This window comes from Hydra viridissima, unplaced genomic scaffold (assembly GCF_058129835.1).
Source record: "Hydra viridissima isolate aposymbiotic clone 2 unplaced genomic scaffold, HvirCarnegie_v1 scaffold_1, whole genome shotgun sequence".
In the NCBI taxonomy this organism is placed as follows: Eukaryota; Metazoa; Cnidaria; class Hydrozoa; order Anthoathecata; family Hydridae; genus Hydra; species Hydra viridissima.
The window spans coordinates 11,903,594-12,025,489 of record NW_028324300.1 but is presented as its reverse complement, the minus strand read 5'-3'; the positions used below and the strand labels follow the sequence as shown (position 1 = coordinate 12,025,489).

The 121,896-nt window shown below is 29.2% G+C and overlaps 10 protein-coding genes, 1 long non-coding RNA gene and 1 pseudogene across 31 annotated transcripts; 8 read left to right on the top strand and 4 right to left on the bottom strand.

Annotated features, from left to right (window-relative positions):
* Positions 1 to 829: 829 nt before the first annotated feature.
* On the bottom strand, positions 830 to 19,851 carry LOC145187245 (atrial natriuretic peptide receptor 1-like). 6 transcript variants are annotated; one of them, XR_016446929.1, is made up of 17 exons: positions 18,973 to 19,851; positions 14,145 to 14,455; positions 13,281 to 13,422; positions 11,118 to 11,336; positions 9,537 to 9,618; positions 9,205 to 9,319; positions 8,623 to 8,781; positions 8,373 to 8,477; positions 4,576 to 4,647; positions 4,336 to 4,498; positions 3,963 to 4,115; positions 3,579 to 3,759; positions 3,320 to 3,460; positions 2,994 to 3,170; positions 1,910 to 2,084; positions 1,434 to 1,624; positions 830 to 1,352 (listed from the first exon to the last, which is right to left on the bottom strand). XR_016446929.1 is itself a non-coding variant. In XM_090071866.1 (17 exons), the coding sequence occupies exons 1-17, from the start codon at positions 19,634 to 19,636 to the stop codon at positions 1,245 to 1,247; spliced, it is 3,174 nt and encodes a 1,057-aa protein (XP_089927992.1). In that variant the 5' UTR covers positions 19,637 to 19,851; the 3' UTR covers positions 830 to 1,244. The 6 variants fall into 6 exon arrangements, 3 of the variants coding, with proteins under 3 accessions (XP_089927992.1, XP_089928007.1, XP_089928002.1); XR_016446935.1 differs by lacking the exon at positions 18,973 to 19,851 and adding an exon at positions 15,935 to 16,027; XR_016446934.1 differs by lacking the exon at positions 18,973 to 19,851 and adding an exon at positions 15,605 to 15,980.
* A 2,416-nt stretch (positions 19,852 to 22,267) lies between these two features.
* LOC145187246 (potassium/sodium hyperpolarization-activated cyclic nucleotide-gated channel 1-like) lies at positions 22,268 to 28,314 on the bottom strand. Of its 4 annotated transcripts, none has more exons than XR_016447625.1 (9): positions 27,823 to 28,314; positions 27,401 to 27,691; positions 26,840 to 27,059; positions 26,019 to 26,168; positions 24,874 to 25,097; positions 24,586 to 24,735; positions 23,667 to 24,282; positions 23,090 to 23,598; positions 22,268 to 22,689 (listed from the first exon to the last, which is right to left on the bottom strand). XR_016447625.1 is itself a non-coding variant. In XM_090072990.1 (9 exons), exons 1-9 carry the CDS (start codon positions 28,206 to 28,208, stop codon positions 22,336 to 22,338), a joined length of 2,184 nt encoding a protein of 727 aa, XP_089929116.1. In that variant the 5' UTR covers positions 28,209 to 28,291; the 3' UTR covers positions 22,268 to 22,335. The 4 variants fall into 4 exon arrangements, 2 of the variants coding, with proteins under 2 accessions (XP_089929116.1, XP_089929123.1); XR_016447624.1 differs by having other exon boundaries at positions 23,090 to 23,262; positions 24,042 to 24,282; XM_090072990.1 differs by having other exon boundaries at positions 23,090 to 23,262; positions 24,042 to 24,282; positions 24,879 to 25,097; positions 27,823 to 28,291.
* A 13,625-nt stretch (positions 28,315 to 41,939) lies between these two features.
* On the top strand, positions 41,940 to 47,629 carry LOC145188313 (voltage-dependent calcium channel subunit alpha-2/delta-3-like). Its single transcript, XM_090070460.1, has 6 exons — positions 41,940 to 42,897; positions 43,259 to 43,420; positions 44,392 to 44,628; positions 44,807 to 45,992; positions 46,115 to 46,314; positions 46,480 to 47,629. The coding sequence occupies exons 1-6, from the start codon at positions 42,300 to 42,302 to the stop codon at positions 47,361 to 47,363; spliced, it is 3,267 nt and encodes a 1,088-aa protein (XP_089926586.1). The 5' UTR covers positions 41,940 to 42,299; the 3' UTR covers positions 47,364 to 47,629.
* On the bottom strand, positions 46,323 to 47,999 carry LOC149893360 (uncharacterized). Its single transcript, XR_016446229.1, has 2 exons — positions 47,883 to 47,999; positions 46,323 to 47,301 (listed from the first exon to the last, which is right to left on the bottom strand). It is a non-coding gene; the product is annotated as an uncharacterized LOC149893360 (long non-coding RNA).
* Positions 48,000 to 53,247: 5,248 nt separating this feature from the next.
* LOC145187327 (S phase cyclin A-associated protein in the endoplasmic reticulum-like) lies at positions 53,248 to 78,403 on the top strand. 9 transcript variants are annotated; one of them, XM_090099331.1, is made up of 33 exons: positions 53,248 to 53,498; positions 54,762 to 54,876; positions 55,124 to 55,608; positions 55,763 to 55,857; positions 56,516 to 57,101; positions 57,356 to 57,529; positions 57,636 to 57,851; positions 57,931 to 58,002; positions 58,239 to 58,379; positions 58,654 to 58,725; positions 58,807 to 58,836; positions 58,982 to 59,035; positions 59,266 to 59,337; positions 59,517 to 59,587; positions 60,073 to 60,154; positions 60,442 to 60,495; positions 60,851 to 60,943; positions 62,232 to 62,327; positions 63,680 to 63,780; positions 67,596 to 67,661; positions 67,786 to 67,912; positions 68,435 to 68,550; positions 68,626 to 68,749; positions 73,929 to 74,125; positions 74,551 to 74,691; positions 75,828 to 75,904; positions 76,027 to 76,181; positions 76,475 to 76,536; positions 76,653 to 76,740; positions 76,911 to 76,990; positions 77,131 to 77,242; positions 77,330 to 77,369; positions 77,525 to 78,403. In XM_090099331.1, the coding sequence occupies exons 1-33, from the start codon at positions 53,406 to 53,408 to the stop codon at positions 77,620 to 77,622; spliced, it is 4,185 nt and encodes a 1,394-aa protein (XP_089955457.1). In that variant the 5' UTR covers positions 53,248 to 53,405; the 3' UTR covers positions 77,623 to 78,403. The 9 variants fall into 9 exon arrangements, 6 of the variants coding, with proteins under 6 accessions (XP_089955457.1, XP_089955449.1, XP_089955464.1 ...); XM_090099323.1 differs by having other exon boundaries at positions 63,653 to 63,780; XM_090099338.1 differs by lacking the exons at positions 75,828 to 75,904; positions 76,027 to 76,181; positions 76,475 to 76,536; ... (3 more) ...; positions 77,330 to 77,369; positions 77,525 to 78,403 and adding an exon at positions 74,768 to 74,890 and having other exon boundaries at positions 63,653 to 63,780.
* LOC149893359 (uncharacterized) lies at positions 69,940 to 72,204 on the bottom strand. The gene is made up of 3 exons (XM_090100973.1): positions 71,893 to 72,204; positions 70,976 to 71,722; positions 69,940 to 70,649 (listed from the first exon to the last, which is right to left on the bottom strand). Exons 1-3 carry the CDS (start codon positions 72,143 to 72,145, stop codon positions 69,940 to 69,942), a joined length of 1,710 nt encoding a protein of 569 aa, XP_089957099.1. The 5' UTR covers positions 72,146 to 72,204.
* Positions 78,184 to 85,553, top strand: LOC145187454 (alpha-aminoadipic semialdehyde dehydrogenase-like). 2 transcript variants are annotated; one of them, XR_016456101.1, is made up of 18 exons: positions 78,184 to 78,399; positions 79,182 to 79,235; positions 79,487 to 79,552; positions 80,362 to 80,442; positions 80,587 to 80,710; positions 80,793 to 80,925; positions 81,051 to 81,095; positions 81,456 to 81,533; positions 81,621 to 81,678; positions 82,698 to 82,737; positions 82,948 to 82,989; positions 83,089 to 83,298; positions 83,528 to 83,612; positions 83,709 to 83,788; positions 84,627 to 84,653; positions 84,764 to 84,923; positions 85,094 to 85,298; positions 85,379 to 85,553. XR_016456101.1 is itself a non-coding variant. In XM_090099382.1 (18 exons), exons 1-18 carry the CDS (start codon positions 78,229 to 78,231, stop codon positions 85,431 to 85,433), a joined length of 1,599 nt encoding a protein of 532 aa, XP_089955508.1. In that variant the 5' UTR covers positions 78,185 to 78,228; the 3' UTR covers positions 85,434 to 85,553. The 2 variants fall into 2 exon arrangements, 1 of the variants encoding a protein (XP_089955508.1); XM_090099382.1 differs by having other exon boundaries at positions 78,185 to 78,399; positions 83,089 to 83,183.
* A 4,928-nt stretch (positions 85,554 to 90,481) lies between these two features.
* On the top strand, positions 90,482 to 93,148 carry LOC149893358 (uncharacterized). Its single transcript, XM_090076643.1, has one exon. The coding sequence runs from the start codon at positions 90,802 to 90,804 to the stop codon at positions 92,542 to 92,544; it is 1,743 nt and encodes a 580-aa protein (XP_089932769.1). The 5' UTR covers positions 90,482 to 90,801; the 3' UTR covers positions 92,545 to 93,148.
* A 1,590-nt stretch (positions 93,149 to 94,738) lies between these two features.
* Positions 94,739 to 103,032, top strand: LOC149893357 (bcl-2-related protein A1-like). 3 transcript variants are annotated; one of them, XM_090066378.1, is made up of 3 exons: positions 94,739 to 94,836; positions 101,613 to 102,229; positions 102,747 to 103,032. In XM_090066378.1, exons 2-3 carry the CDS (start codon positions 101,654 to 101,656, stop codon positions 102,864 to 102,866), a joined length of 696 nt encoding a protein of 231 aa, XP_089922504.1. In that variant the 5' UTR covers positions 94,739 to 94,836; positions 101,613 to 101,653; the 3' UTR covers positions 102,867 to 103,032. The 3 variants fall into 3 exon arrangements, with proteins under 3 accessions (XP_089922504.1, XP_089922495.1, XP_089922488.1); XM_090066369.1 differs by lacking the exon at positions 94,739 to 94,836 and adding an exon at positions 99,896 to 99,968; XM_090066362.1 differs by lacking the exon at positions 94,739 to 94,836 and having other exon boundaries at positions 101,552 to 102,229.
* Positions 103,033 to 110,573: 7,541 nt separating this feature from the next.
* LOC145187480 (pituitary tumor-transforming gene 1 protein-interacting protein-like) lies at positions 110,574 to 112,780 on the top strand. The gene is made up of 4 exons (XM_080063880.2): positions 110,574 to 110,774; positions 111,475 to 111,658; positions 111,861 to 111,932; positions 112,120 to 112,780. The coding sequence occupies exons 1-4, from the start codon at positions 110,664 to 110,666 to the stop codon at positions 112,299 to 112,301; spliced, it is 549 nt and encodes a 182-aa protein (XP_079920006.2). The 5' UTR covers positions 110,574 to 110,663; the 3' UTR covers positions 112,302 to 112,780.
* A 1,800-nt stretch (positions 112,781 to 114,580) lies between these two features.
* On the top strand, positions 114,581 to 116,983 carry LOC149893356 (zinc finger MYM-type protein 1-like). The gene has a single exon (XM_090077047.1). It carries the CDS (start codon positions 115,420 to 115,422, stop codon positions 116,887 to 116,889), a length of 1,470 nt encoding a protein of 489 aa, XP_089933173.1. The 5' UTR covers positions 114,581 to 115,419; the 3' UTR covers positions 116,890 to 116,983.
* A 176-nt stretch (positions 116,984 to 117,159) lies between these two features.
* Positions 117,160 to 121,067, top strand: LOC149893355 (uncharacterized; annotated as a pseudogene). The gene is made up of 4 exons (XR_016454741.1): positions 117,160 to 117,409; positions 117,504 to 120,267; positions 120,398 to 120,630; positions 120,774 to 121,067. The product of XR_016454741.1 is annotated as an uncharacterized LOC149893355 (transcript).
* The last annotated feature ends 829 nt before the right edge of the window (positions 121,068 to 121,896 follow it).

Sequence of the window (121,896 nt, the reverse complement as noted above, 5' to 3'; positions counted from 1 at the left end):
AACTCTAATAATTTGTCTAATTACATAACAGGTTCAAAGCTACTTTCGTATCGAAAGGCTCTGAGTCGTTTCTTCTACCAACACCGATTCTAAAAGAAAACTCTCCTAGAAAATCCTACCCCTACTGCTCAAGAACTGTTACGTTTTGGACGTGGCAGGTATTTCCCAAGCACCAATAGTGCCATATAATTTACAAAATAAAAAATGCAACATCAAAAACAGAAAAGTCAACAGAACGAAAATGAATACAGCTATGATTTTGATGATCTGTTTGATGTCACACATCCAGAAAATTTATTTTTAATTAAGGTTCTAATACAAACACACCAGAAATTTCACTTCTCTATGATGAATTAAAACCACAGTGTTAAAATTTAGGGCATAAAAATTACAGCACCACATGGCAAAGATTAATGTTTAAGTATAATAAAAACGGCAATGCTAGCCAATTACAAAACAGTATATGGTGGTAGATATCAAATTTCAAAGTAGCTCATTCTGCTGCTAAATTCTCTACAACATGAATACAGCATAATTTTAGGGGAGTGTTTCCAACGCCCCAGAGGGGTCACAAATTTAAGTTACCGTATTGCCACTCTCATCAGTGAACAATTCAATTTTTAAGAATTATGGGTTTTAGGAAGGCTTAGATAGGGCACATAAACAGTTACCAAACACTGGTATAAGGCAACGATGTCAAATAGAGGCGAGGTATTCCATGTAATTTTAAGGTGTTTGTATGAAATAGTGGCCTAAAAGGTAAGCTGGAATACTCAGCCGTGTATTTTAGAATGTAATCGGCTACAATAAATTCTTTTAAAACAACACCTTTTATTAAAAAAATGTATTATTTTAGCAATATAATACTAGCATCGCATTATTATTGCGGTTCATTAGCTCTGCATAATTACTTTAACGAAATAAATTAAACGATGACCCCTACTCTAAATAAATATATGTAACTATTAGCATAATAAATTATATCTGAAAATTTTATTATATCAAAAAGAATATGCAAGAAGCTTGTTTTTTTCTTTCAATTCCAAATTGAAGCTTCTAGTTCCAAATGAAGAGCTTCGTAACGTTAGAATCACCAGTTTCCAAGAAAAGTTAATCGTTTTATTTAAAACCATCCGATTTTTGAGGGTACCTCTAAAGGATGTACTTTTGTAAATGATTTTAACTTTTGATTTCTTTTTTTCAATCGAATTAAGTTAATAACCAATCCTCAAAAAAATGTTAAATCACTTAAAACTATGACTTTCTAAACTAGCAGCAAGGTTCAAGTCAGGCAATTCTTTGTTAAAGCCATCTTTCCCAGTTAAAAAGAAAGTCTCAATTATTCCTTTACCCTAAGATTTAAAAAATCAAAATAAACTCAGAAAGATTCAACACATTAAAAAGAAAAAAACTTATAAAACATCACAACTTGCCTTCATTTCTACAGGACCTCTTTTAAGAAAATGATAGGTTCCTAGCTGTTCAAGTAACTCATGCGATTTAGGACTAACATGTATACGTAATGCAAGCCCACTGGATTCCATGCGGGACGCGTAGTTTACAGTATCTCCAAATAAACAATACCGAGGCATTTTTAAACCGACGACTCCAGCAACACAAGGGCCTATATTATTGGAAATCAAAAATATTAAAATCTTATACGTAAAAACAGGCAATCTCTTGAAAAACAGGTAAAATGGAAAAAAATAATTCTAATACTTTACTATAAACTTTTTAAAAAGACAACATTGTATTTCTAGTGTGATACATCATGAGTAATCATTAATTCATTACACATACATACAATTTGTTTAAACTCCAAAATTGAAATGATCAAAATAATAATAAAGCATCAAAATAAATTTTCACAATGATGGAGATAATTAAAAGTAGGTAAGAACATTCACACCTGTATGCATACCGATCCTCAGCTGCATTTGTGTATCAGGTCGATGTCGAATTTTAAAACTTTTAACACAGCTTAAGAGGTCTAATGACATTGTTGCTATCTCTTCTACATGCTTGTTACCATTACAGATAGGTATACCACTAACAACCATATATGCATCCCCGATTGTTTCAACCTGTATAGATAAGAGGTCAGATAATTTAGTTTGTGAACAAAATTAAAAATACGAAATACTAATAATAATTGGCATCCTATCAGTTATAGGCATATTATATATCAAATCACCTTATGGTCTCATACAAAACAAAACAAAAAAAAAACAAAAAAAAAAAAAAGACCTTCAGAAGGTTTTTTCACAGTTTTTTCACACCTTTCAACATGACATCAAATACTCTATTTCATGACAAAAAATTAGACCTTGGACTTGAGATATATGTACAAATAGTTGTAAAAAAAAAAATGCTATTGGGCATGCCTTTTGCAGTTTTAAACACATTTGTATTTGAGAGTTCATTTTAATCAGTTTTAGTTTTTACCCCAAGTACACAAAACAAAAATTGAGTAACGTCTGTCAGTAAGTACAGAACAGTAGTGCATCAAAGTTTGGAAAAGCCTTCCTTTGCAGTTTTTAGCAATTTTGAGGCATAATAACTCCAAAATCATTTAGAATCTGTCTAAAATAATAGCAAAGTGGATTATTTTGGTGAAAAGCTATGATCACACAAAACGTCAGGTGATCACCTTTTTTGTTTATAAAGTTATGGTCTGTTTAAAATCAAGAAAATTTACTGCAAGCTCTAGATACTCAAATTTTGCCAACATTGGTCAAAATTGATTCAATCATAACTTTTGAATGGATTGGTCAATCAAGCTGAAATTTTCAGATTTGTGTTTTCTACATAAAGTCTGTAGTGGTCAAAATTAGAAACAAATCTGTGGTTGTACCCCATGGGTACTTTTGAAAAATTCGGTGATTTTACATGGAATGACCCTATATTACTTTTTAACCAATTTTCTAATAAATAAAAAAAGTTTGAAAAGACTAATTTTACATAAAGCAACTTCAACCTTGTATACATCATACTTGTCAATGCAGTTATCAAAGCACACATATAAATCATTCAACATTTCCACAACTTCAAGGGGACTGCTTTCAGAGCATATGCTGGTGAAGCCAACAATATCAGAAAAAAAGATAGTAACAGAACTGAAACTTTCTGCAACAACAGGATGACCTTCTTTTAGTTTGTTTGCGACTGTTCTATAACAACAAAAAATTATTACTAAATCTTTTTATACTTGTATTTTTTTATCATATTACACTCTATTTACACATAATTGTAATATAAATAGTGTGTATATCTAATATGTATGATATTTATGGTTGGAAATATATATTTTGCAACATACTTTGGAAGCATTTTGTAAAGGAGATTTTCTGTTTTGATTTTTTCTTGTTCCAGTTGATCTGTTCGCTCAGCAACTAAATTTTCTAAATTGTCTGTATACTTTTCCATCCTCATTAACATATGGTCTACTAAGCTTCCTTTTCTAAATATATAAAGATATCTGTAAATAAATCGTTAAAAACCATGCTTATAATAAATCTGACATCTACACCATCTACACCATCTTTATTAAGTTACATAAGTTTTTTTTAATTAATTACATTCCACTCTGTTTTTGCATTTTTAATATAGATTTAATTATATCTCGAGTGCTTGGTCGATTTGATGGGATTATATTCCAGCAGTTTGTCATAAGATTAATGTAATTAGAAGGAGCATCATTTTCAGGTATTGTGGGAGGATACACTGGAATTGAGTTGCTTTTAATCATCTCAATAATATCTATAATGGTAGAATTTTTATGAAAGTAAAATTTTTTTGAAAAAGAATAAATTAAAAAAAAATTGATAAAGAAGAATTATAAAACAACCATAGAAATATAAAAATGGATTGAAGATAAAAGAATCAAATTACAAAACAAATAAATTTTAAAAAATCAGTAGAATTATTTTCAAACATTGAAAAAAAATTAAATTAAATGAAACCTTTGGCTTGCAGCCCACATTGAATATCTAGCTCAAAGGGATCACCTCTTGTACAAATTTCATATAAAATTATTCCATAGCTGAAAATGTCAGAAGAAGCAGTACATGGTGCTTCAGGATTCCTAATCCTTTCAGGGGCTTTACAAAGATTTCCTAAAAATTTTCACAATGTATTGCACATTTAATTCTAATGCAACATAAACTAACCGCAACTGATAAATAAATAATAAATAAATAGAAATAAAAAATATAGAAATGATAAATAATACAGAGTTAAATATTACAGATATAAATAATACAGAAGTGAAGTAGAAAATGATCATGAAAATCTAAGAATAAACCATCATTTTGAAAATTGTGAAAAATTATTTACTTCGACATTCCTCATATGAGCTTTTCTCAACTTTTATACTACTCTGAAATTTTTTCAGTCCAAAATTTGATATTTTGCAGACCCATCTATTATCTACCAAGCAATTTGAAGATCGCAAGTTACCATGTACACCTACTGCACTTCTTTGAATTTCATGTAGACCCTGGTAAATGAATTAGGTAAACTAAAAACTGAAAACTTAGTCATAAAATAGTCTTTTGATTTTAACTAATTTTTTACCTGAGCTATATCTTTGGCAAATGAAAGTCGGAACATCCAGTCGCATGTTATTTCATCATTCTGCAAGACATCCTGAAATCACAAAAAAAAATTTTTAGCATTGAACAGTTCTATGTATAGAACTGTTACATACATATATATATATAGAAATGTTATGTATATGTGTAGAAAACCAATATTCTCAATAAAAGAGCCCTACGGTTTTCAAAATTGTTCGTTTTTTAGCTCCTGAATAATTATTAATTACGCATTAATTCTTGCATTAATAACCAAAGTGAAAAACAATTTGGAAGACTTTTCATTGTTCTAAAACATTTGAGTTAACCTTCGAGCAGGCCTGCATTATATTTTTACATGAGCAGACATTTGCTGTAAATTTTGTTTTACAGATTACACCAGATTTTTACTGTTTTCAACTGATATACAGTTACGTTTCTCTTAGTAATTTAAGTAAAAACAATATTTCAATGAAAAAAGTCAATGAACCTATGTTAATTACAACACAATTAATAAATAGATCTATATAAAATAAATAACACAAGAAAATATATTTTCTTGTTAGTCAGAATTCAATTCTCTATTTACTTCCACATAATCAGCACACACAATTTTTGTTTGAAAGTGACACTTACATATAAATGTCTGACAATTATGGCATTTCTGATGATAAATTCTAAAGGTTCAGGTGTTCTTTCATAAGGGAAAGTGCTAGTTGTTTAAAAAACAAGTGTATTATCATTTATTATCAGCTGATGCACTTAAACAAGAAGTTTTATAAAAAAAGACTGGAAACCAAATTTTTTTTGATTTAAGCAACTTTATTTTTATATTTGGTTTGAGTCAAATTTTAAGTCAAAAGTCAAATTTTAGTGGCCTAACTTTAGAAACAAGTTTTTGAGCGTCAAAAGGTTTTTTATTGATAAAAATTTTATAACTGAAATTTTTAAAAAAGTTACATACATAGTATTTTATCAGAGTTGGTATGTGTTATGGATTTTATATATGAATTAGAACAAATTTAAAAAGTGTAGGTTTCAAGAGATCTGTTTACAGGAAAAGTTGCAAAAACATAATAATACATAGGATAATACGAAGTTGTAATTTTTGTGTCATACAAGTTAGGAAAGGAATATAAAATTTGTGAATTGATTCCAGCTACATTCATACAATTATAAAAAACTGCACAAGGACATCTGCAATAAGGCCAACTAATCATTAATTCATTATACATACATATCTTTTTGATTCACAAAATATATAAAAATCTGGTAAATATGAATACAATTGCACTAATAGCTGCGCACCATAAGCATTATTCACAAGACATTCATTCACAAATGACCATGTGAAGATTAAACTTCAAAACATAAAAGCAAACCATCCCCACCACATAATCAATAGACATTGTTCAAGGAAGAGATAAGGGTTGTTTTTAAAATTAAACATGTAAAAATTAATTAATATAAAATTTACCATAAATTTTATGGCAGCACACCCATTAAAAGGTTAAATATAATTATGACTACTTTATAATAAATATAATTTTAATAAACTGGCTTAGTTTAATTTTTTCATGAATTGCTACATCTAATTGTTCCATCTAGCTTACCCAAAAAGTATTAGTGTAAGTGAATATCTTTCTCAAGAAAAATTCAATCAGCAAAATTCCTTTTGTTAATAAATTTATTTTAAATTCTTATTGAGTTGTCAGTGTACATGGTACTAATTTTGCAAATAGTATTTTTTAAATACAATTTGTCATGTAAAATGTACAAGCCCATGTCTCAAAATCTTTATGTATAGCTATATTTGAATCTTCACTATCAATATCATGATCATGTGATAAACTTCTTCAATTTGTATTGTATGCTTCTATGCTGCTTGCATCAATTTTAACAATACTTTTACAAGAGAAAAAAAACAATATATATTTTTTATATATTATGTTATATATAATATAACATATAAAAGAGCATGATATTTTTTATATGTTAGTATTAGTATTAGTATTAGTAAATGCTGTAACTGGTGTGAGCCAGTGAGTGTGGTATCAACACACTTTGACAGCCGATTCGCTTAATTGCTACTCATCCAGCAATCAAGACCTGCATTACAACTGTTGACTGATTATGCTTTAACCAACTCGCTTGGCAAGCTATTCCATAAATTGGCAGATCTATTAAATAAAAAGTTTTCACAACATGCTTGCTTAGTTATTTCTTTGACATATTTAAAGCTGTGACCTCTTGTTTGAGTTTTTTGAATACTAATTTTTTCTATTGTTTCCAAATCGTTAAAACCGTTGAAGAATTTATAAAGTTGAACCATATCTCCTCGTTGTCTCCTTTTTTTTCAAGGTAGTCAAGTTGAAAGCTTTTAGACAATACTCATAGTTGATTTTTTTAAGTGATGGTATTAATCAAGTTGCACAATGTTGGACTCTCTAATAACTCAATTTCTCCCTTTCGAATAGGTGACCAAACTTCTACTGCAAACTCTAACAGTGTGCACAAAAGAAGCATAAAGTATTCTCAGCAGTTGTATAATTTATAACGATGTAACTATAATGCCTCCTTTCATAATACTTTTGATATACAGAAACTAATTTATTTCATCAGACTCATTGAAGTCAACCGTGTAAGATTTTAAAATTCAAAAAAAAAAAAAAAAAATAGAAGGAAAAAACTACAGTTATATCTGCTATATAAATCATATATTTACTCATTGTTTTCTTACTATAAATTTAATCCTTTAATTTTTTCTTTTATTTAAAGTGTCAAATTATCTTTTTTTTTTGAAAAAGGTACTGTAGTATCCTTTCATTGAGAAATAGGTGCAACATGAATTTACTACACTTCCTCTAATTTTTTTAGTCATTATGTTTAGCTGAACCAGGATGATGGCAGGAGTCAACTCCAATTAATTAACGACCATTGAAAACATTTTGATTCCACATCCTCATTATGGAATGTTTCATTCTTACATATGCTTTTATATGGTTTTGCCTTACAGCTGCATTAAGACTTTCAACCCAAAAAACAAAAACCAATAAATTTCAATTATTTGGTTACCATCACAACCATGAGAAACAGCATATTTAAAACTTAGAATCAAATTTAAATTTTTTTTTCATCAAATATTTTTTTTGCACAACAGTATTTTGGCATTATTTAGAATTCTATCTTCTGTTTTCTGCAATCCAGAATAACTTTTTCATCAACTTGAATTTTCATTTTAGTTTAAATATTACATTCCTCTGAATACTTTTAACTACTTTAAGTTTAAATTGAGTAGTATAAGATTATCTTTATTTAGAGGTAAAATATGAATAATTTGGAAAATTGGTAAGTTTATGAAATGTGAGCTTCTTTATAGAAATTATTTTTTCACACAAGACTGTAACAACTATATTCAAAAAAGCTTTTAAAATGATTTAATGTATTTTGCTAGCAAAATATATGCACTTATATTTAAAGCTTAGGAATTTTTCCTCTTTTAGTGTTCAAACATTTTAGGTTCAAAGAGTTAAATTAAAAAAAGTATATATAAAATCTAACAATGCAACCTTTAGGTATAAAAAAAAAAAAAAATTTTTTTTAAATTTGAGACTATAACTTTTTCAAGAATGAAAATTTTGCAGTTTACAGCAGAAGTATAAACTTTGGTCTGGATCTATATGCAAAAAGAATACCAAGTATCCAACAGCGCTGAGATCTGATATATGCAATAAAAAAATTAAAACATTCTAAAAACAAACTTTAAACATTAGCAGCTACAATAGCAGCTACAAATAATACCTGCAATGTTCCCTTTGAACAGTATGACCAAAAAATATGATAATCCTGACCACGAACAGCAATTCCAAAAAAAGAGTTAATATTTGTTCCATTCAAATCTTTTATCTAAATTAAGATAAATGTTTGATTCTCAAGAAAGTTATCAACTTTACTTTCTAAGTAATAAAAAAATAACTATTTTTTCAAATCCTTTTAAGCATTTTAAGTAACTACATTTTTGTTAATATTAAAAAAAAAAAGATAAACATACATGCTTAAGATCAATCAATAGCTCTTTGTTAATCTCAAGTTTACATTGTCTTATTGTCTTCATGTACAGCTGAGTTGATTTATAAAAAACAACTCTTGACAATGGGGCAAAAAATTTACCGTTAGTTTGGTGATTAGATAAATCAGATGTGCGACTCTTCTAAAGTTAAAGAAATTTAAAGACGACATGTTGGAGAAACATGTTGAACATACTGTCACACATAATAAGTGAATGAATGTGATGCATTTTTAAATAATAACTTAAATTAAGTTTGTTGGAGAACTCAGCAGATCAACATAATGAACCATTGAACTTTCACGCTATTCAGATATATAGGTGTATAAGTAAAATGCACTATTTAAGTCAGCCTCTTAATTTTAACAGAAGTGAATAGGGTTTTATAACTGATATTTTCACAGATTACTATTTTCGTCCTCTTACATTTTTAAGAAACATTTTACACCCATGAAAGTCTTGTCTTGAGCATCATTATATACTTTGAAATCTTACAACATTTTTAATCTGCACATTAAAACAAATTTACTGTCATGATAAAAATAAAAAAAGAAATAGGAAACATACCAAAGACATTCTGCTGCGTACTGATGCTTTTAAAAAACCCTCATCAGCAAATGATAAATCTTTCCAGTTTATTACCAGACCATTCATAAGTATTTTCATTTCATACTTTTTCTTTCTACAAATGGAATAAAAATGCTAAAAATTCAATGGACACTTTTTGAACATAAAATGATCAAATACTTCACTGAATCAGTATTCATGCAAAAAATCCAAAACAAAATTTGTGTGCATATAAACAAAAAGTACCAGGCAGTAACAAAACTAGTAACAATAGATAACATTTTTTTAATTATATTACCAAAAAAGTCAATTTAAAATTTTTTAATACGTACCTGTAGAAATAAATAGAAGTTATGATAAACAAGACAAGCACTGATAAAAGACCAGCCACAAGTGGTACATATTGAAATGCCACTAAAAAATTTATAACTGTTACTAACAACTGTGAAAACCACATTACCCCCTTAAGTAGTTTTTGAAATCCTCTACTATTATTTAAAAATGAACCTAAGGTTTTATTTTAAATTAACTGATATGAACTTGTATTTAGAAGATAAAAAAAAGATAAATAGAAATTAAAAACAAAATTAACTATTTTAATCTTTATCTAATTTATCTGCAATATTTTTATCATAACATATTAGATTTAGATATTACAGACTATAAGATTTTTACAAACTATATGTAAAAATATTTACAATATTTCATTTTTTAATAATATTTATATTATTCAAACTATAAAAGCATTTGAAGATTTTGTTTTTTAATAAGAAAAATGTGTACCTTTATGCATAGACAAATTTAAAATTATTTCTCTTTTTAAAAAAGAAATTTATGCATCTCTCAATTTGTACAAAAATATATTTTTCTTTTTTTTTTTTTTTTCCTTTAATATGCCTTACAGCAGTCCACATTTCAAAGATTTAAGTTCTGATGCTAAAATTAAATTTTTGAGATTTGGTGCTGCATATCATATATGACTGTTGATGTGTTAAAAAAGGCTCAACAAGATTGTGCTAGGTTTTAATTGCAGCACAACAATATTACATAAATGCATAAATTTAGGCTAACAAGTTAGTGCAACTAGAAAATCATAAGAATTATGCAATTATATATTGTTCTGTATTGATTATTAAGATACCAGAGTTTGTACATGAATATTAATTGTATACACATGGGTGTATAAAATTGTATATACCCATGTGTATACAATAAATATTCATGCACCACATGTACCATTGTATACACCCTTACACAGAATGTTTCATTAAAAAATGTGCAATATCACCAAAGAAGATGTGGTTTTTATTGTTTTCAACTGTTTCCTTGTCAGGTTGACAGTAATTGTTTGAGAAAAAATTTTTGCAGTACCATTTTGCATTCAAATTGTAACCTCTAAATTGTAGTGCAATGAATGGAATTGCTGTGAATGTAGGGCTTCATGTTGGGTCTGAAAAATTAACTTTAGTTCAGATTTGGCTTTTTTATTAAGTGTATTTCAACAGGGTCATAATTGAAAAAAATTCAATCAAAACTAAACTGAATCAGGATCAAAGATCAAAACTAAAACACTTTGATAGGTTTAATGTTAATTTATTTGATGATTAATATTTAATAATTTAACTTTTAATGCCACATCAAAAACTAAAACAAAAATGTTTAAGTGTTTTTTGATTAAGCATTAAAACTGATGTCCTAAAACTTCCGTATGCAGGGTTAAACCATGCAGTAAAACTTAAAAATTTAAGTTTAAATGCAGTAAGACACTGTAGCAAATTACTTGAAAGATTTTTCCTAATTAGATCTTCCTTGCATATATTTAATTAGTAAGTTTTTTTTTATAAAACCTCATTTGATGATTGATATAAGAATTAAGCACTGATTAAAAACTAGTTATACATGATAAATACAACCTAAGCACTTCTCATTCTCAAATCCACATTTGGGTACATCAACAGGAGCAGAGGTGTAACCTCCAAGAAAGAAAATTGTTTTGTCTAATATTGATAATGAAACATCTGATAGCGGATCATAAACAGCTGATTGAAGGATTGTGCCATTATGAACATTACCTATCACAAATAATGGTATTCTATCACCAAACTCGTCAATTTCAACATGGCCTGTTATACCTAAAAAAAAATAATAATAAGTATTTGAAAAATGAAAACTTTAATACAAGCATCTAAAACAAAAAGTAATAAAATAGACGAAATGTATCACTCAGATACTTATGTTGTAACCATAAGCAGTTCTTAGAAATTTAAAAAGGAAAGAAATTATCGCTTTTGAAAATCTCAATGAATCATAATTTTGAAAAGATTATGTATATGTGGGAAATATTCAGTTTCAAAATACCATCATGAAAAATTACAATAATTTCCTTTTATTATTTTACATATTGATATATATATTTCTATAATGTTAATGGTATTTGCAATTTTCTCTTCTTTTTTTCATAATTTTTTTCTTGCAACAAAGAAAATTGATGAAGAAAAAAAAATTTAAACTAAAGAAAAATGATATTATATTTTTAATTATATTTATTTTTAACTTATGATAAACTTTACAAAAAATTTAATTATGTTTTTCAAATCAAATAGAGATCATAGTTGGATTTGAACCTGATAAATTCTTTCAGCATGAAATTGAAATGTGCTGACCAATACACAAAAGCGCATAATGATTACATAAATTAATTTATTAACTAAAAAAAAAAATTCTCTTTATTGGTCACTGAAAAATGCAAAAAAATAAAAGTAAAAAAATAAACAAAAAACAACAACAAAAAGAACAAAAAACAAAAACAAGTGGTAGTTTTTTTTTCTGTTTGAATTATAATGAAAATTCAAGAGCTAACACTTAAAAAACTAAAATGTTTCTTCAAGCCAGTAACATCATAAACTATTTTTTTATCATTGTTGAAAAATCATTTCCTGAAGAACAAGCAGAAATCAGAATTGTCCCTTGTTGGACATCATGCATACAAGTACAATCCCAATTGCATTCATAAATGTAAGAATTAGTAATAATCACTGATTTATTTAAAAAGTGCATACAATTAAACAGCACATATAAAAAATAATGATCAAATGAATTCAATCTTGTCTGAACCATGGATTCCTCTTACAAACTATGATTATTCTAACCAAGAATGGCGGATTAAAGGTTAGAAAACTACTTTCATTTTCAGTGATTTGCAAAATGACACTTTATGTTTAGGGTTTTAGTTATTTCCTGGAAGCATTTTGCTGCATAAATTACTTAAGATAATTATGACCTATGTAAGACAAAAGAGGGTAAGAAAGATCATTAAACAGCCAATGAAAAAGCAGGAGTATTCCCTTTTACTTTTTAAGTGTAAGTGTGACAATGTGCTTGAGGTGATGAGCATTAGGTACAAAAAAAAAAAAAAAAGATTGTGTCTTTCTTGTTGCAATAATAAAAAGCACAACATTCCAATTTTTTACCACAATCTGTTTTTTGTGTATCAATTGAAATATCTAATTGAGGAAAAATTTTATTTTTGGGAAAAATCAGTAATCTTTATGGTTTTAAAGCTGAGAGTAATAAGGGTACTTTTAAGCCTATAAAAGTGCTTTTTTTTATTTAATCAAAAAATATTTTTAAAATACTGAGAGCAGCATTTAAACTAGTACAGTAAGTAGACTGATTGATGTATTAACAGATACCATGGTAAAGATTTAAAGTTGTAGACTTAATTCATTAAAAAAACTGTTTTTAAATGTAACTGCAATCAATTATTTGAACTGCAAAAAATCTGTTGAAAATTTAAAGAGTCTGGGCAAACAAATAAGTAAAAAAAAATTTAAAAGATTTTTTTAAAAATAAAAGATACAACATTAGTAGAGGTAAAAAAAAACCACAACTTTATTAGTTGCAATATAACCATATGATATATATTGTATTCTTTCTAATAACCCTATTCATGATATTTTTTTTCAATATATCAGGAGGACAAATTAAACATTATAATTTTAACTTAAAAATAACCATTTGTCTCTTAGACCAAGACTATTTGAGAGAAAAAGATAACACACAGCAATGCAACTGACCTTCAAAGGTAGTCTTCTTCATAAATTGAAATACTTGTCGAGCATCTTTTATAGATGCACTGCTATTTGCTTTAAGCATTGCATCAACAGCTCTTGCATATAGCATTGTAGCATCATACAAATACCCTGCATTTGATAAGATCTATATATAAAAAATATAAGCATCAATAATTAAAACTTTTACATTCATAAATACTAAATTTTCAGGAACACAAATGTGTTTTTGTTTAAAGGCTTCAGTTATGTTAATTTTAAAAAAAGGTAATGCATTCATGAATGTGTAGAATGGTTAGAATGTCAAAAAATATTACTAGTTTGCACATTTTTCAATCTATCACTAAATTTTTTATGCAAAAAAACTAACAACTCATTTCTCATCCCCCTCTTGAGAAAGATTGCTATGAGAAAATTATGTCTGCTTTTGGCTAAAAAAGAAGTTATGCAAGGAATCTCCAGTTTTAAGAATATGTGCTACTATCTATTCTACCATTTTTGATAGATGACAAAATGCATAAAGTGTATGTATAAAATGTATAAAATGTATAAAATGTATAAAATGTATAAAATGTATAAAATGTATAAAATGTATAAAATGTATAAAATGTATAAAATGTATAAAATGTATAAAATGTATAAAATGTATAAAATGTATAAAATGTATAAAATGTATAAAATGTATAAAATGTATAAAATGTATAAAATGTATAAAATGTATAAAATGTATAAAATGTATAAAATGTATAAAATGTATAAAATGTATAAAAATGCATATGTAAAAATTTCACTAGTGAAGAAATTTAAGTTTCATAGAAACTTCTATGCAAAGTAGATGTGCACACTTGTTTAAAAAGAAAGCATGCTTACATTTGAAACAGATGTTTCAATTCCAAAGTTGGTTTGAAGTCTATTTACAACATCTTGACGAAAATCATTATACTTAGCATCAGAATCATTTGGCCGGCTATTTGATACAGTTATTATACCTTCAAGAACATTACTTAGGATATATTCTTTAGATAAACCCCATTGTTTCAGTCGAGCTTCATTCCATCCAAGAAAATCAAAATCAAAATCCAAATGCAAAAATGCATATTCATTATTATTCATCCATCCTAACTTCCGGGCATGCACTGAGAAGTCAATCACGTCAAGACGACTTGTAATAAAGATAAATACTAAAAGAAAAAGAAAACTTTTGCAAAATACAAAGGAAAAATTTAGCTGGTTACAGATATTTGTACAGCACAATCAATTATAGGAAGCCAAGCTTTCTAAACTTGTAAATAAACACTTCATAGATAAACAGTAAAAAAAGAGAAAACAATATTAAAATTCCCAGACTTATGTTCAAGATCCCTCCCCCTTCTTCCCCTTAGTATTACTACATGAGCAAGGAGGTTTAATAAACAGGAGACAGTATCATGTGAATTTTGTGAAGCCAGTTTTGAAATTTTGCCACCATCTTGGTTAACCCAAAGCAATATCACAGAACTAAAGATTTTACTTCAAAACTTAATAAAATTAAAAAATTTATTGATTGAATTAAATGATTGAATAATTGGTCAGTTTGTGTTTGGCAACTTATACTATTATGTAAAGAATTATTTGCTAACTGATAGTCTTCTTCAGTTCATTCCAATAACATTTGAAATACTGAATAGACATTCAGATAGCTGTACTTCAACATGCTACCAGCAGATACTGTATTTCAGATAGTATGATTCTTGTGAAAATAAAGCCAAATATTTGTGAGTTTAAAAAAATATATATTTATATGTATATAAAGTAATGAGCTATAACTTAAGTGTATGTATATAAATGCATATATATACATATCACTATCATAACACACACACACACACACACACACACGCACACACACACACACACGCATATATATAAACACAAGTAGCAAACATGAACAATATGCCTTGATTAACTTGAAAACAAAAGCTGCGTTGATATTCCCTTAAAAGATGTTCTTGACATTTGCAATTTGTGTGAAAAAGTGTTCAGAATTAACATTGAACACAACAGCAATGATTGATTATCCTTGTCAAATGTAAAGCCCCATACAATTTTGCAGTCAATATTGAAAACATATTTGCATGTAAAAATTTTACATACTGGTACTGTATGCTGGAAAACCTTATTCGCCTTAAAAAGAATAAAGAAAATACTGTGTATACAGCAGCACACAAATTTTGTTATATTTATAGGTCAGTGAAACCACTTGAAAAGAAATTAATTTAAACTTGACAATGTGCATCTCTAACTAGACATTTGACATTAGTAAAAAAAAAAAAAAAAAAAAAACAACTCACAAACATTTCTTTTTTATTTCCACAAGAAATGTTCAGACTGTAAAACATGGTGTCTGCTAATTTTGTGTTGACATATGACTATCTGGATGTCTGTTTCAGTATTCCATATATTTTGGAATGAGCTGAACCAGATAATCAGTTAGCAAACAATTCATTGTAGATAATATAACCTCGAAAATATAACTGGCAAACTATTTATTAATTTGTTGCAATGTTTTGATTTGGTTTCGGCTATGTTTTCTCTATAGTTCCGCGCAAAACATAAAAATGTTTGGGTCAACCAAGATTGCAGATGACTTTCAAAACTGGCGTATAAATTTATGTACATACCGTGCCGTCTCCTGTGTATTAAACGTCCTTAATAAGGACGATGCTTAGTATAATATACTAAGCCTCGGTGTTACCGCACCGGAGGAAAAAAATTTCGGTAAAATGCGACAAAATGCGTAAAAATGCGTATTACGCATTATTACGCTTTCTCATTTACAGAAGACGGTAAAAATGCGTAAAAACGATAAAATGCGTAAAAGCGGTTTTTAGTAAGAGGTAGTACAGTTACAAATTTAAGGCATAATTTAAAACCAGAAAACACTTCCATGTTAGTTTTTTGTAACTCAAAATTACAAAAGGGTGTAACCTAACTTCGAAGATTAGGAAAAAACTTGTGAACAAGAGTCATATGAGCTACCACATGTCACACTACCAACTGAGAAGGCTCACCAACAGGGAAGATCACAAAGTCAAGTAAAACTAAAAAAAGGAGGTACACCTAAAAAGGCTTTTCCTAGTCTAATATCAGAAACTGAAACTAGTCCTAAACCTAAAAAGCAAAAACAGCTACAGCTAGACACTCAAGAGAGTCAAACTCTCTCGTTTTTTTATTCCAATGGCACTCCAACAAAGATCTTCAAGAGATCTTCAAGAAATCTTCATTCCAATCTTCTAAGATCTAGCAACACACTATATAGTGCAAGATGACTATGTCATAAAAAAATGGGTTTTGAGAAGGTTTTAACTTCTCGAAAAAGATTTAAAGAAGTAAGATGCCAATCTTACTTCTTTTATGGGATTTTCTGATATACCAGTTAGAATCTTCATAACTGCTCGATCTTCGCTCTATTAAAAAATGAGCTAAATCTTCATTTATCAAAACTGCAAATTATTGTCATTTGTTATTACATTTGTTATTATATTTGTCACAGATGTGCAATTTTGTTAAATGAAGGTTTAACTCATTTTTACTCTGGTGAACACGAAATCGAGTTGTCGGGTTTAGAATATTTCTATATATATTTTTGGAATGCAATATTGTTTGATATTTTTATAATTATTTTGTGATATTCACCATGCAAATATACGAAATGTAAGTTCATAAAATGATTTGTTTTAACAACCAGTATCGGGGTGTTTCAGCATTTATATTGGATTTTCTGTGATTTTTTTCTGCTGAGTATGATAATATTGCAGCGTTAAGTAAAATTAGGGAATTATTAAGTTATTTATCTAAAAATAAGTACATAATTAATATTGCAGAGGATTGTTTAAAACACTTCATTTAAAGTTAATATTCTAATAATTTGCAACAGAAAAATTGCGGTTTTAAATTAATCTATAGTGTGAACATGAGATTGAGTTTTTGTTTGTTAATTCAAATTCAACAATAATTAATTCAATTCAACAATATTTAATTTTATTTAAAATTTCAATTTTAATAATATTTAAAATTTCAACAATAATTAATTCAATTCAACAATAGCGCCTATATATATCAAACTTTATATAGACTATATAAAATTATAGATATTTAAGCACTATTCAAGCACTATTAAGGGTGGCATCTGCTCCAATATATAGCCTGCTGCATATCTACTGTCGTATTTAAAAACATAAAAAGATTAGTGTCTATAAACAGACTATAAAGTTAAATTAGCTTTTTGCTTACGAGCGAAATAATGTCATGTTACGAACTAATTTATGCTAATTTATCTTTATGTTATGCTAGTTATGCACAGAAGCAGGTGCACTTGTCGAAGCATAAGTACGAGCATAAAAAATAATATACAGCATACTTTAATTCAATATCTTTATGTCCTAATTTTTTATGTGGAAGTAAATTTTTGTCAGCAAATGACGTTCGTAATTTTACTAACTCCTGCTTCAATTTGACTTACTCTTAGTGGAACTCTTTATCACGTGTTATAAATTAATTTCTAGTAAATATTTGAAATGGGAGATTCCAACAGAGCATCTAAAAGCTTTTGCTCCAGACATTTTAATATTTTGTCTCAAGATAAAAATAAAGTTAAATACTTACGATGCATGATTTTGTTGCATAGGATTAAATAGTGGATTTTAAAGTAGAATGCGTACGAAAAATGGAGAAGAACATAGATCTTTTTATAAAAAAGAGCATATGGGATTTTTTTTCCTATTTGATACTATGAAATTGGTGAAAATGATCATTGCAGTCACCGGCATGTGTCAGGATATAATTGTTAAAAATTCAAAATAAATCAGTTTTATGAAACTCAATAGAGGCAATAAGATCGAAAAATGAATACCACCTTTTTACATTTATAAGCAAAGTAAAGACAATGTTTTTTAAAACCTTGCAAATTTCTCATTAAGCATTTTATTTGGAGGAAGTTCTTATGGGCACAGTTTCTACTTAAAGAAATGTATCAGCAAATGTATTAACAAATGGAAAAAGTTTTGAGCATGCGTATTTCGTTTATTTGATGTGATTGAATAGTTTTCTAGTGTGATTTTTTTTTTCTTCGAACTGAACAGAATAAGAAGGCGAGGCAAATAAAAAAATGGTCCGCAATCTCGGAACAATTTGCGTTGAGTTACGCAGAAAATCTGCTATAAGTGGGAAAGTCGGTCTTGACAATGATGCAATTTTTTCAGTCTCATAAATAGTACCTACTAGTAGTACATAATACCTACTCTCACAAGATAGTACCGAGTCTCACAAGATAGTACCCAATCTCAAAAGAGTGGACCCACGGAAATGTCTACATCAATAATAATCTTCCATCGAAAACCTAGCTGGTTATGCTTGTATAATTGACAAAATATGATTTCTTTCTGGCAAACTGGTTACGAACTTTTGGAATTAGCAAAATAAAGTTTTTTTTGCTAAGTTAAAATTATCTAAATAATACGAAAAAAAAAAACAATGCAGTTAAACCGTCGCTGGTTAAACTGTCGCTGGTTAAACTGTCGCTGGTTAAACCGTCGCTGGTTAAACCGTCACTGATTAAGCTGTCGCGGTTAAGTCTTTGCGACAAAGCTGCGAGCTTAAACGGTCGTGGTTAAGAAATCGCAGTAGAATTAAAATTAATTAGTATTAAAAAAATTCTTACTTCGGCATTTATTTTGTAAAGCAACCAAAATATTTTTTTTACTCTCGTATTCGATATAATCTGGATAGTACTTCTCGTACACGATCGACAAATTGCCATTTGCACTTAGTATTTTATAAACCTGCTGAGATATCGGGGTGTAAATATCGTTAGAGCTTTCTATCAAGCAAAGATGCTTCCATTTAAAAAAGTTCAAAAGCTGCAAGAACGTTTTTGGTGTGTACATTGAGCTCGTCCTTGCAAATGGTTTAGTCCGTGCAAAGAACGGATAATTTGTTTTGTTCGAAAGTTGATTCGAAGAGCATCCAAACGATATCATTGGTATTTTTTCATAACTAGACAAAAGTCCACCTGAAAGACACGATTGACTGCAAGGTGGTCCTATGAATACATCGACATTTTTGTTAAATAGAGTTACAGTTGCTCCAAGACCATCTCGATCGGTGCAATCGGGATCTGCTTGTATATAAGTCATTTTAGTTCCGTTCAGTATCTCAGAACTATTGTTTATATCATCAAGAACCCGAGTTATTGCTCCTGCAAATCTCTGAGCAGCAACATCCGTTGAAGTCCATGATATAAGCATACCAACTTTTATTTCTGGTAAAACACAACTTACGTCAAAATTTGAAAATAATAAGTAGATACAAATTCGGAATATCATGTTCTTATTTTAACCTGTTAATAACAAATAGTGAAGCAATTAAAACGCATATATGATAAACTCATCTCGATGTTTCCAAACAATGGCTATTTAACAGAAAAAAAAAGCGGTTTGTTAAGAAACTTCTTAATAAACCTCACTTATGCAAACAAGATGTAAAAAGTTTGTGACGTATTTGTAACGCAATGTAACGTATTTGTAATCTTTTCTAATTTGCTTGTAAACAAACTATCCCAATTAAAAAACGTTGCCTTATTGAACGTTACCGTTGTCCAATAATTGATAAACTTAGCCTTAACATATTAATGAAGTATTGATAAATATTTTATAGGAAGACAGAAGGATGAGTTTATACACACTAAGAAGAGTAAAGGCAGTAATAAATGCATTGATAAAAGCACTTCCTTTTGGTTTAAATTGTGAATTCAGCATAAATATTTAAGTAGTCATATGAATGAATTCGTTATCAAAAAAGGAAAAACTATTTGAAGTTCTAAATTCAATATCTTCATAAATTCCAACAGATACAATATTTAGGAAATAAGCGCTTGTTAGTACTTTTAAAAACTCAGAACTTCTTCTTCTTTTTACTTAAATTTTAAAGAGTAAAAATGATTTTGTTTTTCCTTCTTCACAAAAATTTGCATTTGTCATTTGATTTCGCACAAGACGTAATGGAATAGCTTTATTATTTTTTTTTTTTTAAACAATAAAAAAAAAAAAACAATTCTGTGAAAGGTTTGAAGGCGGCCACATAACTAAACAAACTTGGAATATTTTTAACCTCAACAAAGAATAATTTTATTCTAATTCAAGTAAAATTTGAAAACCTAATCAGAGCGCTTTCTCTTGTTGTTTTTCAAAAACTTTCGTTTTTAAAATAACGTTGTTACTAAAAATCTAAAAAAAAAAATCTAAAATTTTTATATTAGAAAAACAACCTACCCTTAAAAGTATACATTTCGAAAATGATAATTATAAAAAAAAAAATTGAAAAAAAACAATAACAAACAAAACTTTTAAACTAAAGTTTAAAATCCCTTTATTGTAATTTATAGCTCTTCTATCCATTTTGCAGAATAGAACAATAGTTTATTATACATCTTAAAATTTATTTCTTATAGTGTAAAATAAAAATCTTTAAGCGTCGTTGTTGAAATTGGAATGCGGAGCGTAAAATTTAGAATCAATTCAATATATCTTATTAATTATTGCGGCACACACAACATTTAGTCATGCTATCATCATCACCAGGTAACAGTAGTATATTCAATGCCAAAAATGTAAGGATTTCATACATGGATAATTACATTATACAAGAAAAAGAAAAAGAAACAATCATGCAGTTTTTATTTAAAAAACAATAATAAATGTGTAAACAGCTATGAAACCCATAATCCTCAATAAAAAAAAGGATAAAGTTAAAGAAAAATAAGATATAAAGTTCAGTGCAACTTCATTTCAAACGAAAAATTTCTACATAAATACAATTAAAATTTTATCAACAATTCTTGAAATTTTATCAACAATTCTTGAAATTTTATCAACAATTCTTGAAATTTTATCAACAATTCTTGAAAACAGTACTGAATAAAATTCCCTTCCTAAATCGAGTATATCGAGTATGTTAAGAATGTCTATGCGAGTATATCAAGTACAAATACATCGAGTATATCGAGTATATCGAGTGTAGTGGACTCCTTCTTTTGTCTATAAACAGAACGAAGATAAAAAGAAAATAAGTCAAGGATTTAAGCGCAAAAAGGTTTTCTTTTTTTTTTAAAAAAAAGAATAATTTGTAAAATATTTCTTTCGTTTTACTCCTCTATCCGCAGTGAACCAATGTTTTTAAAGTTAATTATCTTTAATTTGGTCATCAGCTTAAGAATTCTTTGAACTGATTATCGTAGGTTTTAAAAACAAAAAAAAAAGAAGCTGCCAAAAAAACGTTCCGAGTTTTACATATACAGATATGATATAACTTTTTTCTGATAACTCATTATGATCATTGTGATCATGATCATAATGATGATCATAATCACAATGATTATAATGAGTGGTCTGAAAATAATTGTACAATTTTTATACTTGTAAAATGATCATATCATATTCGTCATCATCGTGACAATGATGATGATGACAATGATGATGATGAAGAGGAGGAGGAGGAGGAGGAGGAAAAGGATGATGGTAACTCTTAAAGGTGATTGTGAAAACATTTTATTAACGTTGTGCAAATAGTCTATACTTTCCTTGCTGAAGAAATGTACTAAATGAATTAAGAAATTTTTGGACATCAGAACTGATGATTATGAATTTTCCACACGAACAATGTTTTAGCGGTTAATTGCTAACACGTTGGTTGAGTAGAACGTCTATAACGTTAACGTTACAATAAATATTTGTACTTGTCGATTATTACCCTTATTAATTTTATATTTGTTAAAAAAGTAGAATGATTTCATTGTCTATACTAAGTAAGCCTTACCAAAAAATGACTGAATGGTTAAAAAGCTTATTCAAAGTTAAGAGCTCATCTCTGAGACAATATGACGTCAGCTATTAAAAGTCAACTAAAGCTGTTACAAAAGTTGGTTGATAACATTCATTAAAAAAAAAATTAATCTCTTATTTTTGTATTTATTTTTAGATACAACAATTCATTTAAACGTAATAAACCAATTTACAATATGAGTCGTTTAGTTTCCATTCCACTTGCTAGCTTTTTTACACAATCCGCAATCTCCATGAGTGGATTTGTGATTTTTAATTGCGTTTTTAATATTTTCACTAACACCGATATAATCATCCTCCTCTGCTTCTTCTCTATCGCTCTGAAAAAAACCGCCGAGTGTTTTTAAGGCATTTTTAAGCATATGAGGAGGGATTTTCTTGGGAATCTCTGTACTGTTATTGTTTCCATTTAATAACGAATGATTTTTATCCGAAAGATGTTCTAAATCTTGTGATTTGTTAGAATTTGGTCCGCTCCCATTGTGAATTTCATCAACTTTGACATCGTGGTTCAATTCCCCACACGGTATAACCTGCCACTAAAACATAAATTGTAGTTAAAAAAAGACGAAAAAAATATTTTAATTGTAGCTAGGGTAAATGTTACGGTCATGTGCTTTTCAGTGATGTCAAATTTACAATATACCTATTTGTACTTGTAAACGTTCGACAGCAAAAAGTTTAAAAAGAGAGTTAAAATCAATGCACGAGTAAATTTACTTTTTATATTAAAAAATCGTTTAAATCGTTCTTCCTTTTTAAATGAATATAAAGCATAGGAGCTTCAGTATTCAGTAAATTAAATAAATTTTAAAAGCAGTTTTAAAAGTAGAAAACAAAAAAAGTGGAGCACAAGAAATTGGTTATTTCTTACTCCATACATTAATTATGCAGTAATAAAAATCCGAAGAGGTAAAAAGAATTTTTAATATACTTCACCTCTTTAAAAATATGAATAATTCGTTGTATAGCTGCGTGTTCTAAAATAGGTTTCATGTCAGGATGGTCTAACAAAAGACGTCTAAAACAGTTTCCCTCGAGTGCAAACATGTCACAAGTAGTCAAAGCAACGGCACTCACTATTTGACGACCATTTGTAAGCAAACTAATTTCTAAGACATAAAAAGTAGACATAGAGAGATCTTATTTAAAAAGATATTTTTAAAGCCATTTTCAGTAAAATCTCAGTAGATCAAATTCATTTTATTGAAAAAGTATTTTAAATATGTTTGAATTCATAGCATTAGGCGTCACCAGATTTAAAAATTCAATTTTGAAGTATAAATTCAACTACAAATTTAAGTAACTATTTAGTTAAAAAAATATTTAAACAATTTTATCGCAAAAATGGAGTTGAACTGAATATTTGAATCCCGGTAAAAAACATTTGATGATAAACATGAAACAGATTTTTTATTTATGTATTTAAGTAAACTTAAATATTAGGCCTAATTTTTTAGTGTTAATTCAATTATTTTTTGTTATAAAATTTTAGTGTTAATTGTTAATTTTTTACTAATTTTCCCAAACTTTCTACATTTTTTTCAAAACTTTTTTTCCTAACTTTCTTTTTTTTTTTTCAAAATTTTTTTTTCTTTTTTTTCCAAGTTTGAAAAAAAAAAAAAAAAAAATTAAGTTGAAGTTAGAAATGTGACTTTAAACCTTTTTTCCGTCCATAGAATTTAATGGGGTGTGTAAGCAATATTAAACATTTTTTGCCGATATTTTTACAACATTATTGATTGTATAACGTTTTTAAAATCTTTTTTTTTTTTGAAATCTTCTAATTAGATCATACTTTAATTTATGTAAGTTTTATTTATTTATTCATTTTATTTAATTTAAAGTTTGAAAAAACAAAACGATAATAATAATATTTTTCAAAATTTACCTCCAAAATGATCTCCAGCATTAAGAGTTTCAATAAATTTACCACCTACTGTTATCTCCACTCTTCCTTTTCGTATGAAGAACATTTCGGTTGCTAAGTTTCCTTCTTTGCAAATGACATCACCACTTAAATAGACGTCAAAGGATAGCTTATGAATCACAGCAGATATGAATTCAGGCGATCCAACTTTGAAAAAAGAAACATTTTTTACAAGATCCCGACAGGAATAATTGATAATCTCCTAAAAATCAAAGAAAGTTTTCTGAATAAAAAAAATTTGAAACAATCTTAAATAAAACTTAAATAAAAATTAGAAAAAAAAAACAAAATAAAATCATAAGATGATTTGAAGTAAGAAATCAATTTGAATTATTAAATAATAGATTATTTTTTGGAATGATCGGAAATAACAAAAAAAAAATGGAGACAATTTCACAAAACGGCAAACTAATCTAAATTATATCATTATCCTGAATAAATTATGCGTTTGTCTACATAATATCAATATCCTTAATAAATTATGGGTTTGTCTACATAGACTTACCCTCCTCAGTGGGGGAGATATTTGAGATAAAACCATTTCCTCGTCGAAAAAGCGACCATGATGATATTTTTGTTCATAGTAGTTTGAAACTCTCTCCTGAAGACTGATTGGCAAGTTGCGGAAGATCATGTACTCTTTGATTTGTTGGTACTATTAAAGAGTAGTATTTTATGAGGATTTTTAAACTTGCTTTTTCATGTTATGCATTTTAAACAAATACACCCATAGATATATTATAAATATATATATAAAAAAAAAAAAAATGCTAGAGTAATTTTAAAATTTTACCTTACCCTCTCCTGGTAAGAATTTTTAGAAGATTCGCTTTGCGCAATGTAAGCCATGGAGTGAGCAATAAACAGAGCATAAAACGTTGCACCTGTGACCATTGAGAAAATTATCACGATTGCTTCAGAGAGAATCATAGGAACGGAGCGTCCGTATCCAACACTTAACATATGCGATAAAGTTGAGAACAGAGCCCATCCATATTGTGTGTACCATGGGCTATGCTAAGTTGTTTAAAGAAATTAATTTGGTTTAAATATTTATCTTCTATTTATACTTGCATTTTTGATTATAACAAAATGCAAGTGTAATGGGTAAAACCGAAATATTTTCACTATTGGTTTTTCATTTTATAAATTTATTCAAATCAGTTTTATCTTTTTTTTTTTAAATTTACTAATCTTTATTGTCGTGGTTTTACTGTTGATAGGTGCCTAACTTATATAAATAATCTATTATTTAATCGTAATACAGGTTTAAACCATGTTTTGTCGCGTAAATAAAGTATCTTATGTAAGTTGCTACGCAATCGTTATTAGCTTTTAATAACGTTAAAATTTGATATAAAACTGTTGGTAATAATTGAAGTGGTCAGAAAAATTGTTACTGATAGTTCTGATTCACTCACTTTTCGTTGTTTAGAGTCTTCTTTTAAATAAGGATTTAGTTCTTACCTACATGTATGTCTTTAAAACTACATGTCGGTTGTTTAAAACTACATGTCGGTTGTTTAAAACTACATGTCGGTCGGTTGTACTTATATGTCGGTCGGTTACAACTCACAGAATAAAAGGAAGTAAAGAAAAAAAAAAGTTTCAAATTTTCATTTGAATTTTTTATTTTTTATTGTTTGTGTTATTTTTGCTTAATTTTCTATTTTTGTTGTTGTTGAGCTATTAGAGCGTTTTATGCAAGGAGTAAAACCGTGTTCACTGTTTGGCTCATCTCTTATTGAATGACAACTAAAGCTTTGAGGTTGAGATGACCTCCTGTGGAGATTCGGTAGTTTAGTATATTGATTTCATAATATGCTTAAGTTGAATTGTGTCGCTTACATAAAGAAAATAACTTTTAAAAAGTGTTTTTTGAAGATTCATGATTTTAATAGAGTAAGATAAAATACCAAAAATAACATAAATAACTACCTCTAACTTGCCCAGACGCACCCAGCAGTTTTCAGGAAATTCCTGTAACATAGGAACAAGAAAGTGTAAGCAACCATTCCAGTGTGCAATCAGCAGCATCATGCTTACAAGCTTCATATACCGTATAAATCCCGCAGTCCAGCAATACACCTTAAATGCGTTTAAGAAAGTCAACTTAACAGATTCTAAAATTGTGTTAAAAAAAAAAACTTTATCTTTACATAAGTAAAGTAAAACTTTCTACGGTTAGAAAAATAATTTAAACATTATTTAAAGTCTTTAAAACAATAAAAAAAAAAGTACCTAAAAAAAATACAATATTGTTGATGTTTTCTCTATTTTATTTTATTTTTTTCTCTTTTCGAAACAATTATTAACAATTTTCATTATGCCTATTTCTTAATTTTCTAATTATATGGATTTGTTGAATACTTATTTTGGAAACAAACAAATTGAGATTTATTTGGTTCCTTAAATAATTTACTTATTGCTTTAATAATAACTTATTTAACAGTCGGGGACAGAAAACTTGATTACGCATGCTCTGAGCGTTGAAAAACTATTTAACTGGAATGAAGTTCTTTTAAAAAGAAGCTCTTGAAATAAAATTACATCCAACTTTGTTTTCAATTTTTATGCGTTGCAATAATACTTATAATCTTAGCTCTGAAGACAAATGTCCTGGTTACGAGGTTAACCAAAAAACATCTGTTGATACTCGAGCAGAATAAAAATTAATCATGCAATAATATAAGTCATAATCAATTTTTAATCCTGACCTGTATTAAAACACATAAATAAAAATAACAAACTATTCATACCTCTTCATATTGCGATACACCTCGAATTATTCTTGAAAGTCGGAGAAGTTTCAATAAATTAAGCAGTTTTGACACCTTTAAAATCTTGAAAACCCTAGAAGCACCTTTCAATCCAATGCTAACTTCTTCTCCACTCATACGTTCCCCCACAGATAACATAAGAATAAAGTGCAATGGAAGAGTGCTGATAACATCAATGGTAAACCATGTCTTAAAGTAGCTGAAAGTAAAATTTTGTGAATCCAACTTCAGAGAAAAAAAACAATAAACAGGGATTCTCATGACAACATTTATTTTTTAATACCTTTTTTTTTTTGTTGTCGTAAAACTTACTGAGTTTAGAGGCTACGTTTTTTCCAAATATATGTTTTCTATGTCTTGTTGTATACTTGTTGTATGGCTTAGAAATTTATGAATTGCGTATTGGTATATTTGACATTCCTAGAAACTGAATTTTGTTTTAATAAAGTGTAGTAAAGCAAATAAGTATTTGCTCAATGTATCTAAAAGATTTTTGTAAATATAGTATCATTAAAATGATACATTAACAGTTTGACTTACTGAATAGCAATTTTTTTCCCGTCGAGTTGAAAGTCGTTCTTTTCTGGACCAGCTCGGTATCCGGTTCTAAAGTTCATAAGAATATCTATTAAACACACAATGTCAGAAGCAATGTGAAAACCAAAGAAGGTGTTGCTAATGCTTTTAGGTTTGTGGCTACCATTAGTTCCATTATTTGTGCTACCAGTGTTAATGGTGTTATAAATGTTGTTGGAGAAAAAACTTATATCCAAAGGCAGAATGAACATGTTTGTGACGAGCATTGCCATTATAAGCAAGTCCCAATATTGCCTAGATTAACAGAAAATAAAAAATGTATACTTACAAAAATATTTATTAACGTAATAAACAAACATATAAATATAAACATTAAGTTCAAAGCGGTTGGAAAAAAAAAAAAGATTTATAAAAATATTCTTAACCTGAATTTACTCCATGGATGTATGACGAACCCTGAATTTTTTGATCGCTCTCTTTCAAATTCCATTGCTTTTTTTCCACCAAAAAACTTTATAGTTTGTGAAGTGTGAGCAGGACAAAATAATTCTTTAATAAGGTTGGCCGATGTATTCTTTTTTTTAAAAAGTTGTCGTTTCGGCTGTTTTGTGAAGCTTTTAAAATGCTTGTCTGCCTTTTGATCAAAATGCGGAAAAAGCATAGCTCCTAAAAAATCATCCATTAGATGCATCGGGATCTCATCATCTTTATTCCTACATTCTTCTACAAACTTATTATCAGCAGCAATTTGATCCGGTTTCTGGGCATCGCTTTCCATTATATGTTGATATGTACATTCTTGACTATTCATTTTCTTTGATTTTAGCTTAGTGTTTTAAATAAAGGATATACGTACATATTTTGAAAATCGAAATTTGAATTAATACAACCAAAGTTGAAAACTTATGTTTGAGTAAAGAGTATAATAGCTCTTTGTATCAGTCATAAAGAAGCGCTTACCCTTTATAAGATTTTTACCAAAACGCTTATCAAAGAAAGAAAATTAAAAAAACGTCAGGAAGCGACGACACCAATATTCACTTGACATAATCAACATCAGCAACAACAGCTGTAACTCCGACGCGAGAAAATAAAGATACCGACGCTAACAACAATGTAAAGTAGCGTCGGACAACAATAGCGCAAAGGACCGTGAAAAATATAACGCCGATACCAGCATTAGCGACAGTATCATCATTGTTTTCAACGTTATTACATTAAAAACAACGACGAAAAAAAAAAGGCAACAAGTTTACTTGAGAATAAAATTTATCTAACTTTTAAACACAAGGTATCGTGCAAGGTACAGCAACCATTCGTTGCTTTCGTCAAAAAAAAAATACAAATAAAAAAAACAAACACAAACACAGAGAAAAACAACAGACTTTTAGAAAAAACAGATAAAAATATCATTTAAATTAATTAAATACCATTAATCATTATACCAATAATTTAACAGATAATGCGAAAAAGATTTACGAGAAAAAAAAAAATTGTACAAAAGATGAATACGAAAACCTTACGCAATATTAAAAAAAGATTTTAGCTCCATAGTAAAATTTGCATAAACAACAAACATGGGTGCTGTTAAAAAAAATTCAGTTTTTTGTTCTTTTATTTTTTTTTTTTTTTATTTTTTTTAATTCATGGACTTTGAGGAAAAAAACACCGCATATCATGAATATATAATTTATATATGTTTAGATATACAGTGTCGGCTTGTTATTTAAATACAAATAAACTTTTTCACAAAAACGTTTGCCTAGATCAGTGTGCGGCATGCAGTTGTCGAAGGCTAACTTGTTTTATAATCTTCCATGGTTTTATGTTTTCTAAGAATACCCAAACTCTATAAGAATAATTAAATTATTTATTCAGTTGGATTATTTTTTATTCATTTAACTTAATCTTTAATAAAACTTTAATTTGACTTAGTAATAAGGTAGCCTTGTTTCTTGGCCGAATAATATAGTCTTTTTTCTATGAGTCGTTTCATTGACGTCTTTTGTCACTTTGACACGCATGCGTATATGCTCCCTTTTTCTTAATGTTGTTTGGATGATTTTTAGGAAACACATTTATTATTAAAAACCTCTCGATTTTATTCAACAGTCAAACTGTTGTTTAAGAGGACTCCATTTTTTTTTTTTTTTGACAAATCTTCTTCTCTTACCCCATTCAATCTGCTTGCTCCACATTACAAATTCTTCATAACAATTATCAAAAATACTTTTTACATTTTTAAATGCCGTTTTTTCAAATAAAAAAGTTCGAATAAAAAGATTGATGGTGGAGAGAACTTATTACACCAGTTGTTCGGCTGCTAAAAAAACATGTTATGAGGTGGGACTATAAAATGTAAGAATTAGTTTCAATAAAAATATATATAAAGAGTAAATAATTAATCACAATAAAAATTATTTATAGTAATAGAAACACAATATAACTTGAAATTTAAAAGAAAGGATATTAAGTTTGGGTTTTCATACTTTATGACTCAAACTTAAAACTTGCTACAGCTTATCAGTTAGTTTTAAAGTTTTGCAGGATTTGGTTGATGTTTAAAATATATAATATCAAATTCCAATTTATCAAGATGGTTAGTTACACAAAAGGGAATATATAATTGAATATATATAAAAATATTTATAAACTGTATTTAAGTAAAAAGAAAACATGGAAAAATACTCAGCTAAATGTTTTTTGCTATGAAATCTGAACGAAGAAAGTATCTTATATTATTCCACAGTCCCAGAGAAAAAGAAAAAATAAAATTTCTCGAATGGCATATTTATAACTTATATTTATAACTTATATTATTTAAGTATTTATACTACTTACACTACTTGATATTTATCTATTTTTATCTTTATTATTGCAATATTTTTGTTGATCGCATAATTTTCTGAAAAAGATTGAAAACAGTCATGATAAATGAACAAGTGTGGAAATAAAATGAAACTTTTACAAAAATGTTTTTCTACAAAAAAAAAAAAAAAAAATTTCTGCATTTGTACCGTCTCTTTTCAAGTACAAACAGTAACATGCTATCATGTTTTTATCTCTTGCCCTCTATGTAAAGTTCCTCCGTTTTGTTTGTATGTCAGCTGAAATCTTTTAACTTTTATTAATGACCTTTTTATAGAAACTCATTTGATAAAAATTGTATTCTAACATTTTAACCAAAGGCATTGCGTTGACATCTAAAATCAATGTAAGTAATATATATGACGTGAGTATAAAACAAGCATTCCGTTTTGTTGCTTCGATTTTAAATGATTGAAAATACAACAAAGTTAATTGTTAAGTATTTAGTTAAAGTTCCGAAGAGTACTAAAGACCAAAAAGCAAAGATTTATTTTTTGTTAGTTTCGCATGGAAAACTCTAAACCATGATTTTTGGCCCGTTACATAAAAATAAAGGCCTTTAAAAAACATTTTAATGTCTTAATAATATTTCATAAATAATTTCAAAAAAAAGTTATGATTTTTAACCTTTTTAAATTTGGGACAAGAGCTAATTAATCCCCTGATTTCCTCAATTCAGGGGGAATTCAGGGGGTTAACATGCTTTAAAAACTTTTGTTTTAATAAGAGGCAATTATGATCTTAAAAAAATGTAAATGTGTAGGAAAATAAAAATCTTTATACAAATAAAACTTTCAAAATGTTATAAATAGGATTTCAAAAGTTGCGAAGAAAAAAAAACCACATTAAAAGATTGATAAACTGGTAATATAATAGCTTTTCTTTTCTACTAATATCTTCTTCTTCTTGTTATTTTTTTAAATTATTATCTAGTTTTTAGGTTAATATCTAGTTTTTTGTACGCGAAAAAAATTAAAACTAAAAATATCCATAAACTTTAATTGATTTAAAAGTTTCTTAAGAAATATTTCTAAATTTCTCAGATAAAGTCAATGTACCCATTCTAATAAAAAAGATAGAAATTAACACGAGATTTAACACCAAAAAAGAGCGACAGTTCAGGACCATTCTTTGTTATAGTTGATGCCAAGGTGACAGAAAGAAAAACAAATATTAATAATATTTCTTTATTAATTCAACTTGTTAAATCAGAAGAATTCCAAAATTTTGTAATTAACATTCTCTCAAAACCAAAATTTGGCATAATTATATATTGTTATAATATTTATTGAAATATTATCATTATATTTATATATTGATCAAAAATGTTCATGATTTTTCTGGCTTGAAGTTCAAAAGTTGCAAAAAAAAAAAAAAAAAAATTATTTTAAGGAACCTTAATGCATCATGTTATAATCTATCATACATTTGTCTTACATATTTAATATTGTTTGTACTTAATCTTTCTACGGTTAGAACAATTATTTAAGCATATTGAGTTTAGCAATTGGTTACTTTTAAGTATTTACATTTATATACTGTTTATAAGTATACTTTTTAAAAAAATATATATTTATTTAACAATTTATAAATGTATAATTTAATTGTTATTTAAAAATGAAAAAATGTTGTAAAAAGAATTTTTATTATGCAGCTATCAAGAGTACAGGTTTTTTCAGCAGTATTGGATTTTTATCGGCAACCAGCAAGTTTCATACTCAACCAACCCCTTATATAAAGTTGGTCATTCATCAATATATAACCTTATATACATCAATATATAAAAAACGAAACTTATTTAGTAAAACCATCGCTGTAACCTTCAGTTAAATCAATTATTTGACAAAATAAATTGGGTTTTTATATTTTTTAGACAATTTTCTGGTCTTTTATTCAGTTTTTTAACTTTTTAGTTGATTATAGATGTGATACTAATACTTATAATCGGCCGACGTATAAAATATACTTATAATCGGCCGACGTATAAAAAATACTTATAATCGGCCGACGTATAAAAAATACTTATAATCGGCCGACGTATAAAAAAGAAAGTTAAAATATGTGAAAAAGAAAAAAGTGTCTGAGTTAGAGATTAAACAACAATCAATTATTAAAGGAGCTGATTGGCTGTATTGATCCTTGCAATTGATCATTGTAACTCTTTCCTGTAACTGATCCCTGTAACTGGTTCCTGTGATTTATCCCTGTAAATTATTATTGTAATTGATCTCTGTAGCTGTTTTTAAAGTAAACGAATTCTTTTAAAAAAGTTGCAGATGTTACAACAACATAAAGGAATTCTTTGTATTTGTAAGGATCTATTTTTTGTGAGGAATATACGCTATGGAAAGATTAGCACAGAGCTGAAAACTTAAAAAAACTGAAATATATTGTTTAAAAGAGAGCCAAAAAAAAAAAACGCTAAAAAGCTAGCATAAGTTTATTTACGAGCTGAATTATATTTACAAGGTGAAAAAATATTCACAAGCTAGATGTATATTTACTGGCCTCATACAATGTCGTATTAAGCGATGTTTTATAGCTCCCTTTATTTCTTTGATTCCTACCTTAACATATTACAATTTCAAATCGGATTGTTTACTATATCTACAAACTAAGGGAGATTGTCCTAGCCTCTAGGTATCTAAGGGAGATTGTCCTAGCCTCTAGGTATCTAAGGTAGAATGATCTTAAGTCTTATACACATATAACCGACTAGAGTAAGAAGCAGTCTAAGCTATTCTTCCGGTGTCTACCAATCAGTCACAAAGTATTCAATAGCTTCGATATACCGTTTACAACTTGAAAATGACGTCCTTGTATATAAAAATATGACGTCCACTGTATTTAAAAATTTTAGTAAGATTCTTTACATATTAAAGTTCTATATATTCATAAAATGTAATACACTTTTTTGTATTTATAAATGACATTATATTTATAAACGTAACTCGATCCCCGTTTGGTACAAAACATAAACTTGTCTTATCCCCAACTTTTATCTTATAGCAATACAACTATCAAAAATTAATGAATGCTCACATGAACTGACAACTACACAAATTAATATGAGGTGTTTTTTTTTTTTTTTTAAAAAAATTAATGAGGTGTTTTTTTTTTTAAAAAAAAAAAAATTAATATGAGGTGTTTTTTTTTTTTATATCAATTTTTACTCGTAAAATAATTAAAGTCTTATTTTATTTCTACGCTGCTTTTACAATAGTTCATGTTGTTTTCAAAATACAAGTGTTCTCTTTGTTCAATATCAACACTAATTTACATCGCAAAGTAATTAGTAATGCACAGTGGGACAGGTGGTGGTGGTGGAAAAAACCTCAAAAAAAAAGCTTGTTCTATTCAAAACCATATGATAAAACATACTTAAAAGCAAAAGGAGAAACATTTGGACTAACAGGTGACGAATGGTGTAACAATTGAGGTAGAAGATATTTCAATTTTAATATTCATCACGACCGAACATATTGTTTAGGAATGGTGAAGTTGCCATCTTCTTAGTTCTGCCAAAACATTTAACATTTTGATAATGCAAAAATTAAAAGAATTCGGTATAGATGATGAAGATGTTGCAGGTAAAACTACGGATGGCTGTAGCTGGATGATGAAATTGAGTACCATATTTAAGTTTCCACATCAAATCTGCCAGAATCTTTCAATTCATTTGAGTGTATGTGATTTGATATACGCTAAAAAAGATTGTCGCGAAATTCTGAACAAAGAAACTGAATCGGATATTGAAACAGAAACGGAAACTGATGGAGAGACTGAAGGAGAGTTTCTGTTTGACTTTTCGGAGAATGAGATTGAGTATGAAGAAAATATCGAAAAAAGTCTAAAGAAACTTCGAATACTAATTAAGTTTTTAAAATATTCATCGATATGAAGTTCTTAAAAGAATAATACACAAAATTTACGCATCTTCGCATGACGAAGGACTATTGCTCAACAACCGCACTAGATGGTACAGTGTTTTTCAAATGATCCAAAGATTTTTGGATTGCTTAGAAGCTGTAAAAAAAAACACTCGAAGAACTAAACTGCTTAAATATGTTAGATGAAATTGACTTGGATTTCTTAAAATTGCTGTCTGACTTATTGGAAGTCATTGCTGACGCTGTAGTTCGCTTGGAAAAACCAAGTACAAGAATTTTGGAGTGTGACATCATTATGGAAACGTTAGTAAGGAAATTGAAGGTTGTAGAAACTGACATCAGTTCTAATTTTGCAGAGGCGTTAATCTCCAGATACGAAAATCATAAGAACATTATATGGTATCATTGAGTCGTTATTTGCACAATCCCAATTTTTTTAAAAATAAAAACCACACATTTTTTTACGCTTCCAAAAAAGATATTCAAATTTATGCTGCAAAATTATTTGATCAACAATTTGCAACAAAAGAAAATAGTCTCCAAACAAAATCAGATGATCGCGCTAAAAGCAAACTAGAAGAACCATCACAATTGACATCTTTTTTGGTCGAAATTCAAGAAGTTTTATATCAAAATCAATCAACAGCTAAAAAGCCAAAAAAAGACAAGACCTTCACCGATCAGTTAAAAGAATACGAAGTAACTGGTGTGAAATCTGAAGCAGTTTTGAAATTTGAACTAGCCATCCATGTTTTCATCTTCTTAAAATATTATTTTAAAAGATCTTCAGAATAAACACTTTTTTAATATTTCTTTTTAGTTTTTACTATAGGTACGCCAAGAAGTCTTTATTACAGAGCACTGCGGAAGGGCATTTAACTGAAAGTTCACGCCTTCTTCCTAACCGATGCCGGTTAGATAGCCATTTATTAGATAAAACTTGTTCGTTAAAAGATTGTGATAAGAAAAATATTTTAGTACTAAGAAATACAAAAATATAAATTTTTTAAAAATTTATTATGAATTATAAATCTAAATATATAAAATTTAAAAAAGTAAATATAAGAACAATGTAATTTAATTATCAACAAGATAGTTTAATTTTTTAATTTGTAACAAAGTTTTATCAAAACTCCGATTTTTCTCGACTCCGACGGAGTTTTTTCTCGATTTTTCTCGACTCTGTTTTTTCTCGATTTTGGATCCTCTGCTTACTATATACATGTTGCTTTGGTTGTCATTTACTGGTCAAGATGTTAAACAAATAAAGTTAATAAATGGAGTGCAAAACAATTTCCAAAAAGAAGAAACATGACGAATTTTGTTTATTTGATGAGAAGATGTTCAAAATTAACGGCCTGTACAATGTGCAAAATTAACGGCCTGTACAATGTGCAAAACGTGAGAGTCATGACTTTAAATTGTGGAGATACCAATTGAATAGATGGTGTGAAGTAAAAACAAAAAATTTCGCAAAAAGTTTTGGTGTGACACAATTTTAGAAAGTTGTGTTGGACGAGTAGGTGTCTAAGAATAAATTTGATTAATGTAAATGGTCTAATAAACTATTTCCATTAATGAAAGTGAAGTTTTTTTTTGTAAAAAAGAAAAAAGCGAATTATAAAAAAGTTAAAAAATTCAGTTAATATCATTAAAATTACGTGAGAAACCAAAGCAATAAAAACGCGCCATTATTTTTGTGATGCCCGTTTATGCTGCATTTAGTGGAATTGTTCAAAACAAAATTAACCACATGAGTTACAAAAAGCTTGATATTTTTTTAAAAAGTTGGATTACCTCAGGTATAAAATAACCCTTGAAACACGAATCTTTCCAAGATTGCAAGGACGGATTTCTTGGATCTATTTTAGATAACTTTGATTGTTTACAAAATGGTTATATAAGCTTTAATTGACATGAGAATGACCAAAAGTTTACTTACAATATATAATGAAGCAATAACATTAAATAAGTCCAAAAAATGCATGACTTTTTAATGATAACATTATGTTCAAAGGAACAACAAACCGTGGTCAAAGGTACAGGGCATAAGTTGCACCATTGATCACTTGATTACCTTTTTAAAACGCTCAAAAATGATACTTCTTGGTCAAAAAAGCTAAAGTATAATTATGAGAGAAAAACACAAGCTTTGAATGGTTTATGTTGATTTAATAGACTATACAAAAAACGCCCGAAGGCAAAAAGTGGTCTGAGGTACAAGAGGTTGCCGAACTAATATCCCACAACAAGGCTTGATTAGTATCACTAATGGGCGTATTAGTACAAAAGGGTATGAAGAAAAGAAATATTCAACACTAATATGTAATCAAACAACAACCTATGTAGTATTCATACCCACACGCACCCATATAACACTTATATGCACATGTAAAATTCATTTAATGATATCATTCACATATAAATTTATCTTATAACCCACTTCGGGACTCAGATGATGAGTATAGATCCTCTACTCATACTCCACAATTAAATATTGATTTAAATCCTCCACACTATCCTTACTTCACATGTAGCAGTATCACCGTTGTCTTTTGTTCTTTTTAGAGCTTAGGGAATTATGTTTTTTACTACTGTTACCTTTGTGATCTACACACTTTTTTTCTTAGCCGTTTATTTAACTTCTGTTTCTCACGGTTAGTAGTTTTTTAGTTTGGGAATTCAAAGCAGAGATCGTAACCCGTGTAGCTTATCAGTTGTACCCTTATTAAATACTCGAAAGACTTCTCTTAAGTTATTTCTTGAATGTCTTTGATTGTTCCATGTTCATCCCAGTCAATTTTTTGAAGCTATCCATCAATTGAAACATTTTTTTTAAAAAAAAAAATTATTTAAGGTGTTAATTTAATGGTTTAAAAAGTATGAATGGAACTTGGTGTCTCAGGTAGAATGGGAAATGTCTCAAATTAAGAAGATAGCAATTTATCAAGTTAAATGATCTGCGATGTTGCAAACTGAATATTTTATTACATCTCAAGTAAAAAGGCTAGCAATATATCTAATGGAAAAAATGTTGAGGCAACATTTCAACAATAAAATTTAACAAGGTTTTTGTTATGGCCAGTCAACTCATGGCCAGTGAATTCATGGCCAGTGAACTCATGATTTCCAAAAGCATCACGTTTGAAAGGCAAAAGCTAGGTATACTAAATCTATTTATAAATTGGCACAATTAAGTAAACTTCGGAGAAGCAACCACCATGTGGTTGGTTATTTCTTTGCCAGGGTTATATTGCATCCGCTTTTCAACCTCTTTCTCGTAATGTGTTCGATGAAATTTCATCCACATATTATACATCTCATGAGGAGAAAAAGTCAGCATTATTATGTTAGATTCTGACGCTTTTAAAATAGCATTTAATTTTTATGTATGAGTGGCAAAGTCATCTAATATTAAAAGAAAAGGGTAGCTTTTGATGGTTACATAAAAGTTAGGAAGTGCTCAACCATGTTTAAAACAATGTTGAGCTTATCCTTCTACCATGCAAATACTACATACAAAAAGTGGTCCAGAAGGTGTACTATTTTTTAGCTTATCTTTTGTTTTCTTTTCCATATAAAAAATACCAATAATAGAAGAAAATATTCAGTAGCATTCATGCAAAAAACATCAGTGAGTGTAACGCCTTTCTTAGAACAAAACAGAGAACTGACCGGGCGATTTTCTTGTCACAATAGTTTTATGTCTAAACTAAGAAGCTCTTGAGAAATTAACTTCATCCATAAACATTTTTGGTCTGAAAGGAAAGTTTATCTAGAATATATTATAGCAAGATATTTGAAGCTCCAGTAACTGATATGGGTTCTGGCTGCCGATAACTCTATGCAGGTCGCCTTTTCATTGGTAAAAGAATATTATTAATCTTTGCCAGCAATTCCCTTAGCTTTATGAAAGTTAAGTGGCAAGTTGTTAGCTTCCGCTAACTGAAAACTTAACTGTATTAGGTCCTTTCGTGTGATACAAACCTCATTCTTTCAAACTGCAAAATGTGCTTGACAAGATCTTAGTCGGCTTCTGATAGAAAGTTTATTGACCTCCCTTCACTTTTAATGTATCTTTTGCAAGCTTATTTTATTTAGCAAACAACGACTTGAAGAAGACTTTAAAATTCTATACAACATTCATTAAGAACTTAAACACCACCTTTTATGAAAACTGTTTCTGCCCATACAAAAACCTACAGTTGAAAACTAAAACAAACTCAATATTTAGGTAGATAAATAAAATGGCAAATAAATTTTAAATCTAAAAAAAGTAATGATGAAAAAAAGTATCGCGGGTTGGCTAATCAGTACTGCAGGTACTTTTTCCGTCCATTCGTCAATTCCGTCAATTGGTAAGGTTTGATAGCCAGCTTTGACTAAAAATATTTTCTGCTTCAGTGTTTTAATCTTGAATGTGAATCACAATAAAATGTGTTTACTGATGAAGTAGAATGGAAGGCCAACACACTATGAAGCGAAAAGCTCAAAAAGTGGCCATAAGTGGGATTTTTTATAATACACCATTTTCATTATTTTTTTTTACAACTTATTAGAAAAAATATCAAATGAAAAGAAAAATATATATTTTGGTTCTCTCATGTCTACTATCCTAGTCAGAGAATTGGAACAATAATTTTATAAAAACGTTTATTACTTTACAAAATTTTGAGTTTTGGCCGCTTTTTGACCATTTCGCTTCACTGTGCAACAGCCTAAAAACTGCATGCAAGTTAAGTGTACCCACACCTGCGTGACACAAGTAGTAGGACAGTAATCAATCAAATAAAGTGAAAAAAAGACCGACAGACTTATTGCTTTTTACGAACTTTAATCAGTTAGATTAAGCACGATACTACTGCACATCTGTACACACACACACACACACACACACACACACACACACACACACACACACACACACACACACACACTCACTCACACCCTTTCCCCTGTTGCTTTTCATTTTACTAAATTTTTAAAATTTAGCTTATTGTTTTTTTTTTGTCAACTTGTCATCGCATTGTTTCTTCATTTGATTTAATCATTTAAATATTTTAACTTTCTTTTTTTTTAATTTTTATAAGAGGCGCGTATTTCCGAGCGAGGTCAATAAATTACTTTAAACTGCAAATGGTCATCTCTCGAAGGTTCGAAGGTTTTGTACAGTTAAATATCGCTAACTATCTACAGTGGTAAAAATTAAATTAAAATGATAAAAGAAACTTGTAGTTACAATAAAGGAGTTTCAAAGAATAATGTAACTTGAAATTTAAAATGTAAGCATCTTAACTGATTAAAATTGTGGTTAAAGAATGCGGTTTCATTTGACACTAACTCCATCTGTCCTGAATTATCATAAATGACGGCACTTGCTTACTTTTTAATGACGCTGTTGCTTTTTACAAGATTTTCAGGCCTCTTAAAGGAATTGAACTCGTCATTTCGAAAAGGACACAAGTCCGTTTATTAAAACTTTTCAGGATCAACAAAAAATATGTTTCTTATCAAAAAAAGTCTACGGTGCTTATAAAACTAAATATAGGAGTAGATAAATAAAAAACATATAGAGTTTTTGTGAACTTTATTTATTAAAAAAAAATAAAAAAATAAATAAAATGGCTCAAAAAAGTGAAATTCGAAAAAAGTGTGACTTGTGCCCTTTTCGAAATGACGGGTTCAATTCAAATGATGGAAAATTTGCAACTTCAATGAAAAATGGTAATAGAAAAGAAGAATGAGAAGAATTTAAGAGAGACATCTTTTTTTGAATTAACATTTTTTAAACCTTTGGCAGTAAGTATTGAGGAGAAAATATGAAGAAAGTTAAAATAAAAATTAAAAAAATAATAAAAAAACAAATGAGATTAAAATGAAAACAAGATTAAAGCCAATTTAGATTAAAAAAGAAAGAATGTTAAATAGAAAGGAGATTAATTAAGGCAAGTTAACAATGGCAAGGCCAAACAACTGCGAGTTAAGAGAACTCCGAAAAAATGATTTGAACGTTTCGGAACAACTTGCTAGTTTTCAATTAAAAATTCTTTTTTTGAAATGTTTTTTTACAAAAACGGATACTCGCAGCTGTTTTTACACATGTTGACAGATTTTCTCATCTTTTTTGTTCAAAACTAACCTTTTCCAAAATGTTTTTCAACTACTTAGTCACGTGATTACTTTATTGCAAAATCCGAATTGAAAACCTCAAATTGCCTGTTATTTACTTGTACATAATTGGTAAGTTACATAGCTGCTTCATAAAGTATATAGTTATTTTTTCTAAATTGCACAAACAGTACGCAGGTGCTCCTATGTACCACCCAATAATTTGCTAAACACTATTTTTTATCATATCCTTGAACTATTTCAACTTTTATTTGACAAAGTTAAATTATCTATCAAAATGTTAACTTTTATTTGTTAAGTACAATAAATTTGCGTAAATTAGTATAAATCATATACATAAAGTTTTATATGTGTGCGTGTGTATATATATATACGTACATACATACATACATACATACATACATACATACATACATACATACATACATACATACATACATACATACATACATACATACATACATACATACATACATACATATATACATACATACATACATACATACATACATACATACATACATACATACATACATACATACATACATACATACATACATACATACATACATACATACATACATACATACATACATACATACATACATACATACATACATACATACATACATACATACATACATACATACATACATACATACATACATACATACATACATACATACATACATACATACATACATACATACATACATACATACATACATACATACATACATACATACATACATACATACATACATACATACATACATACATGCATACATACATACATACATACATACATACATACATACATACATACATACATACATACATACATGCATACATACATACATACATACATACATACATACATACATACATACATACATACATACATACATACATACATACATACATACATACATACATACATACATACATACATACATACATACATACATACATACATACATACATACATACATACATACATACATACATACATACATACATACATACATACATACTTACATAGATACATATCTTTATTAAACCGATGCTGTATATATACATATATATATATGTACACCACCGGTTTAATAAAGATATGACGTATTCTATTTTTAACTGATAAGAATCGTTTTCGTAATGTTTTAAAAATTGTTTCAAGTGTTGATTGGCGTTACACTAAACAACATGAAACAAAACGTTCAGAATGAAAGATTTAACTATAGCGGTTAAAGAGAAAAAAATAACAAATGTGATGATTGATGAGAAAAAAAATCTTGTGTTTATTAAAAATAACACGAAAGTTTTCGTTTTTCGATTTTATTATTACTAATTTAGCTGTAATAACTTGATTAATAACTAAATAACGTTATTTTTTAAGAACTATTTTAGTTTGTTAGTTATTAGTTCGTGGCTGTAAAAGCGTCTCTAAAAACATCTAACGGTAAAACGAAAAAAAATTTTCTTTTTCCAAGTTGTTTTAAAAATTTCCAAGTTGTTTTAAAAATTGATTTAACAACGACAGCTTTTTTTTTTTTTTTTTTTTTTCTATTTTCTTCCAGTATCTTGATTGTCTTTTTTATAAGATTGATTTCCAGATTTCTTTCGCTAAATAGTAGTTTTAAAAACGGGTACGCAACAGAGTTTTGTTTTACGTCTAACGTATGAACTTCTCTTATTGTAAATCGTAATGTATAACTTTCGTTAATTTTAAATGCCCATTCAGTAAAATGTAATGTTTGAATAGAAAACGAAACGAGTATAGAATAAAATCATGCTTGTTTTTTTGACGTTTAAAAGATTTTCCTTGTTAAGTGATCTTTCTTACTCATTTAGCTGTGAAAAGTTTCCATTGCTTTTTTTTTTAACACCGCGACAAGCTGTTGGTTAGACATTTTTGAATGAACTTTGCTCGTGTAAATTTCTAATTAATAAAGATTTTATAAATTCAATTACGAATCGAGAAAGCAATACCAACAGTAAACAACACCAACAACAGGATGAAGATCTACGTGTGTTTTGTAACATTCACAACGCTGAGATTTGTTTTTAGTCAAAGTTCAACGAATGTGCCCAAACTGAGAGAAGCTGCCGGTGCCTTCACAAGAATTTTAGACTTTTACGTGAATAAAATGACAAATTACAAGGAGTTTAACAAAGATTTTAAGAAACTAGCAGATGATGCTGTATTCCGTAAAATAAATGGAGAAGAAATAAGCAATAATTTTACCTCTGATATTGAGAAGCTCTTTTCGCAAAAAGAAAATTTGTTACAAAATTTAAAAAAAAATGTATCGGAATTAAAAAATGCCTACAATTATGATCCAAACATAGATGATTTTGACTATCCGAGTTCACGATCAATGAAAGAATTGTTTAGCGAGTATAATACATCTTTCGTACGAATTGTGAAAGAATTTCCGACTGATGTACCTATCAATCAAACGAAGAGCTTCGTCCACGTTCCTACAAACATAAACGATCATAGCAAAAGCATACTAAATACAGTGAGGTGGACCGAAAACCTTGACCAAGTGTTCATGGATAACCAGAAAATAGACAACTCGATTATTCTCCAATATTATTGCGATGCATCAGGTAAATTCATTACATTTATCTTTTCAAAAATTCGTCCGGAACTTTTTAAATAATAAAAATATATTGTACGTTTGTTGAAAATATAACTTTTCCAACGTTAGTGATGGATTTTTGAGTGAAAAGTCAAAATGTAATAAAATCTCTTTATTAACTATTACATTAATTCAATATTATGCTTTTTACGATTATAGTTTCCCTATTAATTAAATTTTTTTTTTATAAAACTATTTTATAAAAATGAAATAAATTTTTTCAAATATAAAACTTAATTAACATAAGTTTTTATGTGACCTTTGAAATATTTTAAATTTGATAACAGCTTTTAAAAAAAATAACAAACTGTAAATGTCTTAACATTCAGGACTTTTCCGAATGTTTCCTGGAAATTTGAATGGGATGAACGAGACCAATGTTGATTTATATGATTGTAGGCGTCGATTGTGGTATCAACAAAGTGCAGCTGGTCCAAAAGACGTCGTCATTGTTATTGATCGATCTGGTTCTATGACCGGAAGCAATATAGGTTTTTTCATTTTTATTTTTTAGTTAATTAAAAGTTATTGTTGGTAGGTGAAAAACATTTCATATCATTCTCACTAAGATTTAAAGTAGCCTATATTGGCCCGAACGCCTTCTAATTATTCTTTTTACCAATAATTTAATTTAAATTTCAGTATATTTACTGTAAATATGATAACTAACTGTAATTTAAGTTGATAATTAGCATGATTGTTTATAACAATGAATAAATTAATGTTCAAGTGACGCTGATTCATAAAGGAAGTGAGAAGTCGCTGTAAAAGAAGTTTTGTTTTTTTTGTTTATTTGTTGTTGTTTTTTTGTGGAAGAAAAGTGTCATAATATTCAATGCTATTATTCATTTCTCATGATTAATACTTAGAAAATGAGACTTTAAAAATAAAGTTTTACAGAAGAGATTAGGTAAAGTCTTAAGTTCAAGATTATTGAGCGACATTCATAAATAAACCACAATCCTTTGAAGCTAGTACACATTTACTTTAGATTTCTCTAACGATATTTTTGCATGTGTTTTTAGAATATGCAACCATACTTAGATGAATACTCACAATATATTGAAGTTTAGGGGAAAAAAAAACAATATATTGATGTTAGGGGAAAAAAAAACTATCAAGATTTCAATTGTTTATAAAGAAAACAGTTAAAAGATTTTTTTTTATTGATAATCAGTTTATCGTCAATATTTCAGGAAACTTTCAGTTTTTGATTTTAAATTCCCCATCTTAAGAACATAATATTAATTCTAAGATCTGTTATTTTATATTACCATATGAAACTTATTGTTCGTTATTTTTGTTTTTCTTGCCATTTGACTATTTATTGTATTTATTTGTTTATTATATCGCCAAGTTAAACGTTAACCCCCCCCCCCCCCCTGAATCACAATGATATCCAATTAATCAACGAAAAGTGTTACTAATGATTTTGAATTGCAAATTATCATTTTAATTTTAGTGATAGCGAAAATTGCTGCGAAATCCTTGATTGATACCCTTGAAGAAAATGATTATTTTAATGTGATATCAGTGGGGAAAACAGCAAGTTTGTCAGATAAATGCGTTCCGTTTTTGATTCAAGCAACAAAGTTTAACAAGGAAAGAATGAAAATGGCGATCAACAAGATTGAAGATCCAAAAGATATTCTTTACTTTAATGATGGCATTAATGCAGCATTCCGTATTTTGAATTCAGGTGTGTATGCATGTATATATATATATATATATATATATATATATATATAGACAAACCGCACACACACGTATATATACATATTTATCGTGTTTGTGCATGTATCTCAGTGTATCTGGGGGGTGAGATATCGTATACTAAGTATTCTATAAAATTAAAATAAGTATTCTATTAACAATAGGAGTTAATTATAATCGAACATACTCCGCTGGTTGTCACAAACTTATCATGGTATTCAGTGATGGTATTGAAGGAGACTATTCAGCAGCAGCCAAAGTTGTCTTTGATGCATTGAACGAGGATAAAAAAGTAAGAGTATTCTCATATCTTGTGGGAAGAGTTAAAAATCCCGATGATCGCGCACTTAAGGAAATGTCTTGTAATAATCGAGGTTACTTTTATAAAATCGAGACCCTTGCGAATGTTTGGGACACGGTTGCACAGTATTTAGAAGTATTAAGCCGATCAACTGCGACTAGTAAAGCTGAAGTAAGACCAAGTATTTCGCCAATTTACTTAGATAGCAGCGGAGCTGGCATGATTTTAACAATGTCGCTAGGAATCTTTAATTCGCATAATCTCACTGGCGTAGTTGGAGTGGATATGCTAATTCGCGCTTTAAAACAAGAAGTTCCAATCAGTTCTTTGGGATTTTTTAGCCACCCAATTATAATCAATAACAACGGATTTATAATTCTACATTCCAAATATAGAGATCAAGGGGGCTATCTCCCTTCTCCAACTAATGTCTATTTTGAAGATTTGGAATACAGCGTGAACAAGAATGATTCTAAGGTTTTAAAAGAGCGGATGCTAAGACGAGAAAATGGTTCGATGAAGTTTTTAACGTATTGGTTGTATGATAAAAACCGAAAGATCGCTGAAAATAACATGACGTATTATTTTAAACCAGTCAATAATACCGAAATCGTCGCTGCTCTTGCAATAAGCGACTCTGATATAAGTTTTATTGAAATAAACAGGTCACTAAGCAACAATCTGTTTATAAGCGGAGTAAACGCTTTACTTGTTTCAAATATTACAGATAATACTTCGATTCCTTTTTTCACTTACGTGGATATTCCACAATGGATGTTTTGCCATATAACAAGTGATCGTAGTGATTATACTGTAGATGTGAAAGTTTATCCGACGGCAGCCGAGCTCCATAATTATTTATCGAACTATGAAAAAATAGATGATATAATTGACAATTGTGAAGAAGAACTCGTATCAAACTTACTCGTTAACGCTGCTTTGGTCTTTGAACACGTCAATCAAAGTTGGCAACAGTATCTTATTGAAAAGCAACCCGAAGATCCAGATTTTACAACATTGTACATTGGTACAAGAGGAGGTTATACAAGGTAAAAGCTAATCGTTTTTTTAATGATAAATAAGTAGGTGTTGTCCTTTCTATTATAAAAAATATAATTATATTAAGATAAGACAAAGGGCTTAACAATATATTTTTTTTATATATTGATAGATATTTCTCACTGAACAGTACAAATATTCCAGAACGTGATTCGCTACGGATTTCTCTCTTTGAGCAAGCTGTTGCCATGCCTTCTTATACTATAATTATGTCAACTCCAAATCGTTCTACATACATAGATGAAGTTGTTTTTATTCAAGTTACAGCTTCCTCATGGATGGAACTCAATGGGGAACGAGTTTTAATGGCAGGTTCGTACTTTTTTTTTTTGTTTCTTAACGCCAATTTATTTAAACATTTTTTTTTTTTAAATAAACTAGCATAAACTAATACTACTAGTCATATGTGAAAACTGGTTAAAACTGGTTTAACAAATAGTTTATAAAATAGCTTACTCTTTTTGCAAATATTTTTAGTTACAGGTACCGACATGAATTCTGGATTGCTCAAAGAGATTTTTGAAAATGTCACAAGTTCAATACAACTTAATTGCAAAGAAAACAATACAGTAACGTGCGCTGTTATAGATCAAAATGGTTATATTGTTGTTAGCAATCAAGGTGAAAGAGCGATAGGTGCATTTTTCGGACAGTATCATGCAAAACTAATGGAGTTTTTTGCAAGACCTGATATTTCCATTTTCAGGCAAATCGCCCTTGAAGACAGTCAGGCCGTGTGTCTTGAATCAAAGTATTATGATTCTGCTGCTAACATATTGTTTACTCCGGCAAAGTTTTTGCTTAGTGTCGTTCTGTGGTTAATTAATTCAATATGGCGGGTCTTCTTTCAAATGTTCATGCTTGGCGTTTTCTTGCTGCAAAAAAATAAAGTTGATTTGCAAGACAACAATAATATAAATATCAGTTGCACTAAAAACATGTCTTTTTTCTTGTTTCAAAATGACAAATGGGAAGACTTTTATGCAAAAGAAATTGAACAACTTAAAAAAAATAAAAGAAGCCCAACCACTCTGCGAATTGAATGTGCACCATCTAAGTTTCAGTACTTTGTTTTAGCAGTAATCCCAGATACAAATCTTATATTCATAGTTGTCGATTCTCCTCCAGATAATAGTTGCTTACAAAAACCTATGGAACTTGTGGTAGATAAAGATCAACGGACTGATTTTTGCAATCAAGAGGAACCGTTTCGAGTTGTTCCTGGGTTTTGTTACAACGATAGTTTACCAATCGAAGAGACTTCCGAGTATTGTGGATCTGATTATACTGTTCATCCATCTATAATCATAATTAATTTGCAAATAACGTTTTTATATTTTTTATATGATACTTTTGTTTAAAATTTTTAAATGATATTGCTTTCTCAGTTACTGCAAGGTTTATATTCTCTGTTAAGAAAAAAGTGACAAAAATAAATTAAGCTTACCAAAATAACTATGGACAAGCAATGATGACATATAATATATTCATAATGACATGTAATTTGTTCTTAATGGCATATAATATATTCAGGATTTGAACGAAAGAAATTCAAGTATATATACAATAACGATAAAGGACGGTGTAAATCAACTTGAGAGTGAGAAAAGAGGAACATATTCATAAATTTATTTAATTTTTTTCGTTTTTTTTTAGTTACCTAAGCTACCCAGCAAACATCGAGTCTAAAAAAGACGTCTTTTAGATGTATAAAAACTGTCTAATACGTCTAAAAGACATATTTAAGACGTCTTTTTTAGACTAAATGTTTGCTGGGTAATTTAACAAGTTTCTCAATACAACAACAAAGTGTTCTGGATTATTATTCAGATGATCTGCTTAAAAAAAAAAAAAAAAAAAAAAAAAAGATTTCTTTTTACCATTTTACAAAGTTTGTGAAATCATTTGGCAACTAAAAACAAATCTTGCAAATCTCATTGAAACGACCTCAACAAATCAAATCTTATGCAGAAAAATTTGGAAAACGTCTCTCCTCGAAGAATAGCGGAACAAATAAACTTCACAAATAAAAATTTCACAAAAGCTCAAACAAACATTGATTACACTTACCATCTTGTCATAACAACATGACGTCTCTGAATATGTTGGTGAACAGGCGTGAAATAAAGGCTTTTTTGAGTATTGTTTAAACTACATCTTGGTTCTCAGTCTAATTTTAATTATTTTATTATAACTAGTGTGTCCACTAAGAAGCGTGTGATAGCAATCAATGATATGTTGCAGTTATTACAATCTACCATCTTTGTTATTGAAGGATAGTGTGACTTAAATCTCACAATCCTTGTCATATTTAATTAAATCTATCGATAAGATATAAATGGAGAGGTTCGCATTGATATAGAGGTTATTATCGATAAGATATTAAACGGAGAGGTTCAAATAGTAAATCAAGAGTTATCATTTTCCTGATTTTATAAATGGTAAATCTAACTCCATTGAAAATTATTAGCCCCAGTGATTGAAAAAGATTCAGCAGTACTTAATAAATTTTTTTAGTGACCATGATTTTTTAAATAGGACAAGTATTGAAAGCTGTGTTAACCTATTAAACGCGGTTTCTTAAAATTTTGAGTCAGAAACGTACATAAAACGTTTCTTTGAATAATAAACTCTCGAAAACGCTTAAAACGAAAAAATTATGCACATCGATGCACAAAGTATTACTAAACAACTCTGGTAATATTCTGAACGTATCATGTGTTATGTAAAAAAAACAAAACTCACCAATGCCCTTCCATTTTCCATGGCCTCTTCAAACAAAGCCTTAATTGTATTATGCAAAAGTTGAACCTTAATGCAAAACTAAGCTCGAACAATTTAAAGCTGCTTTTTGTGGACCTTTTACTGCATAAAAAATGATGATAACATTGAAATTTTGTTTAAAAAAATCCAAAATACTATTAATACATAATGATAGGGGGTAATTTTTAGAGCGATAAAGGTTATTTTTACGTTTTCACGGAATTCGTGTCAAGAAGGCAAAAGTACTATAACAATGACCTCTAGAAAATTTTTGTTTTCAGCGAGGTGGTACTACATACCACACAGCTTCCCAAAAATTATTTAATGAAAGACAAGATTTATGATAGCATTATTTAAAGAAATGGTCCTGTGAATTCAGCTGTACAACGTCAAAACACAGTATCTGTATTTTTCATAATTGGATATGAAAATGATTTTGTAAGTTACGTTGGGCCGCCAACTTAACTTCATACTTATCACTTGAAACTTCATACTATGAAGCTTCAAGTGATAAATATGAAGTTAAAGAGGCAGCCCAACGTACTTTACAAAATCATTTTCATATCCAATTATGAAAAATACAGATACTGTGTTTTGACGTTGTACAGCTGAATTGTCCTCCAAGATTGTGTGATTTGACACCATTTGATTATTTTTATGGGTTTACGTGAAGTCACTGGTTCTTGCTGATTGGTTCTTGCTGATTAACCAACAAAAATGGCGACCCAGCTAACACAAAACGTTCAAGAAACGTTCGTAGAACGTTATAAACGGTCGGGAACGTTCTAAGAACGTTTTAAAAACGTTTCCAACGTTTTTCGAACGTACTTGAACGTTTTGTGTTAGCTGGGGACTTTGGAAATCAACACACTCGTGTTACTTTAGAAATAAGACCGTAATTGCTTGAAAAAGTGGTCCGTAAGTTTGACTAATTGAATGCAATTTCTGAGAGCTAGTCATGGTGGTCATGCTAGAAATTATCTTGAAAAAATAATTTTCATCAAATATTTTTTCGAAGGAAAAAATATTTGATGAAAATTACGCGGAATAATTATGCGAAATAAAAGTTAAGTAGATCATGAAAATGTTTAACGCAATGGAGCTAATTCCAATAAAAACTAAAAATCAAAAATTAATTATCTCCTTTTTCAATTACTTTAAGAAAAAAATTATCCATATGTAGTAAACCTTATAATCGTATATCACTTGTGTGTCATATCGCTTGCTAGCTAACAAACGCATTGACAGTGACAGTAAATAACACATATCTAAGTAAACACAAAACATAGTTTTTTAGTAAAAAATAAATCTAAGAAAAAGTAAATTAAATAAACTTTATAAACTTTTAGTTTACAAATTCATAACTTTTAAAATGTTTTTGTATAAGTATTGCTTAAATCTCTTTGTTTGTCTACGTAATTTTAGACTTTTACGTCATTTTTTCGATATTCATCAAAAAGCTGCCTCTTTTGTTTAAATAAATAAAATATTCATGAGCTTTATAAAATATTCATAAGCTTTTTTATCCAACACACTGTGTCGTTTTAACTATCTAACAGGAAAAGAATTAAAAATCCAACTTTAACAAAATGGTAAAAATATTTTATAACTAAATAGTAAAAGTAACATGTCAGAGCTAGAACAAATTTAAACTAAGCTCAATATATATTTATTATATATATTTATTATATAAATTTGAACTAAACTTTATAGTTTTGTGTAAATTTGTACACTGAAAAGTTAATTTATGTTTTTTAAAACGATTATAGAAATTACTTGTAGATAATAATCTGCAAGTAAATTAACGTACGGGTAGAGTATCTAAAAAATACAAAAGTTAATGCCATTTTAAATTTGATTTTGCAAGAATTGGGTAATATACCGTCTTCTTAGTCATCTACTACTCATATAAAGAAAAGTTTTTGAGTTTATCTTCATGTCTTGCCACACTAGCACGCCTAGCCTCAAAAAATTTAAACTAGACGTGCTTTGGTTTTAAATCTTAGTTAAAAAATTACAACCTCTTCCAAACAGTATTAGTTTAGAAGAACTGTGTTAAGCTGTTGAAGCCTTTGTTTAGGGAAATATGTAGTGCTTCTCTTAAAAGAGGAACACCGATAAAAAAAAAAATGAAAACCCACCTACCATGTCAGTTGATCAGCCACTTGTTTTGATGATGAATATCAATCTTTTGAACACATCATCATGAGCTTTAAACCAGCAAGCAAAAAAACCTGTGCTATAACTTGTATTCCCCCCCCCCCCCCCCTTCTCCCTCTTATTTCAAAGTTAAATAGGCTAAAAAAGCATGTTATTGGAGTTGCATTTACAGAAAAATCACCTGAAATTCCACTCCAGGTGTTGATTAACCATACAGTCAAACGAATATTTAAAATTAAATGTATTTGTGAAATTTTAACTTCGTTATATACAAAAAACGTAAGATATATTTAATAATGGAGCTGCGATGGGTCCAAAAAAAGATACAAAAAATATTCTGAAGTATTTCAATGATACCTTTACAAACGCATCATTACGTTGATGATTATAATATGATACAGTACCCTGTATGTGGTACTATATCATATTGTTTTTTCACCCTAAACATTCTATTTATGTGTGGCTTAACCTAGCGAAATGAAAGAAATAAATTAACTAAGAAACGAGTAAAGAAAGATTTCCTTTACTTTGGATTTTCGCCACTTCACCCATGGATTAGATTATTCGAATGCATTTAGAAAACTTTTTTATCGCTTAAAAATAAAATATGGCGAGTTTTGGGAAAAAGCAAAAAAGCAAAAACAAAAAAAAGAAATAGATACAACATGAGTTTAGAAGTTGGCTGGGTCTTTTGATTGATACAGCTGTAAAATAAACTGGTAACACCAAGGACAAAAATAAGGCTAGAAAATTCTTTAAAAAATACAGAACAACCCTCTCGAATAGCTGGCGTTTATTCAGAAATGATTAAATGGTTTGGTGTTATTTCAGAATGCATTAATAGTGATCATAAAGCAAATCTTGAAAAATTTAATAGCTAAAAGAAGCGAAAGGTTTAAAACTCATTGAATGTTCTTGGTATCCAATACCCGTTAGTGTACATAAGATATTACTACACAGAAAAAATGTTATTGCGTCATTTGTTCTACCGATTGGTCAGTTTTCTGAAGAAGCTTAGGAGTCAAGAAATAAGCCTAATAGACAATACAGAAAGCTAATTACTCGAAAAACTTTTCGAATTCATACGAATTCGGATTTGCTTCATCGATAACCTATTCTGTCAGATCCTTATCTACCAAATTTGCGTGTAAAACGTAAACTTTCTAATAGAAAGACTAGTGCCGAAGTATTTAATTTACTGGACTATTTCTAGTGAAGAAGAAAATGTAATAGAAACTCTCTCCTCTGAAGATTCCAAAATGTTTGACGACGAGTTGAAGCAATTTTATATCAAATTATTAAAGTAATGTTCCTTATAAACTTTCTTTTATTTTAATGCTCCTATTTATTTTCGATGCCTTGTTTTCAAAATTTTGGGTACTGTAAAATAAAGACTTTCTGTACCTTTTGTTATAACTAGTTCTATAAAAAAAAAGGAAAAAGCATGTAGTAACTACATTATTTATATTTTCTAAGCGTGAGGGTTGTAATTGGAAATGTTGAAAACCTTCTAAACTTTAAGCGACTATAAGTGAGATGTAAATGTAGTAAATGAAGACTATTGCTTGGATGATGTCAAAGTTTTGTGGGTTCTTGTTTGGTTAAAAATGCGTCCTTAACTCGACGATGCTGAACTCCGCAAGGTATCTAGGAGATTTCATACAAACTTAAGGCGCTCAAATACTTTTGTAATAGTAAACTTTTTTAATTTTAAATCGATTCTTTAATAATACTATTTTAATATCTTTTGTTGGTTTTTTCATTTGTTCTAAAGAATATTTCTTTAGAAGCACTGCATCAAGCAGGTACCTTCATTTAACAGCCATTTCAATTTGACAAGAGTTCAGCCAAAAATATGTATTTTTATAAAAACATTTTCATTGATCAAATATAAAGTGGCTGCAGAGTTAGAACCATAGGTTCCTAAGTACTTATTTTGATGCACAATTTTTTATGTAAAGCATTAATTACATTTTGCCCTAGGTGCTACTTTTTTTTCTTCAGCTTTTCTGGTTGCAATCTATAAACTAGATAGGTATCTATTTATCTATTAGCTGTTTGGATATTGCAAATAGTTTATGTTAGGTAGGGGTGTCATTCACTAGTTTTTAGCTAGTTCTTTTTCTTCTGATTTTTAAACAATGTATATTTAATAATGAATTAATATTTTTCTGTTTTAAGTCAATGATACTAAAAATATACTCAGATGTTATAATAATTTAAGTGTTAGTTCCAATTTTTAAATTGAACAACTGACCAAGTATTTACAGCATCCAGCATTTACTCACAGTATGTTTAATTTATTGTATTCCTACTTTTAGATATTATACCCTAAAAAATGAAAAAACTTAAAAATATTGTTCTGATAAAAAATGTTTCAGATGAAGATAGAATGAACTGTGTATACTGCTGCTAATAATCAAGCTTTCTGTATGTATACATTATTTTACCTGTTGCTTAGTTAAGCTTAAACTTAACAAATGGCAAATAATGTCTTGAAAGAATCTTATTCCCAAAGTTCAGTTTCTTCTGCAGGCAGTGAAAAACCTAAAAATGGAACCCAAATTAATAAGGTATTGATATATTTGTATATAAATTATCTTTTATGATGCAGTTTGAATAACAAAATTTGATCTTATAGTAAATAGTGCCTGTAAGTTTGAGACACTGTAAACAAATCAAGTCAATTTTAGATTTAAACTTCTGTAAAGTATGAACTTAGGCAAGAAATCTTGCTTCAATTGTTTTATTTTTTTTTTTGTAAGAAAAAATAATGAAAGTTTTCAGTTAGAAGTGGTTCAAAATAAAAGCCAAAAGTACTGAGCAAGTCAGAAAAAGATCAGGATGTATGTCAGAAAAAGGAAGCTAAAGAACTCTGTTAACTAAGATCAAATAAGTTCTAACAGAGCTATTTTAGAACTAAGCAGAGACACTAAAGTATCTAGACAGACAACACAACAGCTGATTCAAGAAGTTTTGGGACTGAAAAGTTTTGAGATAAGAACAACTGATCAGTGCCAAAACCAGAGTAGTTAGAAGGCTATGGGGTAGAATTCTTCTAGACCTTAAGAATGGTCATGACATCCCTATTTTCTATTCTGATGAGAAGAGATTCATAGTTATGCCAGAGCCAAACAGGTAGAATGACAGTGTCATTGGTAATATTATCTTGATCTTCTGGACCAAGGAATAGTTATCCCTGGGTTTTTCAGCAGGATTCAGAGCCAGCACAGCTCACAAAACTGTTGATTTCTCATAATTGCACTCTTAAAATGTGGTACTCATCATTGCTAGACTTGATTTTTTTAGTTTCAGTGTTTGGTCCATCATGGAGTCTGTGAAATCAGTTTAGACCTCTCCAAATGTGGGAGTCCTAAAATCCAAATTGGTGAGAATCTGGTTACAAATTGATCCAGACCAGTTATGACTTAATGCTGTTGTTAAAGCCTGTAGACGAATTTGAAAACTAAGCACTAAGTTAAATATTGTATTGGTTTAAGCTGTTTTAAATTTTTAGTGTTATACTTTTTGTATTTTTTTGAAATAATGATTTCTTTTAAATTCTTGCAAGACATTTTTAAAATTTTATTATTCTACCTTGATTTTATGGGCACCTCTGTATAAAAGAGGCATCTTGTTATCTTTTAGTTCACAAAACCAAATTTAAGTTATGTTAATATATAAAATAGAACAACTTTTTGGTCACCTACTGATTAGATGTTTTAAAATAAGGTAGATTATTTTTAAAAAGTTGCATAAATAGATGAGATTTAATGATATAATGCATTGTTAAATTTGAATAGTTATATTTGTAATAGTTTAATTTTGACTAACAGGTTCAACCAGAGTTGAATCGATCTGGAAGTCGTGACAATGTCAGGAATATTGTTGAGAAAGAAGGGAAGACTGCAAGAAATCTTTTAACTTGGTCTGTACCAACTACTGATCAAGGTAAAAAAGCTTTAAAAATAAATACTAATTTTTTGTGGTAGTGTTTTAAAAAAGAAACCTAATTCTGTAAGTTAAAGTTTCTAATTAAAACATGATCGTTCTTTTATTAAATACAAGTAATTTTATTATTTTTATTAACACATTTGCTGTTTTAAAAAAATATTTCAAACAAAACTTAAGGAGTAAAAAGATATGTTTTTATTTTAAAGCTGTATGAAACTTTATAACTTTATGATTTTTTGCTTAGGTGTAAACAGAAGAGGCAGATCACGTGTAAAGTATCAAAATAATAAACTTTCAAAAGAAACCAATCAAAATCATCAGAAGAGAAGAAAACCAACAAACAATAGGTGGCAAATGGCATTAAATGGTGAAAGACAAGATATAATTCGCAGACATAACAGTGCTAGTCTTAACTTGGAAAAAACTCAAATATCTCATTCAATAAATTCATATCAAAATGCATCTACAAAGGAAATTAAACTAACAGACAATACTGTAAAATTAAAATCAGCTGGAGAGACAAAAGCTGCAAGTTACAAAGACAGATATACTAACAGCACAATCAAACCAGTAGGAAGTCAACAACCTTCTAATTTGGTCTCATTTACACCACAATCACAAAAGAACTTACATGCACGCTACTGGTCCTATCTTCTTGACCATTTTCATAGAGTTTTTGATGAACTTTATAATACTTGTGAGAGTGATGAATGTATACTGGAATGCCAGGTTTGATATTTGTAGCCTTTTAATTAAAGGTTTTAAAGTTTTTCTTTCTATAATGATAAATGCTGTTACTGATTTTGTATCCAACACAAAATTTTGTTCTTCATTTTTTAAGAACTGTTGTGCAAAATTCACAAAACTTATTCTTTATTTTTAGGAAGTGATCTTGATGATTGATGTTTGTAAACGGGACTTTAAACAGCTAATTAGAAGATTAGAGTTATTTAATCAACTAAAAACATCAGAGTCTCGGTATCAAATATTTCCTAATGTGTAATTGAATAAGATATAAGGCCTGTGCAGTTTTGAGATTTTAAGCTCAGGTCACTTTTAGTTGGTTTTTAAGAATTTGTGGTTCAGATTTGGTCAATTTTTAGGTAGTTCAATTTTAATCAGGTATATTGGATTTTAATCTATATTTGAGAACATCTTAATTTTTTATTAAAATTGTTTCATCATTTTGATCATATAGATTATAAAAATATTAGCTCATAATTTTTGTGGCCAATAATGTTGTTTAATTAATTTATGAGAAACTAATTTTTCCCAAAATGTTAAATTTCATTAAAATGTTACACAAAAGGCAGCAATGTCGAGAATTAAATTTTACTAAAAATATTCATTATTTACAAATTAAATATTAACTGGTTGACAGAATTTCTTCTGATGTTGACTTTTACTTTAAAACTGGAAAATGGTTTGTTTTTTCAGTTTATGCACAGGCCTATAAGGTTCTAGTAATAATTTTTATAGTAGAACCTTATCATTCCTTGAAAAGTTGATTGACTTTGCAAAGATTTCAGATCTTAGCAATTTTTACTCATTATTTTCAACCTTTTTTTTTTTTTTTGTCTTCACTTTTCAAGTTAATCAATAAATTATACATTCTTAATTAATTATTCTTACTTAGGCCACAAGCTCTTGCATGGGAAGTTAGGAAACAATCTTCTCCTGGTAAAAACAGTCCGATTATAAGGAGAAGTCCTAGCCCTGGAGCTATGCGTTTTCTTAATTTTGGTTCATCAAAGAATGTATCATCTTGGGCTGATTGTTTAAAAGAAATACATTTGAAAGAACCAACTTATGCTGTCCAGCCTCCATTAAAGGAAGCTGTTAAAATATTTCCTTCTCCAGTTTTGGAGTCCTCACATGAAGATAACTGTTCAATTACACGTAATGATGATGACAATGAGGGCTGGGAAGTAGTTCGTAAAGGCCGTATGCGATCAAAAACATCAAGTAATGTGTCATCAACTTCTTCAAAAAATAATCAACTACCATGTGATAAACAAAAATCAAACAAAAGCAGTACAAGCACAATCAAAGTGTCTGATTTTGCTTCTGAAACTTTCTTGAGTGTCGACTGTGTAAAACCTTACGTATTTTCTGAAGATGCTGAAATTGAAGATGTTTATGCAGATTTGAGTAGAGAGACATTTTCTTATGATATGACTGATGATGATTTAAACAAAAAAATTAAGGAAGAGCAAGAAAAGGTTTAAATTCTTCTCTTTTCTAAACAAACCTTAAACTTGTTGGTTTAGGCTGACTATTTCTAATTTATTTTTGGAAATAAATTTTTTGTAAAATTCCTGGGCTTTTATTAATTCTCAGCAAACATAAGTTTGTGTGTAAACATAGATTGTAAAAAAATAAAAAAAAGGTTTTTACAGTTAAGTATTAAAAGAGTACTTTTAATCTTAAAGTTAAAACATAAATCTTTTGAAAAAGGTTGTTTTTTTTTATTAAGGCTTTGGCTAGCGCAATTGCTGAAGAAGAAACTCTAAGAAAAGAGCTTGAAGAAGAAGCACTTAAAGATGATGATCAAGATTATGATATAAGTAGTGATAGAGATTATGCTACAACAGATGATGGCCGAGATACACCAAAGGATTTGTCTGATGATTTGCCTCTAGATGCTTCTGTTAGTCAAATTTTCTATTTTATTTATGAGAATAGTATAGTTAGCATGTGTGTATATATTATATTAACAAAATGTGATACATTTTTGTTAAATATTGTTTTGATAGATTACCTTTGATGCTGAGAAATCAATAACATGGGAGGAAATGTGTGCACAATATGATCAAGATCATGCAGATCCTTCTTTCAACTGGGCAGATGCTATTGAAAAAACTGAATCAGTGCGTTTACCTGGTCATGCGCTTGTCATGCATCAAAAGTTATCATCTCCATCAAGAAAACAATCACGTTCTGACTCAGTAAAACGATCTCAAGAGAAAATGGTATGTCATTTAACTACTTTTTTTTATATATACTTAAAATAAAATTTAACTAAATTTGACTAAACAAAATTTTTTTTAGGTTCGTGCTGAACGTCGAAGATTGCGTTTGCTTATAGAAAAATGTCAAAGATTGAAAGTTCTTACTGAACGTGTTAGTGTGTGATTTCTTTAAATATTTTATAACTAATAAGCTTCCCCGATGACTTTGCTTCATTGCACTTGCTCAAACTTTCTTCTCTATTTTTAACGTCTCACTGGATTGGTAAAAACTTTTAGATTTTTAGATGATTGTCCCATTAGGCATTGGTATTGTTATCTTTGTTATACTCATAAGAAAGTTTTTTTAAATTCTCTGCTTCTTAAAAAGTTGTTATGAATTTATTTTAGGTACGCAATGTTCGAAACCTAAAAAATCGTTTAATTGCTGATAAGGAGCGCTCAATGTTGGAGCAGATGAAAAAAGCAGAGCTCAATAGAATGATTGTTTTACAAGAGAAAATTAAGAAAGCTCAAGAAGAGGAGGCGAAAGTACTTTTTATTAGATTTAATTTTGTAATAGTTTTATTTTTATTGCAACAACATTCTTTTTAAATTTTTTCTGTTGCAAATATTTTTTTAAATTTTGCAGTTCTCGTTGGTTAGCAAAAATTAAAACTTCAAATTGATGTTATTAATAACTTAATTTATATGTCAAGTATAAAGTAATTTTCTTTGAGAACTGCATAAAAAAATAATCAAGCTAAAAATTTTTGCTTATAACTTAAATAATGCGATTGGTTTATAAGCCTTTTTCTTTTAACAGGTAAATGAAATTGCATTCATCAATACTTTAGAGGCACAGAACAAAAAAATTGAGGTCCTAGAAAAACACCAAGTACGATTATGCTTTTTTCCACAAATTTTATAACTGATTTGTAATTCATTTTGAGTAAAAATTTTTAATGTCTTTTTTTAGGGATCAGAAGCAAGGTTACATGATCTTTTGGTACCAAGTCTTCTTTTGATTTTAACATCTTTTTTAATTTGTTCAGTTTCATGATTTACCTGATTGTTACAAAATAAAACATTGCTTTGCTTTTATTTTTTTTTGTCTCAATTTTGTTCAAAACTTACAAATGATCCTATTTAAGGAAGAGAGGCAGAGGAGGAGATTTGATAAACAAGCCAAAGAAGAGGCAGCACAGGCAAGCAATATTTTCTTTCTGTTTTTTGTTTTTGTTTTAAGAATTTTTTAAGGTTTATTATGTTTTAGTATGATTGCAAAACTCAGGTTTGTAGTGAAAAAGTTATTAATATGCAAGCTCAATTTAAAAACTCAACTTAAAATTTGAACTAGGCTTTATTTTCTTCAGAAAATGTTCAGGACTCACTAATTCGTTGAAAAAGGTTTTTTAAATAAAAATGCTTTTAATAGGAGCGAAGAAGAGCTCTAGAAGAAGAAAGGCTGGCCAGACTTCAAGATATTAAACAACGAAGAGGTAATCAAGTAAGGATCTTTTTAATTTTGCATTTGTTTTTGTTTATAAAATTATAAAAACATTAGTCTTTTTTATATAGTTATTCACAAAGTTCTCTATTTAAACATGTAATACTTTCTTATTATAGATTTTTTATTATCTTTAAATTTAAGTTTGTAGAAAGGTAACAAAAGTATTTTATTATAAGGCTGAAAAATGGCTTAAAGATAGAGTGGAGAGAGAAAAAATTCGTGAAGAAATTGCAAAAGAAAAGCAAAAGTAACTATTTAAATTGTTATTACAAATTCCTGATAATTTATTACAACAAAATGTAAAATAAAGTTGTCATTGTGTAATTAGGTCAATGCCATCACCATCCAGTCATAACCTGTGCAAAGTTTGTACGTTCAGTCAAATTCTGTAAAATGAGTAAACCGTCAAAATTTGTTGAGAAAACTAGAAATCAGAAAATGTTTTTAAAACTTAAATTTAGACTTTAGAAGAAATGTTTACTGAAAATATTTCTTCATAAAAATATATAAAAGTATGTTTTATATAAATGTAATAATAAATATTTATTTGTGCTAACTTATATTACAAGTAATTTTAGCTTTAAGTATTTTTAATTTTAATTTCAAAAATAAGTTTTTTTTGAAAGCAGTTTGAAAAATTTTAATAATCATAATTAATAGCTTGCGTTAAAAAATCTTAAGACTAACAGCCTACTTTAAATATGCCAAATTATAATTTTTTCTATCTGTAAGAGAGCGTGAAATGAAAGTGGCTGCAAGGAATGAGGCTCTTCAACAAGCTTCAGAAGAGCTTCAAAAGAGAATAGAGCAAAAAGTAAGTTAATAGAAATGTTAGTTACACACAAAAATTTATGTTTTTAAGTTCCTATAAAAGTAAATCAGAAGAAAACAATCTATGTAATAACTTATAGGTATAATTATTAGGCTGTTGTTTTATAATTTTATGATGATAATTCTCTTCTTATAACAAGTAAATACTTATGAAAATAGTAAATAATTCAAATCTGTTACTTTCTAGTCTGCTACTATTCTTGTTTTCTTAATTTTTAATTAAATGCATTTTGCTATTTTGCCTAAATTTATTGGAGTGTTTATTTTTAGCATATTGAGTCAACACGAAGACATGAACAAAGAATTGAAGATATTAAAGAAAGAGTTTGTACTTTTTTATTGTTTTTTGTCCAATTTTTCAATTTTAAATCATGTTTCTAAATTGAAACCATGAAAGATAATAAAATTTGTCTTTTAGGTTAGTTAATTTTTAATTAATTTAATTTAATTTAATTTTAGGTTAGTTAATTTTTAAGTTTGTTGGTATAAAACATATTCCCAGCAATTTACAATTTTGGCACCAGGTTTCTTAAGTCTTAAGTATTTTAATCTTGGTAACCAAGTATTAAAAGGGTGATTTCAAAATAGCAACAGTAAATTCCTGACATTAAAAGGTTGTGTTTTTTTTTTTTAAATATCATTTTAAAAAATGATAAAAAAAAACTTGTATTTTTTAAAGGCTGCGAGTTCATCTCGGCATGGTATCATTGAAGATTCACCAAGTGCCATTCTTTACAGCAAAATGAAAAAATGTACTTTATGTGATGTAGAGGTAAGAAGGATTTCGAAAAATGAAATTTTGGTTTTAACTAAAACTTTTAAAGTCATGCTGCTCATTAGAAATTGTTGTTAAAGATTTTTAAAGTGATTATGGTTTTTTGTATTTTAATTTTTCCTTTCCTAGGATATTATACAGGGTGTGTAAGGTACTTGAGGCATTAACAGATAATAACTTTGTTATTGAAAAATGCTAAGAGGATGAAACAAAGCTACTTTTCTATAATGCTATTTGATAGATTCCCTTCAGCATTAGTAACTTCTTGTATGGAAGATCTAAATTATCTATGATGTATGAATCAAATCCTGTTTTATACTGGATATTACTCTTAGGAGGCCAAACACTACGGAATCTGTGATAAAACATTTCAGCCATACAGTTCTGCATTATTTTAGCCTTACAAAATAGTACAGTATCTTGCTGAAATACATAAGCCTTCTATTACATATATTGTGTCTATCCAAGGCTCATCAACTATTTTCAAAGATTCAAATCACCTCTAAGATTATGCAGCTTTGTTATCACTGAGGTCTGATGCAAAGGAATGATCCTTTATTGCTAACAATCCCAAAGTCATCTTTATTATTACTATTATTATTTTGTCTTGGAAAACCCATCACTGCTTGTTTTTAGAGATTTCAGTGAAGTGATTTTTTTTACTTCAAGCTTTTTTTAACAACTCTTTCCAGTAAGTTAGCATGAGATAATAACAATTTAAAAAAATAATCAAAAACCACATTTACTTATATTTTTTGGCTGACCAACCAGTTTAAAAGGTCTGTTAAAAAAAACCTAAAGTAAAAGTTTTCATCTGAAAATCTCTAAAAAAGAGCAATGCCATATAGCATCATGTTCTGGTGAATTTTTAGGTTTTTAAAACCCTTGTCTAGTTAAGTGATTTTCTTTTTTGACAAAGAAAGACTTTTAAAAATTGTAATATCTCTAAATCACTCTTTTAGCCACAAAAACAGCATGGTCTTTCTTGAGTGAGCTGAGGATTCTTCAATTTTTGTTTTCTGAAATAAAGATGTATATTATGTAATGTTAGTTGTTTGCAGCAAAACAAAAAAACAAAAAAAAAGTATGTTCTCAAATACCTTAGACTCTTTATATTTCCTTAGCAAGTATATAAATATTTGAAAAAGTCAAAGCTCTGGAAGTAGCTTCTTAAAAATATGAGATTATTTCTATCAATGATAACTTGGATTAACGTTATTTTTTCAAAATGATTTAAAATCTGATAAATGGTGAACTTTTACTGTTCAGTTCTCTTATTCTTAAGATTTGCTCAGATGTCTATATGGTGAGCCATTTGAAAGGAAAAATACATAAAACTGCAGTTAAAGAAGTCAACAAAAAAATAACAGATGCTGAAATGGTATTTTCTCCTATTATTTTTACCTAAAAGTTCCAGCGCTTGTCTGGTTTCGCACCCCCCTTTTTTTTTTGCAGATTCTGGAAGATCTTTGTCTGAAACGGAATAAAATGGTACTCATTTTTATTTTTGACAAAGAAAAAGTACTCTAATTCACATTTGAATATTCCATTTTTCCGTTAAAAACGACGCTGCTTTTAACTCCATTTTGAAACTTTTTAATGATAGTTTTAAAACCATTAATTCAAACCGCTGAAACTATTTACCTGGTTTTTACAGGCGTTCATAAATACAAAGAACAAAAAAACAATGATATATTATATGTAGTAGATGTCTAACTTCGGTCCGACAAGTGAAGCGTGGAAGCCATTTTTAATTCAGGCTAAAAGCTTATCTTCCTATATGACATTTTAAAAGTTAACATTAAAATAGTGAATTCATGAGCTGCGTATGGTTGTTCTAATAGATACATGAAAGGAAGTGACATTTTTTCACAGATTTCCAGTTCTGAACAAAGAATTTTGCAAAATGTGGACAATCGTATTAAAACGTGAGAAGTTTACTGCATAAAAGCATTCGGTTCTTTGCAGCAATTATTTTTTACTTATTTAAGTCACTATTAAAACGAGTTTTCGAAGTATCTTTAAATTATTGAGAAATTTAGATGCTCTTAACATTCATTTTTACTTTTATTTCTCGTGTCGGATATAGCTCTTACCCTTATTACAAATGCTGGATTAAATTTGTAAATAAAAAAAGCGGTTTCACTTTTCGTCGAATAAAATCCCGCAAGTTAGACATCTAGTATATATAATATATCATCGTTTTTTTGTTCTTTGTATTTCTGAACGCCTGTAAAAACCAGGTAAATAGTTTCAGCGGTTTGAATTAATGGTTTTAAAACTATCATTAAAAAGTTTCAAAATGGAGTTAAAAGCAGCGTCGTTTTTAACGGAAAAATGGAATATTCAAATGTGAATTAGAGTACTTTTTCTTTGTCAAAAATAAAAATGAGTACCATTTTATTCCGTTTCAGACAAAGATCTTCCAGAATCTGCAAAAAAAAAAAGGGGGGTGCGAAACCAGACAAGCGCCAAAGTTCCATAATTTCTTTTAATGTTTTCTCTACCCAGTTTGTTTAATTTTTTACCTTATCATTTAATAGTAACAATAGTAATATAGAAACCTTAACTTTTCAGCTTATCAACTTATAAATTATAGATTGTGACATGTATTTTTAAAATATGAATGAATGTAGATATGTATCAATGTATGGTTGTGTACGAGAATTTTATATCACTTAAAATTTTTGCATTTATATTTCTCAGGAAGCATTTTCTTCTAAATATATTAAGGAAGTAGAGATCAACCATTCACAAAGACAAAAAGAAAACAATGATCACATCAAATCGATGAAGAAGAAAGCAAAAAAACTTAAATCACGCATGAATGCAAAGTATTTTTTTTCTCTCATTAAATTGTGTTGTATGAAACAAGCTATAATAAAGTTTAGCATTTGTTCATTTGAAAAATAAACCACTTTCATCGTCCTCAATTTAAAAATTTTGTAATACTAACTCCTTACTGTCACAAAATTAAGCAATTTAAAAAAGTTGATTTTGTAATTTCTATTGTAAAGGAATTTTCATAATTGATTTCATTTTAATTGTATTGATAGATTTCATAAAGTATCTTAGATCATTTTCAGAAATGGAAGTTTCAACTGAGAGTTTTAAGCAAAGCTTTTAAATAGGGTAGTTTTTAGATATATTTTTAAAATACTCTCTATGTTGGCAGGGATGCTTGCAGTAGTCAATTCAATTGCTATCAATAATTCAATCAAGCATTTTATATAAGATGAAATAAGTCAATTAGCATAAACAACAATGTAACAATAAATAGTCACCTAACTTTTTTACTAATTTTTATTTTCAAACATCTAATTCTAAGAATTAGACATTTGAAAAAAGATTTTAGAATATAAAAAAGTTAAGCATCTGCGAATCGTTATCGAAATATCGAAACTACCAATATTTTTTACGATAATTGTTTTCAATATGAATTGGTATGATCCAATATGTTTCGTTATGATTTCGATAAATATATCATTTGGGCTTCTATATGCACGATATGATTGCTTTTAGCGATAAATATCGCATGAATTATTATTTTAAAATGTATAGCAATATTTCTTGAGTTTTGATATGATTCAATACGTTCCAGTAAAATATTGTTTGGTTTTCGAAACTTTTTGATATTCTGCAATATTTTATATTAGATATGACTAAATAATAAGTTATTTTATATTAGATATTTTACAATATTTTGTATTAGATATAACTAAATGTTAATTTAAGTTTTTTTGCAATATATTTTCTTAATTTTTTGATTAAAATATTGATAAAAACTAAAAATCGTCTATTTTTTAACGCCATTTTTTAGATTAAGTTGTTGAAAATGGTTCAGGCGGTTAGGAGGACAATTCAACTGTTTATTTTTTTGAATAAAAACAAAAGCATTCTAAAAAATTTTTAATTTTTTAAAAAAGAAAAAGTTTTTTTTCTTTAAATAGTTATAGTAGTTGTGGTTAATTCAATTAAAATTCAGGAAAGTCCACTTTTTTTAATAATAATAAATAGTTTTTATGTAATTAAAATATTGTCTAGCTGAAATGTTGTCACTAATTATATCAATTGGAAACTTTCAGCTTTAGTATTGGTTTCGGCCAAAACCGAACCCGAAATTTCTGCTTCAGCAACCTTTTACTTTTTCTGTTTTGGTCGAAATTTTGGTTCAAACTTGTTATATAAAAAAGATTTTTTCACTGTTTACTAATTCAAGTATTACGGTTTCAATGGTGCCATTAGTTTAAATTCTTGCTTGCTATGGATACCTAGCAACATTTTATTTACCAAAATCATTATTAACTGGAAAATAGTAATAACATTTAAAACATTTATTGTATTACCCCCAAAATTACCAGATTAAGTATTTTTCATGCTACAAATGTAGTGGCACTGTTGGGTTTTTTATTTGGTTGATAGGATCACCTGAAATGCTTCATTTTGCATAGTTGTTAGCTTAAGTGACTTTCTTAAAACAACAAAGTTATAAAATAGACTAATATTAATGTGGCACTTTGATTGAAAACTATTTTATGCATTTGAAATATTAAATAAATAGCCAATTAACAATTTTAGGTGTTTTTATACAGTTCCAGGACTCAATTTTATATTTCTTAAAAATACCTACTCCATATAAAAAAAGAAATTAAAGCTTAAACCTTTAAATGTTGTGGTTAAAAATTTTTTTTTTTTTTTTTTTATGTTTTTCACAAAAGCAAATTTTCTTAAATATTCAAAGTGTATTGATTATGATGTAACAGAAAATAAAGGTGGTTTTAAAAGTTGTATCACTTCTGGATTGAATGGTTTCTTTTTGCTTGAGCGTTTTTTTTCTTCTATAACTACTGATAAGTAGGTCTGAGGAACAAAGAAGCCTTCTTAAAACAGCCATGTTAGTTTTTTTCTTGGAACATTTGTGTGAAAAATGCTCTCAAAATTTCCTAAAATTCTTGTTGCATGATTCTTGAGCTTCTTCAGAAAGCAATCCAGTAGGTAATGAAAATTGTCGTACAACTTCATGTCCATGTGATAAAATACAATGTAAACTTTGTGGCATATAATACCATAATACAATTCTACATATCTATTTGTAACTTTGTGGCATATAATACCATAATACAATTCTACATATCTATTTGTAACATTTACACAATACACTTGGAAAGCATCTGGATTGATTTGTAATCCTAAGGATAGTTTTTGTAAATCATATTCATTAAGCATAAATCAAATCCAATATTGCTAGATACTATTTGAGCATTTTCAAAAAACCTCCCAGTATTTCCATCATTCGATGTACCTGAACCACGAAAGTGCTTGAAAGACTTAGGGGCATCAATAACAAGTCCAAGTTGTTCTTTTATTTGTTTTTGTATTTTTTTCTTTTTTATTTAATAGAAACCTTGTCCTTGCATTAGTTCTTGTTATTCTCTTTGAAACGAACTTCAGAGCTTTTGCATATATGCCACTTTTGTCGAAGATGGTTCATGAAAGTAGTTAAGTTATTATTTGCAATTAAATTGATGTCGTTTGCAACAGCATCTAAAACATTAGAATCAACTAAAGTATTAGGAAGTTAGCCTTCAAGCTTTCTTGTATTACATATGAATAAATATCAATTTCATGTTTTAACTACACAATCTAAAAATATAAATGACATGTACACATTTAAAAAATATAATAAAAAGTTATTTTAAGATGTATAATTATTAAAATAAGTCTTTAACACTAATCTAGTCTCACTGAGACCCAATTATTACATAACCATTTTGAATAAAATGCATATAATGTTTTTGCCACATAAAATTGGATGCATCATTTAACTTGTAAAAATCAGTAATAAAGACCATGCTGACATCTGCGGAAATTAAATCAAAACTTATATTGATAAGGTACATATTGGACAACGTATTTCATGTCTCAAATAACTGGACCACCTTGGACCGCATATGTATATGATTTTTTAAGTGAAATTTTAACTAAAAAATGTACTCTAAATACGCCATCATTTGAAATCAATTTATTTGACATAACTGACGTGCAAAATAGTTTTGCAATAGCTCATTTGAAAGATAATACTTGAACTATGCAATAAAAAAAGAGGTTTTAAAATTATTAATTATTTTATGCTTATTAGTAACACAAAAAATGTTATTAAACTTAAAAAAATATTTTGAAAAAAAAAAATTTTTATCAAAATATTTTTTTATCAACAGCTTAAAATGCAAATGGCATGATAGTTACACAAAAATACATACATTTTATAAAAGCTGGATGTTTAAACTATAAAATGGTATATAATAATGTCATTTTTGAGAATGTCTTTTTTTTTACTTCAGTCCACCACCTGGCCCACTGTGCACTACCATAATGCTTAAAAAAAAAATAGATTAGATAAGAAATAGATTAGAAATTTAAGAAGTCTATGAAGCTTCAAAAAAACAAACTGCATGCATGCATTCATGTACATACATACATACATACATACATACATACATACATACATACATACATACATACATACATACATACATACATACATACATACATACATACATACATACATACATACATACAAACATACATACATACATACAAACAAACATATGTGTTTTATGTAGTAAAGTATTTCTTGTTTATAATTTAGGGGAAAAGATTTTGAGGCATCATTTCAAATAAATGCAAAAGGAATAGAATCATCTAAAAGAGGAAAGTGAGTTATTCTCATTAAAATCCATAATTTTATTGATTTTATGTTGTGATTTCTATTGTTCTTGAGTTTTAAATTATTTTGTTTCTCGAGGCAGTAGAAACCATTAAAACTTTATTTACTCTAGGTTACAGAAAGCATTAAAAGATATCAACAATGTTTTACAAGGACATTCTGATGTTGTGTGGCCAAAAAACAAAGTTTCTTTGCTTGATAAATCATTGAATGAAATTCTACGCTCACTGGATGAATCAGTATGTACTTACTATTATTTTTAAAGACAAGGAAACAATATTTTATGAAGTGTGTTTTGTAAAATTTTAAAACCAGTTTATACAGAGGAGCTCATTTTTTGTGCTGAAAAAGTATTTTGCTTTTCATGTTGATAATAGCAGGCTGTAGAAAGATAATCTCTGGTATTGTTCATGAACATGACTTAGACCTGTGTAGATTTTAATTTTAAGAAGCAGCACTTTTTGTATTACAAATGTTGTATACTATGTACAGCAATATTTGCAACATTTAATCATAATGCAAGCAGTTTTATATTGAATTTTTACTATTTCCCTAATGCAAATTCATACAGATTAAATCAGGTCAGTTTAAGATCAATTCTTTTGTGAAAATTGTTACCATGTTATGTAACTATTAGTGAATTATGTAATATTTAGTAAAAAGTGAAAAAAAAAGTATTCATTTTTTTTTTTTTAACTTTAGCTTTCTCCAAAATGATATGAATTAATTACTTTTTTTGTCTGTAAAAATATTTTTTTTAGAATATCAATGACCAAAAAGTATTTTGCCATTTGGGAGGCTTAGCAGTATTATCTCGAGTTTTATTGTTGTGGGATACATCAAACATCGACAAAACAGAAAAAAGTTTAGCTGCAAGGTAAATTTTTTTTAATCATTTGCAATTATCAAACATTAAAATTGAAAGAAAAGTTAAAAAAAAATTTGTTTATAGAACTGTTAAACTTGCTATCAGAGCAATTAAAGTTGCATGTATTGGGTGCTCGGAAAACTGCAATTACATGTTACTTGGTAACAAGCTGAGTATTTTGGTGGATTTGCTGTCTGTTGCACTCAATGTATGGTTATTGATTTGTTATCTTTTGATTGTCTTATTGGGAGCAGTGATATTTAAGTTCTAAATATAATTTCAATTTCCAATTTTACTTAGTTCTTGAAGCATTGATTTAATTTCTAATTTTAATTTTACTTCTTTTGAATCAGTTCTGATGAAATTTCAGTTCAGTTTTTATGATTTCAATCATTTTAATTCTTATTTCAGTTTCTAAATCAGTTCATATTTTACTTCTATCAAATTTCACAGCAATTAGTAGTCCTAACGACACATTTTTTTGAAAAAATTAAAGTGTAGTCTTGAAGTGTATGAATTTGGGTAACTTGTACTTGTTGCATTCAAAAAAAAAAATCTTATGGCTCTTTCCGGGGCCTTAAAAAAAAAAAAACTTACCCCACCCCGTGGTAAGTTGGCGCAAACTATAATAAAGATTACAAACGTATTAGTGAGTAAAAATTTATAAAAATTTTTTAATATTTCTATGAGCTAGAAGCAGTTAGTAGTTCGAATATGAAGCCAAAACAACACCCCACCTTTGTTCCTGGTAGCAAAATCCACTAAAAAAATTTTTTTGTAAAAAATAAATTAAAAAAATTTTTTTTTGTAAAAATAAATTTTTTTAATATTGTTACAAATAATAATTTTAAAAAAATTGATTTTATAAAGATATTTTTGTTTTCCAGCTTCCCCTGTGAAAATTTTTCCAATAAACCCCAAATACCTTTCAATAAACTGCCTAAAGATCCTGAAAAACGACAACTACTAAAAAAACCTGACTGATAATAGTAAATTAATTGTGACTGGAATATTTATAGTAGTTTTATTCATAGGACCCAAGATGAAATGGTCAATTAGGAAAGTTCCCTGAGATTTCTGATACTTTTTGATAAAAGACTCTGCAGATAAACGCAATTCGTCAACTTACCCCTGCTGACAACTAGCCCCGGTCTCCCCTATCATTATTTCAAGAAATAATGTAATACATAAGTTTCAAGAAAAAAATTTAAAAATTTTTTAATTTAATAATAAACATCTAAATAACCATACAAATAGTCATAAAATAGTCATTCAAAGATTCAATTGAGTTATAATAAGATTTTTTTTTTTGAAATTGAAAGAAAATATCTGGTTGAATTATAATTACAAGTTTTTGTTCAGTTTCATAAAAACTCTCATCTCTAATGATTTTTTCATTCAATTGCGGCGACCAACAGTTAAAATTCCACAAAGTGAAAAAATCCTTTCTACAAATGCCTGTGATGCTGGGGCGGACAGTAAATCTTCAGCCAAAATTGCAATCTTGCTATACTTGCTTTTGTTTTGTTTCCAAAAGAGCAGGCCGTTACTTGTCAGCGCTTCATCACCGCTTATGTCAACCAAATACCTTGACAGCTGACTTGCAACAGTGATATTGTCTTGGTTATAAATCTTTCCTTCTTTTGTAAAGATTTTATTTGACAAGAACTTAAAGCGCTTTATGGCAGCAAATTCACATTCAGATCCATTTGACTCAGCAGCAGCTTGTAATTCTTGTTCTACTCCACAAACTTTTATTATATAAATCTTTGCTGCATGGAGCAAGGTGCCCATTTCCGGTGTGAGGATAAAGACAGCAACGGTTGGATCTAACAAACATGCAGCAGACGGAAGAGGATTAAACGTATCTGAGTCCGGCTGCAGAATTGATTGAAACCGTTGACGTAGATCTCCAAGAAGATTTGCTGTCAAAGACTTGTTGATAGGATATTCTTGTAAATGGCATTCCAAATTGAGTATAGATGGTAGAACCTGTGAAAGAGACTGGGCATCGGTCTGAAGTATATCTGTTTGTACTGCAAATGGTTCCAAAAGTGAAGAAATGTTTTGAAGACGAACCCATTCACTTGCTTTGAATGTGTCGATTCCTAAATTTAAGTAAACTATCTGTAATTAAAGTTTACTAATAACAATTGTAATAACTAATAATTGCCATTGATGTACGTCTCATTTTTCCATTCTGTTGTGATGCGATTTAAAAGGCAGGGTAAAGTCTTTCCGTGTTTTTAGTAAACCTAATTTAAAGACTATATACCCTGTCTTGTTTTTTAATGATAATGACTAATGAACTTACAATTTATTAACATTTTCGTTTTTTTAGTTTAAATAAGGTAAGACACAATTTTGTAGATTTAATAAATTTCCGAAAACAATTTATATACACTAATAACATAAATAATAAAATAATATGTACCGATTTCTGTAAGATTTTCATTCACCGATGTCTTTATTTTCAACAGCCGGTCAATCATCTGATATGTACTGTTCCATCTTGAGGTGCAGTCAGTTATCACAGACTTCCCACACTTGTCAATAAGTTTCTCAATTGCCACACTTGATTTCCTAATTCTTGATACAACTTGTCTCGTTTCTAAGATGGTTGCACTATAATGTTCATAAACTGGTTTTATGAGAAGCTGGAGTGTGTGAGCCATACAGGGCATTCGACGATATGGAATATGATCTGGTAGGAATAAATCAGTTTGTTCTGACTGAGACTGGATCTCTTCCTCATCAGTTTCATGTTCAGACTCGTCAGATTCAAACTCATAAGATTCAGATTCGTCAGATTTCTTAGCTGCATGCACTTCCTGTAAGAGCCTGATGGCTTTAACCATATTCGACCCGTTGTCTGAAACAATCAACATAACTTGATTTTCTCTAATACCCCACTGGTCAAGACATTTCTTTAAACATTCGGCAAGCATCTCACCCGTGTGGGGATGTTGGAGTTCCATCAAATTTAGGAAAGCATGTTGTGTTTTATCAATGGTGGTGTCATAGAAACAAGCAGATATTCCAAGGAACGATGCTGTGAGACCCTTCTTCGTCCAACCATCAAGACAAATTGTTACTTTGCGTGTACGATTTATCAAGTCTTTCAGTTGTGCAGATTGTCGAAGAAAACGCTCGTTTATCTGCTTGTTCAGTGTTGCAGACCCTGCAATATAAAATTTAAATCAGTTAAAATTTAATGCACATCAGTTTGTGTAGTTAGTTACTATAGTGTTACATTAATGATACTATAATTACAGGTAAACATTTAAAAAATGTTTAGCATTGAATGAATCTAAAACAATAATTTAAAAATTTAGTTGTGTTAATTATTACCTGGCAATTTAAATTTTGGGTCAAGCGTTTTTATCATCTTTCGAAACGACGGCTGATCTAGCAATACCATTGGATAGCTGGTATTAACAATCATTTCAATCACGCTATCCTGACGCACTTGATATTCACTTGAGTCCGTTGGCCACGCGGTGATTCGGTGTTCAAAGCTCTCTCTTATTTTCTGGGTTTTTGTCTTTCCACTATTTCGGGAAGATGTAGAATTGATTTCATCAATTTTACGTTTCAAAAACATTTTTTCTGCATTTCGTTTTTTCTTTTCATCCGTGTAACATTTGTGTGTCTCTTTATGTATTCTCTGAATGTGCGCTACTAATTTACTGGAATTTTTTCCGGCAAGAAATGCGCCACACGCGCTCTCATTATTTATGTCCTGTACTAGACACGTGGATTTGTCAGTTTTTTCATCGTAAACGAAGAATTTCCATACAGGACTGTCACGCTTCCTACCAGCCAACAACCTTGATAAACTCATTATTCTGTTATTGATTGATTTGAAACTCTTAAGAATCTATAGATTTTTATTTTATTTTACAACAAAAGATTGGACGCATTGAATTTATACTTAACGTAATGACAAGCACGTGACCAGTTTTGTGGTCCATTAATACATTCTATAATCATTTCAAATATCATCGTTATGGTCAAACATGTGCTCCAATTTCAAACCAAGTATGTAAAGTTTGTAAACTAATTGTCAAAAAAAACTAATTATTGCATCAAAACTTTTTTAATATTCAATAATTTTCGTTCGTTAATAATTCTTAATTCTATTCCTATTTTCGTTTTTTGATGCTTATATTCAATTCTATTTCAGTTTTCGTTCTTCAGTTATATCCTAATTTTAAATTTTTATTCACATTAACGAAATCAATTATTTTTACTTCAAATTTTACTTCACGTTAATGAAAATATCACTGATTGGGAGTGCAAATAAGTTTTATTGGGTTTACAAAAGATGGTGTAACTAACATTAAATTGCATTAGACCATCTTGTAGTTACATCATTTCTGGCTAAAAAACAGTATGTGTCATGCCACTGAAGTGTAAGCAGCATACTCTCTTTGTACTCTAACCTATTTTTCTAACACTCTAAACTTTGTGTCAATCTTTGTGCCAATGAAACACAATTTGCAGGAAGTGCTGCTTTTTTGTTTTAATTTGAAAAAAGATGCAGCTGATAGATATTGATAGCTGTGTGAGGCATGTTGGGAACATGCTCCATTGATAAAAACATTTGAGTACTGGTTCTAGCTTTTTAAAAGTAGCAATTTGACCAGCCATAAAAAATGCAATGGGAGGGAAGTAAAGTTTGAAGATGCTGAGTTGGAGGTGTTATTGGACCAGGATTTATGCCAAACTTAAGAAGAGCTTGCTAAAAATGTCCCCAATGTGCCAAAAGACAAGACTATGTGATCTTTCTGCACAAAAATGCTCAACCAAATAATGCAAAAGCCATCTAAAACACTATGGAGGTACTTCAATTAAATGTGCTATCCCCCCTCCCCCTCCCTGTATTTACCAGATATTGCTCCTTTTGACTACCACTTGTTCCAGTCAATGGCTCATGGCCTAACTTAAAAGCACTTCACTTCTTACAAAGAAGTAGAAAATTGTGTTAATTCTAGAGTTGCTTCAAAAGAATAGAAATTGTTTCAACATGGAATTTGTATGCTACCTAATAAATGGGGAAAAGTCATAGCTAACAATTAACAATGCTTTGTATAAAATACGTTATACCAGTTTCTCTCTGAATTTAGCTTCAAAGTTTAAAAAAAAAAAAAAAAAAAACCTCAAAACTTATTTGTACCCCAATACTTCATTGTCTTTTAAATGTCAATGTATTTTTAGCAATTACATAACAGAAATTTGACAAATTAATATCTTTATAGAATTTATCTAAAAATTCAAAAGATGATGGTCACAATCTTTCTATGATGAATTTATTTGTATTATTTTCAGTATTAATTCCATTTGTTATACTTTTTTTTTTTTTTTTTTTTTTTTTTTTTTTTCAGCCAAAAAAAGTTAATGAACAAAATAATAACCATGATTGTGTCACAGAATTATCAACTTTTCAATTACTTCAAGCTGACTGTTCATTGGTGATTGTCATAATGGAGACCATTGCAGCAATAATATCTCCATTTTATCCAAAGTGGCCAAGTGAAAATCAAATTAGTAATAGTATGCAAAGACTAACAGACTTGATAAGGTTCGATTAAAAAAAAATACAATTTGATAAATAATTAATTTTAGCTTTTAACAAATTTTGTTTCTTTTGGTAGCATTCACTTTTTTAAGATATTAAAAGGACATCAGCATCTAAAAAAAACATAGTAGATAAGGAATAGTTTTGTATTAAAAATATTTTATTATTTATGCTAAAATGATGTAACAAGGTTTCTGTACTTGAATGTATTTTCAGTCCAGTTGATCAGTTTTATTGTTAGGGTAAAGCTCAAGCTTTTTTTTTAAGCATAAAATTTTAGCAAAAAACCATGATTTTCACTTTTTTGGTTACTATTATATCTAAGAATTTCTATTATTTTAATTAACTGTAATAAATTACTGTTATATTGTCATTATTAATATGTTAGTATTAATCTTTTAATATTTTGTTTGTTTTTAAATTTATAGCTATGTGGTTTGCAACGGCATTCTTGAGAAGTTAGTAAATGTTTATGGTGACCTACAAACAACAATTGATGATTCAAATATTTTTTCAATAATCAAATCAATTGTTGATTTTTATAAATCAATTGTCATCTGTAGTGTTAGGTAAAGTATTACTTTTTCAGATTAAGAGTAAGGATTATTTGTGTTCTCTCAAACACGATTTTTTAAACTTGTGTAGTTTTACATGATTGGGCTCCAAGAAAAGAATTACTAACTGTAGCATGCAAAAGTTTGGAAATGATGTGTTTGTTTTTTTGTTTAATTTATTTGTATAAATGTTAGTTGTTTTTTTTTCTTTTTCTATTTGTCCAATTGGACTGAAACTTTCACAGAAGATTAATAATATAAAACATGATATTTTGCTTTAAAAAAATCTTTTACGTTACCATAGAAGTTAATAATAAATATAAAAAAATTTTTACGTTATCATAGAAGTAAATATTAAGAATGAAAAATTTATCCACACAAAAGCTTGGAAACAATTTGTAAAAATATCACATTTCCTTTTCCATGTTTCATAGTTACCAACTGATATCCACCTGATTTGAATAGCGTGACAAATTCAATATGGGTCTTTTTATTCTTCATAGAAATTAATGTTTTCTTTACTAGTTATGTAGCAAATAAATTGGCTTAATGTAGCCTTCATTTTGCTGTGTCTACATGCCAATTTACTTTTTAATTCAAAGGCATTTCAGAATTCAAAGCTACATTATCCCTTTTAGGTTGTGCTTCAGACAAATTAATGAGTTACCTATTGTCTCTTTTTTTTATTAATTTTAGGTCTTTCTGAACATATCTTGTTTTTTTTCCATCGCATCAAATTTCCTGTACTATATGACTAACTTTAAAGTGTAACACATTAAAGAGATGCTGATTTGCTATAGGAAATTTGTTTGGTTTAGAACAGTTCAGAAAATCAAATTTTATGCATGAGTAGTTGCCTCTTTTTAATTTAAAATATAAATTAGTTTACTTGTTCTAAAATATTTTTAGTTAAATCATTGAATAATCAAATATTTTATAGAATCTCTTATTGTTTCCTATATTCCAAAAATGTAGGAAAATTATTAGGAAAATGTTATAAATTGTTTTCAAAAATGTTCCCAAACATTTGTGCTAGTAAATTTTTCCTTCCTTATAAATATTTTTTGAAATATTACTTTTAATAATATTAACCTACTGTGAAACTTTTGCATACATTGCAATTTTACTCTAAAAGCTAAAATTATCTTCAGATTAGATGATATGTTCAGTATAAAAAAAGATGAAGTATCATTGCTGTCACAAGTTATATGTAGAACCGATGCATTAGGTAAAGTTGCTTTTAGAATTTTTTTCTCCCTTAACCTTCTCTCTTCTGTTGATCACTTTTAATTTCTTTGTTAAAACTTTTTATGGTTTTTATTAAATTAAAAAAATGTTTCACCTTTATAGGTTTGATTGGTCTTATGTATCTGCTGCTGCATCAAGGGAGTACAATGCGTATACCACCAAGTCCTCTACCTCTACCAGAAAATACTATCATTTTACTGACTTCAACATTTAAGCTATTAAATGCACTACCGTTAGTTGATATTCATGCATTTCAGGTAGGTCAATATGGTTTTTTTAATTTTGTGTTCGCATTTTTGGAATATTTAAACAAGAGCATTTTTTGTGTAATGTTTGGTAAAGAGTATTTTGTTATAATAAACTAAGAAATAAAGAATTTAAAAATTTAAAGAACATTCAAACAATCATTCAAATTATAAATTATTTTTTAGGTGCCAGAAAATTTACAATTTAAATATCATTTAATGTATGATTAAAATGGCTACTATTATTATTTAACATATGGGTACTAATATTATTTGATATATATTTTTGAAATTTCCTTTTGTAGAACACTTTGTGCAAAGAAGGGATTTCATTGCAATATCGTTCTGTGGTCAGTTATGTGCTTAGGTTGGTAAAAATGCATTGTTAAAATTTTGTTGTTAGTTCTATATACCTAGGTTTTGTTTAATTTATTTACGTTATTATAATCCTTTTTAAAAAAGCAGCAAACATTGTTTTTTTAGATACACCTCAAGTGAAAGGTGCGATGATCTTCTTCATGAAGTGATTCTTAGTGTTGGATATTTCTGTGTGCTTCATGAAGAAAATCAAGTTAGTTTTTATTTGCTTTGTATTTTTTTTTTTTTTTTTTTTAATTTTCTAACATTTTGTTTATTTTTTTATTTCTAAATAAACATTTTAGCATTCGGTTTCTTAGTTTGAGTCTTTATAAATTTTCTGGTTCATTTTTTCCTGACAAAGATCTCTTTTTACTTTTATAGCTCTTCTTGCAAACAGGCCGAGCACCTTCTCTTGGTCAACAGCTTTGCACATTACCTTTCTCATATTTCAGTGACCCAAAGTAAAATTAAATTTTAAAATATTTTCTGTTACTGCACACTCATTAGAAGTAAATATTTTATTTTGTTTTTGATTTTTTCTGTTGCTTTTTTAGCCTTACAATTGAATTGTTTTGAAAAAAAAAAATTTTTTTTTTACAAGGTTGAAAACAGTTTTGTTTCCAACACTCATCTGTTTGTGCTACAAAAGTTGTGAAAATAAAAATGTCATTTCGCAGGATGTTTCTCCGTCTCTACTTGCGTTGTTCTTGCAGGTTTGAACTTTATTGTGTCTTAAAAACTTTTACTGGTTTGGTGATAAGTTTTGATTATTTTGGGACTGAAATCTATTTTTATCATAGGAGAAGATAGATGAGGTAAAGCCTGAAAAATCATTAACTGGTAAGATTTTCTCTTAAATTAACAGTATTTTTTGAACAGAAAAAAATTATTTTAATTTATTTTTTTTAGTAATTATTATCTTTATGAAAATGACTTATGTGATATTTTTTAAAAAGACCTGTTTTTTTGATGTTTTTTTATTAACTTTGTTACAGTGGAGGCCATAGAACAACGGTCCAGGCTTGAACTTCGATTTCCACGAGAGTTATGGGAAGAAGCTAAATCATATTTTACAGAGCCTCAACAAAATTGATATTTATTTTATTCAAAAAACAAAGTTACAATATGTATTATAATCTTTATTTAAACTTTTTATCCAGAACTTGGTACACTATAATATATAATAATTTTATATATTCCAAATGAACAAAAGAAAAATTCATAGCATTTAGAGTTGTTATTTAAGTAAAAGTTTGGTGAATAAAATTAAGGTAATTTAAAAGATCGGCTTTTTTATTTTTTGCATTTATAAACAGCTTTATTTATATAGGTTTATTTATATTCAGATAGGTTTTAACTTTCTTTATAAAAAATAATTTTAGTTTGTTCAAGTAGCAGAGCTTTCCAAATTTAAAAGCAATTTTTTTTTAGTGGTTTTTTTAAATTTTGAAAAAAAAACTGCACAGAAATTGTTTTTTTTTTTTTTATATTTATGGTTTGAGTTTTTTTTTAAAAAAAAACAAACAAACTCTGGTTTATATATTTTGTAATATTTTTTTTTTCTGTATTCTTATGAAATTTATTACACTTTTTTTATATAACCATGTTTTGTTTAAAAAATGTCTTGTTTGAAAGTATCCCTGCTAAAACCTTTTCTGGCCAGCCATTTTAAATGACTTTATTTTTATAGGTAAAATTAATGATGTTCTTGCTTAAATCTTTTTCACAGCAGTTCCAAACTCATTTATTGGTTGTAAGGCATAGTAGTTCTTATCTTGTAAATAACCCAAAATACTCGTTCCTGAAAGATCTTGGGCTGCAAGAAGACAATCTTGGTGTGTACAATGGGAAGTGGTCTGGCTCAGGAGAAGTAATCTTTTTATATATATATATATATATATATATATATATATATATATATATATATATATATATATATATATATATATATATATAAATATGTATATATATATACAAGTAAAAAACTGTTTTTAAAAGATGATTTGAAAGTTTGATGTTTACACATTTTTTAATGAGCATCAACATATTGTACTTTGTTCATTAGTTGCTTGACTGTCACAATCTAAGTATGAATTAAATATGAATAAAAATAGTCCAAATATTGAAATTGAAATTTATTTTAGTTAAAAAGGAGAAAAACAAAAAAGAGAGATAAGTGTGATAGAGTAGAAATTCACAAGTGGTAAGGAACATATTAATTTGGATCCTGCTGCAAAGTTTTTGTTTAAAAGAAACCTTTTAATCAAGCATAATGATTATCTTGTAATTCAATTGTCTGGAAAAGGATGGTGATATTATTTTAGAATGCTATTATTGTTTATACCAAGTGTATGCAAATAACCCAGAGTTCTGTCCCACACACTGAATCTTATTTAGAGAAAGTCACTTATGTGCTTTGAGAAATAATTTATTCTTAATGCAATAAGAAGTAGAAGCTAAGTAAGTCTTAATGCAGTAAGAAGTAGAAGCTAGTTTAAAAACAGCATTTAAATATGCTAGTGTACCGATAGCTTTAAATGATATTCAGCCCCTTTAATTATTTATAAAATTTTTAATTTTCATTTAGTCATTTCATAAGCAAGTTAATTCTAAAAAAGTGCAAATATTTTAATGTTAAAATATGTTTTTTAGTGGGTTGAATCGCTGTGTCCTATAAATAATCAAGTTATTGCACGTGTTAAGCAGGTATGATTTAAATTTTTGGTGTGGTTTTACATTTTGGTATTATGAACTATGGTTTGTTTGTACATAAGTATTTTCAACTGCTTATGCCTAAAAGCAATAGGAAATGGCTGCTATTCCTCAAAAAAAAAGTTTTTTAAATTTTACTACAAAAATTGTGTACAAAAGTTCAAAAATTGTGTTTTATTGTGAATATTTGATATTTTAATTCCTTTATTAAGGATCTTTTAATGTTAGTTTGAATAATTTTCTAGGGAAATACATCAGATTACTATGAATCAGCAAAACTTTCTTTGAATGCATGGAAGATCTGGAGAGAAGTACCAATTATTAGTTATAAATTATGCTATAGAATTCTTTAGTCTGTATTTTATTAAAGGGGCTGTCCAGTCCAAAACATGTGTTTAAAACTCCAAAACATGTGTTTAAAAGAAGAGAAGCTTACAGCTTAAGATCAAACATTTTTGTCTCCAATTTTTTATCTTTTTTTTTTTGTTTGTTAATTTTTAATCTTTTAATATATCACAAAATGGAACGTTTGCGTATTTTATGTGCAAACAGCAATTTAGTAGCAATTACATACTTCAAATATAAAGTTGCAAGTTAATTTTATATTTTAATGAAAAATTGGAGTTGTTAGTTTTTTAATGTTGTCATTAATTTTTTTTTTTCCTTGATTGATAAGAAGTGTTTGTTTCTTTGGGAGAAGATTTAGTGAATTTTTTCAAATTTCAATTTCACTTTGCTTCAGCAATATTGCTGTTTTTATAAGACATAAATAACTATTCTAATATAGCCCAGTAGAGATCTCAATTTAAAGTTCCTGGAAATATCTACAAAAGTAGCTATTAATAACTTAAGTTTTTAAATTTATGTTCAGAATTTTATAATAAGGAATTCATTTTTAATGTTAAAAAATGTTAAAGTTAATGAGTTTAAGATGAAATCAATTCTGTCAGTTTTTAAACTTACCCTTAGAGTAGAATCTTTTCTATTTTATTATTTGAAAATGTGGTTTTTGATTGGACAGTCACTTTTGAATTTAGCTTTTCTTTGTATAAATCAATCTTATTCAATTAAACTCTATTTTTGTTTTGACTAGTTAATCAAATTGGCCTAATTTATTTAGGTTCCAGCTCCTAAAAGGGGGGAAATTGTTCGACAGATTGGTGACCATCTTAGAAGAAAACTTCTTCCACTTGGAAAGTTGGTATGCTAGTTAAAACCTGTTAGGTGCTGAGTGCTGAAACTTATCTTTATTGCTATTAATTAAACTTCAACATTTCTAATTCCATTTACATGTGTTTTTTGTTTTTTTTTTAAATTTAATTTAACTATTTTTGTATTTTTACAGACTTCTCTTGAAATGGGAAAAATAATACCTGAAGGGATGGGTGAAGTGCAAGAGTATATTGATATTTGTGATTATGCTGTTGGTTTATCTCGGATGTTACCTGGGCAGATTTTTCCCTCTGAACGTACAAAAGTGTTTTTATATTTTTTTATATGGCCTAATAATTAAATTTTCAATGTCATACTGGTTACATTTTTCTTTTATAGGTTCAAATCATATGCTTTTGGAGCAGTGGAACCCGCTCGGTTTGGTTGGTATTATTACAGCATTTAACTTTCCAGTAGCTGTGTCAGGATGGAACACTGCTCTTAGTTTAGTTTGCGGTAACACTCAAGTGTGGTGAGCAAAAATTAATATCTTTTTACAACTAATTTTCCCAGGCAATTTATAAATGACTTATAAAAACAAAATTTCAATTAAAATATTTTAATGTGATTTTTGTTTCATTACAATTCTGTTTTTAGGAAAGGTGCACCAACAACTCCACTTGTGTCTGTAGCTGTAACTAAGTGAGTACTTAATACATCTTCTATTGGAAAAATATACCAAGTGTTTTAAATTCAATGTACTTGTTTGATTTTTTCTTCTACCACCAGTTTGATTTTATATCTGTATTTTTTTCATGATTATTCTTATAAGTTAGTTATTTGTACTTAGTCTTCTCGTTTTTTATTGCTCAAATTTTGGGATTTTATTTAAAAACTGATGCAAATTCAGTGTTTTATTATGAAGATATTTTCAGGTCTTTGGACATTTTTTCTCAGCCTCTTAGAATACAAGAAAAAAGTTGAAGAATAACTTTGTGAAAAAAATTTAAAGAGGTTGTTTTTAAAATATTTATTTTATAAACCTTTTAAACATGTTTGTAGGATTCTGGCTGATGTTCTAGAAGATAACAATCTCCCAGGGGCTATATGCTCTTTAGTACAAGGTGGAGCTGATGTAGGGTGAGAACAATTCAAGATAAATATGACAAAAACTTTTATATTTTTAAACTGTTAGTTCAAATTTTAAAGCACAGTTTTTACATTCAGAGAAGCTATGGCAACTGACAAGAATATTAGTTTACTTTCGTTCACTGGGAGCACTAAGGTTTCTTATTTTTGTAATTTAATTAAAATAGAAGTTAAGTTTTTTAAGTTTTATGCAGAGTTGATGAACAGCAGAAATCTTGCCACTACATTTCTTTTACAGCCATTTGTGGTTGCCTCCTAAAGTTTTTTGTTGGCATAATGTTCTAGCTTTCATCTCCCATTTGGCAACTGCAGCCAGTTGAGAGGCAGCTGCCAATTAGGGAGCAGAAATTTTTTTAAAAATGTTTTTAACATTTGTTTCTAATTTAACAAGGAATGAAAATGAATTTGATGCAAATATTGCCAAATTTTGACTAATTTTAAAAATTCTTAAATTGTGTTGAATTTCAATTAACTGAAAAATGAAATACTTTTATGTTTAAAAGTGTTTTTGAAGGAAATACTAAATTCCACATTTTTTAACAGTTTTAATAGTGCAACAGATCTTAAACTCATGTTGATCAAACAGAGGAAAAAATAATATTTATCCATAACTCAAGTGAAAGCTGTTAAAGTTTTTTAAAGAATAATTTGCAGATAGTGAATAGTTTAAAGTTATCTAAGTTCATGTTCAAATCCAAGAGTTAAAAAGTGACTCTGACAAAATCTTAATTTTTTTGAATAGCAATTTATAACAAAATTCTGATGTTAAGTTTTCAATATTTTTGTACCTTGGTACAAAAATATTGAAAACTTAACATTGAAACATTTAAACTTAACATTGAAAAATTAACTTGGAAGTTAATTTTTGTAATGCTTTTTTAATTTAAAAACAAACCTTGAAAATGCTTTTAAGTTTTTTTTGGCTACCTCCAAAAAATTCTTTCTCCAAAAAAAATTAAGGAGGCAGCTGTCCATGGCTCCCACCTCCAGTCAATAATACTTCTCTGAGTTGATAATACTTCTCAGCAGCAATGTTTACTGCAGAGAAGTACTATTAGCTCTGGTTTTAAATTTAGAAAATCAAAGTATTTTAACTCATAAAAATTTGTATTATTTACTATTTTATGTTTAAAACACATGTTTATTATTTTATAGATTGGTCAGAAAGTTTCATCACAGGTTAATGATAGGTTTGGTAAGTAAGTATTCATAAATCGATTGTATGACTAACCAATAGGATGTATAGTAAAGAATAACTTGAAAAAAAATGTAAAAACATATAAATAATGATTGGTAATCAAAGTTTTTTTTTTCTTCTTCAATTAAGGATGTATTTATGAGTTATGTACTTTTATAAATTAATATTTTTGTAGCATATTATATATTTAATATTTTTTTGTTTTAGGCAAATGTTTGCTGGAATTGGGAGGTAACAATGCAATTATTGGTAAGTTGTTACAGATTCTCTTGTTTTGAATTATCATCCATCCAAAACTAAACAATTTGGGATTTAGTGAAACTAAAGTTACATTTTTTTTTTTTTTAGTAATGGAAGATGCAAATTTGGATCTCGTTGTCCCAGCTACAGTTTTTGCTGCTGTCGGTACCGCTGGCCAGAGGTGCACTACAACTAGGAGATTGGTATGTTTTGAAAATGTACTGCATTGGTTTATCAAATTCTTTGTCAATTTTCTGATGATCATATGGTGGTTTAGCTAAACCAAACCACCATCAGCAACAAAACTTTCTTTACCAGGTTTGTTTAACTGAAAAGAAAATAAGCTTTTTATGACGTTTTACATTCTATGACGTTTAAACACATTACCTGGATTATCAAGTTCAAGTGTAATTTAAGGCTATGTTAAAAAAAAAAATTCCTATGAAATTAAAAAACTTGTGTTTGGTGCAAGTTTGTTATCTTTTTTTATGACGTTTCATTTTTCTGGTTAGATTGTTAATATTCGTTTTTACTTTTTTGTGTGTAGATCCTTCATGAATCCATTCATGATAGAGTATTAGAACGCATTGTGAAGGCCTATAAGCAAATTAAGATAGGAAATCCGCTGGAGGGTCTGGGCTTTATTTTGTTGTGTTGACGGATCTCTTTTTTAAATAAAAACTTACATTTGAAATGTTAAGTTTTAAATTGTGCGCTTTTTTTTGTAGATGGGATTTTATGCGGTCCGTTACACACGGTAAAAGCAGTTGAGGCATTCCAGAAGGCTGTACAAGATGCCAAAGATCAGGTATTTTCACCTATTTTCCAGCATATTTGTGTGCAGTAATCACAATAAATAAAATTGACTAAAAATTGCAAACTGACATGAAAACCGGTAATTTGATAAATATTAAATTTCTGATTACACTAATAGTTTCTATAATGAAATTTTACTGAATTTTATTTTACATTAAACATAAGTCGAACTGTTTCTAAAAGATTTTTCTTTCTAATATAAATATTCAAAATCTGTTTTTTAGATTCATTTTTGTAAGATTCAGTTTTGAGTCATGATGTATGTATTCCGATAGTAAAAACAAATTTTGCGTTATGAAACTAGAAACAAAGTTGTGAACAACGTTTCCAAAAACGTCCAAAATCTCGTCGGTAAATGACAGCATATAAATAATTGAACAACCAACTACTGTTCTCAAAACAACCACTAGTTTAATGTTGTAATAAGGGAAATGGTGTTTTTAAAAGAAAAATGTGGAAAGGAAACATTTAAATATATGATAAATACATTTTTGTCCATGCCAATAAATGTGGAGTCTGCCGCTGGATTTTTGTTAAAATTAAATTTAGATTAAAATGGCGATGTGTTTAGCTACGTTTTTTTGCGAGTGCACTTCGGCGAACAAAAGGATTTGAAGATGAAACAATGAAATGAGACTATGAAATTTTTCTCTGTTTAAATAAAATGTTCTGCTGTTTGATTAAATTTTCTAATGTTTGTAATCATAAACAATCTCTATATATCATTTATCAATTACCGGTTTTCTAAAAGTCGGTAAATTTGCGAATGTTGTTAACAGATCTAAAAATGTTTTTATCAGAATTGTATAAATTATATTTATTCAACCCAGGGCGGACAAATTGCTTTCGGTGGCCGTGTGAGTTTACTTTTTTTTTTTTTTTTTTTTTTCTTTTTTTTTCTTTCAATTTCTTTCAATGATTTTTTTCTGTTAAGATTTTATATTTTTAATTTGAATTTAAATGATAGGTTTTAAATCAGCCTGGCAACTACGTTGAACCTACTATTATTTTTGGCATCCCGCATAATGCTCCCGTTGTTCATACCGAAACATTTGCACCAATATTATATGTGATCAAGTGCAGTAACTTTGAAGAAGCTATTCAATGGAATAACGAAGTTAACCAAGGTTTATCATTTTTCATTCCTAAAATCAAGTAGCGTACTGGCTATTTAAATGTTTTGAGTTTTCGTCCCAGATTTTTTATTTTACTCTCCTTTTTTCATTTCCAATAATTATAATCGTTAATCCTATATATATTATTTTGTATTTAAACAATTTTTTTTTTTTCTTTTTAGGTTTATCGAGCAGTTTATTCACTCGAGATATGGAACGTGTTTTCAAATGGCTGGGTCCTGCAGGCTCAGATTGTGGTATTGTAAATGTTAATATTCCAACTTCCGGAGCTGAAATCGGCGGTGCTTTTGGGGGAGAGAAGCACACCGGTGGAGGGCGTGAGTCCGGTAGCGATGCATGGAAACAATACATGAGGAGGTCAACATGGTAAGTTTTTTTAACTTAGACGTTGGAGTTTTTGTTTTAATTTTAGGTTGTTTTTTTTTCTAATTTTTATTGTTTTTTAGTACAATCAACTACAGTAAAAATCTCCCCCTTGCACAAGGCATCAAGTTTGAATAAGTCTGTCGTTTAAAATTTACGCCCGATATGGGCTCTAGCAGGACATTAACTGATTTACCTAATATTTTTATAATATTTGTGTACAAAAATGAAATTAGAAATATATCAATTAGAATGTAAGTTTCAATAAATAAGAACCACAAGACTTCCTTAACTTTAAAAAGAATTTAAAAAAGAAATCTAACAACCCTCAAAGGAAATAAACCTCTAGAAAAAATTGCTCGTAATGTTAAAACTTTTGATTTGTAGATAAGCTGAGATGACTTGAAAGATTTGTAGAAATGGGTAGAGATGATAGGTAGAGATGGGAGGTAGAGATGGGATTACCGTGATAAGGTTATCGTGGTAAGGTTATCGTGACGTAATAATCATTTTGCTAAGTGCATAATGGCTTATAAATGGATTAAAATAATTTCAGATTGATTTTTGAATAAAGTTTCAACTTTATGGTAATAGCCAGTTCGCGTCGGGATTATTATTTCGTACTCCGGTTTTCATTATGCGAAACACTACTTAGGATTTATCTGAATAAAATAGCTTATAGAAGAAAATAAAGACTTACAGATTGTAATACAACTGGCTATCATTGAAGTACCACATCAAAAGCATGATGTAGAAAAACAAATAGATCAGAAATTTGGTGATGACCAACTATCAGAAGAACACGATTTTTTTGAGTAACTCTTGAGAGGATGAGGATTTTTATGACAACAAAGAATCGGTTTAATCTTGAAATTAGTCATAGATATCGAAGTAACCAATATGATGTTATTGAGGTAAGTTGTGGTGCAGTTATTAAGAAGGTACGGAAGTTGATTGTAATGTTTATACGTTCGCCGCCAAATAATCTTGCAGAAGTATGCTGCGGCTGAGTTCGAGAAGTAAACATCAATAATAAAAGGCTGTAAGGAAAGATGGAATAGTTTTTTTGTTATTGCTTTAACGCTTCTATTTGTTAAAGAAATTGTGTACGAAAGGCATTAAAAAAGCTTTAGTCTACCTAAAGGTAGCCTTTTCATCTTCTGATAATGAAATTAAAATTATATCAGCCGTTCTCTTCCCAATAAAACCAGCTGTTGAAGTCCTTTGTTGTCGCGATGCAAATTCGTTCACCACCGACGCTGTCACAACTTTTGTTACAAAAAGTTAAAAGATACTTATTCACTTTATCAGTCAATTACATTCAGCTCTCATTCTTCAAATGCAACAAAGGAGAACAAGTATGTAGGGATCTTATAGTATCTGCATCATGGAAGAACCAAAGTTGAGTCAGAATCTGAAGTGTATCACGTAACAGTTCCTTCTTAAGTAAAATGGTGCAAATTAATAGTTGAATTACCCTATATACTAGACCCTTCAAATTCAGTCCGAAGTTGAACTTTCTGCTTCAAATGAAGCATCTCTTGAAATGGTATCTGAGCCTCCATCTGAATCTGTATTTTCTCTTAAACAACCTTTAAGTAATTCAGATAATCTCTGTAACGCTACAAAAAAAAAAAATTGCTTCATTCGGCTTGTGTCGTCTGCTCGATGTGTAATGAAGTCTATTGGATGTGTGATGCTGTCTGAAAAATTTGACACGAAATGTAGTTGTTTAAAAATGGAGGAACGAGCTGTCTTTAGATGAAAAGAGCGGGTGATTTTTTAATATGGAACAATTTTATGTTTGTATTATATTTATTTATTGTATTATATTCTAGCTTATAAAGTGATTTTTCTTTTTAACTTTTTTTAATCCAGCATCTTAAAAACTACAACCAATCAAATTTTTTTATAATGCGGCAATCAATTTTCAAGCCAACAACTTCCAATCAACAGCTTCCTTCAAAACTTTTAATCAAAAAAATCATACAAACTTCTTTTCTATGGTAGTGCAGCAGATTACATTAAAAATGACTAAAATTGTGCAAAAGTGGATAAAAGCATGAAATTTTCACCAATAACTCAAAAAATTATGCTGATCATTTTAAGATATGGTGGCAAAGCATAGCATGATCAGAACTGTCTTAAATTCATGATGGCAGTTACCGCCATCTTGGATTTATAAAAACCTTATTAAATTTTAATCCGCTTAACTAATCTTGGACAAAATTTAAGGGATGGTAGATCATTCAAAGTATATATGATCGCATATGCACTAATGAGTGGGAAAGGGGCTTGGGCACTGCCCTCTTGCCCAAGAAATACCCCCTCCCCCTGCCTCCCCCCATTTAAAAAAAAAAAAAAAAATTCTTAATTTTTTTAATAAATATTTCTAAAAAACTTGTTACTCAATAAAAAAAGTTTAAAGCAGCTAAGAAGCCAAAATAACTTTTAATAAGCATATTAGTTAATATTAATCTATAAATTGTTACATTTCAATCTCTGGTACACTCGCCTTGACAACTGCAAAGAGCAGTACATTTTAAGCTGTTACGAACACATTTACAGCGGCGTGTTGTACAACCTGTCTTACATCCACACTAATTTAATGACAGTATTTATCAGCTTTAGGAAGCGTCATCCATATTGGATGCGTATAATCTGCGCAGCCCTTGACAAACACACTGCATCACGATCACAGTCATATTGACAGGCTTTAAGAAGTGCTGGACCAATGTCACAATTCAAAATAAGTAAAACATCTCAATCTTCCTGTTGTGCATGCATGTTAGGAAAACGGGCTTGTAGTTTTTCTTTCAGACGTGTGCTATGCATACGCTAAGTTGGTGTATGTAGCCTATTTTCAGTTAGTTGGGACAAGCATATAGTCTAGGGATCAGCATAAAGTCTAGCTAAATCAGCTAGTTTGAAGATGGGTGTGATACCATTTCTGATCTTGTTTCTTCAATGCAAACGATCAACTAAGCAAAACAACATCATGTTCACAGTCAACTTCATCTTCTACTTGTTGCGTTTCAGCACGCATGCGTCTATTAAAAGCACGTTTTTTGTCGTACAGGTCATTGAGACACTTAGTGTGACACTTAGCGTCTTGAGCAATTAAATCTGTGTCTCTCAACTAGGTCAATAATGTAGAACCACCCAAGGAAATAGCACACTCGCGGACTTTAATATCCAGATTTCTGGTACAGATGCTGCGCAATGAGTCTTTTGACTCACTGGTATCACAAATAAAACAAACCGGTTGTGTGTAAACCAAATTTGATTTTCTCATCACTTGAAATTGATCGCCTGAATGAACTGTGCTCAACATTGAGTGCCTGGGGTTCATTTAATAAGGATTCACCCTCTGCAGCTAGGGATGCGCAACAAAAACGTTTAGCTGCTCGATTGAGTTTAGTGGAATAGTAAAAAATTCTGCAGGGTTTATGCCACTTTGCTTTGTTCGCAATCAAAGTACTTTAAAGTCACTGCCATCATCTAATCGCTGAATATAAAATCCAGGCGGTAGCAAATCACCCAGCACAAATTGTGGTAAGATTTCGGCAAGCGATTTGTAACTTGTCAAACAATCCGAACACTTAAAATAAGCGGGGCAAATCAACTTGTTTGCAGAGGTACTTTTGCAGAAAATACACTTTGCCCAGTCAACCCGATTGGGTCTGTCGAAAACCTCATTCTCCGTAAAAATAGGATGTGCAACAATATATCGCTTGACCACAATATATATGTATAGAGGCCCAGGAATAATATATATACATACACATATATATATAAATATATAAATATCAACAAATTATAAAAAATAGCTATAAACTTACTTTTAATCGATAAATATTGCTTATCTATTTTTCAAAACTTTTATATTTTATTTGTGATGTGATTTGTTTTTTAATCGTTTTTTTTTTAATCGTTTTTAAAAAGTGCAATATGATTGGATAAATTTAGACTATGCGGTAATTATACGGTACTTTATTAAAAATTTTGTTACTAAAAAGAAATATTCCGTGAAAAGTGACGTAATTATTCTTTATCTTTCTCGAACTCATTTACCATACCTTTTTGGTAAAACTGGACGTGCCACCATATCTTAAATGCATTGAATACTTATTTTCTTTATCTAAAAAATGTTTTATACTTTCATCCACTCTTGTACAATTGTTATGCTAATCTGCTGCACTATGGCTCCTATGGCCCTTAAAAACCTAATGTATTATGAATATGACGAATTGTGCAAATTTGCTTGATTTTCTTCCTCTAACGCCCGTCGTCTTTTAACATTTTGAATTTGTTCTAGCGTTGCTAAATGAACATGGTGCATCTTTTGTGCAATAAGCATTTAATTTTCTAAATCTTTTATTTTATCGACAGTTTAAATATTATTCAAATGTATGAATTTGTTGTCCATGTGACTCAAAAGTTTTTGTTACTTTAAAACCATCTTTAAAATTGATATTTCTTTGCGCTTTCTTCGCTCGTTGGTGACAATAGTGGTAGTAAGAGGGATGGGAACACTCAATTTCGCACTGAGGTTTTTTGGGAACTTTTAAGTTGACTCCATGTGAGCGTTAGTGATGTATAACAGTATACTCGCATGAATAATAGCACAGAAATTAGTTTTCTGTTTGTTTGTTTTTTAAATCAGTGTGCATTTTTTTTATCCATGCACATTACCACGCTAAATGTTAACACTTATTTCCTCCTAATATGGGTTAACTGTTACAATTCTAGTGGTATGAGTAGTAGTACTTGTGCAAGCAAAAAGTAAATCATTTCTTTTACCATAAGACGCCTTCGAGTCGATTACCGTCAAACTTTGCGATAACATTCATCGTGAGGAATACTGCAACATCAATCATTCCAGATCTTGCGGTACGAATGATTGAGATATGTAGCCCATCATCAGAATTAATGAGCTCCATCCCTCCGTCATGGATGAACCCATCGGAAACAGTTCGACAGTCTATGACTAGGTGTCTCCTACCAGCATAATATTTGTTGACACAAAAGAGAGCAACCAGCCTCAGTGAGTATTTGATTTGTCTCAGCAGGTACTTCTCTGTTACTACTGGATAGCACTCGGTATGCTTCCTCAAAGAGCGTCTGGGAAACATATGGAATTAAGGGGCAACTACCCTCAAAATTTTTCAAAAATTGGATTTTTTTTTCTCTAATAATTGTTGACCAAAATTTTATGTAGATTTTGAATCTGCAAAAAAAATTATAGATTTCTTAATAAGTTTTTGTTTAATTTATGTTTTTGTGAACTCAAGTGAAAAATATTTGCATAGCAACGCGTTGCTATGGGGGTGAATATTTTGTTGGTGAACTTATCCTGGAGAACTGTTTCAAATATATGTTTTGATTTAAATCATCTTTGCTAAATAATATTCTGTTCCTTATTATATTCAAACATAGGCTATTTACAATTACGATTTTATCAAGTTATTAAAGCTAATTTATCCAACAGCAGAAACACATAAAAATGAGTGATAGAGTAAAGCAGAGAACAAAATACCACAAAAAAAGAAGAGTATTTAATGTGCAGAAAAATAAAAATGCATGTAATGTAAGTGGATGTGAGTTAAATCACAGTAATATTTTAGGCGCATCTGCTAAGAAAGTTAAATTCATTACAAATGTACCAAGTAAAAACATTAAAAAAATTAGTGGTTACAGAATTATAGACACTGAAATTTTATCTAAAGTTCTTTCATTGTTAATGTGTCCTCAATGTGAAAACTGTGCACTGTACCTAGGTGATCACCATGAAAAAAAGAAAGGTCTAGCATCGTTTCTTTATTTGAAGTGTACTACACCATCTTGTGATTATAAACATGAATTTTACACATCAGATAATTGTGATAAAGGGTTTGATATTAACTACAGGACAATTTATGCAATGAGAGTATTAGGACATGGTCATACTGGAATTGAAAAATTTACTCAGCTCATGAATATGCCTAAACCCATGACACCCAAAAACTATACAAATATAACAACAAAAATAAAAAACGTTGTGAAAAGTGTTGCAAACGAGACAATGTCAGATACTGCAACTGAAATAAAAGGAAAAGCAACTGGTGAGGATATTGTTGATGTTGGTGTATCATGCAATGGATCGTGGCAGAAAAGAGGATATCAGTCAATGAATGGTGTTTTTACCGCAATTTTAATAGATAGTGGAAAAGTAATCGATGTTGAACCTATGAATAAGTCATGTAAAGCATGCTGTATGAAGGAAAAATTAAGAAAATCAAATCCTGATGCATATGCTAATTGGAAAAACAAACATATTTGCTTGTACAATTATCAAGGTACAGCTGGTGGTATGGAATCTGTTGGTGCAGTGAGAGTTTTTAAACGTTCCATTGAAAAGCACAAGTTAAGATATACCGAATTTCTTGGTGATGGGGATAGTAAATCCCATCTTTCTATCAAAGATATATACCCAAACATGGAGGTAAAAAAGTTGGAGTGTGTAGGACATTACCAAAAACGAGTTGGTACTCGCTTACGCAAGTTAAAAAAAAGTGTTAAGGGTCTAGGTGGTCATGGTCGACTAACCAATGCAGTTATTGATCGCTTGCAAAAATTTTTTGGTGTAGCTATCCGGAGCAATATAAATGATTTAAATAAAATGAAAAAAGCAGTATTAGCTAGCCTTTTCCATGTAGCTTCTTCTAAGGAAAATAACTATCACATTTACTGCCCAACTGGAGGCGACAGTTGGTGCAAATTCAACATTGATAAAGCTAAGTCTTCTTCCGTATACAAACCTGGACCAGGAGTTCCTGTTGATATTATTCACAAAATCAAGCCAATATATGCTGATTTAAGTAAAGATTCTGAATTAGTAAAGTGTCTGCATGGAAAAACCCAGAATTGCAATGAGAGTTTTAATAATTTAATATGGAAAAGATTACCAAAAAGTAATTATGTTGGTTTAGCCAGTTTAGAGTTCGGAGTGTATGATGCTGTTGCAAATTATAACATTGGTATGAAGTCTGTTATTTTGATTTATGAAAAACTAAATATGAAACCAGGACATTTTACTTTAGCTGGTTGCAGACTCATAAACAAAAAACGAATAAATCTATCATCATTTAAATCGAGTGAAAGTTTTAAGATTAAACGAAAGTTGTTACGTTGTCAACGATTTTCAAAGAATGATTACCAAAATTCAATGGAAAAGTCCAGGGAATATTATGAATCTGGTAGTTTTTAAAATATTCTTTTAAAAAGTAAGTTTTTAAAAGGTAAATTTATGAAATGAACAATAATTTATGATTTTATTTTTTGTTTTGCGTTTTCTGAGAATTTGCTTTTTAAACACGCCGGTAAAAAAATCTTGAAAAGTATACATGCTATCATGATGAATTTTTCAGGAATTGTTCATTTTGCCAATATTTATGATATGATCGGAGTAGAATTTCTTATATGACTTAAGATTTTGAGTTATTAAGTTTTTTTCTTTGCATTTTGACCTTTTTTTGAAAAACCTAATTTGTCTGTAGCCTTTTATGGAAAAAAAAAATTTATTCAAAAATCTGCTTCGTTCATATCACAAATTTAGATATTTAGAACAGTTCTGCAAAACTTCATTGACACTCCTTTATTACAAGTCTTTATTTTCTTTACGGCGTAAACACAGTTTTTGTGGTATTTTCAGCTGTTTTTTTGGCTACCATAGCAACGAGCTACCATTTTATTTTATTTTTGGTATTTTTAATGTCAGTATAATATTTCCTATGTGACTAAAGAGAAAGTTACTTTATATGTGTAGTTTTGAAATTTGAGGGTAGTTGCCCCTTAATAAATTTTTGAAAGAATACCATCTGGACACAAAAAAGTGGGTTGCAGACGAAGCTATCACCCGAACCAATGAGCATTAACTTTATTCATGTGAACAGGTGATTGCACGCGAACAGGCGGAAATTGCACGAGGGCTTGGGAATTTGGTTGGACTACCGCTGATAAAAATTTCCTTCTTTCTTTATAAGTGTGGTGAGAATCCGATCTAGGGATGACTCAGTGTTTGGTAAAATAATCATCAGCTCTTCGTAAATAAACTAAATGCGGATTCGCAAGCGCTTGCGTAGAGGAGCACTTAATGGGTATGAGCTTTGCCTGAAGTTGTGCGCACACTTAACAATTAGCCAACTCTTATGACGAACAAGAAGCCTTCAGATGTAATAAGAGTCAAGACAGTTGTGAAAAAAGAACACCCTATCTTACTTCATTAGATCCATGTACCGTTTTGAGGAGCCTTTACTTTGATCATCAGAAATTGTTCAATATTTGTTTTAGCCAGATGAACTTGAAGGTATAAATCATTATGTAACTGGTTCTGTATAGTCACTAAAAAGTGTACAATTTTAAAAATGTGATTCGTCAGAGAAACCAGCCAGCATAATACTACCTAACTGATAAACCAATATGTGGGTTTAAGCTCCGGTTGTGCAATGATTTCCAAATATTCTCTCACTAAGTGTCCAGTTTAATCTCTCTATTATGCCTTGGTCAAACACAACGCCATCGAATCGTGCGCTATTTTGTAATGGCTTAATTATGATTTTATTAGCCTATTAAATAATGCTCCGCCCGGTGAATATATGTTTAACTATTATTCGGTGAATATTTATTTTCAGGGAGTCATATTAATATTAATATATTTCGTGTTAATAAGGATTTTACAAAAAACGCAGGTCATTGCAAATAGCGATTCACTAATAAAACGCAATGGCCTAAAAAAGATAATGAAAAGACAAATGAAAAATATTTATACAAAAATTTATATGTAAGACGAGTAAAAGAGACTTTTAAAAGAGATAAAATATAGCTCAAGAAATTAATGTAATGTATAGATATATAGATGCACATATACACATATACGCAAATAAAAAGTTATAAAATGGACATATACATAAAGTAAAATGTTATAAAGGTAAAGAATGAAGTTAAGCATAACTTTTGAGGTAGAAATAATGGAATGACTTTAAGAACATATTCTTGGACTTAAGGATAAAATCTGTTTTTAGGGTGTAAGGAAGGGTGTTCCTAGAAAAGACTCATTGGTATGTAATGGAAATCATTCCATGTTTAGTTGTCTGTTTTAGTGGAACAGTTAAGTTATAATAAGAAACTGATCTTATGTTATACTTACATGATGATGTTTTTTTATCTTGTAAAACCAAGGTAATCTGTCAAAAGTTATAAGAAGTACCGTCATTATCGTGCAGAAAAGTTAAAAGTATTTACAACTACCGTCTACTACCGCAACAGTAGTATTTCAACTTTGTCAATTACCGTCTATTACCGTCCACTACCGAGGTATACCGTCAATAGATGACGGTCGGTAGTTTTTTGTAGCAACAATTGACAAGATATTTCTCGGTCGATATTCTTGTCTTGCCAATATACCGGAACTAAACTGTCCGTAGTTTAAAAAAACTCGGTAACGCAGGACCCTAAAACACAGAATATAGGCAGTTACACCGGAAAAAAAAGAGTGCACGAGGTACTATAAATTTAAATCTATTCCAATATATTCAAGACTGGTGTTTGTTTTTTTTTTAAGTATTCTGATTTGTTTGCAGTTATATGATTTCTGAACTTATTAAAAGTTTTCATTACTTTGTTTAAGTGAATTTTTTGTGGTTAATTGGATTGCGATTCTTCTGTTATAAACATAACGACTTAATCTATTTTATCTTGTAATGCGTTTGTTTAAATGTAATTAGCTTTTTAACATAAGAATTTATCCAAATGGTAAAAATTCAACTTTTTAAACATTATAGGGTGTAAAACTAATTCTCAAGAATAGGATATATGGTCACCCAACTATTTTTTTCTTTATTGAGAAATTGCTGCTATTTTCTAAGCAAAAAAAATATCATTCCCATAATGTTATTAGATTAAATTATTTAACTATGCTTTAAACTTTTATACAATTTTACTTTATAAATGTTGACAAGTATATTAGATCTAGTCAGTAAAGTTTTTTATCCCCAGTCATTTCTTTCTTTTCCCTTTTTAAGGTAAGAAACAAATGACCTTTTTCAAACAAAATACCAACCAAGTTTATGTATTTATGTATTAATAACATCTAAATCTTTTGCATAATGCATGAAATGTTATGTCATGATTAACTTTAAATCTATCTTATCTATCTAAATCTATCAATCTATCTTAAGACTGATAGACTGTTCAGGGTGGCCAGCAGTCCTTGAAATCCTGGAAAAGTCTTGGAATTTTATAGGTCCTGGAAAAGTCCTGGAAAAACACCCCTTTTTACAAAAAATCCTAGAAATCCTGGAACTTTTTTTTATATAGTTATATATTCATTTTATTATGAAAACCAGAAAATGGAATATTATATATTCCGTTTTCTTGTTTTCATCTTTTACAAAATGTTTTAAAAAAAAAGTTCAAAAAATTTAATTTTTTAAAAATTAAAATTAAAAAAACTGGAGCAATCCAAAAAGAGATAAAATAAAAGAGTTGTTATACATGGAATAATTTTGGTCTGGTCCATTTATTTGTTTTTTATTTGCTGGTCCATTTTATTGTTGAGAAAAAATCAATATATTCTTGAATAACCCAAAAGTTCCTGGAAAAATCCTGGAATTTAAAATTTACTTTTAACTGGCCACCCTGCTGCTGGTATTTTTCTGAACTTTGTTGCGTTAAGAATGACTTAAGCAGTGAGTGAAACAATCATTCAGGTCATATCAATGTCATTCATGAAAATTATTGAACTATAATATTTCTTTTGTCTGTTGGAAATATATTTTAAAAAATCAAAAATGAGATTTGTTTACAGCTAACCCCTGGCCCATTGTACATTGCCTAAATATAATCTTGGTGTAATTAAAAAACAATATTGAAGTTGAGTTAGGTAATAATAGAAAGCTAATTACTTTTCTTGGTTGCAGCCTTATTGCTTACTTAAAGACACTGTGTGGTAGTAAATACCTGACATTGAAGAAACATCTGCAGAAATAGTGTTAGTAATAAATACAATTGTTCTGGTCCTAAAAGTGCTGTATAGTTTTTTTCACTTAGTAATGCTCATGAACAGTTCAAAGATATTTACTTTTTTAACTTATCTCTAAAGTTTAGCTAAAAAAACATCAATATTTACAAATATTAACAGACTTATTTTATGATAACACTTTTTAAAAAATTAGTAAGTTTAAAAAATTTTTTTTTTCTGTAATTATGATAATTACCTATAGAGCCGCCTTCATAAACATTTTTGACTAACTTTTTTAACAGATATTTTTTTTGGTCAAAGAAAAGTAATTGCACTTATCAGACTAGACATATTTTTCATATATTTAAAAAAGAAATATTGTACCTTTAACGCTCTCTCTGATTATTGTAAACATTATAGTGCTTCTTTTACTACCCATCTAATTATTGAATTGAATGTACATTTAATCATAAAGTAATGTTTTTTTTTTTTAGTTAAGGTTTGTATTTGCTATTCCTGTAACTATTATTATGCAATTGAAAGAGTTGTTTGATTGTTAAATATTTGTATCTAAGATTAGCCCCGCCTCTCAAACATTTAATTGGGTTTGTAGATAATGTTTCAGAAAATTAATCTGTTATCCAATGATGCTTAAAGGTCCTATGACTAAAGGGAATAGTAGTAATTCAGGGAAGTTGTTTAATTATGGGAACAGTACTCAACTACTTGTAAATGTCATTTTGGTCATTGTAGACCCGAAACATATAAGTCAAATTGTAGAATTATGGCTTAATCATTCAACTTTGATGTTAAAAAAAGTTATTTTTTTTTAGGTAATAAAACTAATTTCTTAGGCGATGATGAATTACATATGAAGTGCAAAAGTCCAATGGCTTACCTTCTCGTGGTGCACTTCGTTAAGTAAGTTAGACAAAATCTATGCTTGTCTAATTTATGAATTAAGTAGCCATGGCAGTATTATACTAAAACTGTTATCATTTCTTGTCCACCACCCCCTGTTCACCCCTGCAGTTTATAATCAAGTTAACACACCTTCAGTCGAATGTTAAGTTAAAAAAAATTCATGTTTTTATCGACAATTCCTAAAAATTGAATGGAAATAATGGACTGTCATGAGTTGGACTAGTTACAAGGTGGATCTTTTAAAAGGTGAATTGGTACAGTTAGCCTCAAACTCTTGCTTCCAAGGAACCAAGAACTAACAAATGGAGTTTGACCGGAAATTTTTGTAAGAGGTTTTTCCAGAACGTTGAGCGGATTAGAGTTTTGGTTCGATACAATGTCAATCAATAATCGAAACTCTAAAAGTAGTTTGCTTATTGTAAAATACTTAATAACAATTTGAAATGAGTTTATTTGAAAAGAAGTGGCTTAATCGAAACTCTAAAAGTAGTTTGCTTATTGTAAAATACTTAATAACAATTGGAAATGAATTTAATTGAAAAGAAGTGGCTTTATAAGCTTAACTAATGAGTGGGGAAGGGAGAAGGAGGAAACCATTTTAAGCATCTGGAGCCGCCCCCAGTTAACTGCTCTAGCAGAAACTATACACTAGAAAAGCATACACTAAAAATATAACTTTAATGAAAAAAGACTTCATTTGAACAAGATTTATTCACCGAAAAGAACAAATCTTGTTCTATTTATAAGTCCTCCCCGCAATCAATTAAGGTTATAGAAACTTTATTATCATTTGTTTTTCGAATAATATTTGCATTTGGTAAACATTAGGCAACATCAGGTTGAACCGAGCTTGAGCGGGTTATGATTTAGAGCAAAAATGAATGTTTGAGACACGTTGATCTGGATGGTCAAGGTTCATCATTGAAGTTCGATAAACTTAAACGCTTATTCGTGGAATACTTATATCCGTATAAATTTAAGTATTTTAATAAGTCAGGTGTCACTAACGTAAGTTATTTGCGTCAGCCATTTACCCAGAATTGCAACTGACGTATAATAACTACGTCGCTTTCGTTGCCATTTTTCTATTTAAAAAAACCGTAAGTTGAATTTTTAAAATAATTTAAATAAATTAGGTATTTTGCTTAAATATAAAAGTTGGGTTCACATAAATAAGCTGTGTTTTTTTAAAAAGATTTTTAAACGGAAGATTTAAAATGTTGCTCATTTATTATATTACCTCTTTGAAGAACAGCTGCCACAGCTCCCTGTTTTTTCAGCATGCTCTCTGTTCAGATTAGTATTTACGTTATATGCCTAGGTCTAGATTAATAATCCCCTAAGGAAAAGAAGAATCATAAAATAGTTTTTAGAAAATACTCGCACGAAATAATTGAAGACTCTTTAGCTACATATTTTCCGTTATGAGTCATGCATGTTTTTTTTTTGATTTGCTTTGTTTTTTCGAAAGCGTTTTTAAAAACAATGAAATGATCTGCTTTCATTATTTATTAGGACCATAAAAAAGTATTTTTTCGTCTCTCTTTCTTTTCTTAATTTAATGAATGGAGTGTTATTTTCTTTTAAAAGACACGACAATTGAAAACATGAGTCATGATTACTGTTTAGCAGTTTTCTTTTTCAAAAAGAAGAAAACTTTAGAGGGAAGAGCACGTATCATACGCCAGGTTCATTCAACATTGTGTAAATGGTAAGCCGTATCAGTGGAAGGGTCGAATAATATCGTTCGATCTTCGTTTTAATAAGCATCAAAGTCTTCAAGCAACTTATTACTTTACATAACCGTTGTGCTTCGGAAACATAGCTTATAGCCTTCACATGCAACGGTGAAGTGAAATACCAGGAAGTATTTTAGTTTCCTTTCAAAAAGATAACTTTAGTAAACAGTGGGCGTTTCGTAAAATATTTTTCACGCAAATACAACACTTTTCAGTCGCACCACCGATGCTGAGTTGCGGTATCGTAAAAGTAAACACTGAAAAACCTTTTTTTTTAAAAAAAAAATTAAAAAATCAAGATTCACTTATTATTTACTATTAATTTCACCTCTAAAAATTAGTATTTTAACTAATCGATGATAATTATTTTTCTATTATAATTAAGGGTCTATCAAAATTTCTGTGTTCAGCCTTAATTGACAATATTTTTAGGTTGTTGTTTGTGTCGTTGGAAATTGACATATTTCAATTAAGATTTGTTAAGTAAAATGCCAGATTGTTAAAATGCATTTTTCTCTGGATTATTGATATAATGAAAGGATGAATGATTAAAATCAAGATGATTAAAAACGATAGAAATATCAATATGTTCTATCCTCGATTTAATAGCTATCAATTTAAAAAAAAAAAATTAGCTAAAGGTTATAAGTTCAAGAAACAAAATGACGCTCGTTTTTACAATAAATTCTGATTCAAAGTGAGGCATGCTAAAAACGCATTTTGCCTAAATTTGAAAACAGCGCATCATAGTATTTCTTTTATTTGCGACCTCTTAAAATACTTCACACCTGCGCAAAATTTTAGTTGTTTTTTTATTAAGAGCAGGGTAAAAGTAATAGAACTTCATGGACCAAAATGCAAACTGCAACAAACAAAGACGAGTCTTTGTTTGTTCAATAAAACAATTGAAACAGCCAGATTTATCAAATAAATCCGGGTTTTTTTGTTGCAGAGTATTTTCGCCAAGGAAGCTCTACAGACTTAACATTTTCTTACTGTCGTGAGAAAACGGTATGTTTTTTTTTTATATATAACAAACGAGTCAAAGAAAGTTATGTTAGATGACTTATGTTTTAGCTAATAACATTCTCATTCTGTGGGAAACGTTTACTTTTGTTTTGTTTTTTTGTATTCTTTTGGAAATCCTTCTCGAAATTATTAAAGCATTTATAAATTGACAGAAATTTAAAGTATGTCAACCCATTGTTTTATTGAATTTATTATTAAGAAACTTATGTTGGGAAAGCTAACTTTAATAGTGTAAATGCAATGAGATATAATATAATGGACATGATATTACAGCGATATAATATTATAGAGATAGTATATCTTAGAGAATATTATATTAGGAAAGATAACCATTATAGTGTAAAATGCAATACGATTGAATGTATTAGGAACATGTGAATTCATGCGGCTGCCAGTGGGAACAAAGCAAATGAACTGATGATTTCGGACGTGGGCGTATTTAAAAATAAATATTCACATTTATAATTACGATACAAAGTATTAAAAGGAAATCAAAAAAAAAAATTGCTGAAAGAATATAATTTTAGTAGCTGTAGGGATTTTAGGCAAAATGCAAATTTTATCGTTAGCCGTGGGAAACGCTCGCCACGACTAAATATAAGGAAACCGTTTTGTTTAGTTTTTACTCAAGAACAATTACCGCAATTAGTTTATTTCTAAGATTAGATCAGGTATTCAGAGAATGCAAATGGTAATGCAGGAATTAATTAAAGTTAATTCGATGGCTGGAAAGTTACTTTTTTTTTTTTAATGTTAAAGAGTTTTCGATGTGAAGTAACAAAAAAAGAATTGCTTTCTTGGGACACGAGTTAAAAATTTTTTTGTTCGCTTGATTAATTTTCAAGAAGTGAGAAATTTCACTAAAACTTCTCTTTGTAAAATTTTTTTTTTTTTTTACATTGTTTTATTTGTTTCTTTTTCTTTTCTTTTCTTTTTTTTTTTACATATATATTTTTTGTTTAGTTTTTTAAACATTTGTTTTATAATCCCTTTTGTAGTTTAATTCAAAAAACATTCAGGTTGTTTTGTTTGTTTGAAAATCTAATTTGCATTAAACTTTGATTTTTTTTTTTGGTACAACCAACAACTTAGAACGTTGAGTCTCTAATCTTAAAGACACATTGTATATCTTGTATTTTAAACAGTAGTAATGGTACTAATTAAATATTTATTCCATGTATCTATGTACAATAATGTATAATATTAGGAAAGCACAACAGGCGAATCATTTTTTCTTTTGAAATAACAACTTGGTATAGAAAATATTAATAGTAAGCTGGTGTCTAAGTTGATCGCTATGTTTGGCAGTAACGACCAAGAGATAAATTTTTATTTATATGGCTACATTCATGAGGCTTTAATTATACATACGGGATATTTTAAACGCTAAATATTGAAAGTATTTGACATTGAGATGCGGTTGAATCTAATGGTACTTTAATAAACTTGTGCTGGAGCACACATCCTTTCTTCGCAGTGAAAATTTTTTCGAGGACGGATTAGAGGCGTATTTGCTTTAACAACTTTTTATTTTTCAAAACCCAGTTAGGTTTTTTGTATTCTATGAGTGGAAACAAGTTAGAATAATGCTGTTTGTGAGATTAACGCGACAAATTTTCTTTTTAGAAAAGAATATTTTCTTAAAAATATTGAAAGGCTTTCAGGAGATGAGAGATCCACTGATGGCAACATTTTTTAATAACCGGTGCGAAATTAACAACAATTCTTCAGATTGCAATTACAACGATTACGATTCAAATGATGATGTGTTAGAGCAGAACTTTCTGAGATCTTCACAAGATGATAACGAAAACCTTCAAGAATTCATTCGAAAACTTGCAAATGACCACATACACTATAAACTTTACGGAAAAGGAACGATAAATATATGCGACACCGATAAGAAAGTCAATTCTTTTGAAAAAAAACTAACAGAAACGGCACTAACGCTACGCCGCGTTAGCAGTGAACTCGAAGAAACCCATATCGATTTCTTTGAAAACGTGTGTCACGTTATAAATGAAGAAAATGCGGGCGAAGTTTTTACAGAAGTTTCTGAAAAAGTGTTGACCAATGAAAATTTAAATTGGGGAAGAGTGGTTAGTTTAATAACTTTTGGTGGAAAGCTGGCGCAATGGTTTTGGGGACGGCAACAAAACAACGAACAGATTGAAGAAATTGAGGATTGGCTAACGGAAAGTTTATCGGGGAAAAAAGACTGGATCATAAAAAAAGGAGGCTGGGTAAGCCATTTTGTATATTACTTCTGATAACTGACTCTCATTTTGTAATAAGATGACTGATGGCAAGTTAAAGAACCAGGACGAACCATTCACTTCCTTTGACAAACCTGTAAATTAATTTTATCCTTTTTTTTTGTTTGATCCTAAAAAGAACTTCATTTTTGAAAACTTTTAATTCTCCTGGTTTTAAAAATATATCAAAGTACCTTTTTTATTTTCGTTTTTACTACTGTGAATTTAACTATGGCATATTTTATTGAGGAGCCAACAACTAAGTTTTATTGATTTTTTTCATGTCATAACGTGGAGTTGTGAAACAAGTGAACCGCAGTTTTGAAATCTTTTCATCTTTTATTTAAAATCGCGTGCTGAAACACATTCATGTTTTACTCCGCGGATCCATCGTCTTTAAATTAAAAATGATGAATTTCGAATTTAACCTGATTTTAAACCGAACATTAAAAAATTTATGCCTGTATCAATTTTATTGTGTAATTTTTGTTACTTATATTATTAGGATGATTTCAACCGCACTTTCACGAAACCTACTCAAAACACAAATTGGTGGAAGACTAGCTTATGGGTGGGTTTAAGTGCATCTCTGGCTGCAGCCTGTGTAATGAAATCGCTAAGGTGAAAAGTTCTTGTGCGTCTATTATTATTGTATGCAATCCAAAAAAAAAGGCTTATAATTCGATGATGCAACTCTTATTTAAGCTTTCCTCTTAATGTATATAATGAATTACATTTACAACAATATTTTTATAGTTATTAACTATTGTAAATAAACTTTATTTATCTGACAGTCTTGTTTTTTTTTGTTTTGTTTTTTTTTTTTTAGTTTTTTTTTTAAACTAATTAATTATGAAATAATTGAACAAAAATTAACGTTTGAATGCTAATTTTGACATTAGTGGAATGAAACTCTGCGTAGGAGAGCGACATATTAACGTTCCTACTGTTCTAACAAAAAAACAAAGCCAATCAATATGCACAATATTAAATTTCCTTAACGTCTTAAAACTTAGTAAATGCAAAGAATTCCCCTTAAAAGTTCTATTTTTTACTAGACATTTTATATAAAAATGTGGGAAAAATTTTATCAGCGGAAACGGTTCGGAAAAGGTTTCTCCACATTATCCGTTTTTTTAAACGAGTTGCTAAATACTGAAATGCTTAAGAATGCTTTTTAAATGTAATGTAAAAAACTATAATATATAATCGTAAAATAAAACTTTTACTAAATTGCTATCACTGCAGCAAAAAATTAACATAAAAAACGTTTTAACTTGTGATTTTTTTGTGGAATTTGTTTTAAATATTTGGCTACAAATATCATCACCTCTGCGAGATATCGTAAATTGCGCTTGTCGCGCAGATTTTCTTAATACTTAAGAAATCTGTAGGCAAACTTAGATTTATTTTTGAAAACATACATAGGTACTTTGTTGACTATTGATTAAAATGTCGTGTATTTTTCCACTTAATCGTTTATGCGAATACGTACTTAGCTTCGGCTGCTTATATTTGTTAGTTGACAGCGCTGCATCGATGCATTTTTTGATGAAGGTGTTTGATAAGATACGGCCCATAGAAAAACTACGACTAAATCTAGTAAAATTCCAGATCATCTTTAAATAGCTGAGTTGATCTAAATAAAGATAAGCTATCGAGCTAATTTCTTTGTTTAGTTTCGTGTTTCTTGTTTCTATTTATTTTTTACGTTTACTTTACGGCCTACGAAACTGAATTTTAAATTGTAAATATTGCAGTGGCTAATATTTCAGCAGCAAATTTTTCTAACAGAAATTTGCTTCATTAAATTAAAAAAATCCAAAAATAATTTTTTCCGAATATATTTGTTTAATACCTTGCGACATTAAAACTCAAGTTTACAATGAACGCACTAAATATCCATATTTTGAATGCATCGCCAGATTTAACGGTAATTTGCTTAAAAAAGTAATCATAAAATTAGGTTTTAAATCTTCAACTAAATTGACATTTAATCTGGCAAAATGTCATTAAATTTAAAATAATTTTTTTTAGCGCTTAGTAGCTTATGCAGCGTCTAAGTATTCAAAACGCGGGTATCAAAACATAACTTTTAAGGCTCAATGTCGCAGAATGCTGTAAGACGCCACGGTAAATTTTCTGAATGTAATTTCAAGAGTTCGTTTTACATTAAAGTATATCTTCTGTATCAAACTCTTCAAGGAAAGTAGAGAAGGGAGGGTGTGTTTGACCACGAAATGTTTCCATACTCCAGGAAAAATTCATACCAACGTCTATTCTGAAAACATCATGAATTGCTGTTTCTCTTACTTCAGCAACTTTAACGGATTTAAAGATTATTAAGATGTTGCAAGCCTTAATAATAAATAATCAGTTGAACCATTTATGGTTTAGCCATTAACATATTTATCATTTCACACATTATTTAGTACACTCCGTCTTAAAAAATTTAGTATTGGTAATCAGCTTTCATTAATTTTTGAAATAGTATTTTCAAAGTAATTTTTTATGAAAGATTTGATCCTCGAACTAGTTTAAAGAATTAAAAAGTTATGAAAATTTTTTAAACATATCCAAAATCTGAAATAATTTTTAGACAAAACCCAAGGCCATCTTACAGAGGCCACGACTTTTTATTTACCGTAAAACTTGCGGAGGCTCTCTTTTTTACGGAGAAGAGCATTTTATTAAAAGGAAGGTTTTAATTTTGTAACTTAATTTCAGAATATTTATTCTTTTAAAATGTCTATTGAATGGTATGTTTACGGCTGCTATTCAAATAAAAAGATATCACCTATCAATGATCATCCTTTAACATCCGAGGATCGTGAGCTATGTATTAAAAAACTATTAAATGCAAATTAACGACTTATAAACGAATTTGTGCTCAAAACTGTCTAGGAGATGCCGATCCAGGAGATGCCGAATTTAAGATAGTAAAAGGTGTCATTGTCGAAATCCGTCCTCCCTCAGCTTTTAATAGTAAACTAGTGTCTTGCAACCTAAAAATGATTAAAAAACAAGATGTTTTTGAATCATCGTACTCTGAAAGAATCACTTAACCTGATGATTTTTTTTTTTTTCTTTTTTTTTTTTAAAAATTAAGGACAGTATTTAATTCAATTGAGTAAAAATTGAAACCAATAATAAAGAGTCGCGAATAAAAATTTAATGTTGATTTAAGAGAAAAAAAACATCTTTTTTATCATATGAACATAGTAGAGCATTACCTCAGTTCTCAACCTTGGAAGCAATATCTCAGTTCTCAACCTTAGGAGCTGTGTATATGAAAAGCCGCCTAGCTCGTTTGCAGGGCTAGCCCGTTTACCGAGATCTCGACGTCGTCCTTATTTCAACTTAATTTTATTTTGCGTTTATATGAATAAGGGAGCTATCCCGGCAAGTGAGATCTCACTGCTTTTTTGCCGAGATCTCGGCAAACGGTCTAGCTCTCTTATTCATATAAACGCAAAATGAAATTAAGTTGAAATAAGGACGACGTTGAGATCTCGGCAAACGGGCTAGCCCTTGTCCATATAAACACCCCCTTAGAAAATTGGAGAGATGTTGTTTATTAGATAAAGTTTATGTTTAAAAATTAAACTGTTGTTTTAAAAGAATGGAACTATTAGATATTATTTCCAACTGGAAATTGCAATTATTTGCGTTATAAATGATAAAAGAGGTTCTAAGCGAGCAAATTCATCATCAAGTAGGTTTGTTAAATGCAACAAAGAATACTCTATTTTCTATTGAAGACATTTCTGATGCATTACGTCTGTATTCAAAATCACAATCAATATATAATGACTTTTAAGAAAAGCTAGCTTTGTTCATTGTGCATCAGTTATAATGTAAGAGAAGCAAATAAAGTTAAAGATACTGAGTGATTTTAGTAATCTTTAGAAATTTAAAAAGTGCTGCTTTATGTAAGCAGATGAGGTGTACATGAAACTTTGATTACAATACAACGGTGATAAGTTATTTTTTGACTTTGTATCTTGAATCCCTAGATTTCAGTACCTTTTTACTTTTTTTTACTTTTATTATTCAGGATGGTGAAATGTTTTTAGCACTATGTTTCTTCAATTTTTAAAAAACTAACACTTTGGCTAGTTTGTGTTTTTGGATGTTTTATTACATGTTAAATTTTTTCAAATTGAAGATACTTTTCTTTTGATTGAAGCAGTTGCTAAATGGTAGATTGTAGTGGAGTAAAAAATCTAGATATGAAATCGAATGATATTCAAAGAAAGGCATTTTATTTGCCAATTACAAAAGTTGAAATGATATTTCAATTTTTGTAATTGGCAAATAAAATGTTTAATAAAATAAGCCGAACAAATCTCAAAAACATTTTTTTTTCGAAGTTGGTTTTTTTTTTTTATTATTAAGATATTATTTGTATTACATGTTTTAAACAGCCAAAAAAAAAAAAAAAAAAAGGAATAAAAAGTTATGATTTTTTAGTCATAAAAATAAAAAACATCTGCTATTTTATTATTTGTTTTAATAAAGCTTTTCATAAAAAAAAAAAATGCCGCAAAAAACTGAACCTTCGCTAATTTTACGGAAAATAAACAGTCGCGGCTTGTGTAAATTGGCCTTAGCGTAAACAAATTGGCAAATAAAGTCCATTGTCTTTTTTTTACAGCTGTTTTCTGAGAATGTTTACTAATAAAAGTTGCTTTGATATAAGTTGTAAATGAAATGTCGTTCTGGGGTCTAAAAACTCAGCATAAAAGCTAAGTCGATAGGATAATCTTCCTAATTGAGCAGTCAACCCTTGTAAACCAACTAAAGTTCTTTATATATTTCTCAATTCTTTTCAAACATTAATTTCATTATTAAGAATGTTTAATAGAACACCTTTTTTAATTTTTTAGGCTGGATTTTACAAAGAAAACTATTGTTAAGAAATGTTCCTAAATTTCTTTTTACAAATTATAAAACTACCTCTAGTGTAAACAGTATCTTAATTATAATAATATGTTATATATACTAGATGTCTAACTTCGATCCGAAAAGTGAAGCCGTGGAAGCCATTTCTAATTCGGGGAAAAACATGCATTTTTAACTTTTATTTCGCACGTCGGATATAGCTTTTGACCTTATTACAAATGGCGGATTCATATAGTAAACAAAAAAAAGCGGCTTCACTTTTTGTCTAATAAAATCCCGCAAGTTAGACATCTAGTATATATAATATACAAGGAAGTTTAATACACAGGAGACGGTATAACGTGATTTTTTTGAAGCCAGTTTTGAAATTTGGCCGCCATCTTGGTTAACCCAAAAGAAGAGAAAGTTTTCCAAAGTTTTCTGCAAAGTATAAAAATGAAAGTTTGTAAATTCATATTTTGATATTGGTGAGGTTGTAAACACAGCAATAAAGATATCAAACAAACGACAAATTTTTACTATTGATCTAAAATAATGACAAAGTTGTAAATAAAAAATCATATGTAATATATTTATTGCAAAAAAAAAAACTCACATATAATATAATTATTTCAATAAAAAACTATTAAGTGATTTTTCTGAAATCCGCCTTCCAGAATTGACAGTGTTTTTAAATGCATGTCTTTTACTACCCTAAGTTATTCAAAAGGAAATAGCTTACAAATTTGAAATTTAACACAAAATTTTTTTTGTGTTAAATTTCAAATTTGTAAGTTATACCCTGGTTTGTGTTAAATTTCAAATTTGCAAACCAAGCACTGGCACCTTGTTCTGCCTATGGGTGTACTTCAAGAGATTGTGCTGGTGGCATTACTTTTCATAGGTACAGTAATTTTGTTTTTTGGAATAATAAGAGGTTTATTGGGTTGTAATAAATACCCTTCAGCAAAACAGTTTATTGGAACATATAAAAAATTGCTGGTGCATAATGATATTCAAGATATTCTTCATGGAAACTGTTTGCCATTGCAATTGTACCTATTTTGACTGCTTCTAGTAAATACCAAAACATTGAAAACATTGATGCTCCTTCTGTTAGTGTTTTGAATAACTCTACTAGCAGAAATAGGATTATTGAACTACTAGAAAACTCTGTTACTGATCATGATTATTTTTTTTGTTTACATGTTCACAAAGTAATGTGGCTTGTATTGCAGGATTTGCTGTATTTAGGGGAAAATCTGGGGAATTTGCTACACTGTGAAACATGTATTTCAGCGCAAAATACAAGTAGCAAACAAGAACAATATGCATAAACTTGAAAACAAAAGGTGTATTATTGATATTTCCCTCAGAAGATGATCATGACATTTGCATTTTGTGTGAAAAGTTGTTCAGAATCAATGTAGTACACAACAGCAATGATTCATCATACTTGTCAAATGTAAGGTGCCATGCAATTTTGCAGTCAGTATATCAATTCACAAAAGTTTGTTTTTATTTCCACAAGAAACGTTCATACTGTGTAAAACATGGTGTCTGCTAATTTTGTGTTGACATACAACTATCTGAATGTCTGTTTCAGTATTCCATATATTTTGGAATAAGCTGAACCAGATAATCAGTTAGCAAACAATTCATTGTAACATAATACAACCTCGAAAGTATAACTGGCGAATTATTTATTGACTTGTTGCAATGCTTTGATTTCGTTTCATCTGTGTTTTCTCAATAGTTTGCGCAAAATATAAAATTTTTTGGCGCTACTGCACTTTCGCACCCCCCCCCCTTTTTTTTATTGCAGATTATGATAGAAAATTTTATGCTGATTCAGAAAAATATAAAAACATGGACCTGAAAATCAACGGAAAGTGCTCTAATTCGAAGTTAAAGTTGTAAAAAATCCCACTAAAAACCCTTATATTCGCCATTTTGAGAATAATAAGTTAATGATCTTTTAGCTTATAGAAGCAATACATTAATAGCATGGTTTTTACGTTACAAAAGTCGTTAAAGTATGTTTTTCCGAAGTGTCTTGGTATGCGCTCTTACCTAGCCATAAGCTACTCAGAGCGCAATATTGTACACGCATGCGCAATTATTATAACTACGATTTATATTTCACAATAAAGCTGGTTTGGATAGGCGGTTAGGGTTAGGATTAGGGTTAGGGTTAGGGATAGGGTTAGGGATAAGGATAGGGATAGGGATAGGGATAGGGATAGGGATAAGGATAGGGACAGGGATAGGGATAGGGATAGGGATAGGGATAGGGATAGGGATAGGGATAGGGATAGGGATAGGGATAGGGATAGGGATACGGATAGGGATACGGATAGGGATACGGATAGGGATACGGATAGGGATAGGGATAGGGATAGGGATAGGGATAGGGATAGGGATAGGGATAGGGATACGGATAGGGATACGGATAGGGATACGGATAGGGATACGGATAGGGATAGGGATAGGGATAGGGATAGGGATAGGGATAGGGATAAGGATAGGGACAGGGATAGGGATAGGGATAGGGATAGGGATAGGGATAGGGATAGGGATAGGGATAGGAACAGGGATAGGGATAGGGATAGGGATAGGGATAGGGATAGGGATAGGGATAGGGCAGTATAATAATAATTATTCATCAATTTGTCTACATTCTCACATTCTACGTTTAACCTATATTTGAAATCTTCCATTAATTTCATTTCGTTATAACACTTTCGTTAAAATACTTTAAAATAATAATGTTAAGGCTAATTGAAACCAGGTCTGCTTATTGCGCAATGTAACGGTAATTAATTTTCGTTAAAACTGAAAGCGTTTTAAAAAAGATTTTTAAAAAATGGCGAATATTAGGGATCTTTAGTGAGATTTTTTACAACTTTGACTTCGAATTAGAGCACTTTCCGTTGATTTTCAACTCTATGTTTTTATATTTTTCTGAATCAGCATGAAATTTTCTATCATAATCTGCAATAAAAAAAGGGGGGTGCAAAAGTGCAGTAGCGCCAATTTTTTTGGGTCAACCAAGATGGCGGCTGACTTTCAAAACTGGCTTCAGCCACTGATCTCTATAATAACTGGATTGCGCATCTCTAATATCAAAATTGACGCCAAAATCTCCATAATGGAAAGCCCCAGAACAATGAAATCTGATATGTGCGATAAAGCGATAAGTTTTACAAATAAATATAAATATAAAGATAAATTTTTGGGGCTTTCCAATATGGCGATTTTGGCGTCAAAAAATAAGAAGTTTGGCACGGAGTTGCGCTATCCAGTTATTATAGAGATCAGTGGCTTCAGCGCGTTTTATATAAACGTATATACCGTGCCGTCTCCTGTGCATTAAACCTCCTTGATAATATATCATTGGTTAATTAGAATATTATATTGTATATAGGAGGATCTAAGGTTCCATTCGGTCCGCAGAGTTTAGTATAGATTATTTGTTATCGCATTAATCGCTATTGATGGCTACAAATAGTTTTTTTTTTTTAAGGAACACAGTATAATGGAAGTGAAGAATTATTTGAAATATGTGTTAATTTTAACGTTAGTTTTTACTTTTAAGAACTCTTTAACCTATGCTAACTCAACAAGTGAAATAAGTTCAACAACGCCGGTAAGTTTAAAAACGTAGCTTAATGGACAATACTTAAAAGCTGGACTAAGTTAATCAATGTCAACCAATTTCACTATTTACCTGTTTATGAGAATGATTAAAAACACAGTTTGTTGAAAATTATGACTCACTAATACAATATAATGAAGTATGATAAATTCTATTAGAAAAATCTCAAAAATAAAAAAAGAACTTTATAAAAATTTAAAAATTCAAAACTTAACATAGTAGTCGAATAAAGAAAAGTTGATATTAAAAAGCTTTTCGTGTTTTTATATGTTTGTTCTTTTAAAGCCATCATTCACACAAATTTGTACAACTCATGGTAACTTGTTCTTTATTAAAGTTATAAAGTCTTCACTGCTTTACTTCCACCAGCTGCACATTTCATATCAAGTTAGACTGAGATAAAAAAGCAAATTATAAAAGTGAAAAAAAAAAAAAACTAAAATAAAGAAAATTGCAAATTTATTTTGTATTGTAAGGATTGAAGTTTTTATAATTTAGATAAAGTCAATTGAGTGTTTGTTGTGAGTGTTTTTTTTTTTTGAAATTCAGGTCTCTACATTTTAGCTGAGGCAATATAAAGCTTTCCAAAGAAATTAACTCATAAATAACAATAAAATTAGAATATTTACGTTCTGATGTAAGCATTTTAAACATTTCTATTACACATGTAAACAGTTGTAATTTTATATAGAGCATTTTAACGCCAACAACTTCTCTAAACTGTTCTAAATATATATCCTGTCGCACTTGTACCAACAAAAACAGTTGTTTTTGGTGTGAACCTTCTAAAACATGTGAGAGGTTTCCTTCAGAAAGAGTATTTCCTAAAGGTTGTGTAAAAAATGAGTGGTACTGGAAGCAATGCCTTATTCCAGGTAATAAAGTTAAGTTTTTATCTTAAGTTTAAAGTTGCTTATTATAAATTATTGATTATTTGTATACTTCTTTAACAAAAATCATTTATGAGGTACATTTTTTTTTTCAAGAATTATTTTAAGAAACAAAGGTTACTTAAAGCAATTAGTTACTTAAAATAATGAAATTCTGTTTTAGAAATTGTTTTGTTTGTTTTTTGAGGATACATTCTGATGATTGTTGTCCCATCCCTTGCATTCATCATTCTTTTAGCATTTGGGTGTTTCATTTATTGTGAGTTTTCTTTTTTTTTTTTTTTTTTGTTTTGTTTTGTTAATTTTTTCTTGATAATTCTTCAAGTTTGTAAATAATGCTTACAAAAAATTAATAATTTTGGTGTTGTTGAAAGCACTTTCAATTGCAATCTCTTCAAGTTCTTTTGCTTTGTTTTTAAAAGTTACACCTTTAAAATTCTGAATAGGTAAATGCTGCCGAAAATCTAACAAGAGTTGGAAAAAAGAGGAAGACAAAATCATGCAGAAGAAAAAAGAGCGTCAGTTAAAAGCTGATGAGCGTAAAGCAGAACGTAAAGAGCGATCTGATGCCCTTCGAATGAAGTATGGGCTGCTCAAATCTGATGATGAAGATCCTTTAATTAATTAGAATTCATGAGTTGTTTTATTTTAATATTTCAAGCTTAAATGATGTGTTTATAATGTATATCTGTTCACATTTTTATATTAAATTTCTGCTCAGAAGTGTGGCAATCTATCATTATTTGGCAATTGTAATAAGTTTATGTGTAAATATTTTGTTCTTAAGTTGTCTTTTTTGGTATTGTATTTTTGTATTAACTATTTTTTTAATATTTCTTCTTTTAATAGCTGCAACTTTTTTTAATAAGCTTTACTAAGTGGTTTTTTTATTTTGTTCAAATTTGTTTTTTGATTGTTTTTTGATGGATTCAATCAATTTTCTCCCTTAAATCTATTTAATTCCCCTTTATTCTATTAGTTTGACATTTTACTTCATATTTAAGGAATTTATGTGAAGCTATGTAAAATATTGTCAGCACTGTCTATTAAATATCTAAAGATTGTTGTGTTCACAAATGTTATATTTTTTAATTGTGATGTTATTCATGTAGTTAGTTTTCTTATTAGTATTTCATTGCATGTCATAGTTGCAAGTCAATGCAACAGATCAGAATATAATAGTTTAAAAAATAAAATTTTTCTCAGGGGAAAGAAAATAAGATTTTAATTAAGGACAAAACACAGTTGGCTAGAAACAGTCCTTTGAAGTTTGCTTTTTTCCAGTTTGATTGAAATTTAATTGTGTTCAGCGTCATCATAGTTTTGAAAACCCAGAGTCATTTTTCCAAAGCGAGAGAGATTGATTGTACCATCTAACATTCCATCCTAGCATATGCAAACTTTATTCATATTTGGTCATAAGCAATAGAAATGTCAAATCATTCTACTGCGAACCAGTGTCGTGCCAGCCTACTGGTGATTTCGATTTCCCCAATAGCTATGATTTGGATAAATACGAAATTTGCGAGACTTAGTTGGTCAATTTTCAAAGTCTTTTAAAGGCTTCTTTTTCAAGTCCTTTAAAGGTTTCATTGATTCAAAGTTTATAGGATAAGCCTTGAAGAATAAAACGTAAGGGTCGTTTATAAGGTTTCTTTGTCTTGTCTTACTGAGCAACTTTCCATGTCATTAAATTTTCAAAAAACAATTCATGAAAAATGCTACTGCAAATTTGAGCAGCATCTTTTATAACTGTTTTTTGAGAATGAAATGACATAACCATGGAAACCCATGGAAAAGCTTTTTGTATCACCTACAGTTTTTTCATAGTATTATTTCAATTGTATTTAAAAATAATGATAATAATAATAAACTTAAGAGCCATTGTCTGAGAAATGTAGGCAAAGTCTGGAAGTGATGTCTTCAAATTGTACTCATTTTTAGGTATTTTGTAAAGTACAATGAAAATGGGCCACTGGTAAATTTTTTTTCAAAAATTTTTATTATTTACGGAGATATTGGGTCCCAAAATTTGGCCCGTTTTGAGAAAATTTTGCGCATGGAGTGCAATTGCTACTTTGAGGAGTAGTTTTAGCAACATGGATATGACAGAAACATTTCTTTTTAATTTTTTTACTAATCTGGGTAGGTTTCTACAGTAAAAGTAAAAATTCAACATGATTACATTTTCAGTTGTCTAGAAATCGTGGTCCGAAACCACAACATTTGAAATTTTACCCTAACTTTGAGCTCTAATATCTCTTAAGGCCAATACTTGCACGTAGTTTTTTTAGGTGTTTTTGAAAGACACTAAGACATACATTGATTTTTTGAAACAAAAACCATGTGCATGCAAGGACCTGGGAAGAGTAACCTGCCAAAAATCACTTTTTGCGTTCAACGCGCTTTGATAGATTACCCATAACAACTGTGGCCTTAGGTCCACCATGAACAGTATAAGTTATTTATTTTCCTTAAATATGCATCTTCCAATATAGGAAAAAAAATCCATGTGCTCTGGTGATTAAAAGCCTACAGAAGTCCTAGAAGTAGCCTTATTTTGCCAATTTTTTAACTAAAAAAATACCCTAGCAACGGTATAGATATACTTAGCAACGGCTACTTTACAGCCATATCAATTAGTGCTGCTATTAAAAATTTTAATATAATACTTTTTTTATAAAGAAACTGTACGAGAGAACTTAAAAAAAATACATATAGCACTTAAAATAAAAACAAATAAAAACTATATATAAATAAATATAATGTTCTATCTAATATAATATATTATATCAGGTGGAACATTGTGTGTGTGTGTGTGTATATATATATATATATATATATATATATATATATATATATATATATATATATATATATATATATATATATATATATATATATATATATATATATATATACAGAGCCGGCTCGTAGCGTGTGCGAAGTGTGCGAAACACACAGGCGCAGCATTAAAAAGGCGCAAAATTAAAATTTTGCTTAGAAACAAAATATATTGATCTTTCAAGATCTATAGCTAAAAATATCAAAGGTACTAAGTCCATTTTTGTGAAAACTGAGTTATGCCCCTTGTCTAATCCCAATCAGTTTTTTTTACAATGTTTTCTGCTAACCAATCAGACAAAAGTTTACATTTTATGTTTACTTCTGGACAAGATGGCCGACATGGTGAAATCGGTCCCCGCCTTAAATTTCTATTGTCAGTTGTGAATGACATATCTGCACCTTATTTTCCAGATTTAAAAAAGATTTTCTTGAATGTTTTTATAAAAAATATACAAATCTCTTTTTTAGTCTATTATTTATATAATTATTTTTGCACATTGTTTGTTTTGGTTATTTTTTGTGCATAATTATTTTTTGTTAGTAATATTAGATCAAGCTAGTAAAATTGCATGCAATTACAACTGCCTATTTTGATGCAGATAGTGCGGTTTCAGATTATAATGCATTGCATAATGAGTTGTTTTTTGCATATTTTTTAAAGTTCAAATAATTAAATTTAAAAAAATGATTGTTATTATTTTATTATAAAAAATAGAAGGTATTATAAAGGCATAAAATTTTAAAGAACTTGCATTAAACCAAATGAAAAATAAATAAAAAACCCAAGCAAAAGGATTAAGACTGTTAGACTGTTAGATAAAATTTTAAGTATTATAAAAAAGGCTAAGTATTTTTCGATTATTGTAGATTGTACACCAGATAAAAGTCACAAAGAGCAAATGTCTATTATTATACGTTACGTTAACATTGCAAAACAATTGGATAACCAGGTTATCAGTGTCACAATTCAAGAAAGTTTTATAGGATTCATAAATGTATTAGATACTACTGGATTAGGACTTACTGAAGAAATTTTGAATTCATTGGAATCAAATAATTTATCTGTCATGGATATTCGTGGACAAGGATATGATAATGGATCCAATATAAAAGGTAAAAAAATTGGTGTACAGAAGCGTATAAAAGATATAAATTCACGAGCCTTTTATATTCCTTGTGTCTGTCACTCCTTGAACTTGGTTGTTGCGGATGCAGTCCAAGGATGTTTAGAACTTATGAGGTTTTTTTCACAAATTCAAGCTTTGTATAATTTTTTCTCTGCAACTACAAAGCGTTGGCAAATTTTTGAATCAAAATGTTGCAAATTAACAGTAAAGTCATTAAGTACTACCAGATGGGAAAGTCATGTGAATGCTGTTCGTGCTCTAAAATTGGGATTAAAAGAAATTTATTGTGCATTGAAAGAAGTTGTCAACATTGAAAAAGATTCTATTACTAGATTAACTGCTGAATCACTTGCATCAAAATTAAACAGTTTTGAATTCATATGTGGTGTTGTGGTTTGGCACGATGTATTAACTGAAATTAATTGTACTAGCAAACTATTACAATGTCAAACTGTAGATGTGAAGACTGCTGCAAATGCATTAAAGAAAACTATTGATTTTTTTGTTACTAAACACACTGAAGATTCTTACAAAATATATATTTCAAAAGCCAAAATTCTAGCTAATGATGCAAACTTGACCAATGAATTCAGTTCTATTTCAGGTGAAAGAGCAAGAAAAAGAAAAAGGTTTTTTGATGATGAACCTTTTGAAGAAGATGGTGATATACAACCAAACCAAAAATTCAAAAAGCAGTTTTTTGATATTCTCTTTAAAATAGCTAAAGAATCAATAAATGAACGATTTGAAAGCTTTTCAAGTACAATAGAACCGTTCGAGTTTTTGTATAATATCAAAGAAATTGATAAAATAGGAGAAGAAGGCTTAATTAATAAATGCAGATTACTGGAAAAAGTATTGACTCATGGTGATTCAAAAGATGTGTATTCAGAGGATTTGTTTCTGGAACTTAATTTGTTATCACAGAAATTAGATGGGGAAAAATCACCGGAATCTGTGCTTAAATGGATATATGATAGTCAGCTTGAAGAACTGTTTCCTAATGTTTGTATTTCCTTACGAATATTATTAACACTACCGGTAACAGTGAGTACAGGGGAACGTAGTTTTTCCAAATTAAAATTAATAAAAAATTATTTACGATCAACAATGGGCCAGGAACGTTTAAATGGTTTATCAATAATTTCCATTGAAAACAAAATTGCTGAATCTGTGGATATTGATACTTTAAGATTAAATTTTGCAAAATCTAAAGTTAGACGTGTTCCGTTTAGTAACTAAAAATATGTTTAAAATCAAAAAATTTCTTAAGAAAGTTATTGTATTTGTAGTATGCATTGTTTTATGATTTAAAAAAAGTGACATTTTTTGCGAATGAGCTCGGAATTTAAATCTAAAAGGCGCCTAATTTATTCTCGCACACATATATTTTTCACGAGCCGGCTCTGTATATATATATATATATATATATATATATATATATATATATATATATATATATATATATATTGTGTTTACTTTACATATTAAACAGAACATTTTATTTATTTCATTTAGAAGAATTAGTAGAAGAATTAAAATTTGTTAGTAAAAACTGCATTATTTTAATATTAGTCAATAAATAATTATCAATAAACAAAATATGTCAGAGAACAAGAATAAAGTCAGTCCTTATGAGAAATGCATATATTTTAATAAAGAGAAGACTTCTTGTGGTCCTTTTAAGCGTTGGAACAAAGATGGAATCTTTCAAGTTAATGAATTAACTGCTGACATAACTAATCATTTACATGCTTTAAAGGTATGAATAATATTCGAGTATTATTTGCTTTTTTATTAAACGAAACAGGATTTCTTTCTCCATAGGTGGAAAATCTAACGTTACTGTTTTATAGCTTCTACCGATAAACCAGTGGAATGAAAAAACCTTGATTGAAAGCCGACTACAAGCTTATCTTTCACGCTATGACTCATTATGTGCGTACCATCGTTTTTCTTTTGGTATTGGCTGGAAGCAGCCAAACAGTTGTCAACACCCAAGACATGAATTTCAAATCGGTAAAAAAGCACCAAAAATTAGATCCATCCCTTTGAACACCCTTGCTGCTTATAATGAAAAGAATTTATCACTTCCTGTTGGAGCCGTATTTTGCTTCAGCCACCTAAAAAGTATTTCTACAGGTAACAATATTCACATGTTAGAACCAGCTCCAACACCAATAAAGTCTTGCTTTCCTGCTGATAACATATATGTTCCAGATATAACAATCATTTCAGATGAAACTATCGAAGAATCAAAAAAAGCAGCTAGCTCTTTGTGTGAAGCATTTAGAGCAAGTCCACTGTCCTTTCAGATAAAGCAAAAGCGAATAGAAGACTTAACCCCAGGAACCAAACAGAAAATTAAGAAGAAATTTGAAAAATTTAAAATGCAGCTTGAGAAGATATTTGCCGAAGCAATTGCACCAGGTCAATCAGAGGCACTAATTTCTCAAGTGTTACACAATGAGGATGAAGATGGTTCAACACAATTGGTTCCAGAAGACCTTGTTGTACCAGTTAAGATGTTTCAAGAAAGCGATTCTGTAGGACAAATTTTTTTGCTTTCAGTTATTAACCATAAAAAGTACACTAAAGAAGCATTAATGAAAATCTTTAATTGCAAAAAATATCAAATTGAAAAAGCACGCAAGTTGCAAAAACAAAACAGAGAATTTTCCATACCAAAAAAGGAAAAGGTAAACATATGCCAAATGCCACAGGAAAAAATGGAACATTTTTTAGAATTTATGTTTTGTCGAGGTTTGCTGCAAAATGTAGCTTATGGTGTAAATAAAATAAAGTTTGACAATGTAGAGGAAAAAAAAGTGGCTAATGCCATTTTAATGATGAAGTTTAGCCATACAATCACATTTTATAAAGAAGTTTGCCAAGAAACTAATTATCTCCCTATGTCAGATACTTCTTAATGGAGAATTCTTCGTGGAATAAAACCTTCTCAAAGGAAAGCTTTGGCTGGTCTTGATGATGTGACGGCAGCTGGCATGGATGGGTTTCAAACTTTGATTACTATTTCTGAAAAGTGGAAGTATAAAAATATTACTAAGTTCCTTGAAAAGGGTAAAAGGTATTTGAAGAGTAATTATCCTTTCAAGTGTAGTGAAAGTTCCACTTTGCATAGTCACTCTACTTCTTTTGCTCTTTCAGATATAGATCCAGACTTGAATCAACCCTTTATAGCTGCTGAAAATGAACAATGTTTTGACTGTGCAAACCTCATTTCAGCAATCAACCAGGTTCGTGAGTTAGTTATAGAAAGTAAAGATGAAGATCTTCTATATGATTTAAATGTGGCTACTGAAGATGTTGAAGCCTATATGAAGCATCAAATACGTGATGCACAACAAAAAATGGCCAAAATAATGGCGTTTGAGCAACTTGATAAGGAAACTGGTTTTTGGCTGAAAGATTTTTGTCAGAAAATTTTGTCAGCTAAATTCCGTGAAAGCCAAAAGGATTATTTCGGAAAGAAAGGAATGACTTTACATGTTGATGTCTTCTTCTTCCATGAAAATGGTCAAATGAAAAAAAAAGTCTATTTCACTGCTGTCTATAGATGTCAGCAAAGCCTTGTTGATGTACTCTGTTTAGCTGATGTTGTTTTAACCAAAGTTCGAAATGATTTTCCTTGTTTAAAAAACCTTTATGCTAAGTCAGATAATGCATCATCTTATCATGGCATTTTCTACTTAGAAGCTCTTTACAAAGTTTGCAAAGCAAAACAATTCTTTCTTAAAAGGTATGATTACAATGAGCCGTCACGTGGAAAAGATCAATGTGACAGAGAGTCAGCAGGAGCGAAATGTGTCATAAGGAGTTTTATTGATGCTGGAAACAATATGTTGACTGCAGAAGATATTTATGAGGCTCTTCATTATGGCAATGGAATTCAAAATGCTGATGTCGCTGTAATTACAATAGACTCCAAAGCTTCTACTTTATCAGGAACAAATCTGATTCCCAACATTAACAGTTATCATTCTTTTCAGTTTTTCTCTGATCACATGATAATGTGGAGATACTTCCAAATTGGAAAAGGTAAAAAATGGACCTATACTAATGTGACATTCCATTCTTCAGTTCAAATTGTTAAGCCTTATAGTTCAACTTGCAAAAGTTATACTGCGCCATCAGTTTCCAAAAAAAACGTGTTGATAGAAGTGTTAACACTCTTAAGTTTTGTACACAAATTGGTTGTGCTGAATCATTTTATGATACTGAATTATTAGCAGAGCATATACTTTCACAAAACCACACTTCTCAATCTGTGGCAAAATCTATGGTAGACAGAGCAAGACTTTCCTATGTCAACAAAATGAACCTAAATTCGAACCTTAATTCTTCTGATCACCTGCTATTATCCCATTCTATCATTAAACAAGGGATTGAAAACTTCACAAACATCACTCGATGGGCATTACCAAAAAGAAAAGTATTTAGATATTCTTCAAAGCAAAAAACATTGCTAATGCAGATGTTTATGGCTGGAGAAGAATGTGGGAAGAAAATGAATCCAGAGCAAGTTCACCAACAGCTGAGGACAATGTTAAAGCCAAGTGAATATGTGACAACTCAACAAATTCGATCATTATTCTGTAGGCAAGTAAATTAACTTGTATATTTACAAATACCCAAAGTATGTATGCTAAAAAATGTGACTTTTTTCTTTTCTTGGGACTTGAGATAAATATTTAGCAATTTCCTTTATCCTTCAAGTGTAAGTTTTTAGATGGAGTAAGCAAAAAAGAACAGGATGGTTGGCAACCACTTTTTGTGAAGAGGTTAACTTAACTGATGATGTGATTGATGAAACTGTTGATATGAAAGATGCACTTGAAAACGAAGAAGATGATTTAAACAATGATATTCAGTTGATTGCAAAGGAGTTAGCAGCTGATTTTCAAAGTGGTGATTGGATTGTTGTTCCATACTTTATGCAATGGATCTGCAATAATTAAAAATGTAAGAAGTTTTAACACTATAATATTGTATTTTTGTGTATTGAGATCTATTACAAAAGTATTGGTTTATTAACCATATTAACTAATTTCAAGGAATATTTAGGAAGCAGCAATGATTAGACGTTACTTTACCTCAACCATTAGGTCAATGATGATGATATATATGTTTCTTGTATGGAATATTCTGTTAGACCTGGAAAGAACTGCTTCAAGTGGCCAACCAAAGAAAATATTCTCCAATGTTCGTCTCTTGACGTTGTTTGTAAGATTGATGCACCAACACCAACTAATCAAAGAGGAGATTATTCACTCTCAAAAGACGATATTGACAACGTGGAGATTCAGATCGGCCATTAACAAATTTATTATATTTTTTTGGTGATTCTTAGAAAACTGTATTTCCCATCAGTTTTAAACGGAAAAAACGTTGATCTTGAAGTTTAATGGTTCTTTCTTTGATTGATTAAGTTAAAAAAAAAATTTTTTTTTAAGTTCTCTCGTACAGTTTCTTTATAAAAAAAGTATTATATTAAAATTTTTAATAGCAGCACTAATTGATATGGCTGTAAAGTAGCCGTTGCTAAGTATATCTATACCGTTGCTAGGGTATTTTTTTAGTTAAAAAATTGGCAAAATAAGGCTACTTCTAGGACTTCTGTAGGCTTTTAATCACCAGAGCACATGGATTTTTTTTCCTATATTGGAAGATGCATATTTAAGGAAAATAAATAACTTATACTGTTCATGGTGGACCTAAGGCCACAGTTGTTATGGGTAATCTATCAAAGCGCGTTGAACGCAAAAAGTGATTTTTGGCAGGTTACTCTTCCCAGGTCCTTGCATGCACATGGTTTTTGTTTCAAAAAATCAATGTATGTCTTAGTGTCTTTCAAAAACACCTAAAAAAACTACGTGCAAGTATTGGCCTTAAGAGATATTAGAGCTCAAAGTTAGGGTAAAATTTCAAATGTTGTGGTTTCGGACCACGATTTCTAGACAACTGAAAATGTAATCATGTTGAATTTTTACTTTTACTGTAGAAACCTACCCAGATTAGTAAAAAAATTAAAAAGAAATGTTTCTGTCATATCCATGTTGCTAAAACTACTCCTCAAAGTAGCAATTGCACTCCATGCGCAAAATTTTCTCAAAACGGGCCAAATTTTGGGACCCAATATCTCCGTAAATAATAAAAATTTTTGAAAAAAAATTTACCAGTGGCCCATTTTCATTGTACTTTACAAAATACCTAAAAATGAGTACAATT

Excerpts from the sequence above, each read along its gene's own strand:
- LOC145187245 (XM_090071866.1), bottom strand. The coding sequence starts at position 19,636 with ATGATATTCCGAATTTGTATCTACTTATTATTTTCAAATTTTGACGTA. Across the intron at positions 4,648-8,372 it reads GTTCAAAGGGAACATTGCAG|GATGTCTTGCAGAATGATGA; the intron begins GTATTATTTGTA and ends TTGTGATTTCAG. Across the intron at positions 4,116-4,335 it reads CTCATATGAGGAATGTCGAA|GAAATCTTTGTAAAGCCCCT; the intron begins GTAAATAATTTT and ends GAAAATTTTTAG.
- LOC145187246 (XM_090072990.1), bottom strand. The coding sequence starts at position 28,208 with ATGAATAGTCAAGAATGTACATATCAACATATAATGGAAAGCGATGCC. Across the intron at positions 27,692-27,822 it reads CATCCATGGAGTAAATTCAG|GCAATATTGGGACTTGCTTA; the intron begins GTTAAGAATATT and ends CTGTTAATCTAG. Across the intron at positions 25,098-26,018 it reads TGCGTCTGGGCAAGTTAGAG|CATAGCCCATGGTACACACA; the intron begins GTAGTTATTTAT and ends TAAACAACTTAG.
- LOC145188313 (XM_090070460.1), top strand. The coding sequence starts at position 42,300 with ATGAAGATCTACGTGTGTTTTGTAACATTCACAACGCTGAGATTTGTT. Across the intron at positions 44,629-44,806 it reads ATTCCGTATTTTGAATTCAG|GAGTTAATTATAATCGAACA; the intron begins GTGTGTATGCAT and ends TATTAACAATAG. Across the intron at positions 45,993-46,114 it reads ACAAGAGGAGGTTATACAAG|ATATTTCTCACTGAACAGTA; the intron begins GTAAAAGCTAAT and ends ATATATTGATAG.
- LOC145187327 (XM_090099323.1), top strand. The coding sequence starts at position 53,406 with ATGGCAAATAATGTCTTGAAAGAATCTTATTCCCAAAGTTCAGTTTCT. Across the intron at positions 75,905-76,026 it reads ATGTAGAACCGATGCATTAG|GTTTGATTGGTCTTATGTAT; the intron begins GTAAAGTTGCTT and ends TCACCTTTATAG. Across the intron at positions 77,370-77,524 it reads GCCTGAAAAATCATTAACTG|TGGAGGCCATAGAACAACGG; the intron begins GTAAGATTTTCT and ends ACTTTGTTACAG.
- LOC149893359 (XM_090100973.1), bottom strand. The coding sequence starts at position 72,145 with ATGTTTTTGAAACGTAAAATTGATGAAATCAATTCTACATCTTCCCGA. Across the intron at positions 71,723-71,892 it reads CCCAAAATTTAAATTGCCAG|GGTCTGCAACACTGAACAAG; the intron begins GTAATAATTAAC and ends TTTATATTGCAG. Across the intron at positions 70,650-70,975 it reads TGAAAATCTTACAGAAATCG|GAATCGACACATTCAAAGCA; the intron begins GTACATATTATT and ends ACTTAAATTTAG.
- LOC145187454 (XM_090099382.1), top strand. The coding sequence starts at position 78,229 with ATGATGTTCTTGCTTAAATCTTTTTCACAGCAGTTCCAAACTCATTTA. Across the intron at positions 83,613-83,708 it reads GATAGGAAATCCGCTGGAGG|ATGGGATTTTATGCGGTCCG; the intron begins GTCTGGGCTTTA and ends TTTTTTTTGTAG. Across the intron at positions 83,789-84,626 it reads TACAAGATGCCAAAGATCAG|GGCGGACAAATTGCTTTCGG; the intron begins GTATTTTCACCT and ends TATTCAACCCAG.
- LOC149893358 (XM_090076643.1), top strand. The coding sequence starts at position 90,802 with ATGAGTGATAGAGTAAAGCAGAGAACAAAATACCACAAAAAAAGAAGA.
- LOC149893357 (XM_090066362.1), top strand. The coding sequence starts at position 101,573 with ATGCTGTTTGTGAGATTAACGCGACAAATTTTCTTTTTAGAAAAGAAT. Across the intron at positions 102,230-102,746 it reads TCATAAAAAAAGGAGGCTGG|GATGATTTCAACCGCACTTT; the intron begins GTAAGCCATTTT and ends TTATATTATTAG.
- LOC145187480 (XM_080063880.2), top strand. The coding sequence starts at position 110,664 with ATGGAAGTGAAGAATTATTTGAAATATGTGTTAATTTTAACGTTAGTT. Across the intron at positions 111,659-111,860 it reads GAAGCAATGCCTTATTCCAG|GATACATTCTGATGATTGTT; the intron begins GTAATAAAGTTA and ends TTGTTTTTTGAG. Across the intron at positions 111,933-112,119 it reads ATTTGGGTGTTTCATTTATT|GTAAATGCTGCCGAAAATCT; the intron begins GTGAGTTTTCTT and ends AATTCTGAATAG.
- LOC149893356 (XM_090077047.1), top strand. The coding sequence starts at position 115,420 with ATGTCTATTATTATACGTTACGTTAACATTGCAAAACAATTGGATAAC.